This window comes from Anguilla anguilla, chromosome 11 (genome assembly GCF_013347855.1).
Source record: "Anguilla anguilla isolate fAngAng1 chromosome 11, fAngAng1.pri, whole genome shotgun sequence".
NCBI classification, from domain to species: domain Eukaryota; kingdom Metazoa; phylum Chordata; class Actinopteri; order Anguilliformes; family Anguillidae; genus Anguilla; species Anguilla anguilla.
In genome coordinates, this window is record NC_049211.1 from 36,067,014 (window position 1) to 36,188,909 (window position 121,896).

The following is a 121,896-nucleotide window of genomic DNA, read 5'->3' on the forward strand; positions in this document are numbered from 1 at the left end:
CTGCGTGTGTGTTCAGTGGTGCTCAGTCTTTGTGTTAGACCTGCGTTTGCGTTCAGTGGTGCTCAGTCTTTGTGTTAGACCTGCGTTTGCGTTCAGTGGTGCTCAGTCTTTGTGTTAGACCTGCGTTTGTGTTCAGTGGTGCTCAGTCTTTGTGTTTGACCTGCGTTTGTGTTCAGTGGTGCTCAGTCTTTGTGTTAGACCTGCGTTTGCGTTCAGTGGTGCTCAGTCTTTGTGTTAGACCTGCGTTTGTGTTCAGTGGTGCTCAGTCTTTGTGTTTGACCTGCGTTTGTGTTCAGTGGTGCTCAGTCTTTGTGTTAGACCTGCGTGTGTGTTCAGTGGTGCTCAGTCTTTGTGTTAGACCTGCGTTTGTGTTCAGTGGTGCTCAGTCTTTGTGTTAGACCTGCGTTTGCTTTCAGTGGTGCTCAGTCTTTGTGTTAGACCTGCGTTTGCGTTCAGTGGAGCTCAGTCTTTGTGTTAGACCTGCGTTTGTGTTCAGTGGTGCTCAGTCTTTGTGTTTGACCTGCGTTTGCTTTCAGTGGTGCTCAGTCTTTGTGTTAGACCTGCGTTTGTGTTCAGTGGTGCTCAGTCTTTGTGTTAGACCTGCGTTTGTGTTCAGTGGTGCTCAGTCTTTGTGTTAGACCTGCGTTTGCGTTCAGTGGTGCTCAGTCTTTGTGTTAGACCTGCGTTTGTGTTCAGTGGTGCTCAGTCTTTGTGTCAGACCTGTGTTTGTGTTCAGTGGTGCTCAGTCTTTGTGTGTGTTGTTGTACTGAGTTTCTCCCAGCCTATGGCCTGAGCTGTCTTTCGTTCCTGTATGTTTTGCACTTTGAACCTGGCAATACAAACAGAAGCCTTTATCTAGATTTATTTTTAAGGTTCCTTTTTGTCTGTTGCTCAGAAAGAGAAGCCAAAGCATTTCTAAGGTGTATTTATGGCGGAAAGTTGAGAACATGTATAGCTAATATACCATCGAGATTAAAAATATATATTTTAATTAAATAACATTTGGACATGTCATAATTGCATTAGTAACCTTTTATGCCGTTACCTCGAAAACAATTTTGTTATTTTGTGATACTGGCGTAAATAATTTGAGATCTTGAGAAAACAGACAGTTCATTATCACGAGAAAACAAAGTAAATAAACTGTATGAATCCATGGCCTATTAGGGCTTCTGTACAAAATGGTACATACTTTAACAAACATTAAAAAGAGAGATTCCTCAACTATTATAGGCTACTCAAAGTGTCCATCCTTAATTTTTCCATTTTGATGGATTCGACTGGTGATCATAAAAGTTCATTCTCACATTCCAAATACTGGAGTTCCATTTGAAACAAAGCTATTACTAGGAGTACAGTGAGTGCTTATTTTTCTTTTAAGATAATTTATTGGTTGCGTATTTTGGAGAAGGCCTACTGCCTAGAGACAACCAACAATGTCCTCTGACATGGTAATATTGAGCAACATATCAAACCTAATTTTGAAGATGGTTCTTGGATATTAGGTGCTTGCTCCCTTTCATGCAATTTCCTGTGCATGCTTCATTATATTTCAATACCACCAGTGGGACATAGCACATAGAGGAACAATTACAGAACTCAAACAAATTAAATCAATATTGCTAAAAACAATCGCAGAGTAAACGGATATCAAATATGGAATGTTTTTGGATTGACACTTTGAACTGAAAAGCAGCTGGACTCATGGTAAATTATGATCCCTCATTGGGTAAAGGTCTCCTGGAGTCTTGCATACAGTCCTTCCTGATCAACAACCCCTGGTCCACCAGTTTTCTTTGAGATTCTCCTATTTCTTTTTTTTTTCTGTCCCTGAAAAGAGAAAAAATATGTGTGGTCTGTGAGCACTTTCACAGAAGGAATAAACACACAACTCCCCTGACCTGCCTCAGTAAAATATGCAAATTTTCCATGTCAGCAAAATTAGGAAATAAGTACAATCAATTTATTCTATCAAGTCTTTTCTGGACACTCGGGTCATCATTTCCATGTGTACTAATAATGATAATGAATAATTATGTAGTTGTTCATATTTGCCCGTGTACATTTGAGATGCTACCTCTGGCCTACCGAAGGCTGCTCTGTGCTGTCCCGCCCCAGCCTCTGGCCTACCGAAGGCTGCTCTGTGCTGTCCCACCCCAGCCTCTGGCCTACCGAAGGCTGCTCTGTGCTGTCCCACCCCAGCCTCTGGCCTACTGAAGGCTGCTCTGTGCTGTCCCACCCCAGCCTCTGGCCTACCGAAGGCTGCTCTGTGCTGTCCCGCCCCAGCCTCTGGCCTACCGAAGGCTGCTCTGTGCCGTCCCGCCCCAGCCTCTGGCCTACCGAAGGCTGCTCTGTGCCGTCCCGCCCCAGCCTCTGGCCTACCGAAGGCTGCTCTGTGCTGTCCCGCCCCAGCCTCTGGCCTACTGCTCAGGAGCATGCCTGTGTCTGTTCGGGACGCTTATGAAATCTGCAAATGGTGAACATGACATTATGTTGGAATAACATCTAATATTGTGCTTAGGTTGCTACCAGCATAAGCTAGCAAACGATAAAAAATGATTAAATAAGACATTTTAAGGGCAAGAGCAAGCTGTTCCTGTCTCTGAGTTGGAGTGAGCCATGACTGTAATGACTGTCTTTCCTACCTCGTTTCCCAGAATACACTGCAGCATCTTTTTCCTCCCTGCTGTTTCCCAGAACGCACTAAGGCCTCTCTCTTTCCTCCTGGCTGTTTCCCAGAATGCACTGTAGGCACTCTTTCCTACCTGCTGTTTCTCAGAATGCACTGCAGCCTTTCAGTTGCCTACCTGCGATTTCCAAGAATGCAACGCAGTCTTTTTTTTCCCTACCTGTTTCCCAGAATGCAGTGCTGAGCCTCTCTCCCAGCAGGTAGAGGGGGGCCATGGTCAGTGCAGCGCCAGCGAAGAACAGCACAAGTCCACCAGGGCTGAGCTTAGCCATAATGGGGTACACCCAGATCCCAGAGGCATGGTGTACCCACAAAACCCTGGCAGCCACACACACAGAAGCACCTCAGTTAACAGCTGTCAGCTGGTCCTATTCTGTGGCTGTGGAGATGCAGGTATGCAGCATGCGTGCTAATATACAGACACCGACCACAAGCACATTATATTACATTAATTTGGCAGATAATTTTTGATGAGTTCTAGATGAGTTCCAGTGTAGGAGCAACATAAGTGCTTATTTATATCTTATTTATATGAACAATAACTGACAAACACGACTACTATATACACTACATGGCCAAAAGTATGTGGACACCTGACATCCAACATCTCATCCAAAATTATGGGCCTTAATATGGAGTTGGTCCTTTGGTTCTATAACAACCTCCACTCTCCTGGGAAGGCTTTATACTAGGTGTTGGATCATTGCTGCAGGGATTTGCTTCCATTCAGCCAAAAGAGCATTATCGGGCAGGATAATGAAGTCCAGCTTGTAATGGTTGTACTGTGCTGTATGTACATTGTACTTTACCAGGCCAGATAAAGAACATCAAAGAGAGCCAGGCCAAGGATCCCTTTGCCCCTGCTGGGGTACTGATGATGCTGCAGGCAGAGCTGGATTAGGAGCAGAGGCAGGATCCCAGTGTGCTGGAAGGGAAGAGAGTCAGCTGTTTGTAACTGCACTGTTACTGCTGTATTCCAGCTGTGTGTAACACCACGGTTACTGCTTTATTCCAGCTGCAACACCACGGTTACTGCTTTATTCCAGCTGTGACACCACTGTTACTGCTGTATTCCAGCTGTGACACCACTGTTACTGCTGTATTCCAGCTGTGACACCACTGTTACTGCTTTATTCCAGCTATGACACCACGGTTACTGCTTTATTCCAGCTGTGACACCACTGTTACTGCTGTATTCCAGCTGTGACACCACTGTTACTGCTGTATTCCAGCTGTGACACCACTGTTACTGCTGTATTCCAGCTGTGTCCTTCAGTGGACAGCTTTGGAATAACGTTCATTCCAGAAAAAGATTTTTCAAACAGTTCTAATTAGTTTCTATCAATTTACATAACTGTATATATTTGTATTACCCACAGTTGCTGCAAATATTGTGTCATTTGTAATTGTTAGATAATGAATTGTTTGTTATTTACTGTATTGCTTGTTTCACTAATTAGTTAAGTGAGATCGGTTATTAGAGATCGGTGGTAGGGGTGGTACTGTGGTGCAGTGGGTAGCACTGTCCTCTCATGGCAAGATCTTGGGTTTAAATCTCGGCTTGGGGCCTTTCTGTGTGGAGTTTGCATGTTCTCCCCGTGTTCGTGTGGGTTTCCTCCGGGTACTCCGGTTTCCTCTCACAGTCCAAAGACATGCAGATTGGCTAATTCGAAACTCTAAATTGCCCGTAGGTATGAGTGTGTGAGTGAATGGTGTGTGTGCCCTGCGATAGATTGACAACCTGTCCAGGGTGTATTGCTGCCTACTCGCCCAATACATGCTGGGATAGGCTCCAGCACCCCCTGCTACTCTGCCCAGGATAAGCGGGTATAGATAATGAATAATGAATGGAATTTTCATAGCTTTTTACACTCTTGACTGGATCATTTATGTCTTATAATGATTTAGTGTTTTGTGTCTGACTGCAGCCATCACTCAGGAGTGCACCTTTGAACTGATTTTTATCACTGTCAGGATTTCTGACATAGCTCCCAGTAGCTATACGTACCTGACACATCCAAAATGAGTAAATGCTTAGAAATACTTACTAATGCATGGTTCAGCCAGGTGGGAATAATGTCATCAAGAAATTTGGGATATACCAGTTCCCGATCATAGGTATACAGTGACCAGAAGGAAATAACCACAAACTGCAGGAAGAGAGGACACAGTTAGAATCTCTTATTTATACTCCACATTTGAGCGCCAGTCAACACTCAAACTGAGGCATCAGAAAACATACACCACTCACAGGTTTTAAAATGACCCGACGTAATTTGCACTCACCATCCCAACCGGAAACACCAGTGTAGTGAAGACAGCATCTCTTATTTTGATAAGGCGCAAGGGAACTCTTTTAGGGGCTAGTAGTAGTTGGATTGCGTCGGTCAAAAAACAGATTCCAAAGAAGACTGTGTGTAGAACCTGCAGAACAACCACTGAAATGTAGAAACGCATTTCCCCTGCACACACATTTCTTCACTTACTGGGATGCACATCTTTAAAATGACTTCCAAGCAAATCTACTAAGTTACTTTGCAAAAATAAATACACTGACGTGATGATTATCTTTCACTTATATGTAGCCAATATAGATTTTCCATTTGTTTCAAATCTATATTTTCAACAAAAAGCACAACTTATACGCTAAAAACACACTTAACCCAAATGGTAAGAGCTCTTGCTTTGTATCAAATGCTCATACAATATTTCATATGATCCTTTCACCAGGTTGAACGATGCCTTTCATTCGACCAGCGCAGAGCAACCTGTATTTAAATAGGCTACTTTCCAACGCAGTTTTGCTGGAGTATGTCGCAAAAGCCTACATACCAACTTTGATGTAAAAAATATTTTTGTCAACATTCATTTGTGATTTACATAATTATGACGCTTGCCTAACCGATAAAGATAATGGATTATAACAACGGCTTTAGCGGGGATTTCAGGGTATTAATACTGTGAAGGTTAAATTCCCTTTTACTCAAAAATAAAGTATGGTTTTTAAAACAACAAATGCCTCGATGTGTTTGTAGCCTCGTCAAATTGAGAGGAAATTTGTTGCAAGCGGTTTGTTTGCTCATACTGGAACCTGGCCACATCAACACGCGACACGCTAAAAATTGAGCTAGTCGCAAGTAGACTGACAGTTAGTCTTTGCTGGCATTCTGATACACAGTAGTTACCTGCTTGTCTGTTTCTCCACTAAAACAAGTGTGAGAGATGAACCTGTTTGACAGGTGCGTTAACCGGCTAAACGTTTTGTAGCGTACCTTGATAACACATTTTCATGTGTACATGCAAATTAAGGTCGTCCTGAGTGCGGCCAGTGCTTAAACAGAAACGTTCCCTGTTGTGTGTTATTGGATCTTAAACGTTTCTCCCCTTAAAAAAGCAATAGTAAATGGCAATCGATCGCAAACGACCTATGTCCGTGCTGAAAGTCACTGTGTTGTAAATTAAACAGGAAAACCCAGCTACGAGTCCTGCCAAACTGCGCGGAAGTAGTTTTCAAACGCGGCACGTTATCATCTTTCCAGTGAATACGTTCAACTTGATCGCTGATAAAATGGCATAATTTATAGCTAGTTTACAATACAGTAACGTTTCAGTTCAAACGCCGGTTGCTGGCTAGTATGCAATACAAGAAGACAATGTTAACTTACGAGGTTTATAAAAGTCAAGTATTTCCATCGACCTCCGTATAAAGCGATTCCAGGATGCACCTTTGAACTTTGTAAAGAGCAATGAGACCAAAGCGTAAATATATACCACGCAAATATTGCCAAATGAATTAAGAAGCACAATTTCGGACCCATTCTACTGTTGAGCTATAGTGGTTATTTCCCACTTCTTTGCTGGGATTCTGTACAGGTACAAGGTGACTTACAGATGCTTATCGCCATCTACTGTACTGGAGTGTGGATTGGAAGACGGTCTGATTACATTCTCAACTCAGCCTGAGAAATATGGAGGAGTAAACAAAATTAAATAAATAAATGTGTAAGTATATAAATAAATATATAAATAATGAAATCGATCAATAGTTAATTTTATTTTGAAATGATGCTTGTCCTTTTCACAATAAACCGATTATAATTTAATTCATAATAATGTATTTCCGAATGGCTTTTTTCATTTCATAATGACATTTTTCCGAAGGACTTATTTCCGAATGGCGATTTTATTTCTGAACGCCCTTTTTCATAAATACATATGAAAATATGCCGGGTAGCTGGGTTCCTCTTGAAATTTCGTCCCATTGGGGAGTATTTTCTTGCCACTGTTTGAGGGTTCTCCACCCACTGGGAGTTTTTTTAATTTTTAAAAGATTTTTTACCTCATGTACTTGCTATTTGGGGGTTCAGGCCTGGTGTTTGCCCTTTATGCTCCATGGAATGCTGCCCCCATAATTACATTAAAAACAAGATGATCTTGTATGATTAAAAAAATTAAAAATAAAGGTTAAAAAAATCAGTAAAGGGCTGTGTTAGACAGCCATCAGTAAACTGAATTTAGATGGCCTCTGCATTCTCAGTAATAAAGACATTTCATTTAGCAGAGCAGGATCCACCAAAAACAGCGACAACATGCAATGTGAATGGTGTGAATGTTTATTTATACCACAACTAGCATGCTGCAAAGCTCATATACAACTAGCATAGTACTAAGCTCACACAATTAAATCTTATAGATCAGGAAAGAGGAAAATAAAAGGAGTAAGAAAGAGAGGGAATACATTTACTTTCCACTCTAAAATGACTTGTGAACATTTTTGAGAAATCCCCATATTATGTTTACAAGAATCAAACTAAATCAAAAAGACAAGAGTGAATTTGTTCAAGGTTTAACACAAAGATATTCAAGGGTAATATAAATGTCAAAGGTAGATGACACAGGGTTGTTCTCTTTCTTCACCGGATCTGAAAAATAAAAGAGAAAAAGTGTTAGTGTGATAAAGCATTCAGCATTAAACCAAAAAGAAAGCGTGTTTTGTGAGGACGTTCATCGTACAATGAAAAAGACCTGTAATAGTTCTAAGGTTTTTCTCCGTTACACAAGAACATATGAATACAAAATGAGGAGAATAGGCCATCCTGCCCATCTAGAACACAAGAACCTAAGAATACATAATGAGGAGAACAGGCCATTCAGCCCATCTAGAGCATCCAGCACAGTATTAAGCTTGGACTTGCACCCCTTTGTGTTCTCCTGACAAGCCTGAAGAGAATAAGTATTTTAATCTTTTCTTACAAACTTTTACATTTCGTACCTGGAACCGATTTATTTTTGAACTTCTTTCTGAGCTTCTGTAACTTTCTGGTAACGTGGTGCCCAGTTCTGTGCTTAATACTCAAAGTGTGGTTTCACAAAAGCATTGAATATAACATCAGTATAACCACTGATTTATATTTTTCCTACATATCCCAGTATCCTGTTGGCCTTTTTTAAACTGATGTAGCACTATTCCTAGACACTGATAGTTTGTTAATTCGAGAAAGATACATTTACTGTATGACTGAGACTTGTAATAATTTTCCCATTTTAAAATGACTTTCCATATGGATATGCTCAGCAACTTTCCCATAATGCAATACAGGATTTCCAAGATTTGGTAGTTATACTTGCAGAAAGGGCAAAGAGTTTCCATAAAAGCATTAGTTAACTTAATCTACTACATGACAGTGTAGAAACATGGACGACTGAACATGTAAATATAAATAAGAAGAGAAAAGGGAACTGACGGTATATTTGTCCCATTTCTTCTCTGGGTCATACGGCTCCCAGCGGCTAGCAGGGAAGATGTGCTTGTTCTTCTCGTACCAGCTCCTAAGCACCACTTTGCCTGCATGAGACTACGGGGGGAAATGCAACAGGCTCATAATAAACTGCCTGTACTGTGACATCACTGTGCAATAATAAGCTGCCTGCACTGTGACATCATCGTGTGCATTAATAGCATGTACTGTGACATCACTGTGTGCAATAATAAGCTGCCTGCACTATGACATCACCATATGCATTAATAAGCTGCCTGCACTGTGACATCACTCTGTGCAATAATAAGCTGCACCATGTGTATTAATAAACAGCCTGTACTGTGACATCACTATCTGCATTTGGAGCCCTGCAGCATCACTGTTCACCATTATCACAGGGCCACAAACATTTATGTATTTATATATGTAATTACAGTATATATGTAATTGTTTTTAAAAAATATAATTTTTTTGTTTACAAACTATGCGATTATGCAAGTTTTATAAAACTGGTTGTGTGGTCACAGGGATCAAGCATGTGGAAGTACGAATACCATACCTCATCCTTTTCCACAGTGGCATCGCTTAGCAACCGCACATCCTCGTGCACATCGAAGTTAAACAGCGGTCCTGTGGTCAAAAGAGACGTTGTTAAGCTGCACACAACATTCACAGACCACATTCACTCTCAAGTCAAGGCTATTTGGGGTTAGACTAACAATCAAAGACGTTAACATTTTGAATGCTTAAAAACACAAAATAAATTCCAATGAAATGACAAAACATGCTATGTTAAATGCGGTTGACAAACTAGAAGAAACGGTTGCAAAAGGGCTGATGGTTTCCATTGGGAATAAGATTTTTTAATAACAGTATTATCTTTTATTGGTTAAAATGTGTCTTCTAAGTGACGGACTTTCAGCCTACGTTTACACCGCCTGGTAAAGGTTACTTAATTCCCAGGTGAAAAGGAGCCTAGCTCTATCTGCATTATTATCTGGAATTTATATGGGTTGGTTTACCAGTAAATTGTAGGAAAGTGGTGCAATCATTGCAGCAAAGATATCTTTCATGCAGTGATTTTATTATATAGCCAACAAACAACATAAAAATGTAATAATTGCCTTAATAATGCTATCATTGATAAGTCAATACCAATAACAATTCCCCTATAAGATTATTTGATCATAAACTGAATGATGCTGATAGCTCCTGCAACTTAGTTGTCCTTAAGGTTGTTTTTCAAAGAAATGCCTAATGTCTGGGCCCTTCCTTTTCACTTGCTGCATTATTTTAAGTCAAGTCATTGACTGCAAATACAAGGAGATGAGAATGAAGATGGAGGAATTAAAATGGTGCTCTACATTGCGTGCCATAACGTGCATGTTGGTGCACAATGAAATGTTTGAAAACAACCAAAAGTGGGGGGGACAAAATAAGCATTTTTGAGAAGTGTGCTATAATCGGTCCTACGCCCATATTGGGATGATAGGCTGGGGCTCATACCCCTTACCTACACAGCGCAGAAAGTTTTCATGCCCTGCTTCAACCGCTTACATTACATTACATTTATTTAGCAGACGCTTTTATCCAAAAGCGACGTACAAAAGTGCATGTCGTGGTCATTGGCCAACTACAAAACACAGGTTCAATAAGGTACAATACCAATTTGGTACAGCTATTTATAGCCAATAACACACTTCAGTTCACGCAGTGAACATTATTCTGACCTAACTTATGCGAAGCCAAATTAGGGAGAAGAACAAGCTACAATATTACGGCAAACACAAATTACAAAAAGTGCTGGAATGGGGGTACATGTAACCTCTTCTTCATGAAATGATTTAATACAACACAAATTAAAAACTCACCACTTTTGCCTCTGGCTTTTGTCACAATGAAGTCATAGAAGCTGTGATGCTGAAAGAGAAACAAGCAATATCAGGAAAAAAGTGGGTGAACAAATCTAAGCAGGAACTTCAGGCCACAGGTCACAGTCCGTGTGAAATCTATTACTATGACTGGGAGTGTGTTGGGTTCTTACATGTGGAATGATGAGATCTTCTTTGATATACATCAGCTGCTCCACTCCAGCTGACCTAGAACAGAAAGACAATTATGCCCCACACAGGAAGCAAAATTTTTCAAACATACACGTCACCTTCTTAACCTTTTCTCCAAATTCATAATAGCAATTCTGCCACATTAGGGAGCAGGATAAATGCACAAACAAAAGAGTGTAAGAGCTGAAGGGGTGTGTCAGGGTGTTAGTGGGCGGAGTGTAAGAGCTGAAGGGGTGTGTCAGGGTGTTAGTGGGCGGAGTGTAAGAGCTGAAGGGGTGTGTCCGTGTGTCAGTGGGCGGAGTGTAAGAGCTGAAGGGGTGTGTCAGGGTGTTAGGGGGCGGAGTGTAAGAGCTGAAGGGGTGTGTCCGGGTGTCAGTGGGCAGAGTGTAAGAGCTGAAGGGGTGTGTCAGTGTGTTAGTGGGCGGAGTGTAAGAGCTGAAGGGGTGTGTCCGTGTGTCAGTGGGCAGAGTGTAAGAGCTGAAGGGGTGTGTCAGTGTGTTAGTGGGCGGAGTGTAAGAGCTGAAGGGGTGTGTCCGTGTGTTAGTGGGCGGAGTGTAAGAGCTGAAGGGGTGTGTCAGTGTGTTAGTGGGCGGAGTGTAAGAGCTGAAGGGGTGTGTCCGTGTGTCAGTGGGCAGAGTGTAAGAGCTGAAGGGGTGTGTCAGTGTGTCAGTGGGCGGAGTGTAAGAGCTGAAGGGGTGTGTCAGTGTGTTAGTGGGCAGAGTGTAAGAGCTGAAGGGGTTTATGGGTGTGCTGCAGCTTTACCTCAATTCACTGAAGTCTTTCCTGAGGACTTCCAGAGCTTTCTGCAGAAACTGCTGCATGGTGTTACCTTTCTTCATCTGCAGGTAAAAAACAAAACCAAGATGCAACATCAATACACACAGTGACAAACACGAAACCAAGGTCCTAATTCACTATTCTACTCACACAATATCAAACACAAAACAAAGATCCTCAGTCAATACCCTAGGTACACACAAGTTTACGTGAAAAACGTTCCCAAGTGTGCAGTGTGAGGCCAGTGATTTTTTTTGTACTTTATGAAGACTCAAATGAACACGGCACCTTGACAGTCCTGCGGTGCCCGGAGCCGTCCCAGTAGCTGAAGGTGATCTCGATCTCCTCACCTGCAAGGACAGGTAGCACACTTTTGAGGGGGAAACGCAGACGCGGCGACATGCAGACGGAGTCGCTCAAATACCTCCCGCAATACATTACTACTACTGCTCATATAATGTGCATATCCTGCAGGGGCAAACACAGGGGCAAATGCAGCGGTTCTGCAGGGGCAAACACAGGGGCAAATGCTGTGGTTCTGCAGGGGCAAACACAGGGGCAAACGCTGCAGTTCTGCAGGGGCAAATGCTGTGGTTCTGCTGACATGGAGGGCAGCTCATAGTAGTGTCACAGTTGCCATGTTTCAGTTTCTCTTGACATTACTTTTTTAAATTATTCATGTTGAGGAATAGCACAAGGTAATCTACAAAACCATAAAGTAATCAGTGGTAATGTAAAATAACCTATGGTAATCTAAGGTAATCTAAAGTAATCTACTGTCGTATATGCAAATCTAAGTAATCAGCAGTAATCTAATGTAAAGATAATCTGAAGTAGTCTGAAATAATCTATGGTGATCTAAAGTAATCCAATGAACAATACTGGCAGTTTTTGTAGCTTCTTACTTTTTATCTTCTCTTGTTTACGCTCCCATTCCTGCCTGAGCTCCTCTCTCATACGGTTCTCTTCTTCCTAAACAGAAACATGAACAAAACAGTTATGTCTCCACAAGGAAATTAGAGAGAGGTGAGGGAGAGGCCAGGGGTGGGGTGAGGTGGTGAGGGGATGGTGAGGGAGAAGCGAGGGGTGGGGGGTAGGGGGCCATCAGGACCATGGACAGTGGGCACCTCTCCTACAGGCACACATGCATCCTTTAGTCACATGGTGCACATTTACAGACACTCTGCACATTTAAATACAAGCTGCAAATTTACGTGTCACTTCCTCATATCCATGAGCAGATGGCAGAGATAACTGATGGGCTTAGTTGACTGACCTCTCGATCCCGGTCAGGCAGGAAGCTGGTGTCCACATCCGGATTTTTGCCCAGTTTCTTCTTCTTTGCTGGAACATCTGTAAGACGAGAGTGACATCACCACACTGCTACAATGGCCTGGTCTGTCTGGCGCAGTTATACTTATGTGAGCATATACACAGCAGCCCTTTTCACAGAGATTCAGTCAGAGGTCCAGAATGGAGGCCAGACTGTGCCAATGGCACTGGCTGGCAGCCATGCAGGACTGTGACTTGATTGGCCACAGTGACACAGAATGGGCCATGATTGGCCGCAGTTCCAATAATTTTGGAGGACACCGTTTACTCTAACTGTGGGGTTCATTCATTAATACTGATCCAGGAAACACTCACAATCCTCTTCTTCATCTTCCAGCCTGTCATCATCTTCTTCCTCCTCCTCCTCCTCCTCCTCCTCCTCATCTTCATCCTCATCTTCAGGATTAAATGAAAGGCTGGCAATCTTTCTCTTCTCTTCCTCCTTCCTCTTCCTTTCCTTCTGCTTCTCCAGCTTCCTGCAGCGAAAGGAAGTGACACGGAGCAGGTTTAGGCTGGGTCAGGACCTGTAATGACCTCACTCTACACCTGTCAATCATGCCAACTGTCAGCATCCCTCACAATACCAGAGAGAAATATTAAATACACACTCATTTTAATACATGTTTACATAAAAACACATAAAACTAACCCTTAAAGCATAAAATTTTAAAAATAAACAAAAACTAAATAATAATAATAATAATAATCATCATCTCAGACAAGAGATCTGAGTGTAACCATATAAATCAAAACAGTAAGCTCCAGGGGAAATGAAATAATCTTTTTCTGCATTTTTGAATCAGTTATATTACATCTAATCACAACATCTTTTAAAATACAGCTCATAGTCAATGGCAGCAAAACAGATACTTCAGGACTATGTTCTAATGAAAATACACAGTTTCTCTGTTTTAAGTGTTTGGGACAAACTGGTTGTTTCCTCTAATTACCCCACGGGGTTCAATAAAGTGTATCTTTTAACCACCCCCACACAAAATACAATTTTTAATTTATATGTTTTTAAAGTATACAAAGTTATTTCTTTTCAACACAACAAAAAATTTTCATCAGAGATATTGACATTTTAAAAAGCTTGACTATTTACTCTATTAAATATCATCTGACATGTATAAAATGTGTGACTCACAGCTGAAGTTCTTTTGACTGTTCTTTCTTGGCCAGTTGCTTCTCCCTCTCTTTCACCAGCGCCTCCTGCTTGGCTTTCATGTCATAGAGGGTAACCAGACCTGCGGAGAAAAGAACAAAGTCAGCCGAACTTTTTAAGACAGAAACGTGGGCTTGACATTGTTAGAGCCAGCACTGTCACAAGCTGTCAATCACATAGCCTCTGCAGTACAGCAATGCAGGGTAGGAGGGGCTTAAGCCAGCCAGGGATTCTGGGTTATCGCTCAGTCACTTATTACCAGCTGCAACCAAACAGAATGTTGGAAAAACTTTAATATTATAAGGGAGGATCAGCTGCACATATCAATAAAAAGCTGCTTACCCACAGTGCTGGACTTCAGTTCTGCTTCCACAGCATCATAATGGGCAGAAAATTTCTTATCGATGTTGGACTTCACCATATTGTCCTAGAGAAGAGACCAGAGGCCAGATATTCTACATGTCTCCACTAAGCAACCACAATGTTGCTTCATTTGAGAGCAAGAGGAGAATAACAGGCAAGGTAACTTGAAGGCCTCTTTCACGCATCTCCTCACAGCTTTTGCACATCTAACTGTATTCTATCCAGATGCTAAAATAAAAATCCATAACTAATCAATGGAACAGCACAGTTTAAGAGTTAATATGCGGAATATTAAAGGCAGATAAGAGAAACAATAAAATATAAAGCAGGTTAGCTGATTTCCGAGGGGTGCATATAGCTAAATCTAATGTAGTGTGACACAGGCGACATGGATGGGAAAACTGCAGGGTGACTGTTGGCCTTGGTGTCACCCAAGAAGGAAGAGTTACAACCTTAGGGTGTTCCCAGACTCATGAAATAGCGCCTCCCTCTGGACTCTGGACAGCACAACTACATGCTAGTTTCATGTCTCCACACTGATCAAGAAATGTATTTGATCAGTGATTCTGAAAGTCACGTGCTGATATTGACCAACAAGAAATATCAATTTACAATATGATTCAGAGGAAAGTGCCGTGTTCCCCCCTCTACTGTCATATGGATTCGGTCGGATCGATGAGCTCAGTACGCTGGGTATTTAAACATTAACAGTTCGCCTCCCTGGAAAAGTTCTACCTCAACCAACTATCGTAGTGCTCGTGCATTACCCCACTTTAGACAATTTACATTGGATTATATGTGCATCTGTTTCAATACAAAGCTAACGAAGACTGTTCTTAAAGCCAAACTCTAAAAATAATTTTAATCAGCTAACGTTAGTTACCTCGGCTATTTTTTGTTTGAGTTGCTCCAGTTGTTCTCGTTCCTTTTCTCGCTTTTTCATCAGTTGCATCGCTCTTCCAGCTTCGCTGGCGGCTCCCTTATACTGCGCCATAACGTTTCTGTTTAAAACAAACAGCTAACCGCTCGAAAATACAAACAAATTAATGTCGGAGTTGCGAAAACAGACCCCGCAGTTCACTACACATACGCACTCCACTTTCAACGCAACAAAACAGTCGCAGACGAATGTCGTCACTGCCTTCTCCATCCGCCTCTTGTGATTGGTCCACACTTCTAATTCCGGCTTGTTGGTGTCTGTATTGTCCAGGGGACCAGGGATTGCCATTCTCCGTGAAGCTAATTTATCTTATTTATCTGTTTGGTTTTGAAGACCAGGCCACCCACATAAAGAATCCATGGCCATAATACCAATGTTAGTTATTTAATTTTAATAATTTATGTTACAACATTTTTAGATGGATGTACAGCACCGTAGCCAGGTTGTGTTGGTTAATAGTGGGTAAGGAACTGCGCTTGTAACCGAATGGTCGCAGGTTCGATTCCCGGGTAAGGACACTGCCGTTGTACCCTTGAGCAAGGTACTTAACCTGCATTGCTTCAGTATATATCCAGCTGTATAAATGGATACAATGTAAAGTGCTATGTAAAAAAAGTTGTGTAAGTCGCTCTGGATAAGAGCGTCTGCTAAATGCCTGTAATGTAATGTAATGTAATATTATTTGATTGTTAATGCCTCTCATGTTATTATGGTGTTGGGTTGTTTGTATGTGGTCCCTTCCCCTGGAATATGACATGCAGAGGTCTGGCTATGCTCTGTCCCATCTGGAGATTTCTTTGACCATTTCTCAAAACAATAAGATCCTGATAAGGTGTCTTACTGGTATCAACAATGATTGTGAAGAGGAATATTGAGGAGGTACCAGTTTTTTCCCTATCAAAAGACATCCACATTCGAAATTAATAAATAAGGTATCATTGGTGGTCCTGCCTTCATTTTCTATTATACTCATGCCAAATGTTAAAAAACAAACCAATCCTTATAACAAAGCTGAATCTTTACTTTTGTATAGAATATGGCATATTTCCAAATACAGTTGATTAAGTCATTGATTTATATCTAATATAATTTGTGAATCGTAATGATTGTGCGTCCTAACCTCGATGCTGTCGTCTGACTAATTCCACAGCGCAGCTACTATAAGGAGTACATGTTTTGTGTCACAAAGGGGAGACTTGGCGCCTGCGCAATCTTGTGCGTTCCCAGTATCCATTGCAGGAAAGGACGCCCCGGAAGTCATACGACTGGATAATATGGATTATATTCTATAATATAAACACCAATCTCGCTCATTGAAAATAGTCCCGCCGTCCATGTATATACTGTCAATGAATCCGGCGAAAATCGGCTCCAACCGAACACGCCCAGTTTTCGACGCATTCCGACGAAATTCGGCTCTAGGCGACCAAACCCCTTCTCTCGTCGTGGTGAAAGTGTCCCCGACAGACAGGTTAGAGAAAATTGGTTTTCGATTAATGACACGGAAATGTTTTCTGCTTGTGGTGTCATTAGTAGGGAGTGGCAGTTAACTAATAGAGTGCAGCAGTTTGCGGTCCTAAAACCCAGAAGTTCGCATTTTTGAGCCATGGATTCTGTCGGCAAATTTCCAAATGCTTTTTTCCTATTCAAAAAGAAGTAATCATTGTAAGAATATATACCTTGGCTATCCTTTGCATTTCGCCTCCTTTCTCTAGCCATAGCAAATCCGTCATTAAAGTAACCCAGATATGTACTACAGTAATTAGTTTGGTTTGGTTGTAGGTGTACGATTAACACAATTTCCCCCGTTCTGCCTGTGCAGATGCAGTGCTTTGGGTCGTGGTCAGGTGTGTGCTGATGTCAGTGATGGGATCCCCAGAGTGCTTTGTTGTTGCTGCGAGACAGTTCTTGACATCAGGAAAGAAGAAATTCTTGTCGGTGCCTTCATGCTTGAGCCTTGCTGTCCAGGTCTTAGCTGTAGATTCAGGTCTGAAGCCTGCAATGGTGTATGACACAAACTCAGCAGGACCAGATCAGGTCCAGCGGTACCTTGACAAGCTGCGAGCATTGGGCCATGTGAAAAATGCAGTACGCATAGTCACAATCGACGATAATATCCTTATTATAAATTTAGATCTGATTATCATGCACTTGGAAGAGCTTCTCCTGAAAAAGAATGTTGCTGTAATTGACGTGTCCAAGTCTAGGGACCAGCCTGCACTGGCTACAATGGAATCCAGTGGCATTGAGGAGTCGATGCAGGGAATTCTGCATAGTTTGAGAACATTGGAGAGGGACAGCCTAGTGGTCCCTGCAGTAGGAGAGCAGCTGTGTGCTGGATGGAACTTGTGCTCTGTGTATGGGATCCTCCTGGGCTTCCCAGCCACCTATTGGTTTGACCAGAAGAGGAGCTTTGAGAACTGCCTGAGCATGGTGCCGCTGGTGGTCACCACGGCAAGGGCTTCCTGGGATGCCGTTGCCGGGGGCTACAAGCAGGTTTTCTCCTCCTTCAGCATCCCACAACTGCTAATAAAAGAGACTCAGCCCTTATTGGACTCATGGACAGAAAAACTGCAGGAGCGATTCAGTCAACAGTCCACCTTCTCTGCACTTACCGTTTCCACGGAGACGGTCCGATTGCCCTCGCTTTCCCTCTGACTGACTTCATGTCCAAATATTTTAGAATAAGTATTTTACAGAAAAATTACCAAATGTCTCAGCAATTACTTCTGGCTGTTACAGAAACATACACTTGATTAATCAATTCAGATCATTTAAATGGGGTGTTGCAAATTCCAGTTTTGTTCTTTTTTTTTGTTCTTTTGTTCTTCTTTGTCACATCAGCACACATCAACATTTGACAATAAATAGGTTATGGATCCAATGAATGATGGCTGAGAAGTCAAATGAGTTCATTTTAATGGGATCCATGCCCTGTACAAGACTCGTACAGTATTTGGATTTATGGGTCACTCATCTTGGATTGTAATCAAGACCATCACAGAGCAGTGTGAATCCTAACATCACACAATAATCATTTTCTGGTGCTTGTATTGTGCAATCATGTTGAGTGCATCTTGGCCCTGTTAAATAAATTTAAATGTATACTTTCTGGTCTTCCTTCAGATTTGTTTCTTTCTTCATCTCTCCATTGCTTATTCCTCAAATGAGCCAAAATGCAACATACCAAATTAGTTGTTTTTTTTTCAAAAATACTTCAGGCAAGCTGGTACTAATACCAAACAAGCTCTGTTGTTGCATTGTCTGTACATAGGAAAGCACTTGCATGCTGTAAAACAACTGCACATCTGTCCACTGTGCACATTTTAATTTTAAGAGTTTTAAGTCTCAGTGAGAGAGAAACACATCCAAAATTGTCTGTTTTTCCATTGTTCCCCAAGCGGTCTATTTCAACTGTACTTCAGTGCAGCTGTCCACCTGCTCCTCCAAACTCCAGCGATAAAAACATGAACATCTTTTTCTCAGCATCTCTCTGCCAGGTTTGACCCTTAAGGCTGACTTCAGTCTTCCTTGTTTCCCTAAAGCAGGGTCGCTATACTTCATGAAACTAGTGATTCATTATTACTCTGTTATAAACCATGGCGTGCTGCACATGGGGAAAATCTGTCAAAAAACTGTTAATTGCATTTTAATGCCTCTCAGTCTCAACTGAGCGAAATGAAGTCAGAAGAGCAGCGGTCACATATGTTATGAAATTCACTTTTATTGGTGTAAAAGCATATTCATCCATATTTGAGAAAATGCAAAACTGCTCCCAAGAGCAAAAGATGTAGACTAAAAGCTATGGCTAAATCTGCAGCAGCAAGGCGCACAGCATGTATGACTTGTACTCTGCCCGAGGACAACACGTGCATTTTTCACTTATTTTGCTTTCTACACAAGCATTGCTTTTGTAAAATTACAAGTTAAAGTGAAAAATTAGAAACAGCTTGTGTGTACCAAACGAGTCACTGCCCGAACGAGATCGTTTGCAAATGATAAATACATTTTTTAAAAATACAAAAGAAACTAATCATTTATTGAGTGTCTTCACTTCCACGTGGATGACATTTACAGCTTGGGTCCCATGACTGTCAGCAGCTGTGGCGTAGAAATTTGGTCAGACACCTGCAAACAGGATGAGAAGAGTAATTATTGTATACTTTCCGATATTTTACCATATTTTTTTTTTTAACCTTTTTTCAATTTGTAATAAGTCGAGGAGCAGCCATCACACAGTCAGACTGGGAGAGTGGCGTGCACTTACAGCTTACTTGCTGCAGTTAGGCGACTGCTTGCGGAGACATCAAATCAAAGTCAGATAAATTCCTCGCCACCCAAACACCTGCTGCAAACAGACCCAAATTCACCAACAGGTTCCTGTGATGTAGAAAACAATTTGCAGATGACTGGTTACTTACATATTTTAAAATATATTTTTACTAATACAAATATAAAATTGTTTATTTTTATATTTTTGTTCTGCTTTTCCTCCTTTTCTGTTCAGTACATTTGACATGATTTAGAGTCGTGGAGACAAAAATCCACAAAAACTTCAGAATTTTACGGTTGTAAATCAATAATCTTGTACAGCAAAAACTTAATTGCAATAATGTACACCAAAATTTGTATCAAGGTGCCCCAGTTCTATGGTACAAACCCAGAATTCCTGCTACAATTGCAAAGAGCCACTACAGAGCTATATTACTGGGTGATAAGCACCCATGTATCTAACAGTGGCTTCCATCCATCCATAATCTATACCCGCTGGACCAGGATTGGAGAGGGTGCTGGAGCCTATCCCAGCGTATATTGGGCAAGAGGCAGGAAAACACCCAGGGCAGTCTGCCAGACTATCGTAGGACACACACACCATTCTGACAGTGGCTTCCCAATTCATTACTTTACATTTATTTGGCAGACGCTTTTATCCAAAGCGACGTACAAAAAGTGCATTTCATGGTCATGGACAACTACAAAACACAGGTTCAATAAGATACAATACTTGTCTTATTTTGTACAGCTATTTCTAGCCAGGGACACAGTTTAGTTCACACCGTGAACACTATTCTGACCTAACCTCAGCAAAGCCAACTAGGCAGAAGAACAAGCTACAGTATTAGGACAAATACAAATTACCAAAAAGTGCTGGGATGGGGGAACATGTAACGAGTGTCATGAAAGGGGGGGGGGGGGGGTTAGAATGAAATATACAGAGTGGTGGTAGTTAGTCCAGGTATAGTCTGAAGAGATGAGTCTTCAGACCACGGCGGAAGATGGGTAGTGAGGGAGAGGTTCGAAGAGGGACAGGGAGTTCCTTCCACCACTGGGAAGCTAGGGTGGAGAAGCTCTGTGATCCCTTTGCTTGGGTGGTAGGGGGTACAAGGCGCTCTGCTGCTGCAGAGCGGAGTGGTCGAGCAGGCGTATAGAATCGAATCATGTCCTGAAATTCTAATGTTAGCAGTTTATACCCAAAGAGCCAGAAGCTCATCTGCAAAAGCTGGTCTGGTGTCTTATTCCATAAAGACGACGAGAAACATCCAAGCCAGTATTCACCCTGACTTCCTGCCTTCCATATTGGGCCAATCCCATTCGCAGGCCTGTCTGACCACTGTAACTTCCTCTGAAATGGATGAGGACAGTAGCCGTATTACCACTCTGGACTGGACCTCAATCACACACAGCTGGTGCAGGGAGGCTGCAGCTGCCTGATAGGTCAGCAAAGTCACAAGGGTGTAACACCACAAGGCCGCACCTCCGGACTGCATCAGAGCTGTAAGACCAGGATTCCAAAGCTGATTCAATGTCCAGATCAGGAGGGCGCAACAATGGCCGATGCATTTGGAGATTCTGTGCAAACATCTGTTCTTAATTATTTAATTACCTCATCATTAGCAGATTAAGCCTAGGCCTAAATAAAGCTCTATTTTGAATGGCGATTCTCCATACCAGGACTAAGCTTAATCTCGGTCAGTAAAACCAGCCCTAAACCAAAATAGTTGGTTGGACCAAAAATCAGCATGCAGACTGCGCTCCAGGACTGGAGTAGTGCACGCCTCCTCCACAGGGACAGGGTCTTTTATGTTCTGTAGCTCAAGCCAACCTGATAATGTGACTGGGGTAGAAAAATTATTTCATGTAAGATTTGCCAGATACAGGCAATACACTCAGTGGGAATTTCTTTTCTTTGTCTCATCAAGCAAATATTTTACCAAAATATATCAGTTCCTACTCTGACCCACCACAATCATGCAGTGTAGGTAATGCAAAAACTCTGCAGGTCACAGTTTCGAAATCCACGTTTGTAGACAGCTAAAAGCTGACTGAAGGCCCCCTGTCAACGGTTCACTTCACAGGACAGATATAGCTCCCTTCTACCAATCTCCACTCTATGGGTGACCAAGCCTACAAAATAAATGTTTCAACATTTAGAGCAATGGAGACTCCAGATAGAATCCACGATGTAGGACGGTAAGTAAAAGTTACGAAATACACGGGACTTATGTTCTGACACAAATCAGACTTTAAACTGAAGGTGCGTACGCTGAATGAATGAAACGGGGTCACAGCAAAGACCGATTGATTCTTGAATACCAAGTCAGCTAAATTTGCTTCACGACAAAATGTCAAATTCAGGCAATTATATAGCTAGCCATTGCAATATTAATTAGATAAGCAAGTATGATATACACAACTATGTCGGTGGCCATCTTGGACGTGTCCTACCTAACGTTAGCAGGATACAATACGCGAGGTCAATCGATGCCAATAACAAACAGCAATACGACAGATCGTTGTGTAGCTCACAGTTCTATAGCGCTGCAAACAAACGAAGCCGATGCGTTCGTCAATCAGTCAGATAGTCATTTATCAATACAATAATAAAGCAAAACATTCTGGGCTGCTCTATAAAACTCCCCACGAGCCATCTGTTAATGGATGACAATCTAGAGGTGTAGTTACAATCCAGTACTTAAACTGGTACGCGAATGAATTAGAATTTACAAATAAAACGTTTAACATGCCGTCAACACGAAGGCGCAACTGGGCATGTAGTCAAGATGTAGCCGAGTTAGGTGTTGATGCACAGCAAATACAACACCGACACGTGCGGATCAGGCAGCTAGGAGGCTGGCTAGCCACAACGCATAGGGCATGAGCTAACTAGCTAGCCAAATTAGAAAAATAAACTTTCAACTTGGACGAACGGATAATAACTAAGTTGTTTAATTCAGTTACCTTCTGAAATCATTCCTATCCGTGGCAAAGCGACACGCCGTGGAGATCCAGTCCATGACACCAGAGGGTCCCGCTGCTGATTTCTTACCCACTCCAGCCATATTTCGTAACGTCAGTTCAGTGCAGTGAACCTAACTAGCTAACAATTACGTAACGGTGGTGGTGGTTCTTCTTCTTCTTCGCCACCGACCGGAAAGGAGTGTGGATCCGGCTGCAATCTAGATTTTGGCCAAGAAAACATAACATGCTGCACAGTTTGTTCTTGAAGGCAGGGACAAAAAAATAATATTCTAACTCTATCATTGCTGGTTTTTTATGCTTCTGTATAAATTTGGACAAATCCATAATACTTATTTAGCCTACAATATATGAGTTGACTAAATTTGCACTAAAATTCAAATCTCTATTTTTCCAGACCTGCCAACCTGCACGCATTGTGTGTACCAACCACGCAATTCAACGCAACATAAGTTTAAAATTATCTTTTTTTTACATTACAACATTTCTGTAAATACTTGAAAATGAAAACATATGTTACAATATTCAAAATAAATTATTTTCATTTTTTAAAAATAATTAAATGCAATTCACTTATGGTTATCAGTTTGTATAAGCACACATATCATATAATGAAATATTAATCATGAAAAAAATGGTTTTAAACAGGTGTACTCAAACTTTTGACTTGCAAGTATATCATAATATAGCCCAGTGCAGTGCAAGTGATATTTTAGAATCAGGTCAAATTATACAATTTTGCCTGATCACTTCTACAGTCAAAACTAGAATTATGAAGAAAGGCTTGTGTGTGTGTGTGTGTGTGTGTGTGTGTGTGTGTGTGTGTCTCTTGAAGACTGTCGTGTGCAAAGCGAAGTGGTGCGAAAGCATGTGAACTAAGCATTACACTGTCTACTGTGGTACTCAAAATATTTTCCCAAGGTTGGCAGGTCTGTTTTTCTCTGTTATTCTTTCCAAACGTTCAAAATCAGCCATAATCTCAGGGACAAACCATGAAGGAACTGTTGGATAAGGTACTAGGCCTATTGGGCTAACTTTCTGGTCTATGATCTCCATTTCTCAGGTTTTTTGTTCAATCACCCACCCAAACCTATGAGGGGCTTCTCCCATCTCCACCTGTAGTGCTGCCACTGGAGTTGTTTTGATTGCCCCATTGCATAACCTTAACACCTGATATTGCATCTAGCTTCTTTAGCCAACTGTCTGCTGCAGATCCATGAACTATACACCCACAATCAAACACTGATATAATTAATCATTTGTATATGATTGCAAGTGCTGTTCTTTTTGCTCCCCATTCTGTTACTACTAAACATCTCATTACATTTAATACCGTTTATCAATTATTGCGTAGCGGTCTTCCGCTTTCACTACGTTTACTAGAGAATTTACCATGCCATTAGCCTTACTGCCACCTACAGGGTATTTGAAAAACTGGTCAAAGGAAAGCACATAATTACGAAGTCTGACACGAGAGAACGAATGAGATTCGGATCAATCATACTCAGACTCTTTATGAATCCATTTATGAATTTTGGGATTGTTGATTTAATCAGTTTTACCATGCAGCCAATTCATAAATTGTACAAATTACACACATACATGTTTAATTTATAAATGATCAACAGTATCCCTTAAATTTGTTCAAATCTGAAAAACCTTACACAGGCTACCCTTAAAGGGATATTTCACTTTGGCATAACAAAAATCATTTTGGGGACCTTAGCCTATTGTATTTGCATAGGGTGAATACCAGCACAAGCTGTCCCTGCTGACAGTTAGCGGCATCGCCTTCCTCCCAGTAATTTGTTCATCGAATGTGAAAAGTTTACAGATCCTATTCTCAGTTTGTTACAATTATCAATTTGACATGCCCAAATTCGGTGTGTTTAATTACACCCGTCTACACAAAATTATATAAATGGTTTTATTTATTTGTTTAAAGAAAAAATCGAATGACTAATTGTAACATTTGGCTAATTGGCTAGGTAATAACTGACGCTGCAAAATCGACCACTTTCAGTATACCACAGGAAACCTAAAACAAGCCTACTGTGAGCTTTTATTTTGATAGGGTTGCAATGAGTAGGATATTCCTTCGGAACAGGAATTCTTTCGGTGGTTTCAGCGCTTCCTGGTTCCTCCGTGGGGTGGTTATTGTGTAAACGCTCTGAAAACTTCGCAAAATCAATAAGGCAGTAGCTGAGGTAAGATATGTATATACATAATTTGATGCTTTGGTGTGAGTATTTAAAACTAGCGAGCTGACTGAGTTCTGGGGTAAACGAGGGAAAACATTTTTTAGCTAGCGAGGTAAATTAGCAGTAGCTGTTGCTCGCTTATGTCTTTTCCCGAAAGCCTTATTTTGCAAAGTTAGTTTAATAGTCGAAGCTTGCCAGTCCCGGCCTTTCAGGAACTTATTCTCTCACACAAACCTCAGTCCAGTTGGATGTTGTTAGCGGGCTGGCTGAGTGAATAGTGGTGGTGAAACCGGTAGTATGCTCGCTAGAGCTATTAGGCTAACTATGTAATCGTCAAATTATTAATTGACGAAAGTTTAAGAGTGCAGTCATTAACTTAACCTAGGTAACCAACAGCTACTTAATAATTTAAATGATATCTTAATGTGTCAGCTAGCCTAGATGGCCCGCAGAGTTTGTATTTCCTAGTTGAAGTTTATTTGTCCGTGTTTCCTAAGTTCTGTAGATGCCAGAGCACTGGGAATGCTTTCCAAAACACACATCTGTTTATTCATTTGCACTGACACCTGTGTAAAAAAAAAAAAGTCAGCCAGGAACTGCTGGGTGGCTCATCTTGTTAAGGCTCTGTTCCAGTTCACGGGTGGGCTTCATAAAGCGGGATCTACCACCCGTTGAAGACTGTGAGCAGGAGCAGAGTCTGCTCAAGTTAGGTGGAGTACAGTCGGCCGAGAAGTCACTGCCTTATCTCCGGTGACGGTCGACCGTGCTGACGCTATACAAGAAGTTCCTTCCACTATGTCCCATGTGCAGGCTGCGTTTGGGCTTTGTCTCTGCACACCTGTATTGGCTGTAGAGACATGATGCAGTCTATTCTTATTTTATTTTTTTTAAGTATAAAGAAGTCAGTCTTATTGTGTACATGTTTTGTAGTGATGTCAAATATATGCTAGTTATACTAATTATTATTATTATTATTGTTACTTTGTGTGATTGGTCTGTTACCTTTCACAGTGTGATACATTTCTGTTTAAAAAAGAGCACACAAATTTCCAGTTGCTTGAATAATTAAACTAGCAGCTGTGGTTCATTTAACTTGTAGAACAAACAACACCTTCCATAAAAATGTGACACGTATGAGGTGAGAATATAAATCTATCTAGTTATTGACTAGAAGATTATCATTACTCTGTTTGCAGACTGGAGCAGGTTTTGGATCTACTTATAATAATTAGCACTGGAACTAGCCTATGGACTTTGAGCTATTACCTGTTTGATTGGTTGCATTTTCAGCAGAACGCTCATAAAGATAAACGTATTCTCAAAACGCAGCAAACTCATCTTGCGACTCAGGCAGTAACGGCTGCTGACCAGAATGTTTGTTGAAGCAAACACCCCCGCCCCACCCGTGATTGTACCCCTGTTATTGTCATGCTCTATCTGGGCTTTTCTGGATTCTTGCACACTGACCATGTCACATGACCAGCTATACCCAGAAAAAAGCTGGCGGCCCATTTAAGACTATGAACCGCTGAGCTTTCGGAGATGTCGGTCCTCTCATCTAGGCCTATTTGCCATGCAAAAAAGGAGCAGTGGCTACTTCACTCTTTATATGCACCTGCACCGTAAACACTGGCTTCGATCACATCGTTTAGAATCGTCGTAGGGTGTGTCCCATTGCTCGAAAAACGCATCCTCCTTTCCTCCACTACCACGTCCTCTCCTCCATGCCCCGGAAGCCGACCTTTGTTGTCTCCTCCAATATTGATCTTTGATCAGTATCGGAGGACACAAGCGAAGTGGCTTCAAACTCGGCTCCATGCCTCCTCCAGCAAAGGACACATTGATATATGCTTCCGTTGAAGTCTTTTCACATCTAAGGAGGTATCATCGTGCTCACGCCCACAGAGATTGAAAGACCATTCCACAGAATCTGACACAGTCCAAAATTAGAAAGCGGAGATGGCAGAGAACTAAAATTTCAAAATACCAGATATTACACCAAATGTGTGTGTGGTTCAGTAGGCTACCACACATCGTATCCAAAAGCTAGATTGCCTACAACAGATAACTAAATGTCAGCTCGTTTTTTGTGGCTCGTATCCTACAGAAAAATTCGGCAAATTAAGACGGGCAAGCAGGTTTTATTTGCTTGTATGAATGTTACTTGAACGAATATGCCTCTAAACGTAAATAAGCATGGCAGTTACAATATTTCATATGTGAATATGAGTGAATGGATTTATTCACCCAATCATGTCCAATGGACATATTTATTACAAATATGATTTCAGATATTACAGTGGGAAGTAATTTTTTTTCAGTGTGAACACTGAACACTGGGAAACAATAATGCATAATGGGCCTATGCTTCACTAATCTACGAATAATCTATCTAATGCAATGTAGCCAGCTACAACTGTTCTACTGTCTAGCTAGCTGGCTGGGGTTAGTCGTCAGTAAGAAAGCTCAATAGCTAGCTTGTGAAACATAATAGTTATTTAGTTAGCTAGCTGACCACAACTTTTTCCACTAACTATACTGTTTATTGTGGGCACGGGCAGGACTAGGGGCTGGGGAGCAAATGTGCCTCCTCAGGCGGCGCAGCGAGGGGGGGTGCAGAGGGTGCAATGCACCCGGGCGCAACATCAGCGGGGGCACCAAAGAGCGTACTAAAAAACTGACTGGCTCAGGGCAGGACTAACGTTAGGAGAATAACGATAGTTAACGAACGTTACCATCATGGATGGGAGAAAGAAGCCTTTGGGCGCCCAAAACCGAAAAGGAAAAATGACTAGACAGGATACAGAAAGAAGGATGAGAACATCACTGTCAAACTGGATAACCAAACCAAAATCACAGCAGGAGCAGGGTGATCAGAGCAGTTCAGAGTGCAGTCAGAGCTTAGCAAATGGAGGCGGGAATACTAACGTTAGGTAAGCAAGCTGACTAAAGTTAGCTAAGGTTAGCTAGCAACTGAAAGATAGTTTGAAAGAAAGTTTTCATACTAATAAATAGTAGGTTGCTGTGGATATAGCTCAAGTAACGTTAACATCTGGCGGTGATAAACAGGCTAACTGAATGCAGGACTGGTGGAAAGAAGTTAGCTACCGTTAGCTTGCTCGTTAGCTAACGTTAGCTAGCTGACTTAACCCGCTCTTTCCTCCAGTCCTGCATTCAGTTGACTTTAGCCTGTTTATCACATGGCTGGCTAACGTTAGCTATCGACAGCTAAATGTAAATAATGCTCTGCTGATAACAAACCAGCGATTACTAATGTTAGTGTATCACACGATGACATATAGGTTGCATTGCGTGTTTTTGAAGAGGTGTTAATTCGCTTAATTTATCAATATCCCCAGCTTGGAACAGTGCAGAGGGGGTGCTGATGCCAGCATTAACAGTGACAGAGTGACAAGTAATGCTAGTGGAGACTCGGACGAGGCCGGCAGGTAGGCTGTTACCAGGGACATAAGGGCTCAGATGAAAAAACAAAAAAAACAAAACATTTTTTAAACAGTCTTCAACATATGCCATTTTTGGGGACAAAATCGGCCATTTCAAAAAGTGGTGGGGACATGTCCCCAGTGTAAATGACACCTATAGCTGTTACCTAAAAAGCTGATTACATAATCGATTTTAGGGAGGGAGCAGAGAGCAGAGAGGCAAGCAACGGGGCGATCAACTATGATGTATTAAAAATAAAAAATGTGCTCTGTTTGTATCATATCTCACACCGACTGTTTATTGACACAATAGGCTAAGCATTAAAACTTTATTATGCTGGAAAAAACTGGGTACTGATGGGTGTTGTTGTGCGTGCATGCATTTTCCATACAATGAGTGGTGAGATGCGTTCTAAAAATGGATTCCTCTGCATGCTAGGAATTGATTTGGAGTCGAGCGCATTAATGCAGTCACTGTCTGTGAAATAACTGAAAGTCACCATCCCTCAACCAGGGTGTGTTCCTGATTCTCTTGCCCCAGGCATGCTGGGATAGGCAAGGTGCGAGACGCGATTATTCACACCGTCTTACCTGAACTCAGGATTAGGGTTGCAAAGGGCCAGAAAATTTCTGGCAAATTCCTGGAACTTTCTGAAGATCCCTGATCTCCTGAAACTCCCAAAATATTGCATCTCTACTCAAGATGATTTTTCGGATTTTTAAAAACGTTTTGAGTTCTCCAAGGCTCAAATCAAAGGGGAAATTGAAGCAAGCACGCATAGACAGCGTTTTATTGTAAAATTTGAAAATGCTGTGCAACTAAACGGCCTGTTTTTCTGTGAGTGGGCTTTGAGGATATACAAAATATTATTTTGGTTCTGTGACACACATTCCGTTTCATTTTTAGGTCTCTGGGCAGTGTGTGTTTTTAGGAGCTCTCCACCCTAGATGAGTAGGGGATAGGGTTCATGAGAATGTGTGTGCATATTGTCAGGTGTGTGAGATTTACAGTGGCTGGGAATGTTCCCGTTTAACTAGTTTTACCATATTGCATGAAAACAGTGCACAATGCAGTAGAGTTGGATACACTGGGAATATCTGAATATTTGATATTTAGCTGGCAGAGGCATAAACATGAACCTAAAAAATACAGCGGTCAAGAGACTTGGGAGGGGTGAGGTGAGTTGGGGGGTGGGGGGTCTAGGCTTGGGTTTGCTCTTTTTTCTCCTTTAATTTGTTCATTTTTGAGGATGCACCTTATGGTGTAAATGCTGTGCACCATAAATGGACATGGAAAAAAAGAGGACATGTAGGGCTGTGGCAATGTGATGATTACCGCAGTACCGCGGTCATGTGATGCCTACCGCGGGGTTGAGCTCAGTACCATAATCACCGCAAATGTTTTTTTTTTTGTATTTCATTTTTTTTTTTTTGCTGGTGTAAGTTACAAGAGTGCATATGGTGTGTGATATGAAATGTAAACTTATCATATAAACACAATAATCATTGTTTAGTTATCATCATTGACTGTCTTGCATCCTGTGTTCAAGGGCTTCTGGAGAAACAAAACTTTTCAGTTGCTTGCCACTTCAGCTTCGCACGCGAGGGGGAGGGACAGTCAGTCCATTAAACATGTGGGGAATTTCTTTTGTGTGTGTCCGATTATTATTAATTATTTCTAGGCTTGAGTACTTGTGATATAACGTTCAATTAAATATATACACGCAATACGTAAGGAATAAACCACGACAGGCTCTCCCGTTATTTGAAAATAATGTTCGACGGGGCGGTGATGCGGCTGAGGCGAAGGGGTTTTTATTAAACCCGCGGGGTTTAAAGATGTGGACGTGTGACGAGCGCGTGTGTGTGTAGTTCCATTTGCACCGTCGTTGTGCAAAAACTCTGGTCGTTAATTCTGTGAAACCAACGAGTATCAAGAAAAAATAGTTCCTTTTATACCATACAATGAATTAGCACCAATTTTGGTCATATTTGTCATTACATTATTTAAGAAAACTATGTGAACTATAACTCAATCAAATTAATCTCCCTAGCTCTGTCTTGCTTTTCAAAATGTTGCGGTCTCGCAGTGTAGACATCGCGTTTTTCCAAGACACTCTGAAACTGTGTTTGAATGCCAGTTAGCTTTATGATAGGTTCGCCGTCACTTGTCACCTAGCCAATATTAAAATTCCGGGTTTTAGGTCAGAATGGTCTCACAGCATGCTATTGAATTGTATTCAAAACAGCGGTTACTACAAACGGAATTGTTCACAAAGATATGGATGAAAATGCGTCCCGTAGCCATGTGTTAAATGTGGAACGCCTATTCTAATGTCCAAATAAGGGACGGTTCTGTATTTTGAGGGATGGTTGGCATCCCTAAATGAAGCCAGTAACAAGAACCGTGATTCAACGTTGCCATCTTTTGCGAAATTGGACATTGAAAAGGGGAGGGGAAGTAACAACACTTCAAAATCAAAAGAATAATGTTGCTGTTTTAACTGCTTTAGGATGCTGGATTTTGTAGCGCATTGATTTTAGAACTGTTAAAAGGCCGAGGTGTCCCTTTACGGGGGAGGTAGTTTTCCCACTTTTCTCAAATACCATTGGTTCAAAACACTTCAATCAGAGTGTAGATTGTATTTCCCTGGAGAATGAGCACACGAACATGCTTGTCTGGCTCCTAACAACGGATGAATGGTCCCTGATGTGCGCCAAGCGGCGCCAAGTGTACGGAACATAGTTAGTCTACGTTAATTAATTTTAATTTTTTTTGGCGGTAAGACGCCGAACCACGGGGATACGTTGCTTTTTCACGGCGGTAAGAAAAAATCCATACCGTCGCAGCCCTAAGAACATGACCTTTGTGTCCTCAGTGTTAGTTACGGTCCTGCTGGTTGGGAAGAGAGGAAGCTGATTAATGGTACAGTTGGGCCCACAAATGGGAAGGCCCTGTTCAGCTAAGACCACAAACGGGAATGCCCTGCTCAGCTGAGATCACGAACAGGAAGGCCTTGCTCAGCTGAGACCACAAACGGGAGGGCCCTGCTCAGCTGAGATCACGAACAGGAAGGCCTTGCTCAGCTGAGACCACAAACGGGAATGCCCTGCTCAGCTGAGATCACGAACAGGAAGGCCTTGCTCAGCTGAGACCACAAACGGGAGGGCCCTGCTCAGCTGAGACCACAAACGAGAAGGCCTTGCTCAGCTGAGACCAAAAACGGGAAGACCCTGCTGAGCTAAGACCACAAACGGGAAGACCCTGCTGAGCTAAGACCACAAACGGGAAGGCCCTGCTCAGCTAAGCTCTGGAGCTGTATTACAGTACAAGTTGTGACTTCTGTGGAGGATTGTGGTGGCTCTGTAATTGGGTGGTGTGCCTGGGAGGGTTTGGGTGGCTCCATCATGTATGCCATTTTAGCTTCTCTTCATATTATTCATTGGTGCGGAAAGGTCTAAACTAAGGTGTAACGGTGCAAAAAAATCTTGATTTGGAATGTATCTCGGTTTTGGCTTTACAGTTGGGTATGTTTTCAGTATAACAGAAAAAAAAAATGAAATACACAATCTAAAATAGCTTTTCATCTATTATGAGATTATGAACAGTGGCTATCTGGCCATAATGTTATGCTGAACAAAATTAATGCTTGCATTTGGTCTTTTTTTTCTTAAATATGAACATAGGTAGGTAATACAAAATGCAGCATGTCAATATTGCTACAGCTGTAGTTTGCTTAAAGCATATTTGTGTTTGCACATGCTTAAGATACTATGCGATTTAAAACTCCAGTGGCATTGGTTGTTCCGTTGGCCCAGCCTGAATCTCCTTTGAGAGACTGCTTGAGTGCCATGGGGAGAAGGGCTTGCACTCCAGTCTGTTTTGTCATGTAGCATATTTCATGTATTGCCAGCAGCATGTCCGAGTTCAGTTGAACGATACTGGCATCCTGTCTTCACTCAATCCACCACTGTGCCCATTGTTTCTGTAGTTTCCTGGGAAACAAGGTTCCCAAACAGGAGACTGGAATGATATGGGACGGTCCTTGATTGATCTCTGGGCCGTGTCTGAATCAGCACACTTGCCTACTATTGAGTGTGCTATTTGAGTATACTTTTTAAAAAGCTCTTAATTATGCAGAATTTCTGAATATTGAGTGTACTTTAAAATGCCCAGTTGAATACTTATTTTTGTGTTCACGTATTTTCAGGAGCATACTATTCAGGAAGTAAATTAACACTGTGATCCCTCAAATATGACATGCAGCTTGATGTATTATTCCATCAACAAACAAACACAGACGGTTAAATTTAAATACCAGTAACCTGGGGCTGTGTTTAACCCTGGCCCCCAGCGTTCAAAATGAGTTGTGAAGCTCGTCCCTACCCAGTGGCTGGCTGCGGCATTGCAGCCGGTGCCAGAAAAGCAACATTGCCATAGGTTTACATTGCAAAGTACGTCCTTACACTGGTGAAATAAAACATTTCTGTGAACACATTAGGGTTCTGGTGTATGTTTTAGCCATGCCAATTACTGCCCTTGGGTTAGATCTTTTTTAATACTCCAAAGCCTAAAGCTAAAATTAGGGAGGGAGGTGGAGGTAGAGGTGGAGATGGAGAGGATGAGGGTGAGGGAGGGAGAGGTTGACAGGCAGGGGAAAGGGTGCTAATTTAATTTTATAATATATACTATTTTACACCTCTAAAGACCCATAATATAATTTGGTGACCAAGTTTCCTTTTGGACCAATGGCTTTTTTGGAAACCCGCCTTGACATAGCTCAGAAAAACCAATGCAGAATTCTCTATTTTGGTGATATTGTCATGAAATTTGAACCAGGATTTGTCCAGCATTGGGGCTGTGGCCCCAATGTGTTTCTAAACTGACCAGGCACAGCCAAAATCATCTGAATCCACTCAAACAATATTTTAGGTGAGAAAAAACTATAGTGTTATAGTATAGTATAGCGATAGTGAGATGCTTGCTGTAGCAGCTGTGAGATGCTTGCTGTAGCAGCAGGAGATGCTAGCTGTAGTGGTAGTGAGATGCTTGCTGTAGCAGCAGTGAGATGCTTGCTGTAGCAGCAATGAGGTGCTTGCTGTAGCAGCAGTGAGATGCTTGCTGTAGCGGTAGTGAGATGCTTGCTGTAGCAGCAGTGAGATGCTTGCTGTAGCAGCTGTGAGGTGCTTGCTGTAGCAGTAGTGAGATGCTTGCTGTAGCAGCAATGATATGCTTGCTGTAGCGATAGTGAGATTCTTGCTGTAGCGATTGAGAGATGCTTGCTGTAGCAGCAGTGAGGTGCTTGCTGTAGCAGCAGTGAGATGCTTGCTGTAGCGGCAGTGAGATGCTTGCTGTAGCGGTAGTGAGATGCTTACTGTGGCGATAGTGAGATGCTTGCTGTAGCGGTAGTGAGATGCTTGCTGTAGCAGTAGTGAGATTCTTGCTGTAGAAATAGTGAGATGCTTGCTGTAGCAGTAGTGAGATGCTTGCTGTAGCAGTAGTGAGATGCTTGCTGTAGCAGTAGTGAGATGCTTGCTGTAGTAGTAGTGAGATGCTTGCTGTAGCGGTAGTGAGATGCTTGCTGTAGCAGCAGTGAGATGCTTGCTGTAGTGGTAGTGAGATGCTTGCTGTAGCGGTAGAAATAGTGAGATGCTTGCTGCAGTGGTAGTGAGATGCTTGCTGTAACAGCAGTGAGATGCTTGCTGTAGCGATAGTGAGATGCTTGCTGTAGAAATAGTGAGATGCTTGCCGTAGCGATAGTGAGATGCTTGCTGTAGCAGTAGTGAGATGCTTGCTGTAGCAATAGTGAGATGCTTGCAGTAGCAGTATTGGATGCTTGCTGTCACTGCAGTACTGCTAATAACAGCAAGGCTTCACCCATCCAGTGCTTGGTGGCGGCTGTGTACTTCAGTTCTTGGTGCACAGAGCGTACGCACAGTTGTGCCAGGATCTAGATTTTCAGTCATATTTGAGTATACTTTGAGTATACTGTCATCTATACTGTGTGCTCATCGAAGAGCTGGGGTCACCATTGATTTGGATGAGAATACTCGCATTACTACAGTGAATTTTTTTTATGAATGTTTAAAAAACTCCCACCTTGTCCACACTGGCACCCACTAATAAAACTGTTCTGTGAGACACACTGCCTGTCCTATCGCCATTTAATCCGTGGGATGTTTTCAGGGAAAAGCAGCACTTACCTTGTACAAAACATCAAGCCAGAATCAGACCCTGAGTGATTTTACACTGGCACTTCCATTCTTTCCTACCGTACCTGTATTTAAAATGGGTCATATATTCACATTACATGGTGACAACTGTAGCTGTACCCATGTCTGAAAATGTTCCAAAGCAGGTCTCAATTTAAAAAAAAAAGAAAAAGGTGATCTCTAGATCTCTCAGTTGATTGGCAGTGGTTTTGAAAGAAATGTATGAATATGGGTACACTATACACTGTACACTATGCACAATGTCATTTATTTCAAAGGACATTATTGCCACGCCTGATTGGGCGGAGCCATGGCCACCGGGGGCGGAGATGACCCCTGGAAGCCTGACCAGAATGAGAACAATGGAGACTCGTTGCCCCCGGATACCGGTAAGAACGGCTCCGTATATAGTAGCACACAGGTGTCCTTTTAAAAAAAAAAAAAGAACATCCGCTAGTGCACGTTCCCCATCTCCCTGTCTTACTGATACAGTGCTAGTGCACGTTCCCCATCTCCCTGTCTTACTGATACAGTGCTAGTGCACGTTCCCCATCTCCCTGTCTTACTGATACAGTGCTAGTGCACGTTTTCCATCTCCCTGTCTTACTGATACAGTGCTAGTGCACGTTTTCCATCTCCCTGTCTTACTGATACAGTGCTAGTGCACGTTTTCCATCTCCCTGTCTTATTGAAGCAGTGCTAGTGCACGCTCCCCATTTCCCTGTCTTACTGATACAGTGCTAGTGCACGTTTTCCATCTCCCTGTCTTATTGAAGCAGTGCTAGTGCACATTCCCCATCTCCCTGTCTTACTGATACAGTGCTAGTATACGTTCCCCATCTCCCTGTCTTCCTGAAGCAGTGCTAGTGCACGTTTTACATCTCCCTGTCTTACTGATACAGTGCTAGTGCACGCTCCCCATCTCCCTGTTTTACTGATACAGTGCTAGTGTACGTTCCCCATCTCCCTGTCTTACTGAAGCAGTGCTAGTGCACGTTCCCCATCTCCCTGTCTTACTGAAGCAGTGCTAGTGCACGCTCCCCATCTCCCTGTCTGTTGCACCCAGTCAAGGTGCTGCTTTTAGTTTTCAGGTAGCATATTTCCCATTGCTCACCAGTTAGTTTTCTGTCTAATTGTATTTGTTTTCAGTTGGGTTAATCACAACAGTAGAGGGGAAGAATGATGTTGTCATAGGATTGAGCATTTGACATCCTTGTGGTTCTGTGGCTTATTGGTTTATTTCATTGGAGGAGGCATGCTACTGTCGTCATCAAGAGTATGCCTTTGCCACGGTGTGGGTTGTGGGAATGGTTGAGGGGGTTGCATGATTCACACAACAAAAATAATTTTAGTAGTATATTGAGCTGAGTTTATATAACATAGTCCGACAGTGTCGTCATGACTGTGAAAGCATTATGGGCAGTATTTTTAGTTCATAATCTATATCTAGCTTTTAAACAAAACTATGCAGAAATTCAGGTATACTCTTGACTCATGCTCTGTTCTAGTTAAATTATTTATATGAATAAAATTCATATAAATGTAAATAAAAATATTAATACATTTTAATGACGTGTATACTCGTCTACCTTGCCCGCAAATGTGGAGCCCTGGTTGCAACTTGTATTTCTGCTCTGGTGTAAAACAGAGTGGTAAAGGCCCTGAAAAACAGGCTGAGAGATCCGAGTTTTCGATGCAGGCCCCAGAATTTCCATGTTGCTCAAAGAATATTTGCTGAATCATCAAATGTATATTCAAGGAATGTGAAAAATGCAGGTTACTCGTGTTGCGGGTCTGCGGAGAGCTGTTTGAGTAGTTAAAGTCCCCTGGCTCCTGTGTCACTCCCCTGTCTGGCTTTGGTTTTTCTTAGAAGAGCACGTGGTGCAGGAAACCGAGGAAGTGTTCTGCAGCTACGTCTTTTACCGCTACAACCAGGCAATGCAGGAGGGAGAGGACGAGCTTCCCTCTGACCCTGAGATCATGGCTCTTCAGCCCGACAAGAACAGGTGAGCAGCACTGAGATCATGGCTCTACAGCTGAACAAGAACAGGTGAGCAGCACTGAGATCGTGGCTCTACAGCTGAACAAGAACAGGTGAGCAGCACTGAGATCGTGGCTCTACAACTGAACAAGAACAGGTGAGCAGCACTGAGATCATGGCTCTGCAGCTGAACAAGAACAGGTGAGCAGCACTGAGATCATGGCTCTATAGCCAAACCCAAAAAGTACAGGCAAGTAGAATTGACCATCCTGTTTCTACAGTAAGGTGAGTAGCACTGAGATTGTGTTTGTACTGTCAGAGCAGGTAAGAACTGAAATCAAGGTTCTACTTCCAGACCAGAACAGGTCATAAATGGTAATATCAAGGATTTACTGGCAGACCAGCTAAAACAGGGCACATTCTCACATTTAAACTTAAAATACGAAAATGTAGTGATCAGACGTGAATAGCGCTGATATCCCGTCCACATAATCCAGCATATCCCATCATATCCCACTATAATCCATCATATCCCATCATATCCCACTATAATCCAGCATATCCCATCATATCCCACTATAATCCAGCATATCCCATCATATCCCACTATAATCCAGCATATCCCATCATATCCCACTATAATCCAGAATATCCCAGCATATCCCACCATAATCCAGCATATCTCACCATAATCCAGCATATCCCATCATATCCCACTATAATCCAGCATATCCCATCATATCCCACTATAATCCAGAATATCCCAGCATATCCCACCATAATCCAGCATATCCCATCATATCCCACTATAATCCAGCATATCCCATCATATCCCACTATAATCCAGCATATCCCATCATATCCCACTATAATCCAGCATATCCCATCATATCCCACTATAATCCAGCATATCCCATCATATCCCACTATAATCCAGAATATCCCAGCATATCCCACCATAATCCAGCATATCTCACCATAATCCAGCATATCCATTACATTACATTACAGGCATTTGGCAGACGCTCTTATCCAGAGCGACGTACAACAAAGCGTATAACCATAACCAAGAACAAGTGTGTCGAGAACCCTAACCCCGATTCTTCTGCACCTGATATCCCTGCATGTGTAGTGGTGAGCTGTCTATAGAAAAGCTGTGCCATAAAGAGAACCTTTATTAGCTGATAATACAGGGATGCTGACTGTTTATAAATGTTCTTGTTCCCGCTTTTCTCTCCGCAGTCAGATGTGTCGCGTTGGCCAGCAGTTGGCGATTATTGGAGATGACATCAACAGGCGCTATGACCTCAGCTTCATGCAGATGCTGTCCCAGCTACCGCTGACCCCAGAAAATGCTTACAACTATTTCTGCGACATCGCGAAGAGGTATATGCCATCAATCATATGCACGGCTGCTTGGGTTCGAATAAGCAATCCCGTTTAAGTCATATTCTCCATCTGACACATTGGATGACAATTATCGAGGTTTTTCGACATACATTTTTGTTTGTAATACATAAAATAATATTTTTAACAATTATTATCCTCAGATTTATATTTTCTCCTAAGTTGGAGTATGACTCTTTGAGTTGGGATGGGTGCGTGAAAATGCTAGAGTTGGGACGGCTGTGAGCAAACGCTGGAGTTGGGATGGGTGCGGGCAAGTTATGGATGTTTGTGTTTTTTTACTTTGGGAAATGGATGGACTGGCATGTACGTGATGCTGTTAGTGGGTTGTAATATGTCTGTCTGTGCTCTGTCCTAGCCTGTTTGACACGGGCATTAACTGGGGGCGAGTGATCTCCCTGCTGAGTTTCGGGTACCGCATGGCGCTGCACGTGTTCAAGAACGGCATGACCGGCTTCCTGTCCCGCATTGCACGGTTTATTGGAGACTTCCTGCTGAGGAACAGCATTGCACAGTGGATCGCACAGCAAGGGGGCTGGGTAAGGACTGCCCTCATTCTGTTACACCACACCTAATTCTGCTACACCTGATTCTGCTTCACCACACTGATTCTGCTACACCACACACGGATTCTGCTACACTTGGTCCTGCTACACCACACACTGATTCTGCTGCACCTGATTCTGCTACACAACACACTGATTCTGCTGCACCTGATTCTGCTACACCACACACTGATTCTGCTACACTTGATCCTGCTACACCACACACTGATTCTGCTGCACCTGATTCTGCTACACCACACACTGATTCTGCTGCACCTGATTCTGCTACACCACACACTGATTCTGCTGCACCTGATTCTGCTACACCACACACTGATTCTGCTACACTTGGTCCTGCTACACCACACACTGATTCTGCTGCACCTGAATCTGCTACACCACACACTGATTCTGCTGCACCTGATTCTGCTACACCACACACTGATTCTGCTACACTTGATCCTGCTACACCACACACTGATTCTGCTGCACCTGATTTTTCTACACCACACACTGATTCTGCTGCACCTGATTCTGCTACACCACACACTGATTCTGCTACACCTGAATCTGCTACACCACACACTGATTCTGCTGCACCTGATTCTGCTACACCACACACTGATTCTGCTGCACCTGATTCTGCTACACCACACACTAATTCTGATGCACCTGATTCTGCTACACCACAAACTGATTCTGCTACATCTGAATCTGCCACACCACACACTGATTCTGCTTCACCTGATTCTGCTACACCACACACTGATTCTGCTACACCACACACTAACATGCATAGATTATATACATTTAACTTGCATAAAAGTTGATTTAACTTCAACATGAATAAATGTTGAAATGCATTTAGCATGCATACATGTTGATTTATCTTTAGCATGAATAAATTTAGTTGAAAATTCAATTGAATGAAATCTTACCTACCTTAAGTTTTTTTAAAACCCCAGTTAGCTTAATAACTTTAGCTTGTAGTGAAATTTTGTTATTCAATAAATGTGCATATATTAACTGAATTCCATTCTACCTAAGGTTAAAACAAACAAAAACCACAGATGGCTTAATACTTTTGGGCTGCAGTTTTGTACTACTGATATGCATTTAACATGCATGGATGATGATGTACCTCTAACATGCATAAAAGATATGTAGGGGAGATAGCCATGCAGAAGCCTTTCCCTCTGTATTGCAGGTTGCAGCTCTGGAGCTGGATAATGTCTATGTGAAGTACATGCTGGTACTGCTTGCAGCGCTGCTCCTGGGCCAGTTTGTCGTCAGGCGGTTCTTTAGCTCTTGATGGAGTTCAGAGCAGTCATGTCCTTCACCTGTGACCCCTAATCAAGCTCAGGGATAGCTGCCCAGTGACTGAAACTTGAGACAAGAGATGTGGGGTTGGAGGGGGACTGGAGGGGGGTTTGGACGGGGGACTGAAGGGGGGTTGGAGGTGGACTGGAGGGGGGTTGGAGGGGGGACTGGAGGGGCGGAGAGTGAACACTTCAACCGTAGATTTTTTTTATTAGAATTTTTTATTTTTTTGCTGTCATTGGAAATAATGACATCACTCCGTGTAAATACTGTATTTCCACTTCAGTGCTCTAGATGTCTCTCTTTCCTGGACACTCAGGGATTCCGCTTTTTCTAAGTCATTCAGGAGATCAATATGTTGTTTTTTATGTGAATTGATGAGCAGTTCCTGCGTCCCAAAGTTTATTGACCTGTGAAAGAACTGAACCCCCCCCCCCCCCAAATCCCACATCACTGAAAACTGCTTATTTCCCCCTGCTAGTCTAATCACAATCACTGCGCAAGTACACGCATTAACTAAAAAATATTTTTTTTGCACAAATTCGGAAGAAACATTCACTTAAAAAATTTGTTGTCTGTCCAGAAAAGAAAATACTGCGCTGTAATGATGGTAATAAAAGTGGTTTGCCCTCATTCAGTCCAAACCACGGTGACACATCCGGTGGCCCCCTCTTAACAGACTTGTTTTAATCAGACTCAACCCTCAGGTTGATGCGCACACTTTTTCTAAGCCTGCAAACAACTTGGGTGAGGCTAGTTTCTTAGCTTCAGTGGGGTTTGGCTGTAGAGTGTGTCCAAGTAAGCCTCTTATTTCCTTGCTTGTGTTCACATTCTGATTTAGTTTAAACTTTAGATATTTATTGATGTTTAGAGATTCGTTATCTGACTCATGTCAAAATGGCCATGATTTTAGTCCCTACCTGCACAGCTGCACCCCCCCCCCCCTTGTCTTTTTAAAATCTACAAACCTTCACTGGAACAACACCGTAGGTGTTCTTTCAAAAAAAATCTCAGGTTTTTGTCTACAGAGAGATTGATTGCAAAAATGTGTCTGGACTTGTATAACTGTCTTAGTTTACTTGGATGCAATCAGCCAAATCAGAAAACCACTACTTATGCCCATTGATATGATTTAAGATAAGTGCATACTGAGGTGTTTTTGAATTGTCAGAATGTGTAATATTGTTGAGTGAACCATCTTGATGCAATAATTCTGTGAATAAATACGGTTGTGTGCAGTCACATATTGTATTTCATTACAGCAGCTACGGTATGTTTGTCAAAATATTTTTTCCACCAAAGTACTAATTTGTACTGTGGCATATGTCAGTGTTGCAAATTCTCAAAATGTCTGTTCTTCCTCGTTATGTATCAATGCAGACCGTCTACCAGTGCAGGTCCATCTCCTAATGCTGTTAGGCAGTTTCCAGTCTTCAGTAAAAGCATGCCCTGGCCTCAGTAAAGACACACCCTGGGCTGAGTAAAGACACACCCTGGGCACAGTAAACACACACCCTGGGCTGAGTAAAGACGCCCTCGGCTTGGTAAAGACACACCCTGAGCTGAGTAAAGACACACCCTGGGTTTAGTAAAGACACGCCCTGACCTCAGTAAAGACACACCCTGACCTCAGTAAAGACACACCCTGGCCTCAGTAAAGACATGCCCTGACCTCAGTAAAGACACACCCTGGGCTGAGTAAAGACACGCCCTCAGCTTGGTAAAGACACACCCTGGGTTTAGTAAAGACACATCCTGCCCTCAGTAAAGACACACCCTGGGTTTAGTAAAGACACACCATGGCCTCAGTAAAGACACACCCTGAGCTGTGTAAAGACACACCCTGGGCAGAGTAAACACACACCCTGATCTGAGTAAAGACACACTCTGGCCTCAGTAAAGACACACCCTGGGTTTAGTAAAGACACACCATGGCCTCAGTAAAGACACACCCTGAGCTGAGTAAAGACACCCTGGGCAGAGTAAACACACACCCTGATCTGAGTAAAGACACACCCTGGGTTTAGTAAAGACACACCCTGGCCTCAGTAAAGACACACCATGGCCTCAGTAAAGACACACCCTGAGCTGAGTAAAGACACATCCTGGGAACAGTAAACACACCCTGAGCTGAGTAAAGACACGCCCTAACGCCCTGCCAATGCTGCAGACATATATGTGCTTCACCCTCACCCCAAGGAGCTGCCCATCACTGCCAGCACTGGCACAGTCTGGATTCAATACCAGACCATGGGGCTCATCCACACACTAGAACAGAGTCTTAACAGATACCAGGCCTTAACAGATACCAGACCCTGAGGCCCATCCCTACACTCTAGAACAGTGCCTTAAGAGATACCAGACAGTGGGGCTCATCTGTGAACTAGAACGGTGCCTTAACAGATACCTCAACAACCTCTAATATTCCACAGTGTCAAATAACCATCAACAATGTATTTTACTAATGTATTAAACGGATTATTTGTTTATTCAGCATTTATTAAATACATCAATCTAAATTGTTACCCAGTTGTCTTTACTATTTTCTTGAAGTATCTAATTATTTTTGTGACATTTGGGCCCCATCAATTATGAATGATCAGATTAACCCCCGATGTAATTTATATGGCAATTAATTGTACAATTTTTTACTTCACAAAGTGCATCATTTATTTACTTTCCTTCATAGTGATATCTCAGACATGAGTTGGCTTGAGTTGAATAATACCATGTTGGTTATATTCTGAATTCATGCAAATTGAGAATTAATATATGAAATGACTTGTTTGCATTGGTTAATATTGCTCTTATAATTTATAAGTATAGGTTTTGAACACAAATTTGAGTATGAAATTTAAAAGCAATTGCATGTGAAAGTGGAAATTAACTTTAATATTTAAAAGGTTTAATGCAATTCAGGTTAAATATTGGCAAGCATGGGGTGATTTGTAATGTTTCCTTCAGAATAAAGGAAAGTTGGTGTAAATGTTCTCATTGATTTATTTTTCATTTTTATTTGGACCTTTGGGTTTTATGAAATTATTTTTGTTCAGTGGATTCATGCTTGTGATTTATTCTATGTGCTGTATTGCAAAGAGTTCTTAAAGTATATATTTTCAATTTTTCTTTCAACACATATAATCAATTGTGTGTTTATAAATCAGCTGTTTGTCTTTAATGAAAATTATTTGAATGTCAAAATTATTTTGAATAACTGGTAAGTTCCTGTGCTCGTGTTGTGAAAAAAGTTCAAATTTGACCCAATTATAAGGTTGCTTCAAATTTACAGTTCTGTGGGTTCTTTTTTTAAAGAGGGACTTACCGTTTGTAAACATATTATACTATGTAAACAGATTACAGAACAATGCCAATATACTGTATTTTAGATCCATTTTATATACAGCTACCAGGGAAACAGAATACATTATTTTGATGTTCAGTTCATTTGGTTCATAAGGCAATTATTTGGTCCGTAAGGCTGTTTGTTCTTTTGATCCTTAAGACTGTTTGTTCATTTCGTTTATAAGGCTGTTCTTCATTTGGTTCATAAGGCAGGTGGTTCATAAGGTGGGTGGCTCATTTGGTTCATAAAGCGGGTGGTTCATTTGGTTCGTAAGGCTGTTTGTTCATTCGGTTAATAAAGCGGTAACATGAATGTTTGTGTGATCATGGGTTTGCGTTTACCCTGACTGGAGTGTGCTGAAATAATGGGCGGCAAGACTTGTACCCCCAGAGAGCAAGACCATCTACTGCTGCGAGGCATTCATCCGATTGCTCTCTGACACCAAGGCATTCTGTCCTAGCAGGTAAAGGTGCTACTCCTCCAGGAATCTTTCAATCTTGTAATATTTCTGCACTGCAAATAAGTGACTTTAACCTGGAAAATATGTTTGTCCAGGTACTGAAACTGACAGCTGAACCAGGGAGCCCTAACTAAGGTTACTCCATCTGGTGAGTGAGACTGGGATCTAAATATCCCAGACCTTGATCCAATTACTATTTATATGAAATAATACTAGGATCCATCTGGACACTGAATCTAACACCTGTCCTGGAGCAGCTGCACTTCCGGTCAGTGAAACTATCACTATGCCCAGTGAGTAACCCGTATTACAGTCTTATGCCCAAACCTTATGGGTGGCAGATACACTGATTGGTTCGCGCAGGGTTGCACACTTGGGTCAACTTTTATGCAAACCACGTAATTTAGATGTACTGAAAAAGGGGAAACGGTTTATAGTGCTACAATAAGACTGTTGGCAATAACCAAGGATAGGCAGTTCCAGCCATGCTGGAAGCATACAATCTATCAGACTAAGACAAAGAAAAGGAACACAAAGAAAGTACTGATGTGTGCCCAAAATTCTCGTACTAGAAGACTCCCCGAATGTTTCTTTGGCCTTCTGTTAAATGCAATCCTGAGCAAGCCTCCCACATCACTTACTTCCCTTTGTATGCCCAAATAAGGTCTGGACAGGAATCCCCATCACCAAGAGACCCCCCCCCCCCCCCCCGCCACTCCTCTAGGGAGAGAGAACTGAACAGTTTGATCCCTCCTCTCCTGTAGGCATTGAGGAGCCATCTTAAATCTAGTGACAGTAATAAGATATGTACTGTTATTCTCTTAGATACTTTTCTATGGAGGCCCAAGGTGGTGATCTTTCTGTAATCCAAACTCTTACGTAGGGAATACATATCTATTTAGAAATGTATTTTATCCTCCATACTTTGGATCATAACATCCCAATGCTATCTCATAATAGCTTTGTGTGCCTGTCTACTATGTATCACAATATCTCCAGCATTTCAGTTGATGTCATTTGCAGTCTACCACATTCACCATATTATCCCCAGTTATTTACATTCCCATACAGATAATGCTTACTTTCAGTGCATAATGTCGTTGTTGGTGAACCAGGTTCTCGTCTGACCCAGGGGTACCTGAGTTCTGCCCGTTTGTTCCTTCAAGTCACGAGTGTTGGTGGCATCAAAAGGTCACAAGGCTGCCCCATGCCTGAGGTTTGCTTGCTGTTGTCTGTCACAGCCATCTGATCTTTATGACTCCACTGGCGTGCCGGCAGTAAAGTGATTAAAGTCCAGAGGTGCCGTTTGGGTGGAACAGTCTAAATTTGACCTTACACACTGAAATAATTTACCAAGACTTGGTAGCGTTAGCTGTAGCTAACTAGCTAACTGTAGTTCATATTGGTCCAGTCATTCTGGAGCAGCTTTCGTTTCAGGGTTTTTCCACAAAATTCAAAATGGCTGAAAATCTAACTAGGTGAAGCTTATGGGTTCTTGAAGCAAACTTCAAGAAAATCAAATTGCTTGTGAGGAGAGGGACCTATGTGCCACATTTCATGACTTGGTCAAATGTGGTGAGGGGCATGAGGTTTGAAAGTTTTCCCCTTAAATCACATATTATGGTGCCATCATGTGGACAAATTGAAAGCATTATACAAGCGCACTACTCTGAGCCAAGGTGAATATTGTAAAGTTGAATTGGCACGTCTAGCTTAAAAGCTGTGGGAGAAGTAGCATACAGAAATTTAGTCAGAAAAAAAAAGTTCAATAAGTATGCAAGAGAGCAGGCAGTGTGTTGCTGAACCAACCACGTGCATTATATTACAGATGTTTAGTTTATGGTCAATTTTGTGGTATTACAGCTTCTGGCCACCAGCCATGAGCAAAGTTCCACTGATAAGCATCACTGTACAATTTAATTAATTAGCTTGTTTGGTAGCTTGTGGATGACTGCTCTTAGAACATTATGGCTTGGCCACTAGCCTGTTGCCAGGTTGGATAAAAACAGAGTGACAGAAAAATGACAGATACAGATGCAGTAAATGGAGGTTAGAAAACTGCCTGTTTATTTTATGTAAACTGTGTTTCTAAAAAATGTGTTTTACACAATTGTGTTTTCTGTTGAAAACGTTTGTAGAGATAACAGGTTTCAGTCCTCAGGTCGAACTTTTATTTTGAAGGTCTGTGATTGGAGGAAGAATCTGACGCAAACGTGCCGTTTCCTTGACCACGGTTGAGAAGAGGTTGCGTCACAATTTCTTTGCATTTTTCTAGCCGCCTGACCAACGGTGACCCTGGTTATCATTTGACAGCTAGGTAGAGCAACGTAGAACCGAAGGTAAGTCTTAATGTTTTTGACTTTTCGGTTGTTTGAGTACCCTGCATTCTTCGGTTTAAGGAATGAATCTCATGTTCGGAAGTAAACGTTGGCTGTTACGGTTTGTTGATTGACATTGTTTTAAAAATATAAGTCCTGTAAAGTTTACGTTCACCTATATTAAGAAATTCGTATTGAAAGTGAGAGACTAGCTACGTTTATATTTAACATCTTCTCAATATTTTATTGCAGCTAGCTAATTTGTGTAACTTTGCATTAGCGTGAGAGCACGGAGTAATATTGATTAATGGAACTTTCCTTTACTTGATAGCCTACTGTAGAAGTGTCCTGCCTGTAGTATTTGAGGGCATTTGAGGTTAATGTGAAGCAGAGTGGTGCGTAGCAGACTAGCCGATAGGAAAGCAGTTGGAAACTGTGAAGCGACCAGAGACGGTAAAAAATAGGAAGCGACTTTTGCGCCATTGCGCTTAATGGTCGCGATGAGGGAATTCCGAGCGAGTTCCTGGTTTAAAAGTTGATGTTGTAAAATATCTATATTAATATAGTCTAAGCCAGGGGTGCCCAGACTTTTTTGGCTTGCGATATACTTTTTAAATAGCCAGCAGAGATGTGGGGTGGTAGTATAATTAGGTGCTTTTTATGTTTAGAGGGATTATTTACCCACTTAAGCCACATTATTTCAGTTATGCATGGCATGAAGAATGAAAAAAATGGTCACATTGTGCTTATGGTGCTATATTTCAAACAATTACGTAAGAACAGGTATAAAAATTTTAACTGATCAAATTAAAGACTGAGGAGAATCAATAAAAAAATGAGAAAAATTTGGAAATAGAAAAATTTACATGTTGTGCGCAGAAGTGTAAAACAACCCTAAGCAGTCTCATTTTTACATGTAGTCCACAGAAGTGTAAATAAAACAACCCTAAGCAGTCTCATTTTTACATGTAGTCTACAGAAGTGTAAAACAACCCTAAACATGCTCATTTTTACATGTAGTCCACAGAAGTGTAAAACAACCCTAAACTTGCTCATTTTTACACGTAGTCCACAGAAGTGTAAATAAAACAACCCTAAACATGCTCATTTTTACATGTAGTCCACAGAAGTGTAAATAAAATAACCCTAAACTGTCCCATTTTCATGTGTACGCTGAAGTACACAACATTTCCAAAAGTATGTGAACACCTGAACATCACACCTACTTGTTCAACATCTCATTCATCTTCAGTACGACCAATTCTACTGCCAGTGTTTGTTTATGGAGATTGCATGGCTGTATGTTTGATTTTATGCACTTGTTAGCAACGGGTGTGACTGAAATACCAGAAACCACTAATCAGAAGGGGTGTTCACATACTTTTGGAAATGTAGTGTATAAGACAGCCCTCACAGTAGCTACTACGTGCCTTCTGAAGCCTGCACTCCTTGTTTATCTAGTACATGTTAGTGCTAACCACACCTTTTTTGACAGGGAGAGTTCCTGATAAGAGCACATGGCCTGCTTTTGGCAAAATCATAAAGTTGCTTTTTCAAAAAGAGTAACAGTCCTCTACAGTGGCTCGCAGTCGGTGATCCAATTCATCCCAAATGTGTTTGATGGGGTTGAGGTCAGGGCTCTGTGCTGGCCAGTCCAGTTGTTCCCCACTGAACTCAGCAAACCATGTCTTTATGGACCTTGCTTTGTGCATGGGGACATTGTCATGCTAAAAAAGAAAAGGGCCTTCCCCACACTGCTGCCACAAATGTGGAAGCCCACAATTCTCTGTGATTGTATGCTGTAGCATTAAGATTTCCCTTCACTGGAACTAAAGGGCCTAAACCAAACCATGAAAAACAACCCTAGACCATTATTCCTTCTCCACCAAACTTTACAGTTGGCACTATTCGGGCCAGTACTGTTGGCACTATGCATTCCGCCAAATCCAGATTATTTTGTCCGACTGCCAGATAGTGAAACGTGATTCATCACTCCAGAGAATGCGTTTCTGCTGCTCCTAAGTCCAATGTCAGTGTGCTTTACACCACTCCAGCCGACGCTTGGCATTGCGCATGGTGATCTTAGGCTTGTGTACAGCTGCTCGGTCATGGAAACCCATTTCATGAAGCACTTGACAAACAGTTCTTGTGCCAACATTACTTCCAGAGGTAGTCTGGAACTCTGTAGCGAGTGTTGCAGTCGAGGACAGATGATTTTTATGCGCTACATGCTTCAGCACTCAGTGGTCCTGTTCTGTGAGTTTGTGTGGCCTACTGCTTTGCTCATATTCATGTGTAGGAGCAACAACAGAGTAACATCTCTTACAGTTGACTGGGGCAGCTGTAGCAGGGCAGAAATTTGACAGACCTACTTGTTGGAAAGGTGGCATCCTATGAGAGTGCCATGCTGAAAGTCACTGAGCTCTTCAGTACGACCCATTCTATTGCCAGTGTTTGTCTATGGAGATTGCATGGCCGTGTGCTTGATTTTATGCAACTGTTAGCAATGGGTGGGTGTGGCTAAAATAGACAAAACCACTAATCAGAAGGGGTGTCTACATTTGGAAATGTAGTGTATAAGACAGCCCTCACAGGAGCTACTACGTGCCTTCTGAAGCCCGCACTCCTTCTTTATCTAGTACATGTTAGTGCTAACCACACCTTTTTTGACAGGAAGAGTTCCTGATAAGAGCCCATAGCCTGCTTTTGGCAGAATCATAAAGTTGCCTTTTCCATGCAACCCAGCACAGCATGGCTGAAAAAACCTTGCATCAGATTTATTTATTAACAGTGTGATCTGAATAACAGCCCGCTGTCTGCAGGGATGTGGGATTAGTATGCAGTCGGTTGAGTAACAGTCATCTCTCTCTGCAGGGATGTGGGATAAATATGCAGCGGGTTGAGTAACAGTCCTCTCTCTCTGCAGGGATGTGGGATAAATACGCAGTGGGTTGAGTAACAGTCCTCTCTCTCTGCAGGGATGTGGGATAAATACGCAGTGGGTTGAGTAACAGTCATCTCTCTCTGCAGGGATGTGGGATAAATATGCAGTGGGTTGAGTAACAGTCCTCTCTCTCTGCAGGGATGTGGGATTAGTATGCAGCGGGTTGAGTAACAGTCCTCTCTCTCTGCAGTCATGTGGGCTCCGATGCTGGGACTGACAGCACTGCCTCACCTGGGGGGCATCTGCGGTGCTTTTATTACCCGTAAAGAGGTGAAGACCTGGTACCCCACTCTGAAAAAGCCCTCCTGGAGACCCCCAAACGGAGCGTTCGGCGTGGTGTGGACGGGACTGTACACAGGCATGGGGTGGGTACTGTTTCCTGCTGGGCACATTCTGCTCCTGCATGGGATAAACTACCAGCAGCTAACCTTCAGTGTTTATGCACAAACATGGCATGGATTTAACGTGGTGCTGGAAACATTCCTCAGGGATTCTGGTCCATGTGGACTTGATAGCATCGCATGATGTGTGACTGTGAGAGAGCACAGACATGGTGGGGACAGTGTACGCTTGGTGTGTGTGACTGTGAGAGAGCACAGACATGGTGGGGACAGTGTGCTGTTGGTGTGTGTGACTGTGAGAGAGCACAGACATGGTGGGGACAGTGTGCTGTTGGTGTGTGTGACTGTGAGAGAGCACAGACATGGTGGGGACAGTGTACTCTTGGTATGTGTGACTGTGAGAGAGCACAGACATGGTGGGGACAGTGTACTCTTGGTGTGTGTGACTGTGAGAGAGCACAGACATGGTGGGGACAGTGTACTCTTGGTGTGTGTGACTGTGAGAGAGCACAGACATGGTGGGGACAGTGCACACTTGGTGTGTGTGAATAAGAGCACAGACATGGTGGGGACAGTGTACTCTTGGTGTGTGTGACTAAGAGCACAGAGATGGGTGGGGACAGTGTACTCTTGGTGTGTGTGACTAAGAGCACAGAGATGGGTGGGGACAGTGTACTCTTGGTGTGTGTGACTAAGAGCACAGAGATGGGTGGGGACAGTGTACGCTTGGTGTGTGTGACTAAGAGCACAGACATGGTGGGGACAGTGTACTCTTGGTGTGTGTGAATAAGAGCACAGATATGGTGGGGACAGTGTACTCTTGGTGTGTGTGACTAAGAGCACAGAGATGGGTGGGGACAGTGTACTCTTGGTGTGTGTGACTAAGAGCACAGAGATGGGTGGGGACAGTGTGCTCTTGGTGTGTGTGACTAAGAGCACAGAGATGGGTGGGGACAGTGTGCTGTTGGTGTGTGTGACTAAGAGCACAGAGATGGGTGGGGACAGTACTCTCCTGATGCTGGTTTGTGCTCCTCTTGTCGCAGGTATGCGTCGTACCTGGTGTGGAAGGAGCTGGGGGGGTTCAAGCAGGAAGAGGCCCTCGTTCCTTTGGGCCTGTACGGCCTGCAGTTGGCCCTAAACTGGGCCTGGACACCCATCTTTTTTGGGGCACACAAAATAACAGCAGTAAGTTTTCCTTCGTCCTTCTAATATGGTGGAAAAACATACGACAGTACAGCCAAGTAAACTGAAGGAGTGTACAGTACTGAAAGGTGTGTGAGCATTTCAGTTCTGTAGATCCAGAGCAGCTCCACACAGCTACATGTAGGACAGTTTTTTTTTTGGGGGGTTTTTTTCAGCTTTATTGGACAGAACAGCGTAGAGAGACAGAAAGAACGGGAAGAGAGGGTGTGACAAAGGTTGCGTGGTCGGGATTCGAACCGCCGACGTCGCGGCTCGTAATGAGCATGTGGACAGTGCTCTACAGGCTGCGCCATGAGACACCCCCAGCTACACGTAGGACAGTTGAGTGAGGTCCTCACACGAGTCCCTGGAACCCCCTACACGTGCTGGGTTCTGCTGCCTGCAGCCAATCGCTTGGCCACTTACGGCTGTCGAAAACACTCAATTGAGTTCCTGCGTGTTTTTTTTAAAAAGTTATTAGCACAACACAGGTTTGGATCAAGACCAGGTGTCCACATCTTGAACAATTAGTAGCTTACCGCTTTCACGTCAGTTCATAATTGAATCAAATTTTTAAAATGAACTTGTTTCTAAAGGAATTATTTGCAATTTAGCACATTCAGCCAAAATGAGTTAATCTGACTGATTACAGGTCCTGGGACGTATGGGAATATGGGACACTGACTCATGACATGCAGGCCTGTCTGTTAAATAAACAGTAAAGTGTAAAAGTGTGTCATTACAATTCAGGCCTGGGACAGAGCCAGTGAATCCCTGCTGTTCAGCCACTGTGTTCAAATCATAGACCGTATAGGTTCAAATACACATTTTATTAAACCGCTATGGGTTTATGTTTCAAATGGACTTTCTGCTGGATAGAGAGCTTCTGGGTTGGGCAGAGTAAGTGAGCCCTCATTCCCGATGGCTATATTGCAAGTTAGATTGAGCATGTTTACACGTGCGATCAGCCAACGCTAGTTCTGTTACTTTAATGTCCACAGGTATCATGATCACAGACTCCTTCAGCTGACTTGCATTTAAAGTTCCAGCTCCTGCTTGTCCTGTCCTCAGGTGCTTATTGTGTGTAGCCTGTATTGCAGTGGTAACCAACCCTGTTCCTGGAGATCTACCGTCCTGTTGGATTTGACTCCAGCGCTAACAAAGCACACACCAGGGACTACAGATGAAAATTAGCCTGTATGGCTAAATATGGCACATTTACATGGTGCATCTAAGATCTCATGTTTATTAATGTGCACTGTCCCTTTCTTAAATAAAATAAACCTTAAACCTTAATTCAACAGTTATAGATCTCGTTAAGCTGCTAATTAACAGAATCAGGTGTGCCAAATTAGGGTTGGAGTGAAAACCTACAGGATGGTGGATCTCCAGGAAGAGGGTTGGTTACCACTGCTGTATTGTATACGTGTTGTGTTGTATGTAGTAGACTCACTCATGCTGCTTTCTCTCCCAGGGTCTGGTTGACATTGTCCTTCTTACTGGGACTGTGGGGGCCACCATGGTGTCCTGGTACCCCATAAGCCGGCCAGCCACCCTGCTCATGACCCCTTACCTGCTGTGGCTCTGCCTGGCCACCTGTCTGAACTACTGCATCTGGAGAGACAACCCGGATCCCGAGCCCAAGAGAGAGTAGACCTCAACCCAAAACCCGACCCTGAGCCTGAGAGAGAGTAGACCCCAGCCCTGAACACTAGAGAGAGTAGACCCCAACCCTAAACCCGACCCTGAGCCTGAGAGAGAGTAGACCCCAGCCCTGAACACTAGAGAGAGTAGACCCCAACCCTAAACCCGACCCTGAGCCTGAGAGAGAGTAGACCCCAGCCCTGAACACTAGAGAGAGTAGACCCCAACCCTAAACCTGACCCTAAGCCAAAGAGAGAATAGACCCCAGCCCTGAACACTAGAGAGAGTATACTCCAAACCTGAACCTGAGCCTAAGACAGAATAGATCCCAGCCCCGAGCCGGAGAGAGTAGACCTCAACCCAAAACCGGACCCTGAGCCTGAGAGAGAGTAGACCCCAGCCCTGAACACTAGAGAGAGTAGACCCCAAACCCGAACCTGAGCCTAAGAGAGAGTAAACCCCAAGCCAAAACTCGACCCTGAGCCTGAGAGAGAGTAGATCCCAGCCCTGAACGCTAGAGAGAGTATACTCCAAACCCAAACCTGAGCCTAAGAGAGAATAGACCCCAGCCCTGAACACTAGAGAGAGTATACTCCAAACCCAAACCTGGGCCTAAGAGAGAATAGACCCCATCCCCGAGCCGGAGAGAGTAGACCCCAACCCCAAACCTGACCCTAAGCCTAAGAGAGAGTAGATCCCAACCCTGAGCCCAAGAGAGAGTAGACCCCAACCCCGACCCTGAGCCCAAGAGAGAGTAAACCCCAAGCCAAAACCCAACAATGGGCCTAAGAGAGAATAGACCCCAGCCCTGAGCCGGAGAGAGTAGACCCCAACCCCAAACCTGACCCTAAGCCTAAGAGAGAGTAGACCCCAACCCTGAGCCCAAGAGAGAGTAGACCCCAACCCCGACCCTGAGCCCAAGAGAGAGTAAACCCCAAGCCAAAACCCAACACTGGGCCTAAGAGAGAGTAGATCCCAGCCCCGAGCCAGAGAGAGTATACCCCCAGCCCTGAACCCTAGAGAGAGTAGACCCCAGCCCTGAACCCTAGAGAGAGTAGACCCCAGGCCTGAGCCCTAGAGAGAGTAGACCCCAGGCCTGAGCCCTAGAGAGTAGACCCCAGCCCCGACCCTGAGAGAGAGTAGTCCCGCCAGTGTGACCAACTAGACTGGCAGCCTTACCTGTGTGAAATTGCACATATTGCGAAGTCAATGTCTGCCAATTTATATTGTTTTTACTTTTTGCAGCCAAATATGAATCACTTTCGTCTTTCATATCATATCATACTTATTGACAATTAAAGTTTAAATATTAAATAATGAGGTGATTGCATCGTTTGTGTGGCTGGTGCAGGTGTGTTTAAGTTGGTACTGAAAGTGAGGTAAGTATCAGCGATGCCTGTGTGTCAAAAGTCATGGGGGGGGGGGGGGGGGTCACTCATCATCAGTGCACCCTGTGACTAGTTATAGTTCCTGTGCCTGGTTCAGGTGTAAGGTTGCATCTCCGTCTCCCAGAAACGCATCACATATTGGGTGATGTCATTAGTCTTATCCCATTTCACCCTTCATATACCCCTCAAGCCCTCGTCTCATGGACTCACCGGTCCCCAGAAATACAGTCCAGGGGGTTTTGTTTTGTTTTGTTTGGAATTGGACCACTGAAAATCCCTCAAATCCCTAGAATTCTACTTCAGGTCACTTCCCAAGCAGTTTTTTGAACAACCCAAGTTCATTACCCCAGGTAATTAGGCTGCCCTGTCCTGAGAGGTTACCTCAGTGTACCCCAGCTGGTTCTGGGGAGGGGTGGGGGGGGGTTGCCCACAGTAACAATGGCAGAATGCCAGAGCAACCCAACTTTCCTGTTAGCCCGTTATGCTTGAGATGCACTGGTATACAAGATCCATCTGCACCAAGACAAATATACAAACATGGGCAGACCACTGTTCTGCAGGCTGAGCAAATGTTTCACACATGAATCTTTCATCAATCCCTGTTTGTTACTGATGGGTAAAAGTCAGATTCTCTTCCTCTGTGTTAATGTTAGACCCTTGCTCTCTTCATTCAGAAAGTGAATAGCACCTTTTACACGTTTACTTTGCACAGAGATCCTCCGTAAGTTCCTTTTGTGAGGAAAAGTGCAGATGTTATGTAAAAATTTCACAATTCCTAGAACATTACTTGTTTTGTAAGGAACCAAAAACAATGGCAGCTAAAATACTAGACCCAGACTCACTCTTAAAATCAGGTGTGTGCTCAGGGTATACAGGACAACACAAAACATTATGGCACTTCTGGAATTGATCTGTTTTTCAAATAAAAACATATCTACTGATAATGAGAAAAAAAGCCTTTAATTTAAAAATTTAATGAAGGAGAAACATATATATACTATTGAGCTGAGGTCCGTTACTTCCAAGTGTGCTACTTCTCTGTGGCCTTTTCAGCGCCCTCTTCTGGCGACTTTGAGGAAAAGCGTTCCATCAGCGTTTTCCACAGGCCCTTCTTCTCCTCGTCCATCTGCTGCATACTGCCTACAGGACAGGGAAGCCATTTTACAAACTTACATTTACTAACAGTTACAATAGTGCTGTACAATAAGAAAAACCAAGACCGCATTAAAGGTAAAACGGTAAAAAGGTAAAGTTTTTTTTTTTTTTTTTTGCTTATGCTTTACCTGTCGATAAAAGGACTCTGCATTCTTCCACTGTCACACCTGTGAAGCTTGTGTCCTTTGCACGTGGGAACTGGAAACGCACAAGAGGATCATCAGAAAAACAAGCTGTCTGAATTGTACAAATCATTCCAGTGCTAGACCCTAATGGGGTCTTAAAACCCATCCAGGGCTTGTGTCCCATTATTGATACTTGTTAAATGGCAGATTATCTGTACACTATCAGTAATGTACAGAACAGGCATCTTAAGTACCTCTGCTAACAAAGACGTAGCAGAGGTACTTGCTTGAATACCAATCAGCTCGTTGGGAGCAATTAGGGGTTAGGTGTCTTGCTCAGGGACACTTCAACACGCCCAGGCGGGGGATCGAACCGGCGTGAGCAATGCAATCTGAGAGGCGTGTGCACAGATGACTGGTGTGCACCGGACCACGCAAAACTCACCTTTTCCTTGTAGAAGCTGCTGTTGATGCGAGCCAAACTTTCGTACATCTGATCGCACTTCTCCGGGTCCGATATCTGAAGGTAACATGAGAACAAAAGCGCACACGGGATCAGGTCAATGCTGGAACGTTTGTATTATTTCTGGTTTTAAAAAGGAGGGCTGAAACAGACTAAACAACAGCAGGGTACTGATATAATGACAGCAGGAGGGTATTTCGCAAAGCAGTGATTACAGAGTTCACTGGATAACTGCCCAGAGGAAAACCCTGAACAGGTTTTTTTTTTTTTTTTTAACTTCAATCAATGTTCCACATTTGGGAGGGTTTCATGTTATACTCAGTACAGTTATCCTGCATATTTGACTGTTCTGGCCCCCTGGTGGAGGAATGAGCTTCCCACTGCAGTCAGGACAGCAGAAACCCTGCCCATCTTTACATTACATTACATTATAGGTTCTTAGCAGACGCTCTTATCCAGAGCGACTTACAACAAGTGCATTACAGAACTCAGAGACAAGTGCTTTACAACATTCCTGCAAGAGAGCTACAATAGGTATAACTTTGCTTAGGTATAAGTGTGACTTGTACACCCTAATTTTTTTTTTTCTTCCCACAGCAGAAACCCTGCCCATCTTCCCACAGCAGACAGAACAGCAGAAACCCTTCCCATCTTCCCACAGCAGACAGAACAACAGAAATCCTGCCGATCTTCTAATACAGGCTCTTCAGACTGTTCAGACACTTCAGACTCTTCAGACTGCACCATGGCTCCCCTGACCCACTCTAGATAACCGAGAGGGGGTAGGATCAATTAGTTGCAGCTGGAGTGGCAGCTAGTCTGGTGCGTGTTGGTGGCAAGTGGCAGTTTTGGTGGCAGCTGGTGGAGTGGTGGCTTTTAGTGGCAATTTCCAATTATTTCAACTTTGTAAAATGGTTCCTATTTTAGAAGAAATGTAGGCTAAAACCTAGTGTTAATAGCTACTATAGCATTACCGTGTTTGTGCGATCACAACACAAAATGCCTTTATTTAATCAAACCAGAATGACAACTGTCTAGCTGTCTGGATAAGTGTTTTCAATGGTGAACAAAATGGTCATGTTGGATTATCCAACAACTTATAATATGAGGAGGGATTTCTGGGAATACCATCTGTCTGGTAGTCGACTCCAAATGTGCTGTCAATGCCGCTTCACAAGGTTCCACTCACAGTCGCATAATGCTGCCCAGTCCGGCGACTGGAGCTGCCACTGGAGTCCGCCAGCTGTCACTGGAGTCCACCAGCTGCCACCAAAACCACCACTGACACCTGCCAGACTAACTGCCACTCTGCCAACTGCCACTAAGACCGCCACTGACACCCACCGGACTAGCTGGCGGGTGAAGCCAGCTGGCAGGAAAACCCAGCAGCCACTGGAGCTGCCACTGGTGCCCGCCAGCTGCCACTAAATGATCCAACCCCTACTGGGATAACCTTTCTTTTTCTCTTTCTTTGGATTTGCTATTCGAAAATGCTGGAGATAGCTTTGTAAAGATAGGTTAGCGGTGTAGTGGTCCTGTCTTTAGTTCCAACAAAAAAATTGTTGTTTGGTAAATACACTTAAACGTTGAGCCTCTGTGCCTTCTTGGTGAGATCACATTGTGGTATTCATGAGATTATCATTGTACGTTATTCTGGGAGTGTTTGCCAAATGACTATAATGCAATGTATACTAAACAGTTCTCCACCTCTGTCAGCTAGCTAGGTAAATAGCTTTTGTATTTTGTTAGTAGCTGTTGTCCCTACTATTAACTAGCTAACTAACCTACACTTGGCCTGCTTTTGTCATTCAATCAGCATAACGTCAATTAAACACATTTGGGCTAAGTAACAGGATGTGTCGAAGCTGTGGGTAAAATGATCTAAAGTGTACAATGATTGGAGTATAAAACTGGTGGTTCTGACCGGTAGTTCGAACCGCAGACTTCAATACAATGTATGCAACCTTCAATGGCAATAGATTATTACTTCAGAAAAGTTGACGCTTGGCAGAGAACCTGGTTGCTGATAGCAATAGCAGACATAACCAGATTGACAAACCTTTCTAGAGGTCGTTCTCAAAACCTTCCAAATAACCCACTGCACAAAGGCCTTGCTATAATAGCACCATACAAATATGAAGTTATATTGTTTCATATATAGTTCGCTGTCATTTTCGAATTCTTCCCCCAAAATTCGCTAGTAAACGCGGTCACGATGAGTGACATTGGCCGTGCAACTACGGACAGTCTCCGGACAACAGCAATTATTAGCGCGCTAACTACATTAGCAGTTACCTGTGTGTTTTCACCCTCCCGAAACGCATGAGCCACCCTCTGTCGTAGAAAAGTCCCTAAATCCCGGCCTTTCTTAGATTCGTCTCTCGGCCACTCTTCGCAGAGTTTAAGGAATCGCCGATATCGAGTAGCAGCCATACTGCTACGTGAGAGGAGCTCAACTAGCTGGGAGGGAATTAATAAGAGTTCAAAGTTCAATTTTGTGATTGGCAACAATGACCCGCCCTTTTCTCTCTGATGTAGGTGAAGTTTCCCGCCCCTATCTCTGCAACTCGCCTTTGATTGGTCCTTAAACGTCACAATGACGCCCAAGACTATATATCTATATCAAGATGTTAGAATTCACATACTCTTCAGTGAACGTTTTCCTACAGTTACTACAGTCACCTGAGAATGGCACCGGACCATCTCAACATCAGGAAAATTATGAGGATCAAACGGGACAGAATGCAATATCTCTGCTGATTGAGAGCATTAGCAATGAGTACTGTATTAACAAAGCGATGGTTCTGCGGTATTATAGAGCTGAATGGTGGGGCAACCATACTTGAATAAATATTTTGTTCTATGAAGAGCATTGGATTGGATATTAACAAAGGCAGTGTTTTGATAAGTAATATTACAGCGCCAGGATGATTGGTCTTTTCCCCCCGATGACATCCTCTTGGCAAAATAATTTCTTCCCATTTGAGACCTGAATACAACACCAGCACCGCAACTCGCAGTTTTGCTAGCAGGTCCTTTTGGGTGGATGATGCTTAACACAACTACAGCGGAATATAATATATTAAACAAAATATAGTTAATGACAGTGGAGCATGTCAGAAAGCAACATGTTCTTGGATTCTTTTGGGAGATAAATGAGCTTAGTTCGCTCATTAAATAAACCTAGCGATCCTGTCGCTTTTTAATAATTGATGAGGTGTGAGGTGCCTCACTGGATTTCTGCCTAGCTTGCCTTGTTCAAGCTACTGGGGTTTTTCTTCAATAACGCATTTAGCAGACTAGTCTAGTCTAACTAGACCGTTATAGTCTACAGTTAATCGCCGTAACCTCCTGCTAATCTTCAGATAGAGAGCATTTGTGTGCGCGTTCGTCGTTTTATTTTAGTTTCTCGGGTCTAGTTTAATTTTAAGGTTAGACTAGCACATTGCCTAACTAATATCAACAGCTACAAGAGCTGTGGTCAGCTGGCTAAAGCTAGCTGGGGCGGTACTCAGACAGATACCGTTATGTTTGCTAGCTAGCTAATCACATTGTTTGGTTTGTCCGGTTCTGTAATACGAACTACTGTTTTCAGGAAAGGATGCTAGTTAGCTGGTCGGTAGTTGTGTCCCCTGGAGGAAGGGCTAGCTAGTGAAAAGTTTTTTTTGCTAGCTGGCGAATCTAGTAGCCTGTTGGCACCTACCTTAAGCAACTAAGCCACTTAATGTAGCCAGACAATTTGTAATGTCTGCCTGTCGTAACCAGCGATATTATTATTATTGTATGTAGACAGATGCTAGTTGCACATCATACCTGTCGCCATTTCAGATTGCATGCATTTTATGTTCTTTATCAATAGGTTGCTAGCTAGCTAGGTTTGTGTAGGTCGATCGCTAGCTGTGATGCTGAGCAGTCTAGCAAGGCGTGTCGAAGCCAATATCTGTGAGAAACTCGACCTTGTTGAATTGACGTATTTGTTATAGTTATCCTTATCTAGCTAATAACGGCATCTTAGCAGCCTGAACAAATAAAAGAGGATGAAACGTTGCAAATCGGACGACTTCACCTCGGTTGTGGACACCATTAGCCCGACCGAGGGTAGGGCTGGAGATGAAGAAACGCCGAGTGTGTTTATCTTGGAGGTGAAACATGGGGACAACCCGGGGGGCAACCCCGATTTAAGCAGCACGGCCCCGAGTCAGCATACTGCGTTGACGAGGAGTAAACCACCCGATTTAAAGGTATTTTCTTTGCTTCTGCATCCATGCTGTGCATTGTACGTGGGAGTAAAGGCGTGGTCCCTGCACCGCAATATGCGCAGGACAGGTGTAACCTTGTGGATTTTTACACGCGTGAGGAACAGTCCAGCCTTACATAAATTGTGGTCAGCGTTTCCTCAAGACTTTGAAATTTAACGTGCATTAAACGACTATAACATTTCGTGAGAGTAATTAATATACACCTTAGTCTGGTACATAGCCCTAAAATAGTTAGGGATTTGGGAGTACCTAGAGACAGTCCGATTTTCTTATGTACTGTGTTTGTTGCGAACGTGCAACGTAATTTGTGCAGTTTTGTAATTGCTCCAGAAATGTTGGTGGTTTCATTGTTCGTTTTGATGTGGTCTACACACTGGTGTCATTTTCAGACACCTCAAGTCGAATGACGTCAATAGGAACTTGACTGGAAACTATGGAGGCTTTTTTGTGCCAAAGTGGAAATGAAAAAGCAAAGTCTGTTTGGTCTAAATAACGCGCTAACTTTTAGCGAGGAGTATATGGACTTGCTTTTTCATTTTTTAATTTGGCACACATGTAAAATGAAAAATCAAACAGAATATCCGCAAGTTGATTGATTTATTTTTAGTGTGCTCAAGTGCTTTGCTTTTCGGTGTTCTATAAACTGCATTTCCTGCTCACATTTGCATGTCATTTGAATTACTTTTCCTTGTTTGAACTAATTTTTTTTCCTATGCACTGATCTGTCAGTACACCTGACAGGGATGGATATGGGGTGGTGTCTACAAGAAGAAAGCACACCTCATTCAACAACTAGAGCAGGGCTGCCCAACCCTGTTCCAGGAGATCTATCATCCTGTAGGTTTTCACTCCAACCCTAACAAAGTACACCTCATTCATCCGCCACAGATCTCATTGAGCTGCTAATTAGTAGAATCAGGTTTGCCAAATTAGGGTTGAAATGAAAGCCTACTGAATTGTTACATTACATTACATTACATTACAGGCATTTGGCAGACGCTCTTATCCAGAGCGACGTACAACAAAGTGTATAACCATAACCAGGAACAAGTATGACGAAACCCCTAGAGAGAAGTACCGGTCCAAGTACAGGGAACAACCGCATAGTTCAACTTGGGCCCTGAAGGTTAAACTGATTAACACTAACAACGAGAACGGCAACAACGCAATCTATGAAAAAATAAAAATAAATAAAAATACAAGTAGTCGTTAAGACAGGCGCATCAACTAAGTCACCTATGAAACAGCTACCTAGTTACAACCCTAAGTTTAGTCATTTACAGGGGGGAAGGGAGGGATGGGGAGAGGTGCAGCCTGAAGAGGTGGGTCTTCAGTCGTCGTTTGAAGTGGGTCACAGTCTCAGCTGTTCTGACCTCCACAGGGAGGTCATTCCACCATCGTGGGGCCAGAACAGACAGGAGACGTGTTCTGGAAGTGCAAGTGCGAAGAGGGAGAGGTGCTAGGCGTCCTGAGGTAGCAGAACGGAGGGATCTGGCTGGCATGTAGGGTTTGAATATCTTGTGGAGGTATGCTGGGGCTGATCCCTTGAATGCCTGGTATGCTAGGACCAAGATGAAACCGGTCTGAACAGAGAAGAAACTAGAGGCATTGTTTATCTCCAGGAACAGGGTGAGGCAGCCCTGCTCTAAGGGGTCTAATAGTGCACCATCAATGAAGTACATTCCAAACCACTGAAGTTGTACTGGTGACCGCTGTCATCTCTACTCAAAGTAGAAGTAAAGGTAGTTTCAGATATTGCTGGTTTTATTTTCTTTTTTTTTGGCTTTATTTTAGCTGTAGTTCCAGTGTAGTGTCACATTGCAAGTACTTTGTTACTATGCATACGCGTTTTATAGTTAAATAATTCATAAAATGCCTCTTGTTTCTTCTCTGTTCAGACCGGTTTCATCTTAGTTTCACAGAGGATGGGGGAAAAAAAGCTATTTATTTTTTTACCTAATTGGACTCAAAAATAAGAAGCCATCTGCGCAATGGTGAATAGGTTTAGGTTATAGGTTAAAATGAGGTGCAGTATTATTCTACTTTCTGAGCCAGCGTGTGCAGGAAACCTTGCAGAACTTTGGGTGATGGAAGTCTGGTGTGACTCTCCTGTTTATCAGCTTTATTCCGTCTTGCCTTCATTTAAAAGTATGTTTCAGGTTTAATACCTGCAGCGGCTGAGGCTGATTAGCTCTCGGGCTGTGGTTCTGTGCCGTAACATGGCTTTGTACTGAAACACGCTTTCGGTACTGAAACGTGGTTCTGCCTCCAATTGCGCAGAAGATCCAGCAGCTGTCGGAAGGCTCCATGTTTGGCCACGGGCTGAAGCACCTGTTCCACAGCCGGCGACGTTCCCGGGAGCGCGAGCAGCAGAGCTCCCAGGACTGTGGCACGGGGGCGAGCCGGGCCGGGGCCTGCTCCGACCACGAGTCCGCGGACGAGAAGGAGCGCTCGCCGGAGATGCACCGCGTGTCCTACGCCGTGTCCTTGCATGACCTCCCGGCGAGGCCCACGGCGTTCAACCGTGTCCTGCAGCAGATCCGCGCCAGGCCCTCCATCCGCCGGGGGGCCAGCCTGCACAGCAGCAGCCGCCGGACCAAGAGCAACCCAGCCGCCGAAGGCCCCAAAGGGGGCAGCCCCCACCTGGCACGCCGCGGGGCCCAGGAGGCATCGCTCGGCTTGGGCCCCCAGCACAGCCGGCCCCGGTCGTCCTCCACTACTGACACTGCCCTGCTGACCATCGACCCCACCCTGCAGTGGGGGCCCGAGGACCCCGACAGAGCTGCTGAGAAGGTAAGACTGTGGGGAACTGGAGATACAACAGAGCTAGGACCTTAGGGTGCAATTAGAACCTTGGGGCAGGGCTAGAACCTTTGGGTGGAGTTAGAACCTTGGTATAGGGTTACAACCTTGGGGCAGGGCTAGAACCTTTGGGTGGAGTTAGAACCTTGCGGTAGGGTTAGAACATTGGTATAGGGTTAGAACCTTAGGGCAGGGCTAGAACCTTTGGGTGGAGTTTGAACCTTGGGATGGGGTTAGAACCTTGGGATGGGGTTAGAACCTTGGGATGGGATAAGAGCCTTGGGATGGGGTTAGAACCTTAGGATAGGGTTAGAACCTTAGGGTGGAGGTAGACTAGACATAAAAGCCTGAAACCCAATTGATGAGCTGCAACTGACAACTCTTTCCAGCATTTAAAAACTGGCCACCTTCCATCAGACAAGTTCAATCTTGCTTGCAATAACAAGCACCAGCATCAGATCTGAGACAGATAGGTCACACTGCTGCAACTCCTCTCTGCAACAGTCTGTAATGGTCAGATAGGTCGCACTGCTGCAACTCCTCTCTGCAACAGTGTATAATGGTCAGATAGGTCGCACTGCTGCAACTGCTCTCTGCAACAGTGTATAATGGTCAGATAGGTCACACTGCTGCAACTCCTCTCTGCAACAGTCTGTAATGGTCAGATAGGTCGCACTGCTGCAACTCCTCTCTGCAACAGTGTATAATGGTCAGATAGGTCGCACTGCTGCAACTGCTCTCTGCAACAGTGTATAATGGTCAGATAGGTCGCACTGCTGCAACTCCTCTCTGCAACAGTGTATAATGGTCAGATAGGTCACACTGCTGAAACTCCTCTCTGCAGCTTTCTATAATGATTTTGTTATGTTGCATATCTTTGGTCTGAACTGGGCAATTAGGATGGCGTTAGGAGGAGTTAAGAACAGGAAGAGATCCATATGATAGGGAGAGAACCATGAGGGTGGCAACTTGAGGACGTGGTAGGAGCCTCAGATGGGAACTGTAGAACAATGGGGGTGACAACATTATGATAGAGAGAACATTAGGAGAGGTGAGGGGGGGGGCCTGACGGGGCACACTCTGATTATTAGCAAGCGAGCTCGAACCCAGAGGCCGATAAGAGAAGCTCCTTGTGAATGTAAATGGCTGGTACAGTGTGATGTAGGTGTGAAATGAGGTGCACTCTTTTATTTTTATGTTTTATCCTCCCTGCTGTAATTATAGGAGGATCTCTCCCACACAGGCTGTCAGTGACGCTACTCTGTTCTGCGGCTTGGCTTCTGTGCTTGGGCAGAATTAACATTAAGTGAAGCGTTTCATTTGGAATCCGGGCCTTTTCTGTTATTTCCACAGAGTGTTTTTCATGCAAGTGAACTGACAGCAGGGCTATTTTGAAGCAGTTGTTGATATAAGGTAACAAAAAAAAAACTAGATTGTTCTAAAATTGCATCAAATAATTTTCTAAGCTTTTCTGCAATTGTGAAACTCAGCTACCAATTCAGTTTTCCCTTTTAAATCTAAAGCTAGCGCCCCCTCATCTGGCCTTAAACGCAACTGTACACATTCTTCCTTAAAACAGGGGCTGTCACACATACCATTGATTCACTGTTTCACTTGAAAATGAATTTCAGGCTAGTCAGGGAAGTGAGGATAAAGTAAAAATGTGTTTATTTTCTGAATCCAGTGGTTCCAGCAGTCAGTGCCCTTGTTAAAATGTTCAGCACTCTGAACACAATCAAGTGCTAGAACCCTTAAGATAGAACATTTAACCTACATATCAAATGTATTTTATGTGATTTAATTATGTGATTTAATTGAATAAAAATGATTGAAAATGACAATTAGCAATTAAATGGCCAAATCCGTAGATAGATTCAGTCTACAGTAACCATGTGAAATCGACTAACAAGTTGAAACAAACTGTATCAGGACTTAAGATTAAATAATTTATTAAATAAGAAGCAGTCGATCAGAATAATGAACTGATATCATTACTCACTACTTATAATTTACCAAACAGAAGACATTAAACAAGACTTTAATTAGAATCTACCAGAAAAGAGAGAGTCAGATTAGCCAAAGTATTACCCTCTTCCAGTTTCAGCGACACAGGAACACAAGGGAAAAACTCAGATGTAGTGAACACACAACAGAGGAATCACTACCAGAAAAAGAGGAAAACCGTTCTTCCCCAAGGCTCCATAAACAACTGCATCCCACCTCCTGAGGCCACCATAAATACCTTACCCAGCAGCTGGAGGGTAGGGCATGTTTGCCCTCATTGAGTGATGCTCAGTTAGGTGAGGTAAAAAAGGTGGGGGGGTGGTGTTCTGGGGTCAAGGCTCATTTATGACAAGCACTGGCCTATCTAAAAGCTGGCAGTTTACTTATTAATTAAGGTGCAGTCCTGCCAGTGGTCCAGGTGTCTTAGTGCGGTCCTGCTGGTGGTGCGGGTGTCTTAGTGCGGTCCTGCTGGTGGTACTGGTATCTTAGTGCGGTCCTGCTGGTGGTGCGGGTGTCTTAGTGCGGTCCTGTTGGTGGTCCAGGTGTCTTAGTGCGGTCCTGCTGGTGGTACAGGTGGCACGGGTGTCTTAGTGCGGTCCTGCTGGTGGTCCAGGTATCTTAGTGCGGTCCTGCTGGTGGTACAGGTGTCTTAGTGTGGTCCTGCTGGTGGTACTGGTATCTTAGTGCGGTCCTGCTGGTGGTACTGGTATCTTAGTGCGGTCCTGCTGGTGGTACTGGTATCTTAGTGCGGTCCTGCTGGTGGTACTGGTATCTTAGTGCGGTCCTGCTGGTGGTCCAGGTGTCTTAGTGCGGTCTTGCTGGTGGTACAGGTGGCACGGGTGTCTTAGTGCGGTCCTGCTGGTGGTCCAGGTATCTTAGTTCGGTCCTGCTGGTGGTACAGGTGTCTTAGTGTGGTCCTGCTGGTGGTACTGGTATCTTAGTGCGGTCCTGCTGGTGGTACTGGTATCTTAGTGCGGTCCTGCTGGTGGTACTGGTATCTTAGTGCGGTCCTGCTGGTGGTCCAGGTGTCTTAGTGCGGTCCTGTCGGTGGTACAGGTGTCTTAGTGCGGTCCTGCTGGTGGTACTGGTATCTTAGTGCGGTCCTGCTGGTGGTCCAGGTGTCTTTAGTGCGGTCCTGTCGGTGGTACAGGTGTCTTAGTGCGGTCCTGCTGGTGGTCTAGGTGGTCCAGGTATCTTAGTGCGGTCCTGCTGGTGGTACAGGTGTCTTAGTGCGGTCCTGCTGGTGGTCCAGGTGTCTGAGCGCGGTCCTGTTGGTGGTGCGGGTGTCTGAGCGCGGTCCTGTTCCTCTCCTGGCTCCTTAGCTGGATAAAGTCGAGATGAGCACGTTGGGCCTCCCCCCGTCCGCCGGCCACACGGGCTCGGACGGGAACATCAGCGGGGACGCCCCGGACGCTCCGGACCCCCAGCGCACCCGCGCCGCCCTCCAGCACCTGCAGCAGAAGGTCCTGAAGATCACGGAGCAGGTGCGCGTGGAGCAGGAGGCGCGCGACGAGAACGTGGCCGAGTACCTGAAGCTGGCGCACAACGCCGACAAGCAGCAGGCCGCCCGCATCAAGCAGGTCTTCGAGAAGAAGAACCAGAAGTCGGCGCAGACCATCGCCCACCTGCACAAGAAGCTGGAGCACTACCACAAGAAGCTGAAGGAGATCGAGCAGGTAAAGTCCACCTCCTGCCTGGTCCGTGCTCACTGGAATTTTTTTTTTTTCCCCCCCTTCTTTTGCTAAGCCCAGGAGTTTGTAATGAATAGTAGGTGCTGATTTTGTGTTTTGCGAGTCCAGATTTGGTGGCTTTCAGTGGATAATGTGGCAATTCGACAAAACTCTTGTAACTTACTAGGCGTAGCAGACGCTTCCCCCCTGAGCCCAAAGAGGTGCATGCTGCTGGTAGCTGCAGAAATCTTGCATCCGGAAATCCTGCGTGAAGCCACATGCACAACAAAAATGGATTTCCATGTGATTCATGAGCAATTTTGACCAGACTATTTGCCAAGATAAAGTAATTCTGGAATTAAGCTGTCATTTTTTAATATGGGGAGCTTAACAAAAAGAAAAACATTTTGCAGCTGTCTGTAAAAAAAAAAAAAAAAAAAAAAAAACGAACCATGTGAAGCAATGATGTCATTGGGATGCAACCCCTCTTCTCATTGAAGTGAATGCAGGTGTCTTTTAAATAAGAAAATTCTGTGTATTGGTAGCAAATCTTTTGTTTTCTGTATGTTTTTGACGTTGCAGTTGCACCATTTAAGACATAACTGAAGATTTGGAGCTTTATTTTAGTTTAATCTGCACCGCAGCCTCTAAATTTTCCATTATGTCCATTCTGAGGAGGAGTTATACTTGGGTGGCAGCATTGTTTTCATTTTTTACATTTTTTTTTGCTGTGGGCTTACGTATATACAATATGTGATGCATTAGTGATGAGATGCATGGTGCTCCTGGAACGGGATTCATTTAATGCTATCTTCATTACCTGACTCCAAAATAGTGATTTAACCTCTCCTCTGTGCTAACAGCTATGCATAGAAGGAGGTGACTGCTTTTCGCTAATAGTGTGACTCTATATAAATCGCTATCCATCTCGGTAGACATGTACATGCCTCTGGCTTGTGTAGCCTGCATAGACATAATTGTGTTAGGACCTTAAAACTGCTCGGTGTGCAGTAGTAAGAGTCAAAGAGGAATGCCAGGCCAAAGCGAATGCAGTTTACTGTACAGTTTGTTTAATAATGGCGATAAACAATGGTGTAAAATGTGCGTATTTTGAATGGCGATGAAGCCCATAAGATTGTGTTGACGACTCTCCACCAGACTATTCCACTTTAACCCCTCATATATCCAAAGATCAAGAAAAAAGTCATTAAATACAGACAAAATCATAACAAAACGGTACATCAATGGTCCTGCTTGTGCTGTCTCTGTAAACATATCGCACCGAGTTAACCTTTGTATCTGGCTGGGCGCTGACCCATTGACATCAAGATCTTTAGTCAGCACCCTACATTATTAATATTAGTACAACAAATGAAGTACTGATTTTGGCTGGAGTAAACTCCCCTTTATACCAGAAAGGGTTCCAAAAGGCTCCTCTGTCTCCTTAGAGGAACTCAGCTAGTTCCAGGGCTCTTTGTTTCGGTCTGGAGGCTCTCACACTTTTCACACCTACCATAGAGGTTCCGTAAATAACCGAGAAGGGTTTCCCTGTGGAGAGTGTGGAGGTGTGGGGGAAGATTGGGTGGGCGAGCGCGTGCACTTTATGGTTGTTTCTGCTGTATTTCACAAGCCCACCGTGTAGCGAGCTGCCAGGTCACGTTCTTTAACGGAGTTTATTTGCTGCGATGAGTCTCAGTGCGTTTCTGTATCCCTTTCGGCTGAGGGATTGAAGGGGTGAGGAGTGGGAGGGGCTGGACTTCACCCTTTACCATAACTACCCCTGCCTCTCCACTTAGCCATAACTACCCCGCCTCTTTACTCATAGCCATAACTACCCCTGCCTCTTTACTCATAGCCATAACTACCCCTGCCTCTTTACTCATAGCCATAACTACCCCTGCCTCTTTACTCATAGCCATAACTACCCCTGCCTCTTTCCACTTAGCCATAACTACCCCTGCCTCTTTCCACTTAGCCATAACTACCCCTGCCTCTTTCCACTTAGCCATAACTACCCCTGCCTCTTTACTCATAGCCATAACTACCCCTGCCTCTTTACTCATAGCCATAACTACCCCTGCCTCTTTACTCATAGCCATAACTACCCCTGCCTCTTTACTCATAGCCATAACTACCCCTGCCTCTTTACTCATAGCCATAACTACCCCTGCCTCTTTCCACTTAGCCATAACTACCCCTGCCTCTTTACTCATAGCCATAACTACCCCTGCCTCTCCACTTAGCCATAACTACCCCTGCCTCTTTACTCATAGCCATAACTACCCCTGCCTCTTTACTCATAGCCATAACTACCCCTGCCTCTTTACTCATAGCCATAACTACCCCTGCCTCTTTCCACTTAGCCATAACTACCCCTGCCTCTTTCCTCTTAGCCATAACTACCCCTGCCTCTTTACTCATAGCCATAACTGCCCCTGCCTCTTTCCTCTTAGCCATAACTACCCCTGCCTCTTTCCACTTAGCCATAACTACCCCTGCCTCTTTCCACTTAGCCATAACTACCCCTGCCTCTTTCCTCTTAGCCATAACTACCCCTGCCTCTTTCCACTTAGCCATAACTACCCCTGCCTCTTTCCTCTTAGCCATAACTACCCCTGCCTCTTTCCTCTTAGTCATAACTACCCCTGCCTCTTTCCTCTTAGCCATAACTACCCCTGCCTCTTTCTGCTTAGCCATAACTGCCCCAGGCCTGTCTGCGCTGCTGAAAGGCTGCTAGTCTGTTTTTGGTAGTGGAGGTATTGCGCTGGTGCGTTCAGAGCCCGGTCTCAGGAGCTGGATATGGAGGTGTGATGCAGGGACGTGAGCGCAGCCACCTACACCGTTCTGCCTCAGTCGGTGCATCGCTGCACAAGGATGTTTCTCCCCTCAGGGTAACAATAGCATGCTGTGGGTTGTGGATAACAGCTTCTGTTACTCATCTGTCTTCTCCTCCTCCCTCGTTCTCATTTTCTCCTCTCTCACCCCTTCCTTCCCCTCTCTTCCCCCGCCTCCCCTCATATGCCCTCCATTTTTTTCTCTCTTCCCTCTCTCTCCCTTCCTCTTTATAGCCTCAAACACACACTGTGAATATTACCGAAAAATCATATGCAAGTCCCGTTAAAGAGAAATAAATTAACAAACGTCAAAGTAAAAATCAGTCCTAAATGGTCACGTAGCTCTCTTCTTTCTCACTCTCTTTCTCTCTTCGTATCTCTCTGTCTATCTCTCTCTACTGCCTCTCTCCCTCTCTCTTTCTCTCCCTGTCTCTGTCTCTCTCTCTTCCCCTCTTCTCTCTCTCTCTCTCTCTCTCTCTCTCTGTGTAGAACGGACCCTCCCGGCAGCCCAAGGACGTTCTGAGGGACATGCAGCAGGGCCTGAAGGACGTGCGGGCCAACGTGCGGGCGGGGATCAGCGGCTTCGGGGGCGGGGTGGTGGAGGGGGTGAAGGGAGGGGTGTCGGCGCTCTCGCACGCGGCCGTGGTGTCCAAGCCGCGCGAGTTCGCCAGCCTGATCCGCAACAAGTTCGGCAGCGCCGACAACATCGCCCAGCTGAAGGACACGCTGGAGGACCCGCTCCCCGAGGACACGCCCCGGGCGCTGAGCGGCAGCGCCACCCTGGTCTCCAGCCCCAAGTACGGCAGCGAGGACGAGTGCTCCAGCGCCACCTCCGGCTCGGCCGCCGGCAGCAACTCGGGGGCGGGCGCCGCCGCCGCCGGCCTGGGGGGCCTGGCCCCGCCCGTGAGCAGCCCCAAATCCAACGCGCTGGACGCCCACCACCACCACCTGCACGGCTCCTGGGACGTCCTCCTGGAGGAGCTGCGCCAGATCAAGGCCGGCCAAAGCAACCTGGAGGACGACATCGAAGACATGAAGTCCCAGCTGCACAGCGACTATTCCTACATGACCCAGTGCCTCCAGGAGGAGAGATACAGGTACGGGCCCGAAACACCGTCGGTGTGAGCTGTTATAAAGGCTCTGTCTGTGTGAGCTGTTATAAAGGCTCTGTCTGTCTGTGTGAGCTGTTATAAAGGCTCTGTCTGTGTGAGCTGTTATAAAGGCTCTGTCTGTCTGTTTGAGCTGTTATAAAGGCTCTGTCTGTCTGTTTGAGCTGTTATAAAGGCTCTGTCTGTCTGTGTGAGCTGTTATAAAGACTCTGTCTGTGTGAGCTGTTATAAAGGCTCTGTCTGTCTGTTTGAGCTGTTATAAAGGCTTTGTCTGTGTGAGCTGTTATAAAGGCTCTGTCTGTCTGTGTGAGCTGTTATAAAGGCTCTGTCTGTGTGAGCTGTTATAAAGGCTCTGTCTGTCTGTTTGAGCTGTTATAAAGGCTCTGTCTGTCTGTGTGAGCTGTTATAAAGGCTCTGTCTGTGTGAGCTGTTATAAAGGCTCTGTCCGTCTGTGTGAGCTGTTATAAAGACTCTGTCTGTGTGAGCTGTTATAAAGGCTCTGTCTGTTTGAGCTGTTATAAAGGCTCTGTCTGTGTGAGCTGTTATAAAGACTCTGTCTGTGTGAGCTGTTATAAAGGCTCTGTCTGAATTAGCTGTTATAAAGACTCTGTCTGTGTGAGCTGTTATAAAGGCTCTGTCTGTGTGAGCTGTTATAAAGACTCTGTCTGTGTGAGCTGTTATAAAGGCTCTGTCTGTGTGAGCTGTTATAAAGGCTCTGTCTGTGTGAGCTGTTATAAAGGCTCTGTCTGTGTGAGCTGTTATAAAGACTCTGTCTGTGTGAGCTGTTATAAAGGCTCTGTCTGTCTGAATGAGCTGTTATAAAGGCTCTGTCTGTTTGACCTGTTATAAAGGCTCTGTCTGTCTGAATGAGCTGTTATAAAGACTCTGTCTGTTTGACCTGTTATAAAGGCTCTGTCTGTGTGAGCTGTTATAAAGGCTCTGTCTGTGTGAGCTGTTATAAAGGCTCTGTCTGTCTGAGCTGTTATAAAGGCTCTGTCTGTGTGAGCTGTTATAAAGGCTCTGTCTGTGTGAGCTGTTATAAAGGCTCTGTCTGACAGAAAGGTCTAGAACAGACGTGTAAAGATAGACTGGTGTAACACAGGTGTACCACAGACCAGTGTAGGACAGAAAGATGTAGGATAGACAGGTGTAGGACAGAAAGGTCTAGGTCAGACCTGTGAAGACAGACATGTATAGGACAGATGTTAGGCAAGCAGGTGTAGAACAGTTGTAGGATTACCACCCAGCACCCAAAACTGACAGAAACAGAAGTGGACCTTCCATTGCTACCCTCTTTATCTTTAAATCTTTTTGGATTTAGTTTTGGGAAAGTAATACATCTCAGGTATAGCTGTTTAAAGACAGGTTAGCTGTATATTGACATTTACTTTAGTTTAACTTTGGTTTTGTTGGATTGAGGAAAAACAAAAGTGATGCTGTACACGCCCACGGTGATGCTGTACACCCTCCCAGTGATGCTGTACACCCCCCCCCCAGTGATGCTGTACACTCTCCCAGTGATGCTGTACACCCCCCCCCCAGTGGTGCTGTATACCCTTACAGTGGTGCTGTACATTTCTCTACCATCCAGCTACATCTGCTGTCTCTTGCATTTCCTTGTTTGCTTTTCGCTCAGGCGCTGTTGAGGTTGAGAATAGGCCCCAGCCTGTGATATACTGACACCTGACTCACACTGTTACTCAGCCAGCACTTACCGCGTGGAAGATAGCAAGCAGGGTTGAGTAGGGAAGAATGTGTAATGTTATACACCCCGTAAAATAACATTTAATAGTTATTATTTGGATAAAAATGTGTCAATTCTTCAGTCTGTTCATTTGTCTGTGCACATATTGATCATCAATGGACCTTCTGTGCCTTCTTGGTAATATTGCACTTCTGTATTCCTGAGATTAACACTGATACAGCTCAGTGACTGTACTGTAATGTAAATCACTCTGGATTACAGCATGTGCTAAGTGTCTGTACTGTAAATCATTTAGGATTAGAGAGTGTGCGCAGTGACTGTACTGTTGTGTAAATCACTCTGGATTAGAGTGTATGCTAAGTGACTGTACTGTAATTTAAATCACTCTGGATTAGTGTGTGCTAAGTGACTGTACTGTAATTTAAATCACTCTGGATTAGAGTGTATGCTAAGTGACTGTACTGTTGTGTAAATCACTCTGGATTAGAGTGTATGCTAAGTGACTGTACTGTAATTTAAATCACTCTGGATTAGAGTGTGTGCTAAGTGACTGTACTGTAATTTAAATCACTCTGGATTAGAGTGTGTGCTAAGTGACTGTACTGTAATTTAAATCACTCTGGATTAGAGTGTATGCTAAGTGACTGTACTGTAATTTAAATCACTCTGGATTAGAGTGTGTGCTAAGTGACTGTACTGTAATTTAAATCACTCTGGATTAGAGTGTGTGCTAAGTGACTGTACTGTAATTTAAATAACTCTGCATTAGAGTGTGTGCTAAGTGACTGTAATATGTGTAGCAGAAATGTGAGATCTTTCTTATTCTTTAGGTACGAACGCCTTGAGGAGCAGCTGAATGACCTGACGGAGCTGCACCAGAATGAAATGAGCAATCTGAAGCAGGAACTCGCTAGCATGGAGGAGAAGGTAGCGTACCAGTCATACGAGAGGGCCAGAGACATCCAGGTGAGCCGCACAAATGGCTGAAGCAGCTGCCATCCGTAATATATGACTCTTTATTCCTGTAGGTGATCCATTATTAATGTCTGTCTTAGGAATGGTAACCTTGTAAAAGCATGTGCGCATGTATGCATGTATATGTATTTTTATGAAGCTGAAGCTAATGTGTTTGTTTATATGTATGTATGTATGTGTGTGATTGTGTGTGTGTATTTATATCGAGCTCAAACTGATATGTGTTTATGTAGCTGATGTGTGTTTGCATGAGTGAAGCTGAGGTGCATGCATGTGTATGAAGCATGTGTATTTTTATGAGTCTGAAGCTTATGATATATGTGCATGTAGGTGTATATGTATGATTATTTATCTGTGTGTATGTGTGTGTTTATAAGAAGCTGATGTGTGTGTGTGTGTGTGTGCGTATAAGTATCTGGTGTGTGTGTGTGTATGTATAAGTAGCTGATGTGTGTGTGTGTGTGTGTGTGTATTTATAAGTAGCTGATGTGTGTGTATGTATAAGTAGCTGGTATGTGTGTATGTGTATGTATAAGTAGCTGATGTGTGTGTGTGTATGTATAAGTAGCTGGTGTGTGTGTGTGTATAAGTAGCTGATGTGTGTGTGTGTGTGTGTATGTATAAGTAGCTGATGTGTGTATGTGTGTGTGTATGTATAAGTAGCTGATGTGTGTGTGTGTGTGTATAAGTAGCTGATGTGTGTGTGTGTGTGTGTGTGTATATATAAGTAGCTGATGTGTGTGTGTGTGTGTGTATAAGTAGCTGATGTGTGTGTGTGTGTGTATGTATAAGTAGCTGATGTGTGTGTGTGTGTGTGTGTGTGTATGTATAAGTAGCTGATGTGTGTGTGTGTGTGTGTGTGTGTGTATGTATAAGTAGCTGATGTGTGTATGTGTGTGTGTATGTATAAGTAGCTGATGTGTGTGTGTGTGTGTATGTATAAGTAGCTGATGTGTGTGTGTGTGTGTGTGTATAAGTAGCTGATGTGTGTGTGTGTGTGTGTGTGTATATATAAGTAGCTGATGTGTGTGTGTGTGTGTGTATAAGTAGCTGATGTGTGTGTGTGTGTGTATGTATAAGTAGCTGATGTGTGTGTGTGTGTGTGTGTGTGTATGTATAAGTAGCTGATGTGTGTGTGTGTGTGTGTGTGTGTGTATGTATAAGTAGCTGATGTGTGTATGTGTGTGTGTATGTATAAGTAGCTGATGTGTGTGTGTGTGTGTATGTATAAGTAGCTGATGTGTGTATGTGTGTGTGTATGTATAAGTAGCTGATGTGTGTGTGTGTGTGTGTGTATAAGTAGCTGATGTGTGTGTGTGTGTGTGTATGTATAAGTAGCTGATGTGTGTGTGTGTGTGTGTATGTATAAGTAGCTGATGTGTGTGTGTGTATAAGTAGCTGATGTGTGTGTGTGTGTGTATGTATAAGTAGCTGATGTGTGTGTGTGTGTGTATGTATAAGTAGCTGATGTGTGTGTGTGTGTATGTATAAGTAGCTGATGTGTGTATGTGTGTGTGTATGTATAAGTAGCTGATGTGTGTGTATGTGTGTGTGTATGTATAAGTAGCTGATGTGTGTGTTTGTGTGTATGTATAAGTAGCTGATGTGTGTATGTATAAGTAGCTGATGTGTGTATGTGTGTGTTTATGTATAAGTAGCTGATGTGTGTGTGTGTGTGTGTGTGTGTGTGTGTGTGTGTGTATACGTAGCTGGTGTGTGTGTGTGTGTGTGTGTATGTATAAGCAGCTGATGTGTGTATGTGTGTGTATGTATAAGTAGCTGATGTGTGTGTGTGTGTGTGTATGTATAAGCAGCTGATGTGTGTGTGTGTGTGTGTGTGTGTGTGTTTCAGGAAGCAGTGGAGTCGTGTCTCACGCGCATCACTAAGCTGGAGCTGCAGCAGCAGCAGCAGCAGGTGGTGCAGCTGGAGGGGGTGGAGAACGCCAACGCCCGGGCGCTGCTGGGCAAGTTCATCAACGTCATCCTGGCGCTCATGGCCGTGCTGCTGGTCTTCGTCTCCACGCTGGCCAACTTCATCACGCCGCTGATGAAGACGCGGGAGCGCGTGGCGGCCACCGTGCTCCTGGCGCTGGTGCTCTTCTGCCTGTGGAAACACTGGGACTTTGTGGAGGTGTGGCTTCTGCCCAGCTGAGCAGCTGGCCCCGCCCCTTTCCCCTCCTCGCTCCCGGTCTCGGGTGAAACGCTCGCGCTCGGGGCGCCCGACTGCACCGCCGAGGCCGGGCGGAACGCGGACCGGCGGCCTCGCCCGAGAGGGACCGGCTAGCGGGTCGCCGCGGCGGTCGGCCTGGACGGGTGTGTGCGTTCTCCTCCCTTTCGCGACGGCGTGCCTGTGAGGACCGCTCTGGCGTAAGCTTCTTTTTGTTTCGAAGACGTGTGGTTTTGTTTGTGGCCATGACGAGCCGTTTGTTTTTTCGCCCTATGAGAGAAACGGGATCAGGTTTCATTCCGTGGAAACGAAGCCTTCCTTCAAGCTGCTGCAGTAGGCGGGCATGTTGGTGGGTCCAAGCGGAGCGATGTTGAAGATCGAGATGATGATGAAAATGAAGATTGCCTGATGTAATGGCTTCCTTAGCTACACTTCTGTGTGTCATCAAGGATTTAAAAAGAAAAGCAAGTTACATGCACCAACTCTGACGGAGCTATAAGGTGAAATTTATCGTATTTATAAAAACAAAATGTATTTACATGAATGCACAGACAGTAATTTAAATGGCCATCAAAATATAAATCACCAGAATATGATTAATGTGGTTGTCAGATTTCGTTTTTTGGAATTTGGGAGAATACGCTTTGTTATCAAAGTGCCGTTTTTGTGCAGTTGGTTGGGTAAGAAACCCTTTTAAAACACGTTATTTCACAGGGCTTTCTATACTGCCTTTATGTCAATGCCTTCGGTGGTAATAATACACAGAGGTCATCATGTAGTAGGCTGCTCATTAAATAGGTAATGTCCAGAAATAAGTACGTCTAGCGTGATGTGTGGGTCTACTAATTACCAAGCAACCATTGGATTATATTAACCAGCATTTATAATAATAATAATAATAATAATAATAATAATAATAATAATAATAATAATATTTTGTAAAATAAAATTAATTATTTATAATTTATTGAACCAGTTCTTATTATAACTCCGTTCTTATTGTTGTTGTTATTATTATTATTGTTATTATGGATTTTATCCTATAAATCACATCATGCTACTCCCGTAGTGTGTTAAAATGAAGGAAATAAATGTACGTAATCCAGCTCTCTTACTGGGTTGTTTTTATTGACAGACGCACAGCCCCACGTCGGGCACCTCACTGCAAACGGATAGCTTAGCGCGTTTCTGTTTCTGCCAGCCTGGGTACGTGACGTAACGAAGCTCAAGCTGGAACTTGCACGTCAAGCATTCGTAATGCTGGTGGCATCGATCCGGTCCGGCACCTCCTGGCTAGCGGCACTGGGTCAGGGTCGACCGTAACAGAGTGAAACGACCCCGATGAGACAGCTGAGTTATACGTCTGACCACTGGGGGGCGCTAAGTCCGTCCTTTCTGAGTTTTTAGGCCTCCCTCCAGGCGATCAGCAGGAACCTCTCTGGTGTAGAATCACTCTCCCCTACCTGGTACACTACAGTCCCTCTCTGGTCTACAATCACACCCTCTACTGGTACACTACAGTCCCTCTCTGGTCTACAATCACACCCTCTACTGGTACACTACAGTCCCTCTCTGGTGTACAACCAAACCCTCTACTGGTACACTACAGTCCCTCTCTGGTGTACAATCACACCCTCTACTGGTACACTACAGTCCCTCTCTGGTCTACAATCACACCCTCTACTGGTACACTACAGTCCCTCTCTGGTCTACAATCACACCCTCTACTGGTACACTACAGTCCCTCTCTGGTGTACAACCAAACCCTCTACTGGTACACTACAGTCCCTCTCTGGTGTAGAATCACTCTCCCCTACTGGTACACTACAGTTCCTCTCTGGTGTACAATCACACCCTCTACTGGTACACTACAGTCCCTCTCTGGTCTACAATCACACCCTCTACTGGTACACTACAGTAACTCTCTGGTGTAGAATCACTCTCCCCTACTGGTACACTACAGTTCCTCTCTGGTGTACTATCACACCCTCTACTGGTACACTACAGTCCCTCTCTGGTGTAGAACCACTCTCCCCTACTGGTACACTACAGTCCCTCTCTGGTGTACAATCACACCCTCTACTGGTACACTACAGTCCCTCTCTGGTGTACAATCACACCCTCTACTGGTACACTACAGTCCCTCTCTGGTGTACTATCACACCCTCTACTGGTACACTACAGTCCCTCTCTGGTGTACAACCAAACCCTCTACTGGTACACTACAGTCCCTCTCTGGTGTAGAATCACTATCCCCTACTGGTACACTACAGTCCCTCTCTGGTGTACAACCACTCTCCCCTACTGTTACTGGTACACTACAGTCCCTCTCTGGTGTACAACCACTCTCCCCTACTGGTACACTACAGTCCCTCTCTGGTGTACAATCACACCCTCTACTAGTACACTACAGTGTCTCTCTGGTGTACAATCACACCCTCTACTGGTACACTACAGTCCCTCTCTGGTGTACAATCACACCCTCTACTGGTACACTACAGTCCCTCTCTGGTGTACAATCACACCCTCTACTGTTACACTACGGTCCCTTTCCGAATGTACAATGTTTATTTAGGATCATTGGTAAAATCTGGTATTTTCATTTAATTTGGTGAGTAAAACAGCTTAAGCTCTGTAACAGAAGCAGAAAGCCACGATACCTGTATGTGAAGGAGGAAGTGAAGGTTCCGCCATTTTACAGGACAGCTGCTGAACAGTGATTTCACAGAGGGCATCCTAAAGACTATGCTGCCTCTTTGGAATGACTATTGCAGCCCTAAATGTCCAGATTGGGGAAAATTGGGTGTTGTTTGAGCAGTTTCCTGTTTTTAAGAAAAATAATGGGGTTTATGGTAAAAGGAGGCTCGGAAGGTCTTATGAGATTTTAAGGATATTGAAATATATCACCCAAATTTTTGGTCAAAATTTTTTTTTAGTTCTTTAAATATGGGGAATTTGGTGGATCTGTTGGGAGAAACCAGTCTCTTGGGGGTTGTGATGGAGAGTATGTAAATTCCAGTGGTCTGATTTTTTGAATATGCAAATTCATCTGTGGAATATATCTCTATTCCAATGTCTAGTTTCCATTATGTGTGGAACCTGAGATTCTAACTGGTTGTCATGGTGGCTGTTTTGATTTACACTTGAGTTATTCAGGTTTATGTACGGTATTTGATTAGCTGTGTAATTGCATAGCCCAGCAAGGTTGAGGCGTGTGCCAAGGCTAAAAATGACACTGAAATGTAGTTCATGACAATATTCTGTTATGTACCACTTTAAATGGCAAAAAACAAATGTTCTGTCATATGAATTCAATAAAAGTTTTGAAATGTAGAAAGGCTAAAAAATAACTGCACACATTCTCAGTTTGGTTCTGTTTGTGACATACAAAAAACTAGGGGTGCATTCAGTCAATTTCAAATCAAAATGTCAAATCAAGTCCACAACCATTACCATTAAGTACCCCACTGCCAGGCTGGTGTTCAAGACACAGGCTACTCACTACAGAGTCTATAATCAGTAAAGGAAAGGTGAGTGAATAATCCGTATGAGAGAAATGAATGGGCAAGTGAGTGAATCAGTAAGGTAGAGGTGAATGGGTGACTGAGTGAATTATCAGTATGGGAAAGGTGAATGGGTGAGTGATTAATCAGCAAGGGAGAGGTAAATGAGTGAGTGAGCGAATTATCAGTAAGGAAGAGGTGAATGAGTGAGTGAGTGAATGAATAATCAGTAAGGTAGAGGGGAATGAGTGAGTGAGTGAGTGAATTAGTAAGGTAGAGGTGAATTAGTGAGTGAGTGAATCAGTAAGGTTGAGGTGATTGAGTGATTAATCAGCAAAGAAAATGTGAATGAGTGAGTGAATAATCAGTAAGGTAGAGGTGAATGGGTGAGTGAGTGAATAATCAGTAAGGTATAGGTGAGTGGGTGAGTGAGCGATTAATCAGCAAAGGAGAGGTAAATGAGTGAGTGAGTGAATTATCAGTAAGGAAGAGGTGAATGAGTGAGTGAGTGAATAATTCGCAAGGGAGATATGAATGGGTGAAAGATTGAATAATCAGTAATGGGTTACAGCCCTTTTACTGTCTCTAGATTGTTTTGCTGTTTTTCATTGTTGTGTGCAGTATTTACACAGTGAAGTAACCATATTCTTTTATTATTACTTTAAACCCATTCCTACACCAGACCTGCATTTCTTTACATATGGCTGCATTAGGCATGCAAACATCCACACACATTGGAAGCATATGGTATATTTTAAACATATACTGACAACTAGTGGTCTTTTTGGAAATGCATAAAAGCATATTTAAAAATAAAATATGCATATATTATTGACATTGTGGATAAAATCTCTTTTTAGTGACACCTGAGTTTCAGCAAAAATCACAAATATGAATTGCTCTCAAATGTTGCTTTAGGTTCATTCATTTGATTTGTTTCATTTGGCTCAGTTCTCTGAGCAGCAGGTCAGCCACTTATATCCATCAAAAGAGTCATGCCCATAATGCAGTTTTTCTCTGCGGACAGCGAGAGCTCATCTCTCTTCCAATGGAAGGTGAGTCTGAAAACGGATTTGTGTCACGTACACTGACTGCGAGAAAGAGCGGCTACCTATAGCAAAGACAGGGAAGCTGTGCGTCAAATTGTCTTGCGATTGTTTTGCCGTTAAATTTTTATCAGTTATTGTGTGGCTGCTCATTCGCCTGCTGTTAACCACAAGCCACTGATTCAATGCCCTTTTCCGTGAAACAAAAGACCTTCTGTCCACATCCGCAAGAAAAAAAAACAAAAACATTGTCTACTTATCTGTGTACTATTGTGACAGTGCGAAATTACCTGCCCTTTGCCAACAGATCCAGAAACACACCTCCGGCCTGACTTTCCTTTTGGAGAAAGGATCGAGCTCCAGGGAATCAGAAAAGGTATAACCGCCATGATCCAAAGGATGCAGTCATGCCCTGAGGCAAACAGCGCCCCCTGCTGCTGGGGGGGAGGGTAAGCACAGGCAGCTCTCGGAGGGGGATGTGGGACGACAGGCTGGACGTGTTAATCTGGGTCAGTCATGGATCTTCCTGCCTTCCAGCTTTATCGCTAATAAAGAAAACCATTTGTTCACATTTCTGTCCTTATTAGTGTTTTCATTCAACCTTGTAGGTTGTCTGAAGGTTTCCATTTTATTTTTAATGTATTTATTCATTTTAGAGTCACACTATTAATTATTTACCTTACGTGTCTTTGATAATTGTTTCATTGTTAATTGATTGGGCAATATTGCTTATATGCAGTCATGCCAGTGAATTTAATTCATTGGCATGACTGCAGGGGGGCTGTTACTGCCCCAGACTCCGCCCACAGAGGGGAGGCCTGTCTCCAGTCCAGACTCCGCCCACAAGGTGGGGAGCGTGGCTGTTACTGCCCCAGACTCTGCCCACAGATGGGGGACCTGTCTCCAGTCCAGACTCCGCCCACGCAGGGGGAAGGCTGTCTCTGGCTCAGACTCCACCCACATGGCAGGCTGTTACTGCCCCAGGGTGCATTCCAACCACTTATTTTTTCTTCTTTCTTTGTCTCCTTTCCTAGTATGGGAATCACGTTGTGTCAATGTCGGCTCATTCCATTCGCTTATTTTATTTCCTTGCTTCCTTTCCTTGCTCCTAGCTCCACCGATCGGAGGACACGAGGAAAGGAAGCAAGGAAAGGATGCGGGGACAGAGGAATTGAGGAAATGTGTATAAGGCAATTGGAACAAGTGCATCCTTTGTTATTTCAAGCAAAAGATGCACTCGTGTTTCCTAGCTCAAGAATTCTTCAGGAACCTCCTAACTCCTTGAAGTAGCGTTTAACATGTCCTCAAAGATGGCTCACCTCTATCAATTTCCGGGTCAGGCAAGGACCTTGGCGATAAACAACAAATAAAATAAGTGATTGGAATGCACCCACGTGATTCCATAGGTATTTTTACCCATTTGGCCTTCCATACTAGGAAAGGAGGCAAGGACAGGAAGCAAGGACAGGAGGTAAAAAAATAAGTGGGTGGAACGCACCCCCAGATTCTGGGTAGGTGAAGCCTCTTGTGTACTCGAAATTCATATACTCTTACACTGTAACTTATCCTTTCCAGGGCCTTTGGCTGAGTTCTAATCTAAAGGTTCTAATATATCTACTGTAGTAAATATGGCATCCTGATTGAGCACAGGAATTTATTCCACAACAGTCTACCGAGTGATATGAAATTAATAAACTCTGCACTTTCACAACCAGTGGGTTGGACTTTCATTAGCCAGCAGATGTCACTGTGGTGCAGAAGGTTCAGCCCATAAAAGCTGTGACTTAATGGGACAGTCCACCTCCTGGGATTTTGAAACAGTCTGTGTTAGTGTATGTTCTCGTATATTCCAAACCGTCTTTGTGTGTGATGAAGGATATTTAGAGAAGTTTCTTAAGGCCAGCTGGCTTTACAGGGACTGGATATAGGGGCATTAAGTGGATTTCTGGTCTAAACCAAAAATCGAAATAATAATACATTAATAAATAAACAAATAATTGAAGTAACTCCAAAGCAGCTTACACAGTAATATTATCTATCAGTTTTTATATTGTGGCAAGACTTCTTTCCTTAAGCACAATTATCTCAAATTGCTTTGGAAATTGCCGTAGGAAAAAGGTCCAACTGAAAGTAATATTGAATTCATTTTTTTGAAGAATAAGTGGGTAATAAACACGGATACAACTTCTGGAGGTAAAACTTGATGAGGCGTATTTTCGTTCTTTAAACAGAAACATCTGAATGCGATATCTAAGACCCTAAGTAAACAATACAACAAACTCACCTCATTAAATGAAGGTGACATTAAGCTTCCAAGGCTAATACTTGATCAGCTTCAGGTGAGCCACTTCAAGGCTATGTGACGGCTTACCTCGTTGATCTGTATCGTCAGCAGTTTGTGGGTATCAGCGGAAGTACAGTACAGTCAATACACTCCGTTCTGTGAATGAGGGTTATGCAAAATCACTTCGTGTTGCTCTGTTAAATACATCTTGCCATTTTCACAAACCTTTTTGCTGTAAAAAGACTGTTAAAGTTATTGTTAAGTGGCTTAAAATAGTTGAAATAAACATAGGGTGATGTATCCACTACACATCCACCAAGAATAAAAGGCACAACTGGATCAATTTCAATGATTATATTTCTAAATGATAAAGGTCTTGTTATATAGGCTAAGGGAAAACGTATGGAGGTATATTACAGGAACATTGAGAAAACCACTAAAATATGCATGACAAAACACGAAACGGAAAAGCAGTTTAAAAAAATACAAAGTGCAATATTGTTTTAAAGTAATTTCTTTGGTCATTTAGCACATTTCTCCCTCCATTCTCCTGGGAGCGCACTTTTACACGGCCTACGCACCATTGCTCTCCTCTTATTAATTCCACAAACAACATGCAGCTTTGGTGGTTTGCTGGGACCACACACACACAGATCGGTTACATTTCATGCAGTTGTCATGTAGCTGCTCTATTCAGTTTATACAAAGTCTCAGTCACAGTCAAAACCTGAAAATATGTAGGTGGCATTATCTCTGAGTTCTAAGCCTATCATTTCTATAACTACAGCCTCCACAAGTGTTCATCCCCACCCCAAAGGCTTTATCAACTTCATCACAATTGCAGTGAATGAGTTTTGTGTGATTATATGTGCGAAATTTGTTTTGATAGCACATTATTGGGAAATTCACATCAAAGCACCAGCCATTCAATTGTTGAATGGCATACCGGAGTAGACAGCAACACGTTTGCACCTAGGTAAAAGCACTTGTTGTCTATTGTCTGGCAGGGGGTTTATGAAGAAAATGGCACAGGCTGCCTGCGTGGAAGGAGAAGAATATAGTATTTTCAGCAGAGTAATTGAAATGTTAAAGTCCCCAAATCCCCATGGCATCGCTCTGGACTATCTAGTGCTAAGGAAAACTGTCCCCCTCGATGTCTCCCTGCAGGTGTGTGTGTGTCTAATTGAGACACTTGGTGCTGACTTGAGCAAATAGCATCAAATAGCCGGGAAGAAAAGATCCGAATCTGAATAATATTGGCCATATTTGAGGGAATAACATTTGGAGAGAATGCATTATTAGCACGCTGCCGAATATGATATTTGTATTCAGCACCATCCCTAATAGACACACTCATAACACTGTCTTCTGGATTTTTTGATCAGTGGCTACAGAGTACTTCTGCACATGCTCAGACTATGCTCACAGAGTACAAAGGATATGGTCAATTGGTACAAATGGTTTTATGAATATATCAGTTTTTTCAGTTCTCTAAATTTACTTTCTGCTCTGTGCAATTGTGAAAGTGTGAAAATTTTAATGCAAAATGGATGGTCTGTGCTTAGGAATGTTTGCTGGCTAAAGATCCAGTTTGCAGCTAAACTCCCCTTTTGACTGTCAGATTGCATGTCAGGTTGGAAGGTGCCTGAATTGAAGGTTCACATCAAAGGGTAGCCAGATTGGAGAATCCAGGTGGGCGGGTGTAGAGGGGGGTAAGTGTCTTTTATTCCAGTCTGGATCCAGTCTGTGAACCTGTGCATTGAAATACAGGCTGATTACAAATAGAACAAAGTCCCTGGAGGATTACAGATTAAGAGGGATTATATTTTGTCTTTATGACTCACTGGATTTTCCCAATGAAGGAAAGTATTTAAAGTAAGGGACCTTGATATTAGTTCTACGTAATCTTGTTCTGGTTAACAAAATTATTATTTGAAAAAAAAATTAATTTGGTGGGCTGAGTGTATCCAATTCCCACCCCAATTTGGAAAGTCCACTTGTCTGCAAATGCAGCCCCATTCATGCAGCGAACCCCCCTGTCAATTTGGGAGAGTGCAGACATCCACAGTTCTCCTCTGAAGCACAAGGTGTCACCAGCTGCTGCTTTACACACCACTGACTACAGCTCACTAACAAAATTCTAATATTCTATCAAAAAATTATTTCTTAGTTGGCATATATATTAATATATTTGATTGTGCTTTGTGTTGGCCAGACTGTTGCCTCTCCTGTTGTTTAAAGAGGAGACATTTTTTAATCTCTGCAAAAAGAAATCCAAGAATATTGTCTGGTTTGTTGTATTGACCATGTTTGTATGTCCGTACTGTAGTACTGTATAGTCCGTACTATTATGACTGTTAATAGTCATAATAACAATGGCTATCCAAGGCAGGTGGTAAATTTCCATAGCAGTATTGATGGTCATTACATTGAAGTTTGCTCATTTTACAGTTTTTTTACAGGAGTTTTGATGACGAATTAATGAGACCTTGAAACCAGTAAACCTTCAGATAAAAAGCACATCCTCACAAGCTGAACGTGGGGGGGGGGGGGAGGGGGTATAAACTACAGTGGCCTGCTCAGTGACACTGCTGACCTCCCAATCGGCTGCTTTAAGGTTATCCTGCAGATCATCTGGGAAATCTATAAGATATAAGGAATTATGGGGGGGGGGGGGGGGGGGGGGGGGGGGCTGCAGAGAGTCAGCTTATGCAAAACTGGTCACAGGGCCCCTTGGCTTTATGAAAGGTATACTAGCCCCCCCGCCCCCCCCCCCCCCCCCCGCCACACACACACACACACACACACACACACACTCACTCTCCCCACTACTCTGTCTTAGTATGGCCTCTGATGCCTCATGGTGAAATGTAAGCTTTTTGTGCTGAAAGATGCTTGGAAAATGAGAATGTTTAGGAAATGAAAAGGGAAGTGGATGGCCCCCCATGCAGGTAAAGGTAAAGAGGAAAGAATCTGTCTGTATTTCGGGATCACGGCAATGTCCCAGCGACTGGTTATGACGGGAAATCTCCTTACCTGCAGTTCGTTGCCCTAATTGATGTTGACATGAGCTCCTATGACTAACCCCTGCAGAAATGTCCCGCTCCATCTGAGCTCAAGCATTCCCAGACCAGAACAGAAGAGTGGCTCTTTTTATGTGGGTTTGTCCTTTTAAAAAGTCCCCGCTTTAAAAAACGAAATATGCCCTAGTTCCAGCATTTACTCAGGCTCGAAGCTCTTAGGAAATACAACTCTGAACCAGAAGAGTAACAATAAGGAAACCGTATAGTAAAAACAATATTGTACTGACGTTTGACGGACAGAAATATGGCGGAATATACACTGTAGAGAGAAGGATGTATGTTTGAGACGTGAAAGGACAACTGCCTTTAGGTGAAGGAGAGGAAAAGTAAACGGTAAATCTGTTTTTGAACATGAACGTGAAACTCTTTGGTTGACATACAAATAGAAAAAAAAATGGGTCAGCGTCTCAGTGAAGAAATGGACACGGACAAGGAAATCGACGTAGCGGAATTGCAGGAGTGGTACAAGAAGTTTGTGGTGGAGTGCCCGAGCGGCACGCTCTTTATGCATGAATTCAAGAGCTTCTTCGGCGTGCAGGAGAACCAGGAGGCAGCAAGTTACATTGAGAACATGTTTCGCGCCTTCGACAAGAACGGGGTAAGCCTGCACGACAGATCTAGAAGCCAACTAGAGTTACAGAAACCATGCACCACATGGGATGAATATATTATTCAGCATACCAAAATATAAACATGACTGTAAAAGATATTTCATATTTAATTAAACTGCACCCTTGATTTCAAATCAATTAAAAATATTTATACAATACAACCAAACAATTCCATATGATTATATTTATCAAGAGTTTTATTGTACATCAAGTTATGCATTGTATTTTATTTAATTTTGAGCATTGGCATGTACATGTGCATGTATGCGTGAACATTATATTTCCAAAGAGTATAACTTTACTGAAAACTGTATTGTTTTTTTGTTTTTTTGCTTGGTCTCATCATACCCATTATATTATACCAGCACACATTATTTTTCATCAATAACTGAATCATTTACTCTGATACACCAAGAAAATTCTGGGTTTAGAAACTGTAATGCATGCTTTGGTTGTAGATTGTGAATATTTTAGCATGTGTTCCCCCAAACCCAGGACAATACGATAGATTTCCTGGAGTACGTGGCGGCACTGAACCTGGTGCTGAGAGGCAAACTGGAGCACAAGCTGAAATGGACGTTTAAAATGTATGACAAAGACGGCAGCGGTTGCATCGATAAAACAGAGCTGTTGGAAATAGTGGAGGTAAGACATTCAGGACTCAACTTTAAAGGGGGGATTTCACGCTAAAATCTGCCTTCAGAACTCAACTTCAAAGGGGGATTTTATGCTAAAAATCAGTTCAGATGAAAACGTATCTGTAAATGTGTAACATAGCCGAAAACCTGCTTGAGTAACCCCATTCACACCTGCAGGGCAGGTAGCCTACACCCACAGTTAAAGGCTGAACCAGTGATACGGTTCCCCTGCCTTCCAACAGCGGAAGGGTCAACAAAATAAAAATAAAATGGAAATACAGTATGTTACATAAGTTCTCCTTCAAGCCTGTGACAATAATACAGCACGGCACTGATGTCAAGGTCACCATACGTGTTTGTGTCATGAAAAGACCTGTAGTCTAGCAAGCTACATGGTGATGGACAGGTCACGAGAGAGTGATCTGAGCACACAGAGTGATTGTGCAGATAGAAGTCTGAACCGGTAAACCCAGAATCCTGCTGGTAAAATAGAAAACGCAAGCAAACAAGTACGTATTAATATTCAGATCAGCAGGGGTGAGGCCATGTATCTACTGTAGGTCACCATCCAGATTACTTTTGCAGCTAAGGAGCTACCGTTTCTGGCAATAGTAAATGGCAAATATCAATGCACAATATTGACATTGATCATATTTGCCAGTTCCCTAACCATTATCAGCAGTGTAGTAGGAAATAGTACCATTATTTACAGTGCATTATAACTGTAAGGAAACTGGGCTTGTAACAGGTTCAATTCCTAGTGGGGCATTGCTGTTATTCCCTCCATTAAACGAGGAGCAAGATACTTCACCTGAGTCGCTGCAGTAAACATGAAGCTGCATGTATGTGAACTGTATGTAACAGAAAGCGAGCTGTGTAAGAGCATTCCTTGAATGTAAATGTAGAAAAAAGGAACCCTCATTCAAATCCTTTCATTCCTGGAATTCCACATGCTCCTCCTGGAGAGGAAGAAGGAAAAAGTGGGTGGGGAAAAAGGAAAGCAGATCTCTCCGTCCCTGTCTTCTATCCTCCTGGAAGCTTTGTCTCCTGCATTCCTGCAAATGGTCCCTCTTGTAATAAAGGAAAGCCTGTGTCATATTAAAATCCTGAATGATTTGCCAGAATGTACACCCCCTGATCCAACAGCACTTACTACATGCGTAAAAGAGCCCAGTTCCCTCCTAGCGTGGGACACTAGTCTTTACCGGCCACACGCACTGCCGCTGCCTTGGCTATTGATTTGGAACAGAGCAGGCAAGTGTGTGCTCTCCTCTGAAACACATAATGTCAGCTGCCCTTTCTTATTGCCCTGCAATTTGAGCCAGCAGTTCAATTGCGCTGTGGATGCCCAATTGACCAGCAGGGGGTGCTGGTGAGCAATGACACATGGTAATCCTGGCTGACGAAAGCCCCATTTCCCTGGGGGACTCTACGGCCAGTCATGTGTTACGCTGTACACAGTCCCCGCACACACACTGTAACTTTGTCCTAACCGGATGAGCCACCCAGCAGCTCCACTCCACTTCCTTTTTAACTGACTGAAAGCAATCACTAGGCTTACTGCAGTCATCCAGATGCCTGGAGCACATTAAGCTCTGTGAATATCTCAGAACAGATTTCAGTTCTCAGCTACCACAGACTATAACTGAACTCATAGTCAATTTACTGTGGTTAAATGGTCTGGGCTGTAGTGATAGTGTCTGTGGTACCTGACAGTGGATGTTCTGTGATTGGCTGGTCTGAGTTGTATTGATGGTGTCTGTGGTACCTCACAGAGGATGCTCTGTGATTGGCTGGTCTGAGTTGTGTTGATGATGTGTGTGTTACGCAGGCCATATACCGTATGAAGAAGGCCTGTCACGGAGAGCTGGATGAGGAGTGCAACCTGATGACCCCAGATCAGGTGGTGGACCGGATATTTGAACTGGTGGACGAGAACGGAGACGGTGAGCACATCCTGCATGCACATCAATCAATCAATCATTCATTCATCAATCAATCACACATTTCATACACCTTACTGCAACACAAAGTGCTTCACAATGCATTAAAAGAACATAAAAAGAGCATGAAAGGCATTAAAAAGTATTCAAAGAAATACAACAAAAGTAAAAGAGGCAATAAAATAAATAAAATTGATAAAAATTGAATAAAAATAAAAATAAATAAGCTGTAACTTTCTGAACAAATTTTCTCCAATACATAAGCTCATTTGTTTTGCAGGATCGCAAGCTAACAGGTGAATTATGATCCAAGATGGGTTTTGGTTATTGTAACATAGTGTTTACATAATTGAAATATTTGGGTCAACATGGGAATATCATTGTATGGGGTTATTATGGTATGTATTAAGCATCAGCGACAGTATGGGAAATCAATTTCATTGCAATATCGAATTATATCAGTCTAAACATTTCCATAAGGTCCTATGTGCAAATTGAACGGGTGGAGTTTAATGTATTACCGGGCTATGAGCTGTTGGGCCCAAGTCCTTAATGATGTCATGAAGGACCTGGCCAATAAATGTCTAATCTAATTGCATATCTCCTTCCATAGTTTGAGGCAAATAAAAGTATTCTATCATGCTAAAACAGCCTAATGGAGTCTGAGCACTCCATAGAAAATCCTTGTCAGCGTTCAATACAGATAGAATATTCTGCTCTCCTCACAGGTTCATTCGTATGAATGAGCAGATAGTGAACAACAAGTTCAAGGCTCATAAAATGAAGTACAGGTCCTTTACTGGCATGATTTCCATTTCTTGTAATACTGCACAGAAATAACATAAATAAAGTTTGTTACAAGCTTGCATTGTTTATTTGTTTTTTTCCCTGTGTATCTACGCTTACAACAATATATCGGAATTAGTGTATTATTACTAGCATTCATAAAGATTAACAGTGGTCGAGAGATTGTAAGAATGGCGCATCTTCTAATTTCTCTACATTAATACACATTAAACAACGGGTAATTATTTTGCTAAACTTAATCAACTTATTAATCATACTAGTTACATATATCTCTCAAGGCTAATGAAGAAGGAAAAGCTGAGACATTAACATCAATTGTCTTATCTTAAAAATGAAACTATTTAACAGTCTCATCTCAAAGTGTCTTTTAATAAACTTTGCAATAATGAAACTAGATAATGTTCTTATGAAGTGTCTTTCATAACCTTAGGCTATAGACTAAAATAGGCTATATACTAATGTCAACCACAAGAGGAAGCCAGCTGTCTATGAAAAGTGCAGAACATTTATTACATTACATTACATTTATTTGGCAGATGCTTTTATCCAAAGCGACCTACAATGAGTGAATACCAAAGGTCAATTTGGAACAACTAGAAAACACAGGTCCGATAAGGTACAATACTCATTTTGTACAATTATTCATAGCTATGAACACACTATGAACATAGTTCACACAGTGAACATTACTCTGACCTTCGCTAAGTCAAACTAGGAGGCTTTACAAGCTACAACATCAAGATAATGATACAAGGCACGATAAGTGCTCAATGGAGGTACATGTAACTTGAGTGGCGCAGGAAGTACATGTAGCATGAAAGAGGGGAATAGTGAGAGAAAGAGAGTGGGCGGTGATAGTTATAGTTATTTCAGGTATAGTCTGAAGAGATGTGTCTTCAGACCATGGCAGAAGATGGGCAATTTGGGAGTGGTTCATAGAGGGACAGGGAGTTCGTTCCACCACTGGGGAGCTAGGGTGGAGGAGCTCCGTGGTAGAGACGAGTGAGAATTCACCTTGAAGGTTTAAAAAGCTTGCGCTGTAAAATATTCTCTAATATTGAGAAGGTGGGTGTAGACTATTGGTAATTGTTTTCCTTTATGAAGTAGGCTACAGTAGGCCATATAAAGGAGCTCATATTTCCCGTTTTGCAGAAATCGCAGACAGAATCACAGAATCTGGGTTAAGAGGTGGAATTTATACATAATCCGTAATGTCACAGAATTGTGAGATCTTCATGTAAATTTGACAAATTGCATTTGGTGCTGTTCAACATTGGGGATACCATTTGAGTACGTCTGATGTGTGTTTGTTTAGCCATGTGAGTTTGTTTACTTGTGGGTGGGACCATTGGGAGGAGTTGAGGGGGAATTGTGGTGGTACTCTGAACCACGCCCATACAATCATGAGGTTTTTTTCAATACAGATTTTATGGCTGATTTTAAACATTTGTTACTACAGTTACTGGCATTACTTTGGATAGATATTTCATGGACGTTTAGTGGATACATCCCTCTGTGATATTTAATTGTTATTTCAATTATTTTAAGCCACTTTACAGTCACTTTAAACCAATCAGAGTAGCTGTCATTTTCATATACTGTAATTTATACCCATGCAAACTGCATTTGAAAGCATGCCTTTCAAAACTGTTTTCTCATAATAATATATTTAGCAGATGCTTGGTACGGTAAATTAGGCAAACAACAAAGCAAAACATAGTTATTGTAAAACTATTTTCTTGGAAAAAAGGTCGCAACTGAATCAATTTCAACATTTGTATTTCTAAATTATGGCAGTTTTGTTATATAGGCTAAGGAAAGTGTACTGAGGCATATTACAGGAACACTGAGAAAAGCACAAAAATGTACATAACAAAACACAAACTGGAAAAAGTAGTTAAAGAAATACGAAGTGCAATATTAAAATTCAGCATATTTCTCCCTCCCTTCTCCTTGGATTGCCCTTTTAAACAACCTACGCACTGTTGCTCTCCTCTTAGGGTCAAGTCTGAGCTTCAGTGAAATCCTGAAAATATGTCAGTGGCGTTACCTCTGTGGAGTTCTCAGCCTATCATTTCTCTTACTACCACATCCACAATTATTCATCCCCACCCTAAATGCTTTTTCAACTTTATCACACGATTGCAGTGAATGAATTTTGTGTGATTTTATGTGCGAAATTAGTTTTGATAGCGCTTGATTGGGAAATTCTTATTTAAAGTGCCAGTCACTCAGTTGAATAGCTGCCTGTATTTCTTTACTGGGTTGATTTTTTATTTATTTTAAAAACACAGTTATTTTAAACCCAAATATTTAGGAAGGTCGTGGAAGGCGGAGGATATAGCATTTACCGCGTTAGTGAATAGTTTCATATTTTCAAGCCTGACGGTGTCGCTCTGGCCTATCTAGTGTTAAGCGAAACTCTCACTCGCTGTCTCTGCAGGTGTGTGTGTGTGTGTGTAATAAACTTGGTGCTGACGTCCGAGCGAATTGCATCAAAGAGATCTGAATCCAAACCAGCACAGAACCGTCCAGACCCATGGTGCAACTCACTTCCGCAGACACATTTTAGCTGCCACCACCTGCGCATGCATCCTACTAAACGAAGAGCCACCTGCGTATGCGTCCCACAAAACGTCGCTGAAAGGTTGTCCGTGAGTGAGTGAGTGAGTGAGTGACGACAATTCAGGTCATCCATGAGTGAGTGAGTGACCACAATTTGCCATGCGTAGCCCAATAAAATATTGGAAAATATTGGCCAAATTCAGGAGGAGAAAACACTCAGAGAGAATGCATTATTTGAGTGTTGCTGAATATGGTAGACACATACAATATTATGCCAAAATATTTAAGCCCACAATTTTTGTAGCATATTGCAAGATCAACTAAAATTTTTACAATCTGCACAAATGTCTGTTTCAACTTAATTTTATTTCAACAACTAGATTACGTTTAAAATAGGAACGGGGTCACAATTTTCATGGTTCTTTTTAGTGTTTTATTGACAGACTCTTACAGACAGGAGAGCACGCGGGTGACCTCTCCCTCTCATTCCTCAGGTGAGCTCTCTTTGGATGAATTCATCGACGGGGCCCGGAGGGATAAGTGGGTGATGAAGATGCTCCAGATGGATGTGAATCCAGGGGACTGGATAAATGAACAGCGACGGAAAAGCGCCAACTTCTGAAGAAGAAAGAAAGATGGAAAGAAAATCTTTGAAAGGGGGACCAGATGTGTTCTGCCACTATGCTGTAGCTTCTTCCACTCTGCTGTTACTACTCATCTCCCTCTCCCTTCTCCCGCCCGGCTGTACCTCCTCCTCTCCCTTCTTCCTCTCTGCTGTTCCTACTCCTCTCCCTTCTTGACCTGGAAGGCTATTCCACACTTTGACTACTGTGTATGCTTACAGCACCTGGTATTCCCAGGTGGTCTCCCATCCTGTGTATGTATGTGTGTGCATGCTTGTGTGTGCTCCTGTTTGTGTTTATAGTGATTTTTCTGCTAAATTCCTTTTGCACACTCTTCCCCTCTCATGCACATAGAGCTTATGACAGCATTCCTCCTTCCTAATATGTCCTGTTGGTCAGCATTTTCCAAACTATTCATTGTTAGAAGGGTGGAAGGAGGTTATGATATATGAGAAAAGCTATTTTACACCAATCAAAACAAAGACTGCCTTGTACAAACAAATATACACACAACATTCCATATTAGAACATTTAGTATTAAAATAGAACAGATTACAAAGATTCATTTGTGTACACATAAATGAACAGAATCATTAGCATTCATAATTACACTGGCAAAGGCTTCCACCGTGGAGTTTTACAAATGTGCACGTGAGTGAAATTAGTTTAAAATAACTTTTATTTAGAAATGAAAGTAAATTTGTCTTTTTGTTGATGAGTAGATTTAATTGTGAAATTTTAGACCTACTAGTAATTTGGTGCATTTTATTGTTCCTTTAGACATGTTTGGCTTAATAAGAGGTGGGTCATGTGGGTTGTGCCCTGTGGAAGCTTCAGAACCTCCAGTGTAAATATTAGGTTGTCCACTTCTATTCTACACTGGGATGTACTTGCTTTTACACCGCAGACCCTAAAATTGTTAGTTTAGTCAGAGCAGGGACAACAGCCCCAGTGTACCTAGCATGTTTACTGAACAAACTGCCATAACATGCACGTCTGTTCAATTAATAAAGCTGATCTGTTCTGTTAGCACTGCTCTTTACGCTGTGATTACTACCAGTTTCATTCTGTACATGATGATTATTACATTTTACAGGTATTAATATCAATAGCAGTAAATAAACAAATTAATGCATATTCAATGCATATTTATGGTGACATACAGAAGCACATTTATGTAAAATATTTGAAAGGTTTAATGGGTTTGTTTAATGGGTATGGGTTGTCTTTGTTTGAAGTGTTGGCCACAGTGATGTTAAACAGCACAGTAAAATGTACTGGTACATATTATAGCCAAGAATATCTGACTGTATTAACAGTGAAATCTGAAATAAAGCTCCACGTCATCTGGGAAAATCATAAAAAGCACAATACACACAGGCTGCAAATGAGCAAAGCCAGAAGACCAGAGTCCTACATGTTTTTATTATTTAACAGCCAGCCAACCCACCTGTTTTATTTGCCAGCAGGGCAGTAACAGTGCCCTTCCAATCAAAAGCTCACAGGTTGTATTGTTAGACATCAGAGAGTAAAAATGGTCATCCATCCATCCATTACCTATACTCGCTTATCCTGGGCAGGGTTGCGGGGGTGCTGGAGCCTATCCCAGCATGCATTGAGCGAGAGGCAGGAATACACCCTGGACAGATCAGCAGTCTATCGCAGGGCACACACACCATATATATACAGATGGGTAACAAATCAAAAGAAAAAGCAACATAAAATGTCTAAGTAAGGTGTTGGGCGACCATGAGCTGCCAGAACAGCTTCAAAGCACCTTGGTAGGGATTCTACAAATCTCTGGAACTCTACTGGCGGGATGGAACAGCATTACATATACAATACAATAAAAAGTTGTGTAAGTCGCTCTGGTGTAAGTCGCCTGTAACGTAGTGTACTAAGACACTTTATGTTGGTTTTTCCTGTCATTTGTCACCCATCTGTATATTTATTCAGTTGCAGTAGCCTACTCGCAACTTTCAGAAACAGACAACTTTGCTCTTGTAAAGGACACTTTGCCTACATGTCATGACAAAATCTTTTAATTCATCAATATCCGCTGTGAAATGCAGCTGCCTCCCCATTTACTTTGAGGAACAAGGCAAAACACAGGCATCCCATTCCTGGTATTTCGTGTATCTCAGATGCCCTAAATGTATTATTTTCGTTAATAGACTACACAGCGAGTCCACCCCGTTAATGATTTTTGCTCCGTAACTCCGTAAGTTAATTCGAGTAGCTGAGCACTGTTTCTGCGTTACCGTTTCCCCGGTAACTCATCCGCGCGGTCCTCCAGCGCGTGTACCTTCTTGTCGGTCCCTAAACCGTCGTTGTCAGACATTGAACCCCGACCCCGCTGAACGGGAGACGTCAAGCCAAGGCCTATGCTGCAGTGGAAGGGGGCGGTCACAGAAAAGCCTATATGTTAATATTTCCCCCTTTCGTTTTTCTATGTTTAACAAGCGTTAAAACAAACGCGAATTAGAGTCGGCGCTTCGCCCCCGCAGCAGGCGCAGCCAGCGGTTCGCTGGGTTTCGTTGGCCAGCCTCGGTTCGCTCTGCAATGTTAGCTTAACATGTGAGTAGCGATTGAAGCTTCTGTTCCAGCAGGTACAAACTGTACTGCAGCTAACTAATGTTCTGGACATATGCTGCTGTTTTCCCCTACATACAAACTGACGTTGTAGCCGCATTTAAGGGGTATGATTTGAAACTGTGTACTGATAAATCACGGTCGGGTATTATGCACCTGCGCTCCTGGTAACAATCCCTTTACACGCCTGTTCCCAGTCCTAGCCTGTTAGCTCGCGAAATCGTGGAGCAAGTTGATGTATTTTTAGTTACATAGCTAAAATCATTCAATTTCTTTACTTCAGTCTGTTCTGAAGATATTGACATGCAAACTGTTACATGAAATGCATTTTGATTGCTCTGAATGCGTGCTTAAATATGACTGGTCAAGTGTTGAACACTAGTAAATAAGCAAAGGGAGAATGAATGCTATAGTAATCAGCAAGTAGATCGATGGCTTGGTCATAAAATAGACGCCTAGATTGCCAGCGAGTTATCATGTCAGCCACATAGATAACCGTTATATTGTTGCATGCCAGGTATCTTCATATTATGGAAGGAAATTACTAGGTTACCATTTCAACGAAAGAAATGGTGGTTGCAGATTCACTGCTTGTCAGACCCTGGCTACAGTATTTTTCTAGGGGTAAACACAATATCAAGGCATTGTTTTGAAATTTACATTTGGATGCTGGTTTCCAGAATATGTTGTTCTGGATACAATCCATCAATATTTTTTATATTGAATAATAGTAATAATTATTGTTGTTGTTATAATAATAATAATAATAATAATAACTAAAAAGACATTTGAGGCTTCAAAGGGTGATCTGTAAGGCATGTGATCATTTCATGGTTCCTGTCTCTCAGAGGTGTGTGTGGTTGTCAATGATAGAAAACCATTATCATGCCATTTAAGTTATGTCTTTTAAACTCTGTGGTCTGGTTTTGCATACTTTATTAAATGCTGCAGATGTGCTCTTTGTTTCTTTAGAAGTTTTTACATGAGCCCTCATGTTTGTGGACTTTTAGGTTTGTTTAGCTCATATATTTTCAACCACTTTATTTTTTGCATTTACAGAAATGTGTTCCAGAATTGCTTTTTTATTATGTCCCTTTATTACACTGTGTTCAGAGAGGGCTGTGTGCCCATATAGTTGTTCAGTGTAGAAACCGTACAGAGGCTGTTTGTTCATGGAATTTAAAACTGTCCCAGTAAAAATGCAAAAACGTGCTTCTGAAATGTATGATGTTCAAAAGTCCATTGCAGGAGAACAGCCTACAGGTTGTGAGTTTTTGTGAAAGTGGCACAAAACTTATGAAATAGTTTTCTCTTGTGATGTAGTCCAAATGTTATAGAACGCTGGTGAGACATCTCTGGGGGGCCGGGGGGCGGGGGCGGGGGCGGGGCGGGGGGCTGCTGAAACAGGGGACTGCGGTGGCTGAGCTTCTCCTGTCATGTCAGTGGAGGAGAAGCTCGGTAATCTTGGTGTTGCGGTGGATAGCACCGTCACCTCACAGCCAGGAGGTCCTGGGTGAATCCTGGATGGGGCCTTTCTGTGCGGAGTTTGCCTGTTCTCCCCGTGTCTGTGTGGGTTTCCTCCAGGTACTCCGGTTTCCTCCCACAGTCCAAATACAAGCAGGTTAGGCTATTGGGAGAGCATTAACAGGGTGCTGTTGGCTGCAAAAGAGCACGTGTGATCAGTCAGCCTACCCTGTATAAATAAAGGTGAATGAAGAATCGTCTGCAGGATTCCCTTTAAGTGTCCCATGCTGACGGACCTACATGCAGCCGTGACTTGAAGTCTTGGTTTGACTGGGCCATTGTGAGGAGTGTAGCAGGGAGTGCATCTGTCAGATCAGCAGAATTTCGGCTATTTAATGCACACAATTCTGAATCCAGTGTGGGTTAAAATAAATCTCTCTGCACACCACCAGATGCTATGAACCCCCTGGTTATAGAAAGAGCCATTACAGTCCCCTACTGTCCGGTAGCATTCCCAAATATTTTTTAATTAAGAAGTCAGATCCCCCTTCTCAATGAAATCACTGGATCACCTTACTCACTAACAAGAATGGACGTGAGTCACTTTATAGCTTTATTATGAAGAGAACAGGAGAATAGTACGGTAATACAGTTAAACAGCGTAAAACACAGCATTTGAACATGCGCCAGATTGCCAAAGCTCTGCTGCTAGGTGTGCAGGGCTATATGACTTATATTGGTTAGGTTAAATTATAATCGCAATTTAATCACACAGTACAGTAGTATGTTACTCGTGTTATACCCAACCGAAGGCTAGAAGCAAACTAAGGACTGGACTGGGTAGTTCCTGGTGGTTCGGGAACAAAGAAGAAGAAGCGTGGGGTCCAGAAGGTGATCAACTGGACGACGGACGGAGGTGTTCAGATGGCGAAGATTCCAAAAGGACCCCGCCCTGAGAGCAATTGGCACTTAAGTGCCGCCTTACGCCAGGATTTGTGTTGTGCAGCTCTGATTGGTTGGCTCACAGGCACCCCCCCCCCCCCAGTGCTCAGTGAAGATTCACATTGGGGGCTGTCCCCCAGGAGCTTGAATAATTTGATAAAAAATTATTCTTATTATGCTCTATCAAGAGCCTCAAGGGCGTGAAAATGTTTTCAGTTATGCTTTCGAATGACACCAATTTGGCGATCAATTTGGCTTACTTTATCTGATAACTTAACAGTTTCCGACCTAATGCAATAATGCTTGTCGTTGAATGAAAGCTGTTGCCTCTGGTAGCAGAACCGTATTGTAACTGTGTGCTGAAAGTGGTTTTGTGAATTGTTTTATTTGGCTGATTAAACCTTGCTAGTTTGGCTATTGGAGCGGCCATGCGTGAATTGTGTGATCTACTGGGTTTTGGTTGCTTGGTGGCACTGTGGTTCTATGGACTTCGTGAACATGTAATTTATTACGAAGGTCTAGCATTCTTGAGGTGTCAATATTGGTGAGCTGTGAGCTGATAAGGACATTTTTAAGGGCATCTGGTGTTGGGAGTGTTTGCATTTTGACTGGAGAATGTTGAGCGGGTGTATTTATTGCCTTTGATGTAGGGTCTTGTGGCAAAAAATGGGGAATTGGAAACAGTGGAAGGAATTTTGGGAATTTTGAAAATGTGTATCTTTCATGATGAAGCAATTTCTGCATTAGCGGAGAATTCTGTTACGAGGCAGTGGCCCTAGATCTCCCTTGCGAGATCTTCGTACGTTCATGTTGAGGCATTTAGCAGATGCCCACTTGCACAACTTTTATTTTGACAAAGAATTAATTTATATAGCTGCATACTTACTGAAACAGTTTAGGTGAAGGCCTTGCTGAATGGATCAGCAGCAGTGCTCTACCTGGGAATTCAACCTACAAACTCAATTCCCTAACCTCTACACAGGAACCAAAAGCACCCTTTGCCTGGCCCTATAGAGTGACTGAGTCAGTAAAGGCTCTCACCTTGACCACAGGCAGGGCCCTGTAGAGTGGCTCAGTCATTTAAGGTTCTCATCACAAGCGTAGACTGGGCCCTATAGAGCGGCACAGTCAGCACAGGCTCTCACTACGAACACAGGTTGGGCCCTATAGAGTGGCTCAGTCAGTAAAGGCTCTCACCACGAGCACAGACTGGGCCCTATAGAGCGAAAAACTATTTTTGTTGCTAACTAATATGCTAACTCACAGTAATAACACAATTAATATGTGTTGTTCATAACTTTATTATTTGAGGTCCGAAGCTGCTGGAACCCTATTGTTTTTGTTCTGATTTAAATTCCCCCCCCCCCTGGTTTCTGCTTAAAGGCTTATATTGTCTGTTTGGACTGGTGAAATTTGGTAGGACCGTTAAGGCTGAGGTCCCCTATGGTCGCTATTAAAATTCCACCGACTGGCCTGTTGGCGGTGCTAAATTGATCAATAAAATATTCGATATTTAAATGGTCATAAGTTTTGAACCAATTGTCATGGAAAGATGGGGCTAGTGTCCCTGGATTCCGCTCCTCATGCAGAACAAAAATCAGTCTGACCATTAAGGTGTGTCTGGTTAAATTTTGTGCTATTTTGAATTTTCTGGAATATGCTTTAACAACATCTCTGAAGGTGAATGACCAATTTTCACAAAATTTGCTTTAATATAGAAAGGGGACGGTTCTCTTTAAAAGTTATATAGACAAGGTTGATACTGTAAAAAACGTTGCAGCAGTAAGCCAATAAATATTGATATGGGTGTGGCTTATCACAAAAAAGATAACTCCAAAATGGTTTGACAAAAATTATGGAATTTTGCAGATATATTGGCACTCTAAGCCTGAGTCCAACCCTACAGTATTGTCCCAGTTGAGTCACATGGTGGCGCTATTGAGCTCAATATAATAAAAAAAATTAATTAATTTATGAAAAATCACTGTTGTCTTTTAGATGTTTAAAACTTGCTGTACCGATCAACGTCCTCACCTGGAACATAAATGTGTACCTTATTTATTGGTGCCATCTTGGATTACCACCATTTTGGAAATGCTATTAGTAATTTTCCTCTGCATTCTGTTTTGGCTTAACCACATGGCTGAGACCGATGAAACTTTGTAGCTTTGTAGAGGGTACCCAAGCGACTGTGTGATTTTGGCACTGGTTGGCCACTTGGTGGCGCTACAACTGTCATTTGAATTTCTAATATTCAAACAATCATAAATCTGGCCGCTTTTGAGGTAGAGACTTGAATCTTGCCTCTCAAGATGTCTCTCCTCATGGACAACGCAAGTCAGTATGGACATAATCAAATCCATTATGTTCACCAATTTGAGTTTTTTGCCATTTTGAATTTGTTGCAAAATCTTTAAAAGACATCTCCTCCTCAGCTGTTTGACATATCAATATGTAACTGGCATCATTTTGTTCAGTATATGGTCCACTAAAAAGTTACTATAAAGAAAGATGATACTCTGAAAAACATGGCTGCAGTAAGCCAATAAAAAATGATGTGGGTATGGCAGTTATGACGAAAATTGATGAAATTTTGCAGCAACATTGGCAATCATAGCTGGAGCCCAGCCCTAAAGTATTGGCCAATTGAGTCACATGGTGGCGCTATAGGACACAATATTATTATTATTATTTTTTAATTCTGGAAAAACTCATCTTTTAGACATTTAAAACTTGTTTAGTGATCAACTTCCACATTTGGAACATGTGTCTGCACCTTATTTGTGGCTTCTTGGATTGCAGCCATTTTGAAAATGCTATTAGCCAGATTCCTCTGTCCTAAGTTTTGGCCTAACCACATAGGTGAGACCTATGAAACTTGGTGCACCGGCACAGCGTACGCCCCCTTTGTCAATGTGTGATTCTAGCACTGATTGGCAACTTGTTAGTGGCGTAATATTAGCTGGGTGAGCTTGGACCCTGTGCATCGCTGCTTGTAGCTATCTTATCTTTTAACAAAAGCGGGATTAAACGGTGGGATGAAATTAGTGGCAAATAACGTTTGGCGTTTTGATCTAATCAAATTTTTGCCACACAGGGTAATAATATGAAAAAAAACCCAAGGAGCGATTTCTGTTTTAATTTACTTATGTTGAGCAAGCTAGCTACATGACTTACCATTTTTGACTTTTCATTCAAATGAAGAGCTTTCTTTCTGAGACTTGCAATTCTACCAATGGCTTTGTCAATATTAGAAATAAATAAACAATACAAATGTCAGACACTGAAATATATTATGGTTCCAGTCTGGTTATCGCCCATTGGAATCTAAAAAAAAGGACCCTGGAATATCTGTGTTTATGTACAATACAGTAATGCCAGTGTTTCCTATGCATTGACTTTGTTTGGGCGGCCCACCAAAATAGATTTGCCCCTGCTGAAAAAGATTTTTAGTATTTAGTTGTTAATTTCTGTTAGCAGTGCCCACTAATCTCTGACACCTCGAGGACAGTTTCTAGTTTATCGCAATACAAATGAGGTTCTAAACGAAAATGCATAAGTGCAACAAAAGTTCACTTTACTTTAGCGCAAAATGATTATATACAGATTATTTTCAAGAGAATAGTCTGTATATAATTGTCATCTCTTCAATTGTTATTTTGTCCATGAGATGTGGCTTTATATTATAATAAATCCATCCAGCTGATTATTGTTGCTGCTGATATCTTGGAGGTTACATCTGGTTATGGTGTTCACCAAACCGTGGTGGTCGGCAGAACACGTTGTTTTAAACTAAGTATTATTTTTCCTGAAGCCTATTTTGCATCCCATGCAAGGAAGAGGATAGAATTGATGCTATGATAACTGTAAGCAACGTCTCATCTTGTTGCTTTGATGTGAACAGGTCAGTTTTAGAATGTTTTAGAGTCGGCAGTTGCTGCTCATCATGCAGTGAATCTTTGGTCTGAATTCGCTAAATGATGCGCTGTAACTGGGCGACACTGAATCATTCTAAAACTGACCTGTTCACGTCAAAGCAATGCGATGAGGTGTTGCTTGCAGTTACCATAGCAACAATTCTATCCTCTTCTTTGTTTACATTTGCTTCCTTGTTGGGTGCAATACACATCTGGCAAATGGCAATAGGTCAATATAGCAAAATAGACAGAAGTGGAGGCAGTAGTGCGATGGTCGCTGTAGCAGCAGACCTGCTAATGAAAGCAAGGCTCAAGAGCTGAACATCCAGAGCTTTGAGGCAGTCATTTGTGCTTCAGATCCTGGTTCCAGGACCTGGATTTTCCATCGTTTCTTCATGTTTCCCCCATCTTTCCCCCGAGCAGTGTGCTCACTGAAGAGCTGGTGACTCGGGATGAGACTACTCATATTACCACAGCAAATTCTTGTTGGAAAAAATGTATGTTGTCGGCTGTGCAAACACCACCACCCCCTCGCATGCACCTCTCATCTCTCTCCCCCCACTCCCCCGTTTACACCACCCCCCGCTAATAAAAATCTTCTGTGGGAAACACTGGAACACACTGTATTTTTTCCTGTGTTTTGCCCCCCCCTTTTTTTTTTTTACTGAAAAGCACAGAATTCTGGGATAATGTGACCACTGTAAAGGCCAGGCTGTTTGCTCCTGTGTGTGCTCTGTAAGGTGTAAAATAGTCAGTGACTCTCAGTTTGTTAAAATTGCTGTTCAAAGTTAAGGACACATCCCGTTTGTTATTTGATAGAATTGTATGGAGGTAAATTTGTGTCTTTATTATGCAGTCAAAAAATATTTCATCAAAACCAAAAATCTTTTGTGAAACCTTTCCCGTTTTGAAATTTTGGTCACTTGTTAGAATTTTTGCATGTTGAATTTTTTTGCAAAGTCATATTTTTATGGCAAGCTGTTTAAGTCTTTATTCAATTTTTTTTTGATATCAAGAATTCAATTTTAATGAGCTATAATTCTAATTCTTCATGTCAACAATTAAATTTTTATTAGTTCAAATAGGTTTTAAATAAATAGGATTAAATTAAATAGGATGATTTTTTTCTTTAATTATTGGTAGTGTATCTTTCTTTAACCTTATTCATCATATTAACTAAGCTGTCTGCAATTATAGACTGACTGGTAAGAATGAAAATTCAAGATATCATCAAATGCATTTTGACAAATCAAAATACCTTCTATAATGATGTCACAGACAATGGTCATTTGACTTGTTACACATGCCAAATGATAATTAAGGATATCTGTAATTCTGTTTTGACTAGTGAAAATGGTATTTTCAGATCTACGTTAAAATTATTTCTAGTCAAATCTGCTGTGCCTGACGTGACTGATGCAAGGTTTTGCAATGGATTATGGGTCTTTATGATTAATCTTTGAACTAGACTTGATGTTCCTGGCTCTGGATAACTGATACTTTATGTGTACCCTATCTGACCTGTGTTTGGTAGTTGTTCCAACGGCCTTCGGTGTGCACTTATTGCTTTGGATAAAAGCATTTGCCAAAACAAAACAAAAAAAATGTAAATGTAATTTTGTTTTTTTGCAAACCAGGAGTGATCAATTTTGGTTGAAGAAATGGTGGTGGCTGTTATCAGAAAAAGTAAGAAAATGCAGTGAAGTTGAACGAGATGGCGAAACAGTCATCTTGTTGCAGACAATAAGTCGTCTGTATTTATAGTTAACAGCTCCTTTTGAGCACGGGCCACCAAAGAGGCTTGACTCTGGTTCAGGTTGGTCTGACATGGTGATGCTGCATTAGGACCTTCTTACAAGGAGCACATTTTTTATGTGTACAACTGCATTTTTGCTAGTCAAATGATAACTGAAAATACAGTGAGCACCATAATTTATTGGACAGTGACACATTTTTTGTTATTTTGGTTCTGTACTCTAGCACTTGAATGGATACAATGACTATGAGGTTACAGTGCAGACTGTCAGCTTTAATTTGAGGGTATTTTCATCCATATCGGATGAACCGTTTATAAATGACAGCACCTTTTGTACATGGTCCCCCAATTTTAAGGTACTACAGGTATTTGTTGAATTGACTTCACAGATTTGTTTCGTTAGGCAGGTGTATTCATTTGTGTCGTTAGTGAATGCAGAAGAGAGCTGTTGATGTCTAGTCTTGATTCTAGACTTTGCTGTTGCCTTTGGAGATTGTTGTTGAGGTGTGACAACATGAGGAAGACAGCAGTGTTGATGCAAATTAAGCTGGCCATCATAAGGCTCAGAAATGAAAATCAATCAATCAGGAACATTGCAAAAACCTTAGGCATGCCGAAGTCAACAGTTTGGTTCATCATTAACAAGAAAAAACAACTGGTGAACTCAATTATGTCAAAAGACCCGGTAGACCGAGGAAGACCACTGTAGTGGATGACCGGAAAATACTCTCTACGGTGAAGAAAACCCCCCTGACAACAGCCCAACAGATCAAAAACACTCTCCTGGATGCAGGTGTAGATGTGTCAAAGTCTTCCATATGTAGAAGTCTACATCAGCAGGACTAAAGAGGGTACACTACAACATGCAAACCACTGATAAGCCTGAAGAACAGAAAGGCGAGATTACAGTTTTCTAAAAAGCACCTAAAAGAGCCCCAAGAGTTCTGGAACAAAGTCTTGTGGACAGATGAGACAAAGATTAACAGATTAGTACCAGAGTGATGAAAAGAGGAAAGTGTGGAGAAAAAAAGGAAATGCCCATGATCCAAAGCATACCACCTCATCCGTGAAACATGGTGGAGGGGGTGTTATGGCTTAGGCCTGTATGGCTGCCAGTGGAACGGGCTCACTTGTCTTCATCGATGATGTGACTGCAGACAGAAGTAGAACAATGAATACTGAAGTCTACAGAAATATTTTATCTGCTCAGATAAAACCAAATGCTTCCAAACTCATTGGACGGCACTTCATCATGCAACAAGACAATGACCCGAAACATACTGCTAGAGCAACGAAGGGGTTTTGACGGCCAAAAAGCAGAAAATCCTTGACTGGCCGAGTCAATCACCGGATCTGAATCCAATTGAACATGCATTTTACATGCTGAAGAGGAGACTGAAGGCAAAAAGTCCCCGAAACAAGCAGCAACTGAAGATGGCTGCAGTACAGACCTGGCAGAGCATCACCAGGGAAGATACCCAGCGTCTGGTGATGTCTATGCGTCGCAGACTTCAAGCAGCCATTGCATGCAAAGGATATGCGACCAAATATTTGAAATTATTACTTTATTCTACATTATGTTAAACTGTCCAATATTTTTTGATGCCGAAAATGGGGGGGACTATGTACAAAAAGTTCTATAATTTCTAAACGGTTCATCCGATATGTATGAAAATACCCTCAAATTAAAGCTGACAGTCTGCACTTCAACCTCGTTGTCATTAGCTCTTTGAGTTTGAAAGGATACAGAGTACAGAATCAAAATAACAAACAATTTGTCTCTGTCCAATGAATTATGGTGCTCACTGTATCTATAAATACATTTTGACTAGTCAGAATGATAATAGAATATATCAAATTATCAAAGATATCAAAATAAAATTGGTCTCTTTCAAGATATCCATAACTTTGTAGATATATGGAAAGCTGTTTAAGCTTTTATTCAATTTGTTTTTGATATCAAAAATTCAGTTTTAACTAGTAATAATTTGAATTCTTGATATCAACAATTAAACTTTAACTAGTTAAAATGAGAATTTTTGATATCAAGAATTACGTTTGAACTAGTTAAAATTGGAATTATTGATATCAAGATTTCAGTTTCAACTAGTTCTGATGTTAATGAGCTTCATTTACATGTGTCAGTGAAGGCAGAGTGACTTTCTTAAAGGACCAAGCACTGAAAGGTAAAATTATTCTATGATAACCTCGGGAGAGTGGAACAATGTGCAAGAAATCGTGGAGTTGCTTTATGATTATACCTTTAGCCTTTAATTATAAATGCAGAGCTGAACGTTTAAACAGGCTGCATGTATGACAAGCTGTTAATGCTTTACTTCAATTTGTTTTTGGTATAAAAAATTCAGTTTTGACTAGTTATAATTTGAATTCTTGATACCAGAAATTCAATTTTAACTGGTTAAAATAGATATTTTAGATATCAAGAATTGGCGGTGGGAGCAGATCTGAAGGCCTTAGAGTGACAGACGTAAAGTAGACCATGGGCAGATTTTCCACACATGACCCTGGAGATGGGAGATCTTTTTAAAATTTGTGAATGTGGACACATTAACAGAACAATTAAACCACTTCCACTTCGAGAAATCACAAGATCGCACTGGACGGTCTCAGTATATCGCCTTATAAATGTTGTGGATTGGCTGAATGCAGCTGGAGCGGTAGGGAGGAAGAGGTTGCCTTTCCCTGTCCTATCACTCAGAGAGGGGATTTCACACTCAGTCCTGGGACTTTAGAGAAAATATTCACTTCTTGCCATTAAATGCTACAGTTTTGCTTACGTTTATTGTGGTGGTAGTCTGACCAATATATTTAAGTAATAGCTCACGACAGGCCGTGGTATATGGTTATGATATCACAGCTAAGGGGCGTTGTTTGGCCCGATGCGAAGCGGAGTGCCGATAGCCCCTTAGCTGTGATATAATAACCATATACCACGGCCTGAAGTGAGCTATTGCTTTTATAAAATGGTCACGAAGTATGGAAATATGAAAGTAATAGACACACTCCAATTTAAATAATTTTTATTAATAAATAATAATGTTCAAAATAAAATTGACCCTCCTGGCTGCCTGCACATAGTGCGAGGCGGTTGCTATGCAACATACACACTAACGTTTTTTTTTCTCAGAAGCGGAGTGATACTGAATTGTGCAAAGGAATTAGATGTCATAGCCGTGGTATATGGTTAATATACCACGCTATGAACCAATCAGATTGCTTAATTTGAGCTACCCGTTTTATAAAGCTGTATATAACATCTTTTTAGAATTCATATCTTCAGATGTGAAGTTGTAGCTCAGTCTTTGGATTTGACATTGTGAAACCACTCCCATCACATATTTCACCAACAGCGTTTAATCAGTCTGGCCAGCTAATGCTTTAAATCCCTCTAACCGGCAGAATGGCAGAAGTACCTTTCAAAATGGGTCATTTTTAAAAATAAAATGAGGAGCCTAACAGGTGAAATCAGCAGGGTTCTAATTACTGAAAGTGTGGACGTGTGGCCCCTGAAACTAAAACTATGGAAGCTGAAGAGTTGAATCCAAGGGGCCAGCTTTCGGTTCTCAACCTCAGCACCAGATGTAATGTCGCCCCCTGCTGATGTCTATGATTTTAGCTCTAAAAGCCAGTCTCCCCATTGGAGTCCATTATTTTTTGACAGCAAAAAATAAAATGCTTCCACTCAAATATTGATGTTGACTCCTAGAAAATCACTTATTATTTTTCTGAGGTAAAATATTTTTTTCCTACCGCACAGACAAAGATATTCATTTCTTTACTGATTTTATTGATTTATTTATTTTTGCCTATGTCTGCACGATCCTCATTGTATCTGTGATTTAGGCATGTGACCAAGGACACAACTGAGCATGTCTGTTGAGAAAAAATGTATTTCCTGGTTCTGATGTGCTCCCCATAGGTTTCGATTGGTGTCGTCTCTACATATTACTTACTCTTAAGGTGGAATCTGATGAAGTCTCCCTGAGACAGAGTTCCATTCTAGACTTCCAGATCTTTGTAGTTTAGTGTATTTTAATCTGAGGGTTTCAGTGGATGGACCCGCTGCTATGTTATGACAGCTTTTGAATGCAAAGAATGTAAATAAATTATTTATGCCTGTTGATATGCTTTATAAATTATGCTACATACTAATGTGGAGGGCTTATTGGAAAGGATCAACACTCTTGATCTGTTAATATTTTTTTTTCCATTGTGGTGCATACATTGTATTGAGTCAGTGTTAATGATATACAGTATGTTATGTTATAATACCTTCAATGAAAAGAAAAAACATTTAAATAACTATTTTTAAGGAGATGCTCTTATTGAATACTATTTGGATTGCTAAGACTTTTAAATAAAGAAAATTAAATGGAAATAAAATGTGTTTACTTGTCATTTAAATCTGAATAAATCACACATCACTCATCTTTGCCAGGAAGCTAAACGGTTGCGTCACCATGGAAACGCACTTTGAACCCATATGTTCCTGCTCACCATGACACCCAGTAGAGGATTCTGGGATTGATGCGGCACTCCCCCTGATGGCCTGGATTGGGTGAGTAGTTGTGTGTGTGTGTGTGTGTTTGAGAGAGAGATCGTTTGTGAATGTTTGTGGCTTAGTGTGTGTCTGTGGGCATGTGTGTAGTTAGTGTGTGTGCATGCATGCTTGTGTAGTACATGCGTACAGTGTGTGTGTCTACACGTTTGTCTCAGCGTGGGCTTGTGTTTGTGTGTCTTCACTTGGCAGCGTATTTGCATGTGTGTTCTTGTGTAGCGTGTGTAGCATGCAGTGTGTGTAGTGTGTGTAGAATGCAATGTGTGTAGCATGCAGTGTGTAGTGTATATGTGTGTGTACCATGCAGTGTGTGGTGTATATATGCGTGTAGAGTGCAGTGTGTGTAGCATGCAGTGTGTGTAGTGAGCACTGTATAGTGTGTATGTGTGTGACATGCAGTATGTGTTGTGTATACTGTATAGTGTGTAGTGTATGTGTGTAGTGTGTACTGTATAGTGTGTATGTGTCTGTTTATGTGTAGTGTATATGCATATGTAGCATGCAGTATGTGTAGTGTGTACTGTATAGTGTGTATATGTGTGTTTGTGTGTAGTGTACAGTGTATGTGTAGTGTGCAGTGTATATGTGTGCAGTGTTTATGTGTGTAGTGTGCAGTTTGTCTAGCATGCAGTGTGTGTAGTGTGTACTGTATAGTGTGTATTTGTGTGTAGTGTATCTGTGAGTGTAGCATGCAGTATGTGTAGTGTGTATATGCGTGTTTGTGTGTAGTGTGCAGTGTTTATGTGTGTAGTATGTAGTGTGCAGTGTTTATGTGTGTAGTGTGGAGTGTGTAGTGTGCAGCGTGCAATGTTCATGTGTGTAGTGTGCAGTGTTTGTGTGTGGAGTGTGTAGTGTGCAGTGTTTGTGTGTGTAGTGTGGAGTGTGTAGTGTGCAGCGTGCAATGTTTATGTGTGTAGTGTGCAGTGTTTGTGTGTGGAGTGTGTAGTGTGCAGTGTTTGTGTGTGTAGTGTGTAGCGCGTAGTGTGCAGTGTGTGTACTGACGGCTGCCTGCTCTCCTCCTAGGTGTCGGCCAGCCTGCTGAAGCCATGGGAGGCTGCTGGAGCTGTCTGTACAGAGACACACTGCCAGAAAACCACCCCACCAAGTTCAAGGTCTTCTGCTTCCTCTGCTTTAACACTGAGCCAGGATCACAGCTGATTCACTGTCAGTGTAGGGAGAACTCACGGCCTTGCCTTTTAGGGTACAACTGTATGAAGGGCCTCATAATGATTTCATTGATTTTAATGTGTTACCTGTACCACACAGTTTTCTATTGCTATTTCTTAGGCGTTTGCAGAGGTGTGTTTGTGCCCAGGTACAGGGTTTTGCACAAGTGTGTTTTTGTTCAAGTGTGTGACTTTGTGCAGGTGTGTGAGTGTGTGTATGTGTTCAGGTAGAAGGTGTTGCGCAGGTGCGTGTCTACGTTCAGGACAGATACAGGGTTTAGCGCAGGCGTGCGTGTTTAGGTACGGGGTTTAGTGCAGGTGTGTGTGTTTCGGTACGGGGTTTAGTGCAGGTGTGTGTGTTCAGATACAGGGTTTAGTGCAGGTGTGTGTTCAGGTACAGGTGTGTGTGTTCAGATACAGGGTTTAGTGCAGGTGTGTGTTCAGGTACAGGTGTGTGTGTTCAGATACAGGGTTTAGTGCAGGTGTGTGTGTTCAGATACAGGGTTTAGTGCAGGTGTGTGTTCAGGTACAGGTGTGTGTGTTCAGGTGCAGGGTTTCGCGCAGGTGTGTGTTCAGGTACAGGTGTGTGTGTTCAGGTGCAGGGTTTAGCGCAGTTGTGTGTTCAGGTACAGGTGTGTGTGTTCAGGTGCAGGGTTTTGTGTGTAATTTGTGCTATGTCTGGCTGTTGCGTAATGCTGCGGTTATGGCCGTAGGTGACGAATGTGGACGATGAAGGGAACGAGTTGGGCTCGGGAACGATGGAGCTCACTCAGACCGAGCTCATCCTGCACACCAGGAAGCGCGACGCCGTTCGGTGGCCCTACCTGTGCCTGCGTCGCTACGGCTACGACTCTAACCTCTTCTCCTTCGAGAGCGGCCGGCGATGCCAGACGGGGCAGGGTGAGTCTCTCACGCTATCCACAGCAGCGAAGGGCCGTCACCGTGGGATACTGTGCCCCAAAGGAGCCACGGCCTAGCGGGGGTACCCTGCAGATAGCAGGGCCCTGTCTTCCTCTCTGGTGTCTGCTGCCGGATGTTCAGAGCCACCTTGCGCATTTTTAAGTTGTGGTCCTGGTGGTGCTCAGTAACAGGGTTAGGGTTAAAGTATGGCCGAATAACAATGCTGAATACTTCTGACATATTTGATGCAGCAACTGTACACTGAGATCGCTTGCCTGGCCTCACCGACAGAGACATCGATGAGGATTCAGATAATACGTAACACTTTTAATGATTTAATTCCATCTTCTGCTGGGACTTGCCGTTTATTGAGGGGGTGACCGATATTTTCGCTGCCGCCGACCATAAACGAACAGTTTCCCCTTGAGCATAACGTTAAAATAACGTTAGAAGAACAAATAATGTTAAAATAACAAATAACATTAAAAATCTATTTTATGGGTTAGTGCTATTGGCTTGTGCTAGCTAGTCTCGTAGCATTGCGATCAATAAAGGGTAACAACATGCACTTGTCTTAGTTTGATCACTGCAGTGAAGTTAAGACACTCAAACCACACAAAGGACTCAGTCATCACAGGCATGAGCACCACACACACTCAGTCCTGTGTGTACACAGGCATGGTCTCCACACGCACACACACTCAGTCCTGTGTGTACACAGGCATGGTCTCCACACACACACACACACACACACTCAGTCCTGTGTGTACACAGGCATGGTCTCCACACACACACGCACTCAGTCCTGTGTGTACACAGGCATGGTCTCCACACACACACACTCAGCCCTGTGTGTACACAGGCATGGTCTCCACACACACACTCAGTCCTGTGTGTACACAGGCATGGTCTCCACACACATACTCAGTCCTGTGTGTACACAGGCATGGTCTCCACACACACACGCACTCAGCCGCGTGTGTACACAGGCATGGTCTCCACCAGTAGGGGGCAGCAGAGATCTGTGGTAGCCTCCAGCTTCTCACAGTGCACGCTTGTATGTTTTATGCAAACCTCTGCCTCCCTAACCTAACTCCAGCTGCAGACTGAAACCAGTCTACCACAGTACAAATATGGCCACAGGTTTCTCTTCAGCCATGGCTTGCTGAAGAGACAAGACAGTTTGCCATGTTTGTCCTAACTGCTCACCTGTATCGATAAATGAAAATTTAATATTTCTGTCCAGTGAATTACCTTGGTAATACATAGTTGGTAATGCTATGAGTGTAATGTTTTGCTGAATGTGAGAAAGAAAGGTCGAGTAAGTTTCACCATAGAATTTTTAGAAATAATGTGATCTGTGATCTAATGCATTGATAACCAAATAAACCCAGTTTAATCCGTTTAATCAGTTTTAATCTGTTTTAACCAATTAGCATTGCAATCGATTTGTGGACAGCATTGCAACCTTTTAGTGGATTGAAATCACGTTCATCAGAAGTGAACATGATTGCAGTTACAATCTGCTTGAAGTTAATATTCATTAGGATTGGCTCTCCATCTCATAATTCCAGCTCTTATATTTAATGCACAATACTGGGTCGTTTTGTTATTCTTCTGTTTATGAATAAAAGATGTGTTTTTGTACACTCCCACGCGGATTTATGAATGAAAGATGTGTTTTTGTACACTCCCACAGGGGTTTATGAATGAAAGATGTGTTTTTGTACACCCCACAGGGGTTTATGAATGAAAGATGTATTTTTGTACACCCCCACTGAGGTTTATGAGTGAAAGATGTGTTTTTGTACACCCCACAGGGGTTTATGAATGAAAGATGTATTTTTGTACACTCCCATGGGGGTTTATGAATGAAAGATGTGTTTTTGCACACTCCTGCAAGGGTTTATGAAGGAAAGATGTGTTTTTGCACACCCCCACAGTAGTTTATCTGTGAAAGGTGTGTTTTTGTACACCCCACAGGGGTTTATGAATGAAAGGTGTGTTTTTGTACACCCCACAGGGGTTTATGAATGAAAGGTGAGTTTTTGTACACCCCACGGGGGTTAATCTGTGAAAGATGTGTTTTTGTACACCCCACTGAGGTTTATGAATGAAAGATGTGTTTTTGTACACCCCCACAGGGGTTTATCTGTGAAAGATGTGTTTTTGTACACCCCACAGGGGTTTATGAATGAAAGATGTGTTTTTGTACACCCCCACAGGGGTTTATGAATGAAAGGTGTGTTTTTGTACACCCCACAGGGGTTTATGAATGAAAGATGTGTTTTTGTACACCCCACAGGGGTTTATGAATGAAAGATGTGTTTTTGTACACCCCACAGGGGTTTATGAATGAAAGATGTGTTTTTGTACACCCCCACAGGGGTTTATGAATGAAAGGTGTGTTTTTGTACACACCCACAGGGGTTTATGAATGAAAGGTGTGCTTTTGTACACCCCCACAGGAATCTTTGCGTTCAAGTGTTCTCGGGCGGAGGAGATCTTTAACCTGCTGCAGGAGCTCATGCAGTGCAACAGCATCAACGTGGTGGAGGAACCTGTCCTAATCACTCGCAGCGGGCACACCCCGGAGCTGGACCTGCCCTGTACACCACAGACACCCAACAGTGAGTTCTACACACACACACACACACACACCTTCACGTATACACACACTCACACGCATATATATACACACACACGTATACACACACACACCCACACATATACACACATATGTATATATACACCCACACCAGTGTTTCCTGTGGAATTGATCTCTTGGTCTGGTGGTGGGTGTCTGAAAGGGGGGGGGGGAGGCGGGGGTGTAGCAAAGGCAAAAAAGTTTAAGACTATGAAAACATAACCTCTTGAGACTTCTTAAAGGTTTTTTTTTTTTTGTATCTAAAAATATCTTTTAGCTCTGACGAGCTCTTGATACAAAGAATAGCAGTTTGCAAGAGCTAAAAAGTAGTTTTAGATGTACTTTAAAACCAAAAAAGGTTTGTTAACCCTTGTATTGTTTGTAAATATTGAAGCAAAATAGGCCTGTATTTGAGTTATGGTGGGGTGAGAACAATTAAAAGAGCACATTGTCCATCTAGAAGTTCTATCTTCAAGAATAGAGGACTATATAACCAAAATTGATACTCAAGGAAAGTTACATATTGAACTTTAAAAGGGACACTCTTCTGCTAAATTAACTCAATTACCATGACAAAATAGTACTTAGTTAGAATGTTTTATCTTTTTATTTAACAATATAATGTGAGCTGGGTCCACATTCAAAGCCCTCTCTCTCTGTCTCTCTCACACTCAATGACAGATTTTACATGCATTGTCTGTGCAAAAAAAAGGAAAAAGTGAGAAAAATGGCTTTAAAAATTCTGTTCTGTTACATTCTAATTCTACTGAGAAGCAGTATTTTTTATTAGCTAGTTTTATCTGTATTCATTTCTGGAAACTGCAGCAGCTTGTGAGACTGCTCCTCGTTATAATCATACTCGTCATTAGAATGCCCTCTTTGTCAGCTGTAGCAACTGTAGCCTAACTCTCAGTTTTGCTAGCTCACTACATTCACCAAACCTTAAAAATAAACACTTTCTCTTTCGTTTACATGGGAAAAAATCACAATGTTGTAGTATGGAAATGGAAGTAGTTGAATCACTCACATTTTAAATGCCCCTTTTTTTTTAAATTCGCGCTGTTTTGGCGATTTGCCAACAATTTGCAGTCGCGACATCCGACGAGCTTCTCCAGGTCACCATTTTAATCAGATGTATTGTACATTATAACAGTAGCTCTAGATTTTTAAGAAAATGGTAGGCACGTACGTAGCTCAACTGGAACAGGTTCCGCTTCGGCTCAAACAAACACTGTTTATTTTCAGATAACGTTACATATTTATCACATTTATTTTTTACTTGTCCGATCAGACAACTGCATGAGGCATTCCACTTGCCCGAACAGAGTTAGAATCTGCCAGTTGTCATCACCTAATGATAGTTAACGCCAGTGCTTGAGATGGGCAGGAGCTGTCGTGACTGTCGTATATGAGTACCGACTCTACTTTTGATTACCAACATTAATTTATTTTAAACAGTATGTATTTTGAGGAGTAGGTACCGGCACTTATTTTAGTCCAATTAAAACACTGGTTAACACTATGGTATTTTTGTATTTGAAGCGTCGCTACCTACCTTTTCCTTGTCTTTCGGTGGCTGAAGAAAAAAAGTGACGCTTTGACCTTCGCGCGCTGCAAGTCATCCGACCACCTCAGAAAGGAGCAAGCACGGAGCGCGCGGCCTAGGCTCTTTTTGAAAATAAATATGTGGACGCGACAGTATGGATTTGAAAGCGCATTTAGGCAGAAATATTTAGGAAGTTTAACATTTTTAATTTATGAATTTTTTTATATATGCTATATATATACATATATATATATATATATATACAAATGTCTGTAAATATGCATAAATACACACGCATGCTACACCCATGCATACACAGACACACACTACGAACACATATGCACATACGTGCTACATACATACACACACACATGCTTCACACACGTATGTATACACGCAGTTTTGTAAAAAGGTGAATGTGCTTGTTTGAGTGTTCAGTCAGTTTTGTAAGAAGGTGAATGAGTTTGTTTATGAGTGTTCAGACAGTTTAGTGAAAAGGTGAATGAGTTTGTGTATGAGTGTTCAGTCAGTTTTGTGAGAAGGTGAATGAGTTTGTTTATGAGTGTTCAGTCAGCTTTGTGAGAAGGTGAATGCGTTTGTGTATGAGTGGTCAGTCAGCTTTGTGAGAAGGTGAATGTAATGCTGTCCTGCGCTCTGTCCACAGCTCCAGCATACACAGTGCAGGGGTTCCCCAACGGATATCCAGGGTACCCCGTTAGTGCCGACTCCTCGCACCCCTCGTCTGGCCAGCCCTCGGTGGCTGACGAACATGGCCACAGCCTGATGGGCCTGGATGAGCAGGTGCACAGGCCCCTCCGGCTTCTTTCTTCATTTTTACAGCCTATTTAATGTGTGTTTAGAAATGCTCGATGCGCTTTCTATATTTTGTGTTTGTTCCAGCTTTTCGGCCACTGCTTGTATATATTTATCTATGTGTGTGCGTGTGCCCGTGTGTGTGTGCGCGTGTCCGCGTGTGTGTGTGAGCGTGCCTGTGTGTGTGTGTGTGTGTGTGCCTGTGCCCGTGCCCATGCGTGTGCGTGTGAGCGTGAATGTACTTTGTATTATCATCCTAATGTTGTAGCTTGTACTGCCCACTAGTTTGACTTGGCATAGGTTAGGGTAGAATAATGTTCACTGTGTGAACTGGACTGTGTTCTTGGCTATGAATAACTGTACAAAATGAGTATTGTAGTTTATTGAATCTGTGTTTTGTAGTTGTTCCAATGACCTTGATTTGCACTTTTGTACGTCGCTTTGGATAAAAGCGTCTGCTAAACGAATGTAATGTAACATGTACGTGTGTTGTGTATCTTACTGTTTTTGGGGCAAATGCTCCTCTCTCTCCCTCGCTCCCTCCAGGCCCACACCTATGTGAACACAGCCAGTGTGGAGGCGGAGATCCGGGGACGGCACTGCGTGCACTCCCTGCCCGAGGTGCGTCCCACTCCCTTCCCCGAGCCCCCCAGGGGCGTGGCTCCCAGCATGCACTGCTGCCCGCTGGAGGAGCGGGAGGACCCGCAGGTCTTCCTCCAGACGGCCTCCCAGGAGGCCAAGTTCATGCTGGGCCCCACGCCCGCCCAGCGCCGCTTTCTGGAGCTGGAGAGAGAGAGGCGCGCCCATCATTCCCACGGGGGCGGGGCTTCGGAGCTGGAGGGCGGGGCCCACGCGCGGAACCAGCACCCCTACCACCACCACCAACACCACCACCACCACCTGCCTCAGCGCCAGTCCCACCCGGCCCCCGCCGAGCACCCGGGCGGCTGCCAGCTCACCCGCCTCACCTACGAGAACATCAGCGGCCTGCGGGGGGGCGGGCGCAGGGGCGGGGCCGGGCGGAGCCGGGCGTGCCCCGCCTCCATGTCCCACTCGGGCGGCTCCAGCAGCAGCAGCAGCGGCGGCGGGGGGGAGGGCCACTCCCACCCCCACGCCCACCCCCACCCCCACCCCCACCCGTTGCCCCCCCAGGCCTACGGCTGCGAGCGGGGCTGCCACCGCAAGACGGCCCTGCTCAACTACGAGAACCTGCCCTCGCTCCCCCCGGTGTGGGAGTACCGCGCCCTGCAGCGCGAGGAGGAGGAGGAGCAGGACGAGGAGGAGGAGGAGGAGGACGACGAAGAGGAGGAGCAGGAGGAGGACGAGGAGTACGAGGAAGAGGACTACGACGAGTACGAGTTCTCCGAGGGACCCGGCACGCCCAACGGCTACCACCAGGACGGCGACCGTCTCCACGGCGACGACATGCGGAACTACGTCAACACGGAACGCGTGCAGCTGGGGTCCCGCCGCCCGGCCTGCCCCCCCCGCAGGCAGCAGTGCCCGGCGGGGGGGGGCGGAGCCGGCGGGCCCGGGGTCTTCAGCTTCGATTTCCACCGCGGGGCGGGCAGGGGCGGGGCCGGGGGGGGCTGCGAGCACGGGCACCTGCCTCAGCCGCGCCAGCTCAACTACATACAGGTGGACCTGGACGGCGAGCCGTCGCACCAGGACCCCGCCCAGGCCAGCCAGCTCCAGCCCCCGGCCCAGCCCACCCGCCGCAGCCAGTTCTACGCCGTCATCGACCTGAAGAAGACCGCCGCCATGTCCAACCTGCAGAAGGCCCTGCCCCGCGACGACGGGACGTCCCGCAAGACCCGCCACAACAGCACGGACCTGCCGCTCTGAGCACGAGAGAGAGAGAGAGAGACATAGGGCAGACATGAGAGAGAGAGAGAGACAGGACAGACGAGAGAGAGAGAGAGACATAGGGCAGACATGAGAGAGAGAGAGACCTGCCGCTCTGAGCATGAGATAGAGATAGAGAGACATAGGGCAGACGAGAGAGAGAGAGAGAGACAGGACAGATGAGAGAGAGAGAGAGAGAGAGAGAGACAGGGCAGACGAGAGAGAGAGAGAGAGAGACCTGCCGCTCTGAGCATGAGAGAGAGAGAGAGAGAGAGACATAGGGCAGACATGAGATAGAAAGAGAGAGAGAGAAGGCAGAAAGGAGAGTGAGAGGGGGGAAACAGAAAGGTACTGACAGAAAGCAGACTGGGTCGATCACTCTTTCTCCCTCCCTCCCTCCCTCTTTCCCTTATTCTTCCTCCCGTTTGCACTGACAGGCAGTAGCCATCTCAACGGACTGGGCGGTGCAGATTTTCAACTTGAAAGGAGGTGACAGAATTCTAATATAATTCCTCAGTTAGTGTATAAAGACCTCTTGAGAGTTTGGTTTAATTTTGTGTGTATTTTTGCCATGTGTTGATCACTTTTGGCAAATGCGGTGGTCCTTTTTGTTTGCGGTTTGATTTTGGGTTGGAGCAGAGACTGTTCCTATGGACCATGGGTCCCCTGCTACCCCGAGACTCTGGCATCCCTCCACACATTCTATTTAACTGTTTTTTTTTATTTTTTTATTTTTTTTTTACTTTTGTCTATTTTTGTCTATAATTACTTTTGTCTATTTTTTTACTGCAAGGAAGATTTTTATTTAAAAATGGTGAAGTATTCAAAGCGTTTACTTTATTTTTTGTTGTAGTTTTACGGTCCAGTAGAAGCAGACTATGACAGCATTCATAAGCCATCATAAGCCTTCGTAATCCCACATGTGATTCCATTTAAGTGCGTCTTATTCTTTTTCTGAACAATCCGACCATCACAAATGTTACTGTTACTAATACTACTGGCGAATGTACGTAGGAGGTCGTACTTAAATCATTAGCAGTTCATTACAAAGCACTTAGACCTTTTCTTTTAAAAGGTTTTTCATTGACATGAAATAATGAAGTGCATGCATTTGATAAAACCCAGTGAAAGGTTAACATGATAAAAGGTGGCGTGCATGGATAGCTTTCACGTCAGGAGAGTTTTAAATCTGTTTAAATCCCTGCTGGACAGTTAAAGCTCATCTGTAAGAGTAAATGACGTGGCCGATGTAAATGGAGGATGGAGCTTTATTTATTTCTGTTGAGATGCTGGAGATTCTCTGTGCCAATGAAATCAGTCCTTGATGGACAGTGGTATCTGATATACCAATGAAATGTGTCCTTGATGGACAGTGGTATCTGATATACCAATGAAACGAGTCCTCTGGACTGTGGAATCTGATCCTGCTGCCGAGCATTTCAGCCCGAATCCTCACGCACACAGGCCAGGATCTGCAGACCATTTCAGCCGAAAGCCTCACGCACACAGGCCAGGATCTGCAGTGCATTTTCAGCTGCAGGAGTCGGGTGCGAGCTGGTCGCAGCCTAGCAGGCATCTTCACATTGCAGTGTTCCCGCATTGCAGCATTCCCATGTTGCAGTGTTCCCGCATTGCAGCGTTCCCACATCGCGGCGTTCCCACATCGCGGCATTGCCGCATGGCAGCGTTCCCGCATTGCCGCGTTCCCACATCACGGCATTGCCGCATGGCAGCGTTCCCGCATTGCCGCGTTCCCACATCACGGCATTGCCGCATGGCAGCGTTCCCGCATTGCTGCGTTCCCACATTGCAGCGTTCCCGCATGGCAGCGTTCCCGCATTGCGGCGTTCCCACATCGCGGCATTCCCGCATTGCAGCGTTCCCGCATTGCTGCTGCGATGGGCATCAAGTCGCATAGCAGACGTCCACCAGTGGGCGTAACCATGGTACTCAAATCAGGGCTCACGCTGCAGACTGTACTTCATGTATAGAACAGTGTTTTTGTGATGCGTTCTGCCAGGGTGGTTGTGTTATATCGCAGTGAAAGTAAAGTAAAAGCTTGATTTGGAGAGCATCTGGAGGGTTTCAGAGCAGCCAGTCGTCTCTGAACTCAGAGACAAAAAAAACCCTGATCAAGTAGCTTGGAGTTTAAGGCATAGTTCACTCATTTTGTGGCTTGTTTTAAAAAAAAGAAAAATTATTTCTGTTATGGTGTATGCTTCCGATTGACCCAGTTTTTGTGTGCCGTGAAGGATACTTTAGAATGAAGTTTAGATATTTAGAGTTGAGTTTCTGAGGGCTAGCAACAGCCATAGTGTTTGGGGGTTTCTCATCTAAATGCAACCCAACCAGCCTTTACTGCAATGCTATGACTCCAGAGGTTGCATGTGTGTACATTACCCAGTTATTCTTCAAAAAATGACATTTAATATTTGTGTTTGGAACTATTTCCCATGGCGCGTGCTGCCTGAGACCGCTGTGTTTCATGAAAGTAGTACCGGTGTGAGTGCGCTGTCTGCGTCTCCTGCATCGGCAGCCCTGTTTTCGGTTCCATCACTATTGGGATGTGTCGACCTCCTATTGGGCAGTGCTATCACATGCCTGTGCACTGTGAAACTTAGTTTTGCACTTGCACACATATAGTTAATGGTACGTTATTTAACTTGATAGCCTCACTAGCCTGTGTGCTAGTAGCTAAGAAGGCTACCTTACTCGCTAGCTGTTGTGAATTACAGATAGCAAATGTTAGCTAGCTTGGTGAATATACTTGTAAACCTACCAAAGTGACTAAAACATGTTAAATAAGATAAATAATATTGATGAATGTTGTGAAATTACACTAGATGGCTAACATTAACTAGCTGGCCTGTCAGTTGGTAGCTAAGAAGACTACCTTACTACCTACCTAGCTATCAGTTGTGAATTACAGATAGCTGACATTAGCTGGCTAGGTGGTTACAGTTGTAAACTCAGAAAAGTGATTAAGACATGTTAAATGTTTAATAATTATGAATAAATGTTGTGAATTACACTAGATAGCTAATGTTAGTTAGCTAGTCTGTGAGCTAGTAGCTACAAAGGCTGCCTAACCTGCTAGCTAGCGAGCAGTTATGAGATAGTAGCTAACATTAGCTATCTAGGTGTATTAAAAAAATAAGCTAGAAGGTGAGCTATTAGTTAGAGCCTGTGCACAATCATGTGATAGCGTTGTATCCAATAACGGTTCCACACATCACAATGGCAACGGAACTGAAAACAGCCAATGCCAATGGTGCAGGGGGACGCTGACACTGCACTTACACTGGTACAATATAAAAATGAATATGCTATTCTGCTGTCATGTAATTGTGAGTATACATTATAAAATGAATCTGTATTTCATACGTACAGCTTCTGAAAACATCTGCTTTGGATGTAATTGACGTGTATTTTCAAACCCCCGAATGGCCTGTGCCAGCCATTCTACAGTTGACTGTTCATCAGAAACTTCTGTAAGTATCTAAAATATCCTTCATATCTCATAAAAGGAGTTTGGGCCAATCAATTGTACACTAAAACTGAAATAATATCTGATATCTAATACTGAAATAAGTACTCCATGAATTAAACTATTCGTTTAAATATTATTCAGCTTTGGCTAGTATGTACATTAATTGAAATGAGTTATTTATACTGAAGACATGTAATTGAGAGTAACAATTCTGTTCATGTCGTCATTTCCATAATAGTGTCTCATTTCTATTGCTATATGCTCGTATAAACCACCAAGTGATGTTTGTGTAGGCTGTAACCACATTTAAAACTCCACTGTGTGTGCGGTTCTAAGCCACCTAGCGTTGTTGGTGTAGGCTGATACAACGTTTCCAACTCCACTGTGTGTCAGTTAGCACAACATGCTGAGTTACTTTGTGTAACTAACATGCCTATTGAGATGAGAACGGAACCCTGCACAAGCTGCTGTGTTGGTTTTCCTAACTGACATCTAACTCAATATGTACAGTACCTAACTGTTCTACCTCTTTCAAAAAAAAACAAACAAAAAAAAACATGCGCAGGTTGACTAATGTGTCTGCAGTCCTGTACCGCAAACTGCTCTTCATACTCGTATCTTATTAAAGGCGTAAACTCACATAATCAGTTGGAGACTTCCCCCCTGGTAGAATGTTCGGTTTTTGCATATCACTGTGGGTGTGATTTACATGGTGTAGCCTAGTTGCACAGGGCCCTGTTTTGGCATTATGAGTGCAGCTGTAAATATGAGACAGGACTGGCTGGCCCAAATTGCAGTGTTTTCCAATTTGATTTTGTCACTCTGACAGTCTTGTAATTAAACCTGTAACGATGGTACCTGTCGCATTACCTGTGAGTTAGCATGTGCCAGGCCATGGTGTATTTTATATTTCCTGTGCTGTTGGTTATAATACAATGGGTACAGAAACAAAATATCACTTTTTTTACAGAAAACCAGAGAGCACATCTACCAATCACAGAGTAGATTGGTAATAATAAATATTCAAGTCAACTAAGGCAGTGGCAGTCTGTGCATATCTTATGGATATCCCGCCTAGGTTCTCTAGGTACTGTAAGCCCTGGATAACGATGGAGCTTAAAATAATAATAAATGAGAAATAGAGAGCATTCTAATCAGTAGAGTCAAAACTAATCCCGGCCAGTCTGAAAAAACTAATCTAGAGATGAAGAGGGTGTAGAAAAAGAAAGCTGAAAATCAGAAGAGGGGTTGAAGAGAGGTGCTTGGAGAGGAATTAAGGTCCTTTCAAGTCTATCAACAACCTGGAAGGACCCTGGCCTTGAGTCGAAGACACTGCAGTCAGTCAGCTGAGACTGTTAGCAACTTTCAGTCAGATAGGGATTGACATCTGAAGTCCTGTTAAAGGAGGATGGCAGCAGCATCATCACTGACTCAAAGAGCAGTGGGAGTCCTCTGTTATATTCCCTCTATATAGCCAAAGGTGACCAAGCCAAAGGATCCAAATGATGTTTGTCATCACAAAGTGTTTTGAGCACCTGGTGCTTGCACAAATCCAACAGTGTATGCGAGAGCATAGCAGACCCATTACAGTCTGCCTACCCAAGGAATATACAATGCTCTTTTACCCTTCCTCATCTGGTTCAATCCCATCTGGAGATACCAAAATCATATACCAGACGGATGCTTGCAAAATTCTCTAGTGTGTTTGACACAATTCAGCCGTATTATAAGAGTCAGAAACTACTGGACATGCATATTAACCCTCATGCCATCTCATGGGCCTTCTTGACAGAAAGACGTGTGGTTCGATACACAGACTAATGCAGCAACATAAGGACCATCTCCGCTGGCTCACCACAGATCTCAGTGGTCACCTGTCAACTTTTTTGTTACTGTATGGAAGTTCTAAGTAGTATTTCCTTTATAGATTAATTTCTCATTTGTAATAATAGTCATGCAATTTAGGAATCTCTAAAAATGCAATTTCTGTCGTTTTATTTATTAGTATTATATATGTAAATTATTTATTCTATTTTTTGTAGGTTGGCTGCTTCACCTGAAGTTCCTCCTGGGAAGAATACGGTTTTAATATTCTATTCTATTTTAAGTATAGGCAGAAAGTATTGACCAATCATCATCAGAATTGTTCTAATACTTATTACCAATGTTGTTTGTGATTGGTGGTGCTCCTCTGGTTTCCATGTGAAAATTGATGTGTTGCTCCCTGTTTAATTGCCTCAGTGCTGTTTCTCCAGGAGGTCCTCTTAGCAGGTGTGGAAACAGGCCACACTATGACTGGCATACTGAAGACTCTTTGTTTTCAGTTATGTGCATACCGTGTCCATTAAATAAGTATAGGCAGCTTGTAAAGGCTTTTTTTTACATGGCCTGTAGGCCTTTCCAAGTCTGCCCAACAGCATTAGCCAACTGTCACTGGGAGTCAGTAGAACTGTATTGATAGGATAGGATCCCCTTATTTTGGATGGATCGGGCAAGTTTAATTTGGACATGGTTCTTCTGGTTGCTACTGCATATATGTCCCTCTTATGGTTCTCATAGAGTATAACATTGTCGCTGGCTCTCCTGTAGTGTTTTATGTGGCCTGTTGGGTGTAAAACAGTCATTGCCTCTCTTGTGGTACTACGTGACCTGTAGAATGTAAAGTAGTCATTGGCTGTCCTGTAGCACTGGATATGGCCTGTAGGGTGTAAAATAGTCACTGGCTCTCCTGTAGTACTGCGTATGGCTTGTAGGATGTAAAATAGTCACTGGCTCTCCTGTAGTTCTGCGTAT

At 43.1% G+C, this 121,896-nt stretch overlaps 10 protein-coding genes across 17 annotated transcripts; 6 read left to right on the forward strand and 4 right to left on the reverse strand.

Moving 5' to 3' along the window:
• Positions 1 to 847: 847 nt before the first annotated feature.
• adtrp1 (androgen dependent TFPI regulating protein 1) lies at positions 848 to 6,568 on the reverse strand. 2 transcript variants are annotated; one of them, XM_035380496.1, is made up of 7 exons: positions 6,355 to 6,568; positions 4,976 to 5,113; positions 4,738 to 4,839; positions 3,499 to 3,614; positions 2,850 to 3,007; positions 2,383 to 2,467; positions 848 to 1,830 (listed from the first exon to the last, which is right to left on the reverse strand). In XM_035380496.1, the coding sequence occupies exons 1-6, from the start codon at positions 6,505 to 6,507 to the stop codon at positions 2,421 to 2,423; spliced, it is 714 nt and encodes a 237-aa protein (XP_035236387.1). In that variant the 5' UTR covers positions 6,508 to 6,568; the 3' UTR covers positions 848 to 1,830; positions 2,383 to 2,420. The 2 variants fall into 2 exon arrangements, with proteins under 2 accessions (XP_035236387.1, XP_035236388.1); XM_035380497.1 differs by lacking the exon at positions 2,383 to 2,467.
• Positions 6,569 to 7,281: 713 nt separating this feature from the next.
• Positions 7,282 to 15,323, reverse strand: fam50a (family with sequence similarity 50 member A). The gene is made up of 13 exons (XM_035381415.1): positions 15,032 to 15,323; positions 14,128 to 14,212; positions 13,768 to 13,867; positions 12,936 to 13,096; positions 12,565 to 12,641; positions 12,194 to 12,260; positions 11,577 to 11,638; positions 11,274 to 11,350; positions 10,493 to 10,547; positions 10,320 to 10,368; positions 9,008 to 9,078; positions 8,434 to 8,544; positions 7,282 to 7,611 (listed from the first exon to the last, which is right to left on the reverse strand). The coding sequence occupies exons 1-13, from the start codon at positions 15,140 to 15,142 to the stop codon at positions 7,603 to 7,605; spliced, it is 1,035 nt and encodes a 344-aa protein (XP_035237306.1). The 5' UTR covers positions 15,143 to 15,323; the 3' UTR covers positions 7,282 to 7,602.
• A 432-nt stretch (positions 15,324 to 15,755) lies between these two features.
• Positions 15,756 to 18,199, forward strand: c11h1orf74 (chromosome 11 C1orf74 homolog). Of its 2 annotated transcripts, none has more exons than XM_035381417.1 (2): positions 15,756 to 16,559; positions 16,911 to 18,199. In XM_035381417.1, the coding sequence occupies exon 2, from the start codon at positions 16,946 to 16,948 to the stop codon at positions 17,744 to 17,746; it is 801 nt and encodes a 266-aa protein (XP_035237308.1). In that variant the 5' UTR covers positions 15,756 to 16,559; positions 16,911 to 16,945; the 3' UTR covers positions 17,747 to 18,199. The 2 variants fall into 2 exon arrangements, with proteins under 2 accessions (XP_035237308.1, XP_035237307.1); XM_035381416.1 differs by lacking the exon at positions 15,756 to 16,559 and adding an exon at positions 16,566 to 16,753.
• A 593-nt stretch (positions 18,200 to 18,792) lies between these two features.
• Positions 18,793 to 22,507, reverse strand: tomm6 (translocase of outer mitochondrial membrane 6 homolog (yeast)). 2 transcript variants are annotated; one of them, XM_035381421.1, is made up of 3 exons: positions 22,328 to 22,507; positions 19,363 to 19,468; positions 18,793 to 19,216 (listed from the first exon to the last, which is right to left on the reverse strand). In XM_035381421.1, exons 1-2 carry the CDS (start codon positions 22,426 to 22,428, stop codon positions 19,372 to 19,374), a joined length of 198 nt encoding a protein of 65 aa, XP_035237312.1. In that variant the 5' UTR covers positions 22,429 to 22,507; the 3' UTR covers positions 18,793 to 19,216; positions 19,363 to 19,371. The 2 variants fall into 2 exon arrangements, with proteins under 2 accessions (XP_035237312.1, XP_035237310.1); XM_035381419.1 differs by having other exon boundaries at positions 19,356 to 19,468; positions 22,328 to 22,501.
• Positions 22,508 to 24,404: 1,897 nt separating this feature from the next.
• On the forward strand, positions 24,405 to 39,570 carry LOC118207640 (bcl-2 homologous antagonist/killer-like). The gene is made up of 6 exons (XM_035381418.1): positions 24,405 to 24,552; positions 34,481 to 34,591; positions 36,073 to 36,208; positions 37,426 to 37,569; positions 37,949 to 38,129; positions 39,343 to 39,570. Exons 2-6 carry the CDS (start codon positions 34,513 to 34,515, stop codon positions 39,445 to 39,447), a joined length of 645 nt encoding a protein of 214 aa, XP_035237309.1. The 5' UTR covers positions 24,405 to 24,552; positions 34,481 to 34,512; the 3' UTR covers positions 39,448 to 39,570.
• A 5,870-nt stretch (positions 39,571 to 45,440) lies between these two features.
• Positions 45,441 to 53,004, forward strand: tspo (translocator protein). The gene is made up of 4 exons (XM_035383459.1): positions 45,441 to 45,597; positions 48,711 to 48,885; positions 49,905 to 50,046; positions 51,518 to 53,004. The coding sequence occupies exons 2-4, from the start codon at positions 48,713 to 48,715 to the stop codon at positions 51,695 to 51,697; spliced, it is 495 nt and encodes a 164-aa protein (XP_035239350.1). The 5' UTR covers positions 45,441 to 45,597; positions 48,711 to 48,712; the 3' UTR covers positions 51,698 to 53,004.
• Positions 53,005 to 54,016: 1,012 nt separating this feature from the next.
• LOC118208178 (ubiquinol-cytochrome-c reductase complex assembly factor 2) lies at positions 54,017 to 57,298 on the reverse strand. Its single transcript, XM_035382591.1, has 4 exons — positions 57,114 to 57,298; positions 54,801 to 54,875; positions 54,359 to 54,428; positions 54,017 to 54,215 (listed from the first exon to the last, which is right to left on the reverse strand). The coding sequence occupies exons 1-4, from the start codon at positions 57,249 to 57,251 to the stop codon at positions 54,106 to 54,108; spliced, it is 393 nt and encodes a 130-aa protein (XP_035238482.1). The 5' UTR covers positions 57,252 to 57,298; the 3' UTR covers positions 54,017 to 54,105.
• A 155-nt stretch (positions 57,299 to 57,453) lies between these two features.
• Positions 57,454 to 75,457, forward strand: LOC118208177 (transmembrane and coiled-coil domains protein 2-like). Of its 4 annotated transcripts, none has more exons than XM_035382585.1 (7): positions 57,454 to 59,059; positions 61,358 to 61,870; positions 65,206 to 65,559; positions 68,622 to 68,660; positions 68,877 to 69,484; positions 72,032 to 72,167; positions 74,029 to 75,457. In XM_035382585.1, exons 1-7 carry the CDS (start codon positions 58,856 to 58,858, stop codon positions 74,326 to 74,328), a joined length of 2,154 nt encoding a protein of 717 aa, XP_035238476.1. In that variant the 5' UTR covers positions 57,454 to 58,855; the 3' UTR covers positions 74,329 to 75,457. The 4 variants fall into 4 exon arrangements, with proteins under 4 accessions (XP_035238476.1, XP_035238477.1, XP_035238478.1 ...); XM_035382586.1 differs by having other exon boundaries at positions 68,622 to 68,636; XM_035382588.1 differs by lacking the exon at positions 57,454 to 59,059 and adding an exon at positions 60,707 to 60,819.
• Positions 75,458 to 84,174: 8,717 nt separating this feature from the next.
• On the forward strand, positions 84,175 to 92,396 carry guca1b (guanylate cyclase activator 1B). Its single transcript, XM_035382957.1, has 4 exons — positions 84,175 to 84,857; positions 85,366 to 85,515; positions 87,340 to 87,454; positions 91,318 to 92,396. The coding sequence occupies exons 1-4, from the start codon at positions 84,654 to 84,656 to the stop codon at positions 91,443 to 91,445; spliced, it is 597 nt and encodes a 198-aa protein (XP_035238848.1). The 5' UTR covers positions 84,175 to 84,653; the 3' UTR covers positions 91,446 to 92,396.
• A 1,402-nt stretch (positions 92,397 to 93,798) lies between these two features.
• frs3 (fibroblast growth factor receptor substrate 3) lies at positions 93,799 to 115,749 on the forward strand. Of its 2 annotated transcripts, XM_035381204.1 has the most exons (8): positions 93,799 to 94,023; positions 106,577 to 106,696; positions 107,720 to 107,808; positions 108,576 to 108,762; positions 111,231 to 111,392; positions 113,620 to 113,756; positions 114,315 to 115,623; positions 115,676 to 115,749. In XM_035381204.1, exons 3-7 carry the CDS (start codon positions 107,743 to 107,745, stop codon positions 115,611 to 115,613), a joined length of 1,851 nt encoding a protein of 616 aa, XP_035237095.1. In that variant the 5' UTR covers positions 93,799 to 94,023; positions 106,577 to 106,696; positions 107,720 to 107,742; the 3' UTR covers positions 115,614 to 115,623; positions 115,676 to 115,749. The 2 variants fall into 2 exon arrangements, with proteins under 2 accessions (XP_035237095.1, XP_035237094.1); XM_035381203.1 differs by having other exon boundaries at positions 114,315 to 115,718.
• The last annotated feature ends 6,147 nt before the right edge of the window (positions 115,750 to 121,896 follow it).

Excerpts from the sequence above, each read along its gene's own strand:
- adtrp1 (XM_035380496.1), bottom strand. The coding sequence starts at position 6,507 with ATGGGTCCGAAATTGTGCTTCTTAATTCATTTGGCAATATTTGCGTGG. Across the intron at positions 3,615-4,737 it reads CCTGGCTGAACCATGCATTA|CACACTGGGATCCTGCCTCT; the intron begins GTAAGTATTTCT and ends CTTCCCTTCCAG. Across the intron at positions 2,468-2,849 it reads CACTGCATTCTGGGAAACAG|ATTTCATAAGCGTCCCGAAC; the intron begins GTAGGGAAAAAA and ends CACCATTTGCAG.
- fam50a (XM_035381415.1), bottom strand. The coding sequence starts at position 15,142 with ATGGCGCAGTATAAGGGAGCCGCCAGCGAAGCTGGAAGAGCGATGCAA. Across the intron at positions 13,868-14,127 it reads ACTGAAGTCCAGCACTGTGG|GTCTGGTTACCCTCTATGAC; the intron begins GTAAGCAGCTTT and ends TTTTCTCCGCAG. Across the intron at positions 10,369-10,492 it reads AAGATCTCATCATTCCACAT|CATCACAGCTTCTATGACTT; the intron begins GTAAGAACCCAA and ends TTTCTCTTTCAG.
- c11h1orf74 (XM_035381416.1), top strand. The coding sequence starts at position 16,720 with ATGCTTTTTTCCTATTCAAAAAGAAGTAATCATT. Across the intron at positions 16,754-16,910 it reads TTCAAAAAGAAGTAATCATT|ATGCAGTGCTTTGGGTCGTG; the intron begins GTAAGAATATAT and ends CTGCCTGTGCAG.
- tomm6 (XM_035381421.1), bottom strand. The coding sequence starts at position 22,428 with ATGGCTGGAGTGGGTAAGAAATCAGCAGCGGGACCCTCTGGTGTCATG. Across the intron at positions 19,469-22,327 it reads GATAGGAATGATTTCAGAAG|GAACCTGTTGGTGAATTTGG; the intron begins GTAACTGAATTA and ends TCTACATCACAG.
- LOC118207640 (XM_035381418.1), top strand. The coding sequence starts at position 34,513 with ATGGCCACCGGGGGCGGAGATGACCCCTGGAAGCCTGACCAGAATGAG. Across the intron at positions 34,592-36,072 it reads CTCGTTGCCCCCGGATACCG|AAGAGCACGTGGTGCAGGAA; the intron begins GTAAGAACGGCT and ends GGTTTTTCTTAG. Across the intron at positions 37,570-37,948 it reads TTCTGCGACATCGCGAAGAG|CCTGTTTGACACGGGCATTA; the intron begins GTATATGCCATC and ends GCTCTGTCCTAG.
- tspo (XM_035383459.1), top strand. The coding sequence starts at position 48,713 with ATGTGGGCTCCGATGCTGGGACTGACAGCACTGCCTCACCTGGGGGGC. Across the intron at positions 48,886-49,904 it reads GGACTGTACACAGGCATGGG|GTATGCGTCGTACCTGGTGT; the intron begins GTGGGTACTGTT and ends CTCTTGTCGCAG. Across the intron at positions 50,047-51,517 it reads GGGCACACAAAATAACAGCA|GGTCTGGTTGACATTGTCCT; the intron begins GTAAGTTTTCCT and ends TTTCTCTCCCAG.
- LOC118208178 (XM_035382591.1), bottom strand. The coding sequence starts at position 57,251 with ATGGCTGCTACTCGATATCGGCGATTCCTTAAACTCTGCGAAGAGTGG. Across the intron at positions 54,876-57,113 it reads GGGAGGGTGAAAACACACAG|ATATCGGACCCGGAGAAGTG; the intron begins GTAACTGCTAAT and ends TGTTACCTTCAG. Across the intron at positions 54,216-54,358 it reads CAGAGTCCTTTTATCGACAG|GCAGTATGCAGCAGATGGAC; the intron begins GTAAAGCATAAG and ends CCTGTCCTGTAG.
- LOC118208177 (XM_035382585.1), top strand. The coding sequence starts at position 58,856 with ATGAAACGTTGCAAATCGGACGACTTCACCTCGGTTGTGGACACCATT. Across the intron at positions 61,871-65,205 it reads CCGACAGAGCTGCTGAGAAG|CTGGATAAAGTCGAGATGAG; the intron begins GTAAGACTGTGG and ends CTGGCTCCTTAG. Across the intron at positions 69,485-72,031 it reads CTCCAGGAGGAGAGATACAG|GTACGAACGCCTTGAGGAGC; the intron begins GTACGGGCCCGA and ends CTTATTCTTTAG.
- guca1b (XM_035382957.1), top strand. The coding sequence starts at position 84,654 with ATGGGTCAGCGTCTCAGTGAAGAAATGGACACGGACAAGGAAATCGAC. Across the intron at positions 84,858-85,365 it reads GCGCCTTCGACAAGAACGGG|GACAATACGATAGATTTCCT; the intron begins GTAAGCCTGCAC and ends CCCCAAACCCAG. Across the intron at positions 85,516-87,339 it reads AGCTGTTGGAAATAGTGGAG|GCCATATACCGTATGAAGAA; the intron begins GTAAGACATTCA and ends TGTGTTACGCAG.
- frs3 (XM_035381204.1), top strand. The coding sequence starts at position 107,743 with ATGGGAGGCTGCTGGAGCTGTCTGTACAGAGACACACTGCCAGAAAAC. Across the intron at positions 107,809-108,575 it reads ACCACCCCACCAAGTTCAAG|GTGACGAATGTGGACGATGA; the intron begins GTCTTCTGCTTC and ends TTATGGCCGTAG. Across the intron at positions 108,763-111,230 it reads GCGATGCCAGACGGGGCAGG|GAATCTTTGCGTTCAAGTGT; the intron begins GTGAGTCTCTCA and ends ACACCCCCACAG.